Source organism: Cnephaeus nilssonii (assembly GCF_951640355.1).
Source record: "Cnephaeus nilssonii genome assembly, chromosome: 15".
Classification (NCBI taxonomy): Eukaryota; Metazoa; Chordata; class Mammalia; order Chiroptera; family Vespertilionidae; genus Cnephaeus; species Cnephaeus nilssonii.
The window spans coordinates 40,788,139-40,932,317 of record NC_137086.1 but is presented as its reverse complement, the minus strand read 5'-3'; the positions used below and the strand labels follow the sequence as shown (position 1 = coordinate 40,932,317).

General features: G+C 44.0%; 2 protein-coding genes across 6 annotated transcripts; one reads left to right on the top strand and one right to left on the bottom strand.

Annotated features, from left to right (window-relative positions):
* Window positions 1-474: 474 nt before the first annotated feature.
* On the top strand, window positions 475-6,738 carry BMP10 (bone morphogenetic protein 10; the record flags this gene model as incomplete). The annotated part of the gene is made up of 2 exons (XM_079791614.1): window positions 475-808; window positions 5,798-6,738. The coding sequence occupies 2 exons, from the start codon at window positions 475-477 to the stop codon at window positions 6,736-6,738; spliced, it is 1,275 nt and encodes a 424-aa protein (XP_079647740.1).
* Window positions 6,739-34,358: 27,620 nt separating this feature from the next.
* ARHGAP25 (Rho GTPase activating protein 25) lies at window positions 34,359-113,279 on the bottom strand. Of its 5 annotated transcripts, none has more exons than XM_079792190.1 (11): window positions 112,996-113,275; window positions 74,784-74,983; window positions 68,397-68,484; window positions 63,260-63,376; window positions 51,079-51,286; window positions 46,294-46,426; window positions 45,385-45,458; window positions 43,592-43,713; window positions 42,589-42,785; window positions 39,049-39,581; window positions 34,362-36,269 (listed from the first exon to the last, which is right to left on the bottom strand). In XM_079792190.1, exons 1-11 carry the CDS (start codon window positions 113,054-113,056, stop codon window positions 36,062-36,064), a joined length of 1,941 nt encoding a protein of 646 aa, XP_079648316.1. In that variant the 5' UTR covers window positions 113,057-113,275; the 3' UTR covers window positions 34,362-36,061. The 5 variants fall into 5 exon arrangements, with proteins under 5 accessions (XP_079648318.1, XP_079648319.1, XP_079648316.1 ...); XM_079792191.1 differs by lacking the exon at window positions 112,996-113,275 and adding an exon at window positions 75,239-75,413; XM_079792192.1 differs by lacking the exon at window positions 63,260-63,376 and having other exon boundaries at window positions 34,359-36,269; window positions 112,996-113,279.
* Window positions 113,280-144,179: the final 30,900 nt, after the last annotated feature.

Here is a 144,179-nt window from a genome sequence, read left to right as displayed (position 1 = left end):
CATCGATGTGTATTGTGTTGATTCTTAATATTTGTTATATGCATGTGTGAAACTGAACCGCTTAAAAGCAGAATTTAGGCATTCCTGCCAAAAGGAAGTGAATTGAAAGGAAGGGAAGCAGAGCCTTTGCAAGGAGAAAATTGTCCTATCTCTCAGCCAGTGTCAGAATGTGGAAATGTTTACAAAATGCTCATTAAAAGAAAAAGGGATTGCAAGATAGAAACAAAATCTGGTGCACAAGTTTACACTAGTGAGATAAGAAAGGCTAGGCCCCTATAGGGTATTTTGTTATCCAATTACTGCAACCTGACTTTTGGGGGAAGCGGACGAATGGTAGGGGGAGGGAGAGAGAGGAAGAGTTTCCAAACTTGTCTCCAGTGACACGAGACATTTACGCTCAGTGAGATAAAACTGCCACTTAGAGCCCAGGGGAGCTAAACCTTCCTGGGTTGGCCTGGGGGCTTGAGCAGAGTCATGGATTCCCTGGCCCTGCAGCTGTGCGCTCTCCTCTGCCTAGCGGCTCACTCTGCCTCTGGGAGCCCCATCATGAGCCTGGAGCAGTCGCCTCTGGAAGAAGACATGCCCCTCTTCGATGATGTCTTCTCAGAGCAAGATGGTGTTGACTTTGACACACTGCTGCAGAGCATGAAGAACGAGTTTCTCAAGACATTGAACCTGTCTGACATCCCTATGCAAGATTCAGCCAAGGTTGACCCACCAGAGTACATGTTGGAACTCTACAACAAATTTGCCACGGACCGCACCTCCATGCCATCTGCCAACATCATCAGGAGTTTCAAAAATGAAGGTAAGTTTACATTTTATCGATGACATTTGGCTTGGATCTTTTTCAAGAAGTGATAAGTAAATTTCTAATGCATGTTAGAGCGAATAAGGGTGAATACAGACATACAGACATACAAAACAATACACATATGGCCTATATCATTTTAATGCTTATTTTCCAAATGGTATTGAAAGGTCCTAAAGAATGTCTTTTAATTCAAAGTTATAAAGTGTCTACTATTTTGACCTTATAATGGGATCTTGAAATTTTTTTTAATTTTTGCAAGTAATACAAAAAGTTAATGTTGGCCTACTACTGTACCGCTGTTGGTCACTTTTCAGATAGGCCTCCATTTCCACTTGGCTTTTGATTGATTACAAAATGTGTCAACCTCTATTTTGATTGAAAATAGACAAAAACCAGAAAGTTGTGATTTGTGTTTCACTCAAGCTTTGGACCAGTTTCCCTTTTGTGGCCTTATTTAAAAGATGCTCAAACAGGATGGAAATTTCTATTTTAGAGAGTCTTCCTATAGTTTTGTTGCATTTGATGTGACATGTATATCCTTGAAACACTGTTTACAGTTTCTAGGAAGTGTGCACGGACCAGTTAGTGATCCAGCTTCTATCTGTACCTTTATGGAGAGTGAGGCACAAGCTTTACATATCAGTGGAAAGATGTGTTTTCTCCTCCCAGATCTTCATTCAGTAACTAAATCTAATGACCTAGGAAGTTAGTCCTTTGTTTATTATGGTGTTAGTTGGCTCCTCCAAAAATCTAATATCTATGGTAAAAACTGTGGGTCCAAAGAAACTAATTCTTTAATATTTACTAATTACGCTTTTATAGACATTAGCCAGGTGAAAAATAGGGTGTAGATGGATTTTGGCCAGACTGTCTTAAAAGGAGAAAGGTGGTGTCAAGGAAATAGCTCAGGATTTGGAATTTTGAGAACAGGTTGATTTAGTAGTTGTGGATAATGAGTTCAATTTCTCTGAACCTCAATTTCCTCATCTGTATATTGGGGATACAATACAATTGAGTGATTCAAAAGAGGTTCTGAATAAGAAACATTCCATTTCCTATGAAGTGTTGAAGAAACATTAGTTATTCCTGATGAATTCCCTAAATTCTAGGCATTACAGAAAATGTTGATTAGGTATTGCTTAGTCCTGGAGATACTATTTGCCTTAAAAATTTAGTTGACAGACCAAATTTTATAATATTTAGTAACATATTGGATATGGTATTTAGTAACATAATGGAAATGGCAAAGCTGAAATTACAGATTCCTTTGGAGGTGAGTCTGAATTGCAAATGAACAGTCTTCTTCCATGGGAGTCCTTCCTTCCTAGTATTTCTGTGCGCTGAACCCTCGGTGCCTAGCTCAGAGCCGCTCCCATCCTCCAGGGAAATTGGGGTTTTTCAGCTTTCACTTCTCCCGTGGAGGAAGTGGATGATCCAGGTCAGAAAGCAAAATTACAGAGTTTCTCATCAGCAAGGTTTGGGTCCTCACTCCATGGACAACTCAGCCGCCTGCAGCTCCGCCAGTCTGTGGGTGGGAATACTAAGTTCCCAGGACAGGAATGCTGCACTGGGCTCGCCCTGCTGGCTGCTATTGTCTCTCTTTGACTCTTTGGGTCTGCTCAGTGCAGCTTTCAGGAGACAAAGACCAACAAAACAAAACAAAACAAATCCCCCAATCCCTCCAAATCTAACTAATCAAGGGGAAACAATTGCCACCTCGAAGGTGGAAAAAGCATGACCAATATTCCTATCAAAGCTCTGACTTCATCTTGTCATCTGGGGGAAGTCAGTTCTCTGCTCTGAGGCGCAATTTCTTCTGGTGTAAAATGCACAGAGCAGCAATACCTGCATTGGAAGGACTTTGTAAGAGCTAAATAAAACAATGTTTACAGAGCACCTGGCACATAAAATTTGCTTAGAAATGTAACTCCTCCACATATTACCTACTATATTTGCAAATGCACAGTGAATTTATTTTTAAACAGCTTTATTGAAGTACTAGAGGCCCGATGCACGAAATTCGTGCAAGGGCCTTGGCCCTGGCCCCTGCCCGCCTCCACTTCCTCGGCCAGGGGGCCTCTGCTGCTTCTGCCTCGGCCCCCGCTCACTGCAGCTTTGTTCGAAAGGAAGGATGTCCAGAAGGACATCCGGTCTAATTAGCATATTATGCTTTTATTATTATAGATAATTGACATACAATAAACTGCACTTATTTATAGTGTATAATTTGATAGGCTTTGACATATGTAAACAGCCATTGAAACCATCACTACAATCATGATAGTGAACATATTCATGACCACCAAGTTTCCCAGTGTTCCCTTATAATCCTTTCCTCTTACTAGAGTGAGCTTTTATTCTGCTTTTCTCTTGGGTCAAGCAACCAGTCTACTCCCCTATTTTTGATCTTCGCATGTTCCCTGCCCAAGGTAAGCTGTCTCCTCCATTCTTATAAGGAGTGGACAACTCCCAAGCTACTTGATGTATTAAGGACATATGTTACACTTATAAATCAATTTGGTCTGATGCTTGGAATCATCAATTAATCAATATGTTTAAAGTGCTGCCTCAAAGGTAATCTGGCAGATTGAAGGCATAGAAAGGAGTTTAGGATGTGGTACTTGCCAGCATGATAACAGTCTAGTTGGGAAGATTCATTCATGGGAAGACAACAGAAATACAAGGATGTACATGGCAAAGGAAAAAGGAGTGATAGAGACTAAGTACTCAAGTGACTTAGAAGGGAGTGAATGTCCAGATGGGAGGTTAAGGAAGGGAAGGTCCCACAGGGAGGAGTCACAGCTAGGTCATTGGAAATGAGGGGATAGGGCTTTGAAGAACTTACCCCAAGGTGAAACATACAGTAAAGCAAAAGAGTGTTTTCACAAGTGATGAAGATATCAGTCTATTTTAAACAGGGTTTACAACTTATTTCATCTTTCAACAAAGATCAATGAAACAATTACAATGTTTCATGCACTGGAGAGGATGAATGGGAGTAAAGACTGGATCAAGAGGTTAAGACTGGTTATAGCTGTTTTGAGAGTCATGCTAGAAAGTTGAAATGCATTCCATTGACCAATATTTTCTACTGGCAGTATATGAGATGATTTTAGTCGAATCTAGAGGAAGCTGCAAATCATGTGAAATAATTATACACTTTTATTATTGTAATTAGAAAAAATCCACATATCACCTCAAACCTCTCATTTCATAAATGCTGTTGCTTAAGAAAAGTCTAAAAGAGGTTGAAAGTATAAAATAATCAGATCAATTTATCAGTTGGTGGTGCTTATCATCTTCAGTGTCATGGAACCCTTTGGTTGATGACAAATGCCCTCAGGAATTCCTTTTAGACATGTATTACCTGGGTCAAAAGTACAGGAGCTTTGAAATCCTATAAAATTCTTAGAAAGTCAACATGATGATATTTGGAAGTGCGTTTCTAAGATGAAAGGACCTTTAAAATGTTATTTTATAAATATTCTTGAATGATTTGTATGTGCCAAACTCCACGCCAGGTGCTAAGGGTATAAAACTAAGTCAACCAATTTATCCCCAAGGTTCATTTCCCCTATTTCTTCTTGTCAAGGACTGCATACTCCAAATCAACTTCTGTGACCCTCCTGGTATATAGCTATCTTCTTGACCTTGTCAGGCTTTGGTGTCTAGAACAGAGATCAGCAAACATTTTCCTATCAAGGGCCATACAAATAGTATATATTCTAGGTTTTCTAAAACGCTAGAGGCCCAGTGCACAAATTCATGCACCAGTGGGATACCTTGGCCTGGCCTGTGAGATCGGGCCAAAACCAGCTCTCTAACATCCCCTAAGGGGTCCTGGATTATGAGAGAGTGCAGGCCAGGCCAAGGGACCCCACTGGTGCATGATTGGAGCCAGGAGGGATATGGGAGGTTGGCCAGCTAGGGAGGAACCACAGGAGTGTTCCAGGGTGTGTCTGGCCCGTCTCACTCAGTCCCAATTGACCAGACCCCACCAGCAAGCTAACCTACCGGTTGGAGCATCTTCCCCTGGTGGTCAGTGCACATCATAGCCAGTGGTTGAGTGGCCTTAGCATATCATTAGCATATTACGCTTTGATTGGTTGAACAGCTGACCAGACAACTGGACACTTAGCATATTAGGCTTTTATTATATAGGATTTTTCTCTCTTGGGACTATTTAGCTGTGCCATTGTAGTGCAATCATCATCAGAGACAATACAGAAGGAATGGGTGAGGCTGTGTTCCAATAAACCTTTATTTCCAAGACTGATGACCCATAGAATATAGTTTACCAACCCCTGGTCTAGGTGGAGGTCTTTAGGAAGAACAGTGCTCAACCAACTATGTGGGGATCTCCACCCATTTACAAATGCAAATATGACAAACCACGAGGCCCTCTGAAAAGTGTCAGGAAAAGACCAATTGCCCTGGTGGGGTAGAGCATGGTCCTGAGACACCAAGGTTGAGGGTTTAATCCCTGGTCAGGGCACATACAAGAGCCCACCAATAAATACATAAATAAATGGAACACAAATTGAAGTCTCTCTCTATCTCTCAAAATCAATCAATAAGCTTTTTTTTTTTTTTTAAAGAAAAGACCAACCATCACATGTTCCATTTGCTAGCTCTTCACTGGTTTGAAAAATTGGGGGTTTTCCCACACCATCTCCAAGGTCCTCTCAGTGCTATAATTCTGTGGCTGACAAGCTAGCAAGCAAGGCTGGGTGAGTTTTCCAAAATTCATTAGGCTGCCATTTTCCAGTTTAGTCTTGGCAGCTTAATTCATTCTAACATTCTACCATTGACATTTCAGTGTTCTCTGTGTCAGAGAATGCTAACATTGTGTTTGTTTTCATTTATATCCCCTTATTCTCTCTGTATCAAATTTCCTTCATAGAAAAGCCCTCTTATGACATAAACAAGTGTCTGTTTTTCTCTGTGACATACTGCAAATGCCACTTTTGTCTTCTTTTTTAGAGTTGTTTTCCCAACCAGCCAGTTTTAATGGGCTCAGAAAATACCCTCTCCTCTTCAATGTGTCCATCCCCCACCACGAAGAGGTCATCATGGCTGAACTTAGGTTGTACACACTGGTGCAAAGAGATCGCATGATATATGATGGAGTGGACCGAAAAATTACCATTTTTGAAGTACTTGAGAGCACAGAGGACAATGAGGGTGAAAGAAACATGTTGGTCTTGGTGTCAGAGGAGATTTATGGAACCAACAGTGAGTGGGAGACTTTCGACGTCACCAGTGCCATCAGACGTTGGCAAAAGTCAGGTTCATCCACCCACCAGCTGGAAGTCCACATTGAGAGCAGACACGACGAAACCGAGGACACTGGCAGGGGACAACTGGAAATAGACACCGGCGCCCAGAATAAGCATGTCCCTTTGATTGTCGTGTTTTCTGATGACCAAAGCAGTGAGAAGGAACAGAAAGAGGAACTGAGTGACATGATCACCCATGAGCAACTTCTGGATCTGGACAACCAGGGCCTGGATGGTTATTCCAGTGGTCCCGGGGAAGAGGCTCTGCTGCAGATGAGGTCAAACATCATCTATGACTCCACTGCCCGCATCAGAAGGAATGCCAAAGGAAACTACTGCAAGAGGACCCCGCTCTACATCGACTTCAAGGAGATTGGCTGGGACTCTTGGATCATCGCCCCGCCTGGATATGAAGCCTACGAGTGCCGTGGTGTTTGCAACTACCCCCTGGCAGAGCATCTCACACCCACAAAACATGCGATTATCCAGGCCTTGGTCCACCTCAAGAATTCCCAGAAGGCTTCCAAAGCCTGCTGTGTGCCAACCAAGCTGGAGCCCATCTCCATCCTCTATTTAGACAAAGGCGTTGTCACTTACAAGTTTAAATATGAAGGCATGGCTGTTTCTGAGTGTGGCTGCAGATAGAAGAGGATTTGTGTTGCTTATTTAATAACTGTATATGTGTATATTTTATGTTCCTATTTAATAAGATTATTTAATAAGGGTGTACAGATCATAGAGGTTTACTTAGGGAAATGGACAGGTTGGTTTGTTGTAAGAAATGCTTATTTTGTTATACAGTCTCATTCCTTCTGATCTGTGTTTCTCTGGACTTGCCATTTTCTGACAATGCCACCTCCAACAGCAAATGGCAAGACCATGCTATTTGTCTTCTATGTCAATTTGAAAACAACAATCCCTAAGCAGAAATATAGTGTCAAAAGATAGATTTATGTGAATGTATATGTGTACATATAAGCTTATAAAACTCTATTGGTTCTATAGAGGTAGATTAGACTCATACACATGCAAAACTCAATCAAATGTGTATATATTAAAAGCCAATGGTATGCTCTCAGTCACCTCTTCTCTGAGTAGGAGTTATGTCAAGATAATTTACACCAGGGATTTAACCATCCTAGGAAATATTACATTTCCTAAACATTATTGGGAATGTAGGCGGGGCTTTCATCAGTTGAGTGTTCTGCCATCACTCAGAGCAGCAGGGCCTAGTAAAGGATGTTGTATGTGTGAGGAGAGGGGTTATTTGATGCAGAAACCAAATGGGTTCAAGAGGTAGTGGCCTTAAGGTGCACTAGCAAATAATAAACCCATCGTGGCACCCATGTGCTCTAGGGAGCAGTGCCTGGTCAAGAAAGGAAAAAGTGGGGTTTCAGGGTGACATCTGTTTCTGAGATAATAGGAGAGCAAGGCCGATGTTGGCCTTTATTGCTACAGAAGGTAGAGGAGGTGGGAGAGGGCACATAGGGGATGAGAGAAAAAGGATCTAGATGTTATCCTAGGATGTGTCTGTAAAATTATAAGCCATTCTAATCAGAGAATTAAATCTTTTGGACAAAATAAAATTTTCAAAGAACAAGAGGGGGAAAAACAGAAGGGATCTGTCTGTTGGCCTCTTCACTTCTTAACATTTTTCTTCAATTCTTAATATTTCTCCCTTGTCTCTGCACCTCTGTGTTTGTTTCGTCCACCTTTCTTTCTTCCCTCTTTCTTCTTTGCCCCAGAGCCTCATGTCTTTCTCCCATTCTTCTGCCCCTTGTTTTCACTGGCCTTCATTGCTCCAATGTGACCTGGAGGGACACCGGAAAGCATTTCTTTCAGGATGAGTGGAGTTAGTGCTCTAATTTCTAGTTTCCTCCCTGACATTTAATTTCATTTGCTTTTAACAATATCCTTTATGAATGTTTTTTTTTCATGAAGAATATTTAAGAATAAGGAAAAGAAAATGAGAGTACAAATGAATTCACCTACGTAAATGAATTAATAAATAGACATACAAGCAAATGACTGAAAGCTAAGCCTGAATTTTGAAATCAGGTTTGCCCATGATAGAACCCTTATAGCCTTCCCATTCTGCAGTGTTCCCATTTGGGAACTGGCCAGGACTAAGGACTGGGAAGTGTTCCTGACAGCAATGGTCTGCTGGTTCTGCCAGCAGTTGGCCAGTTGGAAGGACACTGAGACTCTGGCTGTGCTCTAACCCTCCCCACTCCCATGAGGGATCATGGGCTTTGTGCAGGAGGAACCAGAGTAGTGCAGTTCTCAAGCTGTTCTGACACCTCCGGGCGGATGACACAGATGGTTCAAGCTAGAATCAGGAATGTGATTTCTAGTACGTTGTCCCCACTCACCCCATTGAATGCTTTCCTAAGAAGTCTGGCATGTTTTATAACCTAGGAAACCATCAGCCTCCCTTTCACAAAACTCTTGGGGTTATAAACTCATATTGCACTAGAAAATAGAGGTAAGGGAAGTGATTTTGAAAGACCTTTTGCCCAATTTGGACCTCAGCTCTGTACATCCAGATGCATAGATTCTGAGAGCAAATAGAGGGAAGATCTTATGGGATTCATTGGCCTAAAAAAGTGGTATTCTGACTATCAGTGAGTATACAGTGAGTGACAATTTGAGATGGTCATGCAATTCAGATCCATTCATTTATGGAATAACCTCCATATACAATGGTACGTGTGTGTGTGTGTGTGTGTGTGTGTGTGTGTGTGTGTGTGTGTGTGTGGTGTATGTAACTGGCTGTGGATAGCCACACTTAGACCCCTCAGTGGGATGTGGTACATCTTTTACACCCATGGTACACACTTTATACTCATGTACTCTACGGTACTTCTTATTCTTCTAATGGACACTGTAATAGACATACAGTAAAACCTCAGTTGAACAAGATAGTTCTAGTTAGAGAAAAATCAAGCAAAATTTTATGTCTAAAATATTTAAGACAGTGGTGTGCTGGTAAATGCTTTACAGCCAGCAGTCCTGGGGTGAATAAACCCTGATTTGTGAATTTCTTGGTGTAAATACTCCCCTGGCCTATTTCAAGGCACTAAAGTGATGTCAACTGGCTTGCAAAATTCCTGAACTTAACAGCTGTTCTCAGGAGCCATGCTTGCTGGCTCTGGCACCTCACTCCTATCAGCACCCTGCTCGTGCCCTCTGCCGACTCGCCAGGTTCCTAGAGAAATCTTGTTGCGAGCACTTATAGTCACTCTTCTATTAAAGAGATATGAAAATCTAGGCTGTCTGCAACTGGGCTGCACATCCCAGCTGCTTCTTCTTTTTCCACAGCCCAGACATAAATATGCATTTTCCCGATTTTCTTCTTCCTTATGTAAAGAGGGTGCAGAAAGCCACATATTGGTTATTGACATTTTGCTAGTGGCAGTTTTTTGTTTTTGTTTTTGCTTTCTTCTCATCAGAAAATGAAAGGATATGACCCATAAACAGAGAGTCCTCCCAGCTCCCATCAGGCCTCATCATCCTGCATGTCTCTGATGTTGCTGCACTAATATGAAGCCATAAAATTGTCAGAACCTTAGAGTTTTGTGAAAGTCGAGCTCACTAACATCGTCTCTGATCATAGACCTTGGCTACATCCAGGTTTATGGCCAAATTAACATCATTGAAGTTGACCAACCCAAATGACTCTTGAGGAGAAGTGTAACGTAGAGACTTGGGTAGCCAACCACCAAAACATTCTTGTAAAGGTTTCTAGGTGTCCTGCTATTTATTGATGGATATATTTATTTTTGTAATATAGTGTAGAATACCAAATATTTTATTTTTATGTTTGGGATTCTTTCTTGGATAAAATAGTCTTCTGTGCTTTTCAAGTAGTGTCTTCCCCAGAGTATGGCTCCTTTACAATATTTGGCCTGTATTGTTATCCTCTCTTTTCACATCAGAATTTCCTGTTATTTTAGGGAGCCTTGCCATAAGCTTGCCATCATCTGGTATATTTGTGTCTCGTAGGCATGCTGTGAGCCCCTTGGCATAGTGACTGATGTGCAAATAGTACAGTTTTAACTACATGCTGTCGTTTTGACTGAAGTGTAGGCGTTCCAGAAAACATTTACCCAATAAATTGTCATGTCATTCCATGAGTTGACATTGTCATTTTTCCATCAGAGGCAAATGCCGTCAGACTGTGAGGGACTACGACTGCTGTTCAGTATTTAATTGGCGCTTTTCATTCCCGAACGAGGTGCTTTTCTGCTGACCGCATCCCTTGCTTTCATTGGCCCACCAATTGAAAGACCCGGTCGGATAAGTCTCTTTGTAATTGGCTCAATTACTCTATACATGGAAAAGAAGTTCATTCATGGATTCCCAAGAGTCAGCCTCAAAGTGCCTAATTCTTCCCCTGTGTATAATTTTTGGCCTGAGAAACTAATGGTAAATACTGTTCCCAGAACTGTTGGTAATTGTTTTGGTATTCTTCAGAATCTAGATTCTTTAAGTAAAAGATATTCTCAGAGAAAGAGATTTTTACATATTACTTCTTACCGGGCTCCTCAACAGCCCACAAAGTCCAGCAGGGCTGGGTCAGAACAATGCACAATTTGTCGTCGCACAGGACAGAAGGGACGCTGCCCTGTTTAAGAATTGTGGATCTTCTCAGAAGGTCACCAGGGGTTGCACTTGGCCTTTGGCTGTCTGGTGAAAAGGAAACACTACTGTGACTCTGTGCATTTTCCTGGCTCCAACGACCACATTTGATTTCACACATTAGATGGCAGAAAAGTAGATAATGCTGTGCAATAGCCACATAAAAGGGTGTTTCTGGGTGTGGAAATATATCCATAAGATTATCACTTCATCAGGGAATGACTGTGTGTTGTGATCAGCATGCTTCTGTGCACATGAGCACTTGTCCTGTGAGTGTCTGGCCCGATCCCAGTGAGGTCGCCACGTGTGCATGCCCACCCTGCAAACTTCCACACATGGGGGAAATTAGCTAATGCCATGATCACATTGAATCAACTGAAACACAGTAATTTTCTTGTGTAAAACCTGTTTGCTATCCATGTCCAAATGTATGTAGAAATTGCTAGGCTAAACGGAAGACGGGAAGAAATAGTTTACACCGTGTTCATAAATTAAATGTGTATATTCAGAGTTATCTTGTTAAATAAAATGGAAAAATTATTTTGATAATTATTTGAAACATTTTTACTTGAGATGAAATCTGTTTTGCTCTCCTTCCCTACTTTTTTTTTCTGGTTTCCATTTCACAATATATCCAGATGGAATAAAATTTCTTGCTCGATTAGTGGACTATGCCCTGAAGAAACAATAAATTGGTTTTCCCTTTTAAGTGATCTCGCCAGAGAGTGAGATTCTGTTGTGATATGGTCTCCCACTTCGCACAACTGTCTGTAAAGCCCATGAATGCCAGACATCATAGCAAATGAAAGTGTCTCCTCTTTGTCAATCACTGAGAAATGCTTCTTCTCTGAGTTTAGGATGAGTCAGACTAAAGAGCAATTACTTTGGGGGAAATTTCCAGGCTAAATTTTGCTGAAATTTGATTATTGAACCTCTTAGAATCTCAGGCTTAGATGGAACTTTTAAGTGATCTGGCATGCTCCATTCCCTCCAGCAGCCCAGCAAAAACCCTTTCCATCTTTTCTGCAAATAGAAGTGAAGAGAAGGGAGTGCACTGCCTTTTTAAGGGCACCGATCACATTTGATCACATTTTCAGTTGTACTCAGTTTAACGAATAGGTTAGCTCATTACGCACACAAGTCACTGCAGGCGAGGCAAAGGTAAACAGGAAGTTGTTCGAGTTCTTCCTTATATGGAACTGAGGTCTCTCCCGGTGTCCCTCTTAAATTCCCAGTTCATAACTCTTGAGACGGCCCATCCATATCTAATCCATTTTCATGCCAGCCCCCACGGTTTGCAAACAGCTCTCCTGTCCTCCTGGATGCATGGTCCCCATGTCCTGCAGTAGTGGGCATGTGAACACATGGCCAGGCACAGTGAGCCCTCAGACAGAGGGAGACACACAGGAAGCCCTTGCTGGGAGTAGACCTGGCCCTGAGTGTGTCATAGACCCCTGTGGGCAGACAGACCCCGCTGCCTGTTCTGGAAGGAAGTTCCTTCTTATGACAGAACGTGGGAATTGAGGGATACAGAGTCCCAGGTGGACTGAAATTCCTTCCATCAGACAATCACCCCGCACCTCTTTTGGGGGGAATCCTCTGAAGTCTGGCTGACAGGCCGTATCTGGTGAGTGTGTCAGCAGGGAGCACAGCCCTTGTCCCTCACTATTAGGACAACTGATAAGGGCAAGACAAGCATTCTAGTCATGGAGGGAGGGGAGCTGAGAACCCCGGTTGGGGCTTAAGCCAGGGCCGGACTGAAAAACAACAAAAAGCCAGTCTTAGTCATAATGTCGAATTCTTTAGCAACCTATTCATTCTCTTCTGTAAATAATTCCATTTATGGATGTCTCTCGCAGTGTGGTGCCTGGACCCATTCTTCACATATATACGGCCTGAGCACAGAACCAGCCACCTTTGTTCTAGGAGTGTCTTGTCTACTGACAACTGAGACAGCCTGGGATGGCATTGGGCAGACATGGCCACAAGTTATTTTGGGGGGCGGGTGAAGAATGATTTCCAAAGCTCTTGCTATCCACATAATAACACGTTACAGTCTCTAATAGTGCTCTGAATGTGAATTGATCTTCGTGGTGTTGCAGGATAATAGGGCCATGAGACTGGCTGCATGTGACTCTGATCACATGGATGAGAGCCCACTTTTGCGCACAAGTGACTATTTGTAAAGAAGAGGCCTATTTGGAGAAGGTGAGAGCTTGTTAACTTGGGTGGTTATAAATGGATTATGCGATTATCTCCGACTCACTCTCCCGAACTGTCAGTTTACAAGAACCAGTTCCTGCCCTCTCTTAACCTTCCTTAGACCATTAGCATGGATCCAAAGTGCTCATCTTGTCCTGAGAAGAAAGTCTAGAAACACATGGACAGCCCAGTCCATTTTTACTCTTCAATGTGACTCTAAGAACCTTATAAAAAATGTAGGCCACTCCGTTCAAATTGAGATTCTTTGGTGGAAGGCGTGAAGCACCGTCGTCAGACCAGGCTCCAGCAGAGAGTTTTCACTCACAGGACACAGGGCCAACTTTTCTGCACAAAGATAGGAACGGTGTTAGAAAATCCGGTTCCAGCCCCTTATTAGTATTCCTGCTTCAAATGGGTAACATGACCTGACCAATTATGAGGAAATATCAGGTAAATCCGTGTGAAGAACATTCTGCAAAATAACCAGACTGCACTCTTAAAATGTCAGTGGCAGTGCCTGGCAGGTGTGGCATCAGTCAGCCCGTGAACCAAGAGGTCAGGGTTCGATTCCCAATCAGGGTTCGATCCCCGGTCAGGGTACATGGCCGGGTTGCGGGCTCAATTCCTAATAAGGGGCATGCGGGAGGCAGCCAATCAATGATTCTCTCTCCTCATTGATGTTTCTATTTCTCTCTCCCTCTCCCTTCCTCTCTCTAAGATCAATAAAAGTATATATTTTTTAAAAGGTCAGTGGTAGTGTCCAACTCTATCAATCGTACACTCTTTAGTGATCTTCATTTACAAAACTCTTTTGCATGGCTATTGCTCTCTTCCTGAAGCTGTGAGAAGCTGTGTGGAAGGAGTAACTGGGCTTTTGCCTAATGCGGTGTCTAAGCAGCAAGCAGGCAGCATTAAAAATAAGACCTCCATGCAACAGGCAAGCTCACGCGAAGAATCAGAGGAAACAGAAGAGAAAAAACTGTGCATCAGTGTGGCAAACCTGAGGTCAACACATGAGCCGCAGTGAAACATTCTCCTGAAATAACCAAGCTCAACCCTACATTCCCTGAAAAGAAGTGTGCTCTTCAGGCAACAAACCATCTGCTTGAAGTGTTTAGAAAACGGATCTCCAATCACTGGTAATTTAAACTTCCTTATACCCCAGTTCAATGTTTGATAAGGAAGGAGTGCTAACAGGACGGGAACTGAGTTACTATATTTAGCAGCCCAGCCAGAACAAAAACCAGCCCCCGCAGCTGTTCTGTTTATGCTCCAGACCCTTCTGTTTTAATTAACACAATATTTACACGAAACCAGCTCCTGTTACATCTTTTGCTGCAACTGTCACATGTTTTGTTCTTTGTTGTTATTTTTGCTTCTTTTTTTTTTTTAATTTCCTGCAAAACACAATTGAGAATATGCCTGAATGAAATATATACACTGTGAAATCATACCATAGATAGCATCCTAGCTCCCAAGGGCCAAGCCCACCTGCTTTTGGGGTCAGGGATTAGGTTGCCAGGTGAAATGCAGGATGTTCAGTTAAATTTGAACCCAAGATAAACGAGGAATAATTTCTTTAGTATAAGTATGCCTCAAATATTGGATACTAAAAAACCAGCTTGTTTATGTGAAATTCAAATTTCATTGGGTTCCCTGTGTCTTTATTTGTTAAACCTGGCAGCCTTAGTCAGATATTGCTCAGAAGGTTACATGAGTGGTAAGAGCCAGAGAAAAATGAAATACCTCTCCCCTTCAGTCCCAAATGAGCGATTCACATGATCATAGATCAAGCCTATCAGGGTTCATTGTCAAAGAACAGCTTTGAGATGTGAAGTTGAAATGCACTTGACCACAACACCTGCCAATACTAAAACAGCAGCAATACCCAACACATCCTCCTCCCCATTTCCCTGGACAGCTTACATTCAAAAATTCTTTTTCATGTTGACTTTGCCTTTAGATTTTGTTATATTCATAAAAGTGAAATCACTGCAGAAAAAGATATGCACACTTAGAACATTCGGAGAGGTACTAGCAAGTTACTCTCCAAAATGTTTACCAAATTATACTCCATTAGCTGGTACAAGAGTGCTGATTCTATACAGTTTCTGACATTCAATAATACTATTGCTTTTCGCGGTGAAGGCTAATGTGGTTGAATTGTGTCCCATTACAGAAAAAGACATGATGAAATCCAACGCCCAATACCTCAGAGTATGACCTTATTTGGAAAAAAAGGTCTTCAAAGAGGTAATCAGGTTAAAATGAAGTCATTAGGGTGGGCCCTGGCCCAGTCTGACTGATGTCCTTATAAAAAGGGCAAATTTGGACACAGGCTGGCAGGAACACAGTGAGAACACCATGTGAAGATGAAGGCAGAGATCAGGGCGAGGCATCTCCAAATCATGGAACTCCAAAGATTGGCAGCAAACCACCGGGAGCCAGGAGAGAGACAAGGACCAGCTTCTTCCTCCCAGCCCTCAGAAGGAACCTTCCCCGCTGACACTAGAGCTCAGATTTGCAGCTTCCAGAAGTGGGAGAGGATACATTTCGGTTGTTCAAGCCACACAGTTTGCGGTACTTTGTTACAGCAGCCCCCGGGAACTAATACAGATGCTAAGTACAACAACTTTAAGTAAATGTAAACTTAACTCTTTAACGATTGGTGAGTTTGACTACATTTTCATATATTTCTTGACTAATTCTCTTTATTCTATCCATAGGCTTTTCCTGTCTTTAACTTACGGTTTATATATTGCTAATATTCTTCTGATTTGTTGGAATTCTATATTCTGTCTAATTAATGGTTTGCTATATGCTTTCTGTTCCTTAACTTTTAACTTTTCAAAAATATTTCATTTTGCTATTCAAAAGTTTTACATGTTTACTTAGTCAAATCTGCCCATCTTTTCCTTTGGGGCTTCTTGGTTCTGTGCATCATACTTACAGGTGGTTTCCCCATCTCTAAATTATTAAAATGTTCTGTCAGCACTGTTTGGTCTGGCTTAGTAGAGGGAATAGGAGAGTTTTTCCTGATGAGGGCCATCATTGGCCAAATTCACACTGGGCCTGGGGGAAAAAATAAGTTTAAAGCTTCACTCTTTTTGATAAGTTCTTCAAAAACCTCCAACTTTGCAATTGCCTCTCAATCTGTAGTTTCTGTGGCCTGAGAGCCAGTGGCTCACTCCTTCTTTGTTACTGTACTTGCCTGGTGAATCCACACTGTAATGCCAGGGAACCAGGGACCAAAACTGGTCAGTTCTTTTGCATTAATGTCCCTTCATGTCTTTAAGCAGTCTGATTGGATGGTGTTCCCGTTACTATCACTGGGTAACATGCCATACCCAGAAGCCTTCCTTATACACACATATGGCCCCTGACCAGCGGCTCTCTCTCTCTCTCTCTCTCTCTCTCTCTCTCTCTCTCTCTCTCTCTCTCTTTTTCTTCATATGGTGGCAGGTTGCCAGAGTGTGTGTCCTAAGAGCACTGTATTGCCTTTTATTATCTAGCCGTGAAAGACATGCAGTGTCACCTCTGCCACATTCAATTTGGTCGGAGTGAGTCACTAAGTCCAGCCCATAATCAACAGGATGGGCATTAGACTCCATCTTCTGAAGGAGGGTGTGCTGATGAATTTTCAGATATCTTTTAAGACTCCCATAGGTGGTATCTAAGAAATGTCTAAGCCGGTTCTTTTTTCTGTGCACAGCCCACGCCAGGGCCATGAGGAACTCACAAGTATTCCTCGCCCTGCCTAACCCTGAAAGAGCGAGCCCATCCCTGCTCAACGGTAACTTCTCTTCTTCACTCTTCCACCAGATCAGCTCACCAGTTGGTCTCTTAAACTTGGAGTTCCTGGGTGGGGCTCAGACTTAAGTCCTTGATGCCCTTCCCTGCAAAAATAGGAAACACATATCAAGCTCTCTGAGGGGTTCAATTTGAAGTGAAGAGCAGGTATTCTTACTCCTCCCCTTAACTCCAGAAATTAGTTAGTCTAAGTAAATGAGTAAATGAGGATACAGTCAAAATGAACTGAGAGTCACCAAAGACAAGTTTTGAAGAATACTTGTAGGCATGGAAAATATTTTCTTAATAGGAAAATATTTTTTCTTAAATTAAGTCAAATGACAAAAGTTTTTTTTTTAAAAAAAACGTCAAGATAGCTAAGCAATATATTTAAGCTAGAACTGTATGCTTCTTTCAGTTCTTTTTGTTTATTAGATTTTAAAGCTCTATTCAGAATTCTTGCTCTTTGGACAAAGGAGTAGGAGAAAAATTAAGCAACTTTACTCAAGTCATCTAAACAGTCAGTGGAAGAATTTAGTACAACACCTAGGTATCCCAGCTTCTTATATCAGGATTCAGTCTGATGTGAACAAGATGTTTTTAGTGAAGTTATATCTTTTTAGTGAAGTTATATCCTAAGGTTTGCCTCAATACTTGTTTGTTTTAATGATCAGGGGAAAAAAACACAAAAAAAATCCAGATCCTATTAGACTATATTTTTCATTTTCTAAGCATTCATGAGCATATTTTAACAAAAGACAATTTTTTAACAAACAAATTCTACTGAGAAATATTATTTAGTACATAAGGATCTACCTAATGTGGTTGAATGCCACTGGCTTGAGGAGCTGCAAAGTGAGAAGCAAAGTGCTTTTGAGACAACCCAGGACATGGTGTTGAAAAGCTACGTGTGGAGTTAAGTAAAGGTTGAAAGCAGTGTGGATTCAGCAGGCAAGTACAGTAACCAAGTCCCATGATCCATCACCTTTAGTTTGTTGTGTTTTGCTATGACAACTGCTTATCTTTGAATGTTTTTGGATCCACAGCTGACACTTGAGGATGTGGCTTTTCTTAACTGGCTTGACAAACAAAGACTAAATATGAAAATATAGCAACACAGCAAGAGATTTCCATATGAAGTATATTAGGAATTTTATTATAATTACTCTTTGAATGATCACACAAGTGATATCAAAAAGACACTTTGGCAGCACATATAGTAAAATTAAAACAATACAGAGAAGATTAGCATAGGAATGACACCCAAATTCATGAAGCATTCCATATTTCTTTAACAGAAACAAACAAACAAACAAACAAGCAAACAAAAAACACTACATGGAGAATATTTGTTACTCTGAGCTCTGATATTTACCAATAAGGTGCATTTAATCCATCACCTAAAGCTAATTTGAGCTCTTTAGAGCCAAAAACTAGTGCTCTTACTATCAATAATTTAAAATCATCGATAGATCAAACTGTTAGTCTCTAGCCCTCGTGCCCAGGCAAATTAGAGCAATGCCAGATTGCAGACTCTGGCATGCCACTCCGAGTCTGCATGGCCATCTTGTCCACCAGTACAGCTCCAGCCCCTGTCTTCTTCCTCTACCATCAAAGGATCCCACCATTATCCTGAGCATTCTAGAAGAGGATGGCCACCCCCCAAGGCCAGACAAGTAACATAAATAGGCAAGGTGGCCTGGCGACTGTGGACCACCAGAGGGCTCAGGCTCTGGCTGTTGGCAGCAGCAGCTGTGAGGTTCCAGACAATTGTTGCCACAGTAGAGTTTAGGCCCAGGTGTACCAGATCTTCCAGTGTTTAAGATAAACTGGAAATCTGGAATTTAAAAAATTTTTGAACTTTTCCATCTGATTCCAGAAAGTGTCTAGATCCTGGAAAGTACAAATCATGCAAAGCTGTGAGCCAAATTTGGCCCATAAGCTACTTCTTCGTCTTCTCTGGCCTTGATGTTAATTGGAACCCTGGGCGAGTCACATTCCTCTTGACTAGGACTAGGACTTTTCTCACTGATCCCATAGTTGTGAATATTGTGTTCAGAATTGGAAAACCGTTCTTCTTGAGAGTCAATCTCTCTGTTTGATTCCCAGGTGCTTCTCTTGGACAAGATGGATCAGGTGATAAATTTTGAAAAAAGAAAAAAAAAAAAAAAAGATGGATCAGGTGTTGGAAAGAGTACTTCCTAACCCCCAGTTCAGGGGAGTTTGCCTCTGCTCCTTGGTGCTTTCCCAATAGCATCATTAATGTCCCCCAGAGCCCTGTTAAGGCCCACCCTGGATCTGGCATTGTTCCTACAGTGCAACATTCGAATGAGACTTTCTTCAACAAAGAGGCACTTGGTTCTCAAGCTAGTTTGTGCATCAGAATCATCTGATGAATAATTTTTAAAACAGAGTCCCTGGTTTTACCCAGGAGAATGATACTTAGTCAAAGGGTCTGATATGGGGCAGCAGTTCTCAAACGCTTACTTCTCAGGTCCCTTTACATCCTTAAAAATTACTAAGGACCCCAAATAGCTTGTGTTATATGGGTTATATCTCTTTATATTTACTATATTAGAAATTTAAACTTAAAATTATAAAACATATAGTTATCAATTCATTTAAAAATTAAGTTCATTGTGCACTAATATAAGTAACATTTTTTGTGAACAATAAATGTTTCCCAAAACAAAATTTATATCATGAGAAGAATGGCATTACTTTATAATTTTGCAAATTTCTTCAATGCCTGGCATAATAGAAGGCAACTGGGCTCACCTATCTACTTCTGCCTTCAGTCCATTGCCATATGTTGTTTTGGTTGAAGTAAATGAAGAAAATGTGACTTGAAATTTGTAGTTGAAAAAACAAGATATATTTAATAGCTTTTGCAGATAATTGTAGATATTATTTTCTAACACTACACTAAAACTTATTTCTTAAGTGTTAGGAGCAAAGTAAAATCTTAAATCAATGAATTCTTTGTACTTGGTTACATTAACATCCATTTATTTTCTTGTACTTTTGAGGGATCTTTTACCCAAGAGTGAAACTATATAACATCATGCATTTGTTATTTGAAAAATATTTGTTCACAGATCTAAATGTTGACACACATTTTATTATACAATATTATCACATATCATGTAGCTGTTGGAAAACCCCATTGTACACTCTCACTAGAGAATGAGAGTGATAAAAGCAAATAATGTCTTAGTATTATTATGAAAATAGCTTTGACCTCTATGGACTCTCTGGTATAGCAAAAAGAGCCCTTTCCTAGAAATACATAGATTCTACCTCAGACTGTGCTACTAAATAGCTCAGTGACCTTAAGAAAGTTTCCTCACCTTTCTAGGACTCAGTTTCTCAACGGCAAAATGGGAGTTTGGAACCCAAGTCAGTGTTTATCCATGGGGCACCAAGACAGAGAATTTGTTGGCGTTCAAGACAGAGAATTTGTTGTTGTGAGGGACTGTCCCTCATGCTATAGGATATTTAACATCCCTGGCTCTTCCACTAAATGTGCGTAGTGCCATACTCTACACTCAAATACTGTGAAACGCCCAGACCCTCAAGAGAACCCTTTGCGGTGTGACAGTGCCTCCAGTCTAGACCTACTGGATTAAATAAACTTTAGGTTTTCTTCCAATTTTGAAGCCAATTCTATTAGAAGAATTTAACATATTGTTAAAATTTTTGATATGTGTGTGCACCATCTATTTAGGTGTTATAGATATAAATATACTTGATTTAAACAAATGTTTGTGACTACTTTAGTGACATGGAAGGTAACAAAATTAGAAGAGCTAGAGTGGGGGCCGGGAGGGGAAACAGAAACAGGAAAAAAATTCACATTCTTTTGGCCATATATTTACAAACTTAGGATTCTTAAAATCTTTCATAGTGGCTAGTACTTTTCACATTCACTTGTGCCACTGACCAGAAGTGTGGAAAGGAAGAGCGAAGCTAGATTACCAAACTTCAGGGAACGTAGAGATACCATGCAATCATCCCTCAGCCAGCCCTGCTTCCTTCCGCTCCTGAAGGGGCAATGTGGCCAAGTGGCTGAAAGCCTGCTGAGCCAGCCTGCCTCCCTGAGTTCCGTCATTTGCCAAGGGATACTAAAAGCACCTACCTACCTTTTCGAAGATTAAATGTGTTAATGCACAAAGTACTTGCAATAGTGTGTGCCAAAGGGTAAGAAAGCAATACTATGCCATTAATGGTGTTACTCAGGATAGGCAGGAAGCCCTGCTCCCTCCCACTGAAAACCTTGGGCCACCTTTGATGTTTTGTTCACCTTTCCCTGTTAATTTTTACATTCTGTTCCCATAAGGCTGAACATAAAGCTGGTTTTGTCAGACTTTCATTGTGTGCATGACGGATATTGGTTATAACAGAAGGAAATGCCATCTTGTAATCTTCCTGACTTCAGCACAGAGCTCTCAGGGAGCTCCTCTTATGTCCATTCTAAGTGAGAGCAAAGGAATTTCCCAAAGCCCAATAGAGCTGGCACACAAGAATTTGGGGGGTTGAAACACACATTTTCTTTTTGTGAATAGTCTCCCCAGGATATTTTTTCCTATTGATTTTTAGAGAGAATGGAAGGTAGAAAGTGAAGGAGAAGGAGAGAGAAGAAGGAGGAAGATGAGAGAGATACATCGATTGGTTGCCTCCAGCAAGTGCCCTGACCTGAGTGGGGCCAGGGAGGGCCTGTGTATTGAACCTACAAACCAGATGCATGACTTTGACTGGGCGGGAATCAAACCCGAGACCTTTAGATGCGCAAGCTGACGCTTTAACCACTGAACCACAACCTATGGGCAGAACACATTTTTAAATGAGGCTACTCTGAAACTGTCTCCATTGGCAATGAAGGTCCCACCAATACAGGCCAACATTGTGATGAACCCTGAGAAGAAAATTCCAGGTTTTAAAAAAGAGACGACCCTTGCCAGGACTGTTCCGTAGGAAGCAGCTGAAAAGGTTTGGAGGTGAATCTTGGAGGAGTGCTTCCTCTTCTGAATTCGGCAATTCATGCAAAATTGTATCTTACTCCTTATCCTCCTCCAGAAAGAAAGAGATGGATACCGTTTTGTCCATTCCTCTCTTTGCAGGACCTCCCCCTAGGCTCCAGAGAATACTCACATCAGCAGTGAAATGAGGGTGGTGGGGAGGAGAGCAAAGTTGCCTACCTCTAAGTTTAATTGTGCACCTATTTGCAACTGGCTTCCGGTTGACGCCTGGAGTCCTGAGAGAATTCTGACAGATGTGTATATGTCATCAGCCTGGCAGAGAAAGGCGGAAGGTGACCTCACGGTAAAGCTTCGGTATATGTGTGTGTTTCTGAATAAACACTCTCTAGCAGAGCTTCTAGGTCTGCTGTGTTTCTTAATTCTGTTCTTAAATGGCCTAGAAACTTAGCCACTCTTACCTGAAGCTTTTACTACCCCTTGCTTTTTTTTTTTTTTTTTTAATCCTCACTCAAGGATATTTTTCTATTGATTTTTAGAGAGAGTGGAAGAGAGAGGGAGAGACAGAGAGAAATAGCGATATGAGAGAAACACATTGATTGGTTGCCTTCTGCACACGCTCTGACCAGGGCCCGGGTTGGGGAGGAGCCTGCAACCAATGTACGTGCTCTTGACCAGAATTGAACCCAGGACCTTTCAGTCCGCAGGCCAATGCTCTATCCACTGAGCCAAACCTGCTAGGGCTCTAACCCTTGCTTTTGACATCAGTAACTATTACTTGCTTCTAAGTAATTTTTTGTCTACTAACCAGGTTTTCCCCTAATAATGCTGTGTTTTGCCAGCATTGTTAGCATGGAACACAGTCTGAATGTGACACCTGGTTCCACTAGTAATAGTGGTTAGACTCTGGGCTAGTGATGTGATCTCGTCAAACCTCCTTTATTTATGTGTGTGCTTGTGTATTTGGTTACTTCTTAAGACTTTATTATCACATTAAATTGAATAATCCATGTAAATGGTTTGCATAATGTCTGGCCTATTGTTAAAGCTTAAATTTTAGCAATAGTAATAGAAGTATATTTAGCTGAAATTATACCTTATCATGATAAATTATCACAATTTATCATCATCAATATGGTGATGATTAGGAGAATGGGCGTTAGTATAAAGCCAATCTGCTTTTGATTATTGCAGTTATCACTTACCCTCTTTGGGCTGTTTTTCTTCTGTGGAATGATCTCCCTGGGAGGAGTAAGTGAGGGTGGGTGAAAATATCCTACATAATAAAATGGTAATATGTAAATTACCATCACTCCGCTACGCCCACGATTGGGCCAGCAGGAGGCGCAGGGGGCGGGACTCAGGGTGGCCGGGGTAGCTGATTGGGCCAGCAGGACGCTGAGCTCGCGGGGCCACTGGCGCCACGAGCTCAGCGTCTGTGCCATGGCTGTGCCAGAGGCTTTCGGAAGGCCTGGGGCACCGGCGGACAGCCAGCCCGCTGGTGCACCAGGTGCATGATTAAATCATGCACTGGGCCTCTAGTTAATAAATAAGAACTTGGGCCTGGCTAATGGCTAAGTATTCAATAAGTGAGTGGCTCAAAAAGAGAGCTCAGTGGCAGAACCGCCTTCGCTGCGAGGGAAAGCAGGAGCTCAGAGAGGCTCTTCCTCCCAGGTATTGTCTCGTTCAATTTGCACTACTTTATAGGCAGATGATTAGGCCCAGAATTGCAATCCTGAGTCCACCAATGAACAAATTCTAATTAGGCCAGAGGTTCCCAAACCTCCTCAGTTCACAGTGCTCTGGGTTTTTCACGAAGTGGTTTGTGGTGTCCTGGGGCCAAAAGGAATACCTGATGACACCATTTAGTAAATAGTTGAGTCTAAACAATTCAGTAAGCATTTATGTCTTAATAGTTCAGGCGCTATTTGAAATAAGTACATATACATCGAAATAACGCAATACTAGTTTTTATTTCATTTTCAGACAACATAGAAGGAGCTCTCGAGGAAGAGTGCTAGTGCGAGAGTTTTTCCCAAGTGGCCACCCTTTCCAATTTTGCACACAATAAAGTATGCACTTGATTAAAAATTAGTAGTAGTTATAATTACTAATGGGCTATGTGCTTTTGGGCACTGCACATTTCTCAAAGCTCCGAATCAGATTGGACGCTGCCACTCTCATTTCCTGCTCCATGTTGATTTTTGTGCGACACGTGCATCTTATCATAACAACCACCAAAAGCTCAGCTTCAATCGGTTTGCTGTCACTGAAAGGAGTATAGTTGATTGAATATCAAAGCTGTGAATTACTTCAAGCTGGACTAGGGGATGAGAGGCTGAGGTCAAAACTCTCCACCACAATGTTATCTTCTCAGAGTCTCATTACTCCACACAGCTAGTGGCAAGCGAGGCTTGGATCCCATAAATGTTGGGAATTGCTGTGTTTCCCTTGAAAATATAAAATATTGTGGGGCCCTTGTGAGTTTGCTATGGCTCCCAGCACGCAGTTTGAGAATCGCCAGAGTAGTCAATTACTGGGTGCCAGGAACTCTGCTACACATGGGGTCTAACGGATGAACATGGTCTGTGCCACCTGAGTCTTGCAGGTTAGTGATGAGACCAACATTAATCAACTCATCTTACCTAAACACGCATTCTTACAAACTATGCTAGTGCAAGGAAGTAAAGCCAGCACTTTGCCAGGGAGACCTTGTTCTCAGGCCTGAAGAAACACTCTATCCACCTGCAGTTCTCAGCAGGTGTTTCCGTTGGCATCCACAAACCTTCAGTTGTACTCAGCACCATCCTTCCTAAAACAATGACTTGGACAAAGAAGAAAACCAGTATGTCCAAATTTGGAGAATTAAAAATAACCATGTTAGTCATAATGAGATGCATCCAGATGGGGTCAGAGAAGCCCATATAAGTCATCTTGTTACCCCTGGTTCTCAGTGGCGATATTCAGAGGGGGCTCTCCAAGAAAGACCACTTCACTCCTATAAGGGTTTTGCTACAGCTCCTAGGGGTTGGTCAGGGTGAATGTCTGACTGCGGCGTTTAGAAAGGATGCCTTTTGTCCGGGTCCCGGGCAAGCTGAAGCTTACAACCTGGAGGCAGGCTGTCTGGTCTCCCCAGACTCTGTGCACTGGGCCTTCACCCTCATCTGTAGATCCCATTTTTAAAAGCTCACAGCATGTAAAGAATTGAAGAGGAGGGACAAGGCCGCAGACCTCGCTTGCCACTAGCAGTGTGGGATAATGAGACTCTCAGAAGATACTAGTAACATTGTGTTGGAGAGTTTTGACCTCAGCCTCTCATCCCATAGTCCAGCAATTTTCATTTCATGGTACATGTAAACTAATAATCACTAAAATTCTGTGGCGCACCAAAAAATATATTATAATTTTTGCTGATCTAACAAAAAATTAGGTATAATTTTGATTGACTCACAAAAAAAGAATAAGAATAGTAATTACCTACACTTTTTGCTCCAAAGTGACTTTTAAAAAATATTTTTATTTATTTCAGAGAGGAAGGAAGAGGAAGAGAGAGATAGAAACATCAATGATGAGAGAGAATCATTGATTGGCTGCCTCCTGCACACCATACACTAGGGATCAAGCCCACAACCCAGGCATGTGCCCTGACCGGAACTGAACCATGACCTTCTGATTCACAGGTCAATGCTCAACCACTGAACCATGCCAGCCAGTAAGTCCCAAATTGACTTTTAAAAAAAATCAGGTGTCAATACTTGTATATAAGGATTTCTAGTACCAAAAATTAACCATTAAGACTCAACCTTATTACTCAATGAGACCAATATGATGTAACTCTATTGTATGATCTATATATTATATTTCAAGACAAGGCGTTCACACAGGACGACTATTGTTGTGATGCCATTTTTTTTTTTTTTTTACTGACAATTAAGGGAAAAGAGGTCAGTGCCCCTGACTAAAAAGTCAGGTATTGCCTGTTTTAAAAATTCTTTTGTGGCACACTGATTGAAAATCGCTGCCCTAGTCCAAGGCCCACCCACCAAAAAGACCCTCACTGCTCTGTTCCAGCCCCGCGTGGGGTTGATGGAGAGGCATGAACCTAGAGCTCCCACTAGTGGCAGGAGTGGACCACCACCATTTCTCGACTTTCCATTTGTTTCCTCCCTTATTCTCATTGGGTTTATCAACCAGGCCTGTGATCTACAGGAAACAGTAAAAAATGCCATCTTCACCTTTATGGGATCACTCCCCCAAACACTGGCAGTTCTCTGTGGACCCACAGGGGAAAATGATGTTTCTAGGCCTTTATGAATTGTCTCTTCATTGTTGACACCCACAGCCTCAGTTACTGGGAGGGAAATGTAAAGTGACCTCATTCTTAACACCACCCTTCACTTCTTTCTTTTTCTGAGGCCTGTTAAGAATCAAGAGATGTGAATTTTACACACACACACACACACACACACACACACACACACACACTTATCATTATAAGTTATCCCTGCCTTCTACCAGCTGGGAGATAGTAGGACTGCTGGGGAGTTTGGAATGAGTGGCTTAGAAAAGCTCTACAAGCGGATGAAGAAAAATTCTCTCCCCCTCCCTTCCTTGATGATGCTTCTCCCCTGTCTGTTTTTTCTCAGCATCAGCCTGGTGAGATTGGGGGCGCCCAGCATAAACGGTGCAAGTTCACATCCAGCCCAGGTACAAAGGTCTATCACAGTTCACTGAGGGGATAAAACATAGATTGGGGCAAAATCTTTATAGTATTAAAGAACGTGCAACTGTGTGGCATATCCCCATAAATCCACTATCATAATAGCTGGGTGTGTGTAGGTTCGGGCATTCAGGGTTCTTGGGTCAAGTTAAGAACTTTTTCACCACACCTGACTAATAAAAATACTTTAAAATAATAACACTTTATAGATAATCTAATTAAAATGCTGTATATTACAAGTAAAAGCCAGGTTTTCTGACCCCCACCTATTGCCCTTTTCATGCATCCAGGGGTCAGCAGTTTTAGACTTTTGATGTTATTTGTCTCCTCTGATAGGAAATTTTAAACAAAAATAAATAATTAGCCATGGTTCCTAGTTATGACAATATTAAAACATTTACTGATGTGAAGAAGCATTTCCAAAAGATGGGGTCCTGCTTCATTAGGGATATAAGTGACAGTAGTATTACAAAGGTTATATGTCTCCCTCCAAAATTCATATGTTGTAGCCCTAACCCCAGGTACCTCAGAATGTGATTGTATTTGGAGATAGGGCTTTAGGTGGTAATTAGGGTAAAATGAGGTCATTAGGGTGGGCTCCAATTCAATATGACTGGTGTCCTCTGAAGAAGAGGAGAGTAGGACACAGATGAACACAGAGGAAAGACCATGTGAGGACAGAGATAGGTGTTCATCTGTAAGCCAAGGAGAGCGGCCTCAGAAGGAATCCACCCTGTGAACACCTTGCCTTGGACTTATAGCCTCCAGAACTATGAGAAAATACACTTCTATTGTTTCTTGCAGTCCAAGAAAACTAATGCAATAAGGTTGTTTTTTTTCCTGATAATTTTAATGGTGATACATACCTAAAGTAATATTATTTACTAGAGTAGAACTGCTATTCAAATTCAGATAATTCTCACTCTGGAGACTTTATGTAAATGGAAGATGGTATTAAAGGTTCACCTTGAGCTTCCAAATGGCTATTAAAGAACATTTGGGGGAATTTTTTTTTATGGAAAGATTGCTTTCTAAGCGGTGTGGGAGGGTAAGTATGTTAGGGCCATTCATCCCTCTGTCCTAGCACATGAAGCTTCTGTCTGAAGGCACAGATCTGCCTTCTGCATCTCCTCCAGGCATTTCCTCCACTCCAAGTGCTCTGGTGAACATGGTTCCTGAAGACAAAAGGAGGGAGCCAGGTCCCTGTGTTAGCCATGTAAGCTCATTCTCCCACATTGGGTCAAGAACTTAAAGCTTCCCATGTAACCTTCTGTGTCATAGCAGCCCATTTTCTCAGGCTACATCAGGATGCCCAGATGCCCTCATTGTGGGCAAGGATCCTCAGCCCCCAGCCCATGTCCTCACAGGAGCTGGGAGAGTATAGCATTCACCCCTTATCCACAGTGTCATGCTTCATGGTTTCGGTTACCCTCAGTCAACAACAGTACTAAAATAGTAAATCTCACCAACCACCAATACCATGTACTCCTGACATTCAACCATGGACATCATCATGACTCAATGATCCAGCATCGTCCAAAGCAGATGCTCCTTCTCCTGATGTATGTCAGAGGTCAACAGAGCCTAACACTACATCACAATGCCTACATCATTCACCTCCCTTCATCTCATCCCACAGGCATTTCATTGTCTCACATCATCACAAGAAGGGTGAGTATAGTACAATAAAATATTTTGAGAGAGAGAGAGACCACTGTTACATAATTTTATTATGTACTATTATAATTGTTCTACTTTACTATTTCCTGTTAATCTTGTACTATGCCTAATTTACAAATTAAACTTTATCATAGGTATGTATGTATAGAAAAAACAATATATATAGGGTTTGGTACTATCCTTGGTTTCAGGCATCCACTGGGGGTCTTGGAGTGTCCCCCAGGGAAACCCCTGTAGTGCATGGTGTCAGGTCTCACTGTGAGGGCCAGCATGCCAACAGGGGAACAGGTCACAGAGCCTTTTTTAAGGAGAATTCTTCATTCCAGTGGTCTTGAAGTGCAGGACACCCTATTCCTCAGGCTAAGAGCTCTCATTTGTGTGGCTATTTCACATGCATCATCCTTGTGTGGCGGGTGGGATAGTTCTCCCTATTCCTGCAGTTTACAGGTGAAGAAGGTGATGCCTCACAGAGGAACACTTTCACTGCCAGGGAAATGAATGGCGTGGCGAGGTCTACAGAGGAGACGCCCTTAATGCAGCTGAATGCAGGTTCCTGAGGGAGACCTGTCCTGGAAGTTGTCCTGGGCCCCAAAGAAAGGCAGTCAAGCTGGGATGAGTGACGTATTCATCTGACTTGGCAGCACCTGCGATAACACGGGACCAAGGATGTGCGCATGCACAAAGGGTGGGACAGGAGCAGGTACTGCAAAAGGGGCACTGCCTGATCATTCTCTAGGGGCCCACCACCCTGAGTGAAGGTATTTGAGCCTGTTCTGTCGACAGGCAAAGGTTCATGAGGCAGAGTCTCCTGACGGAGCTATTAGATGTACAGTGTGCCTGGAAGTAGACTCAATAACCACAGACTTGCAACAACTGCCCCAAGGTAATACCTCTGGTTAAACGTGACCAGGACCACCCACCACCTAGACTAGAGAAGGGGGTCATTTTAGAATGGGAAGTCTGTGCTTCTAAGTTAGCAGCCTTCTGGCTCTCTGCATCACTCAACTTTTTGACATTGACCTCCTTACCTACAAAACATGCTTCTCATCTGCCATAAGTAATAACGGTGATTAATAATAATGGCAATAGCTCCACGTACTAATAAACAACTATTTTGAGATGAACTTCTTGGAAAATCTCTTATGATCTCAGAATCCTCTTATCCCCTCTCTCTCTGAGCTTTTACCAAAGTACATATGGCAAGGGTGGAACACCTGAACTTCCTCCTTCTCGAAGGGTGACGCTGCCAGGTCTGCCCCACTGAGACCACCTATGGGAGAGTCCTCTGCTTGCCTCCTGGGTGTGAGCTGTGAGCTGTGTCCACTTTGTGGAGGACAAGGCCCGTTCCCCCCGGGTGAGTAGCCAGGGAGCAGGGCGTGGAGGGCAGACTGTGACTTGGAGCTGTGCCTGCCCCCTCAGCTACACAACTACATATGGCAGCCCAAGGCAGGAGGCACTCACCACCTCCCCTCCCCGGAGTTCCACATGGTGAGCCCCTTCTGCCTTCTCACCCTCTCTGCGGGGTTTCTAACCACTGCGCAACCACACCCCGCCTTGGCTATGATCTTCAGTTCAGTGGTCCAGGAAGAGGCCTCTGCCTCGGGTTGTACTTTCTGTGGAACTCCCGTTTCCTGCCAGGTGCAAGCGTCACTTATGTTGTTGCCTCCCTTCTCACTTCACTTTACTTTCCAGTCAATCTGTTCCCAGTTGGCCACACTTGGCTGTTAATATGTGGGAGCAGACTCATTTGCCAAAAGCCAGTGTGTCAGATGAGCAATTCACCCAATTACTGGAGATCGTCCGAAGTGTTAGCATTGCCCTCACGTGCCCCAAACCCATCTCCAACCCCAGAATCTGTCAGAAAACAGCTTCCCTCTGGACGTGAGACAGTTTGCAGAAGCACAGTAAAAGGCAGGAGCAACAGCAGAAGCCAGGCACTTCGCTGTAAGACGGGGATACTGCTATCTAGCTCTGGGGTTTGTGAGGATTAACTCAGTCAATACAAATAAAGCACCTAGAACAGTCTGGCAGGCAATAGGCAGCACCCAATAAATGTTAGTGATTATTAGTATTAAAACAATCGTGACTTAATTTCACACATGCATTTAAATTATATGACTTAAACTATACTAGGTGAAAAATAAAAATTTAAATGGGAATGCCAGGAAAAGAAGATAGATAGAAATCACTAGGGCCAATTCCGTGGTCCTTACCCTTGGCCTTGTCCTTTACCAGGGAAGGGAGAGGGGCTGGAGATTGAGTTCAACAATCAGTGGCCAGTGATTTAATCCAGCATACCTGTGTAATGAAGCCTCCATAAAAACCCAAAAGGGTGGGATTCAGAGAGCTTGGGAGTTGGTGAATACGCGGAGATGCGGGAGAGCACAGAAGCTCTGCATCCCTTTCCCCATAACTTGCCCCATACATCTCTTGCATCTGGCTTTCCTGAGTTATATTATTTCATAATAAATGGTAATTTAGTGAGTAAAGGGGTTGCCTGAGTTCTGTGAGCCACTTCAGCGGCTCTCAAATTCCATGGATTTGTTCATGACTAAGTTACTGTTATATTAAGATTTCTGGGTAACATTGTCAGGTCCCGTTTTCCCCATTTGCAAAATGGGTATATAACATAACTCTACTTTCTCTCTCTTAAGCATCTCTTATCCTAAATGAGTGAATACATGATAAGCCAGCAAGTAGGGCAGATAGGAGTTTAGTTGTGTTGATTGGACATGTAAAATGGGAACAGGTAGATTTAATATTATCATTAGTCTTGACTTGAGCCAAACACAGCAGTTTTACTGGTAAAACCATGTTTAATAATACTGTCTACATATTAAAATTAACAGGGAAGTTTTTTAAGAGAAAAAATCATGGGCTCCATGCTCTGCTCCAAGATTCTTATTCAGTCGACATGAGATGGGATCTGAGCATCAGAATTTTTTTTAAAAGTTCCTGAAGGGAATTCCATTGTGCAGCCAAGACTGAAAACCAGTCTTAGAAGAGCATCAGTAATGCAAAGTAGGTGAGAATGACATCACATAAGGTGGATCTTGGTTGTGACTAAGAGATGAACCCACTCTACATTCTAGAAGCACTCGGCAACTGATGTTCAGCGGGTTTCAAATCATGATTGGGGGAAATGTCACTTAGATAAAAGCCAAGAATCACGAGAATCCCTGAAGGGTGGTGGTTAAAGGAGCCCTCAAAAATTATCTAAACTGAATTTTCTACCTGGTTGCTGTGTGAGCACCAAAGTGAAGCCAAAAGGGAGGTCTCTGGGCCTCAGTTTTCCTAGCCATTAAAGGAGCAGGTTAGACTAGATAAGTTTAAGGGTGTCTTCCAGTGCTGTTATTCTAAGATAGTTTTCAAGCCTCAGAGAAAAGAGATGTTGACATTGCCCATTCGTGTTGGTATTCTCTGCGCATTCTTTGTCGGAAGTCACTCAGCAGCTCTCTCTGATGCTGGCCACGTGCCAGCCTGGGCCCTGGAATGAGAGGCAGCTGGATCTTCATCCTTGAACTTCCCCCCACCCAGTCTTCTCCGGCAGGATCAAGGCTTTCGTGAGAGTCTTGTGAAGGCAGCCTGTGTGAATTGCAGGGCAGCCTCTGAGAGATCGCTCTGCTCCCAGCCAGCACATGGCCTGACCACTGATGGCATCTGCAGAGGAAGTGGTGGAATGTGGAAGTTTACATGACGACAGTGCATGCACATCCTCCTGTCTTGAGTCAGGGGGAGCCCAGCCAACGGCTGCTGTGCCCTGATGCTCCTCGCTCATCCCCCCCACCCCCCCACCAGCTTGGTGGCCTTAGGCTTCCTCTGAGTCTCCTGCTTCGTGCTTTTCTGAGGGGTGGGCCTCTGAGCAGGGCTTAAGGAATTGGTCAAAACAACAACAAAAACGCTTATTGCTCACATCCTCTGCAGCAGGCTGGGTACTAGCGATGTCACACTGGATCTCTCCAGGCCTCAGAGTCTGACCAAAATCCACTGGAAGGTAATTGCTATGGTCTGAGTGTTTGCTCCCACTCCCATATTCAAATATAGAATTCCAAAACCCCAAAGATGGTGATATTAAGAGGTGGGGGCCTTTGCACGGTACAAAAATCAAAAGGGTGGAGCCCTCCTGAATGGGATTAGTGACTTATAAAAGAGACCCCCACAGGGCTTGCCCAGGCTGGGAAGGGATGGGGGAGGGGGTCAATTGGGGAAAAAGGAGACATATGTAAAACTTTAGATAATAAAAAAATAATAATAAAATAAAAAAGAGACCCCCACAGAGATTCCCCAGCCCCCCCCCCCCCCCACAACCACCACCACCATGTGAAGATATGAGGAAAAGTCTGCAACTTGGAAGAGAGCCCTCATCTGGCCCTGATCTTAGACATCCAGGTTCCAGAACTATGACAAGTAAATACCGCCCCATCTGGGGAATTTTGTTATAGCATCCTGAATGGACCAAGGCAGGAATCATCCCAGCCAATCCCTTAAGGCAGTGGTCGGAAAACTGCGGCTCTCAAGCCACATGCGGCTCTTTGGCCCCTTGAGTGTGGCTTTTCCACAAAATACCACGGCCTGGACGAGTCTATTTTGAAGAAGTGGCGTTAGAAGAAGTTTAAGTTAAAAAAATTTGGCTCTCAAAAGAAATTTCAATCGTTGTACTGTTGATATTTGGCTCTGTTGACTAATGAGTTTGCCGACCACTGGCCTAATGCAGTGTGTCCTCTCCAGTGCACACGCATGCTTGAGGCTGTGAGGGAAATTAAGAATTTAGCTAGGAAAAAGGCAAGGGGTTTTAAAACGTGATTGAAGATCTTTTTAGGCTCTAGGTCTCTGTGCAGATAGAAGAGGTGGTAAGGTGAAGGCAGTGGGTGGCTGGAAACAGGCAGATTGAGTAGATATTGCCCATGGAAGGGCTTTGAAAGTGAAAGTGGGAGCCCCAGGGTCCAACAGAGCACCGATGACACAGGTCAGTCTTTGAGTTCCGCTTTCTAGAAACTAGCATCTTGGTCCAGGTGAAGTCACCTTGTCGTGCATCTTATGTGCACCCTTTCAGGGCATTGAAGACAGTAGCACCGGACCCCAGATCTTTCCTTGGACTCATGAGATCCTAGAATCCTTGGAAAACTCTTCCTTGTGCTCCCCCCCCCCTTTTTTTTTTAAAATATTTTATTGATTTTTTTACAGAGAGGAAGGGAGAGGGATAGAGAGCCAGAAACATCGATGAGAGATATTGATCAGCTGCCTCCTGCACACCTCCTACTGGGGATGTGCCCACAACCAAGGTGCATGCCCTTGACCGGAATCAAACCTGGGACCCTTCAGTATGCAGGCCAACGCTCCATCCACTGAGCCAAACAGGTCAGGGCTTGTGCTCCCCTTTTATGGGAGTTGGCATAGGACCAAGTTGTGGCAGCTTAAGCAAGCAGAGTTTCCTCTTGATCATGAAGAGGAAGTGACACTCCAGCTTCTGAAACTGGAATGGCAGTTCAGTTGTCTCATTGTATTGTTGGACAGGGTAGGACCAGAGGCGTCGCGAGACCAGGAGGGAATTGGGATTCAAACATGGTCCTTCCGCTCAGCCTGAGGTCTCACTTTAACACCCAGCTTGGCCCTGTCACATGGACCTCCAAACAACAGACTCCAGGGCTTCCTCTTTGCACCTTCAAATGTTTGCCCCCTTAGAAACTGCGCTGCCAGCTACTTCCTTATTCAAGGTCTTAGCACCCAAAGAATTGTGTGAGGAACCCATGGGAGAACATGGGAGGGAACATACGTCTGGCAGAATTGCACACACTCATCAATGTAAATTAGGTGTTCAGTGAGTATTTCCATGTTTGCTACTCTGTAATTTAAAAGCAGTAAACCCCAGGAAACCAAATGTTTTATTGCTTTAGTATGTTCTAAATCCTTTCTCCACCTCCCAACCTTCCACAAGCAGGCCTCTGAGAGCATGCCCTAGGTGCTGTTCACACTCTCCATCAGTCTGGTCCTCAGGTGGCTGGGGTGGGTGGAGCAGGGCCTGAGTAGCAGGACGGAGAAACACTGCCCCCTTACCCCTATCTGTACCTTTCTCTCTGTGAATGGTCATGGCCACAGGCAGGGAGAAACTGACCAGGGTGAAGAACACAGAGAAGAGGAGAAAAAGTAAGAAAACAAAGGGAGAAAATTAAAAAATGGAGGAGATCCCCCTGCTCAAAATAAAGTTGTTTCTTAACTATACCTGTCTGCTAGACTCCTGTAGCAGCCAGGGACGCTTGGTCTCATACATAATAAAAAAAATAAAAAAATGGAGGAGACACAGATGCTGGGGAAGGCTGAACTGTCACTGTGGTAACCATAGATTTCAAGTCACTGATTAAGCCACGTAGCTTCAAGGGTTCAAGTGAATTTATGGGAGCAATGGGATGACATACGAAGCTAGTGCAAATAATACCTGCAGGGAAATCAAGCTAATGGTCTCCAGAGCTGAAAGCATATTTGAGAATATCTATATCTCAACCCACAGGTTGAGAACCGCTGTTGTAGAGCCTAAGACCATCGGAAAACACAGATATTTACATTATGACTCATTAACAGTAGCAAAATTACAGTTATGAAGTAGCAACGAAAATAATTTTATGGTTGGGGGTCCACCACAACATGAGGAACTGTATTAAAGGGTCGTGGCATTAGAAAGGTTGAGAACCACTGATATCTATCTATCTATCTATCTATCTATCTATCTATCTATCTATATGTTTTTATCTGATTATCCAATTTCTGTTTATGTTTTATAATATATATGACATAGTGACATGTATATAATTTATAAATAAATAAATATTCCTATATTGGGGTGGTGAATGCTCAAATGTTTTCTACTAATGGGGTACATGGTCAAAATAACTTGGAGGCCACCTCACTAGAAAACCATTAAAGACTCCTCCATCCTACCTGGCAAGGCCTGGGACCTCACCAGAGGCCTCTGCCAGGTTGGCTTAAAGGAAAAATCAGCTGTCTAGAAAGGTCTAGGGCCTCATGTCCCTTTTTTAAAGGGTGAAATCACTTGTATTTTGGTGAAACAGAAAAAAAAATTATTATTATGACTGTCACTATCTAAACTCCCAACCATCCTCAAAGGAAGTCACATCAGAGCGTGTCCGCCTGTGCAATTGTGGCCACTGAAAGGCAAGTAAGGACTGGAATCCAGTCTGTGCCCCACTCACCAAGCCCTGTGCTGGTGGATCGGTGCCTCTGCCCTAGGGAAGAGGGCCTTTTACTAACTCTCACAAAGGTGTATGAATCAATAGCCCTGCTTTTATTTATTTATTGTTTTGCTATATTTGAATATAATTTTCTCATCTATGTTGCTTTTATAAATACAGTTTATTGTTCATTTTCTCTTAGTCTACTAATAATTTTGAGTTTCCCGCTCCTGGAGATGGTGCATCATTGAGGAGTGTTAGAATGGGGCTCTGGCTTTAGCAAGGGCAGCCCCTCAAAACCATGATGAGCACTCAGAAGCTGAAGGTCAATTTCAGCCTTTCTGTCTCAGAGATGCCCTCGGCCATGTGACTAGATGAGTTGTTCCACACCTAGACAACAAAGAACTAAGCCTCAGTCCAGCTTCAGTTGGGGACAGCTTGTTCCCTGGGTCCTGAGATGTGGCCTGGCCCAAATGTCTCCATCGGACATAGCCATCCAGCCATAGAAAGTTCCAAATCACTCAGCCTGAGACCACAGTGGAATAATGCAATCCTTTTGAATACAGCCACAGGCGGTCATGGATGTCTATGTATGTCCCTGCTCAACCTTATCTTCCTGCAAATTCCACTGATTTATTTACTGGAAAATGTGATGTTTTCCTCCCAAATGTCCTCTCTTCTTAGGGAGTAATTTTGCTTCCCAGCTGTCACATAGCAAGGAAAAAGGGAGCAGTGTTGGGCCTCTGTGGGCTGCTTCCCCTGTACTCTGGGGATTCTCATGCATCAGCCTTAGGCTCCTTCATCGATTTGACAAATTCCTTGACTTCTTCTTCCAAGGTTTTGTTCCTCCTCTCAACATCCTCCCGGGAGCGCTCCACATTGCGGAGGCTGATCTCCAAGGCTGCAGACTTCTTCTTTTCCTTCTCCAGTTCTTCATTGAGCCTCACCACCTTAGCCCAGACGTCATAATTTTCCTTCTCAAGGCTACAAGGAAGGAAAGAAATGAATGAAAGAATTGAGTATTACCTCTAGACTCCCCCTTCTCACACCCTCCTCTGTCCATTTTCCTTTCCACATCACAAGACCCATACCCAACCTGTACCACTTATTTACGTCCCAACCCCCACGTGAGTATTTCCTAGGAAACTGAATTCCCACAGCATGTCTGAGCCTGTTTTGTCATTTAACACCATCTTGTGACATCTCTTGTATTTGTTGTTCATCTCATTTTATGTTTTATATCTTCCACCTGATAATAGTCTTTAAAAGAAGGGACTACATCTAGTTATATTTATTTCAATACCCCCTCCTCCCAGCACCTTGCATCAGTCCTGCTCAACAGAAATATTGATTGACTACGGAAGCCCCATCCATGTTCCACAGATTCCATTCCCAACACCTTTGTACACTTAAGAGCCTTCTCATCCTGCTTCAATGGTGAGTATGGACCAGCGCCTTCTCTTAGTAAGGCCTCCTAGGAATCAAGATTTGGAGAAGTACAGGGAACTCCCCTTTGGAGCAGCCGTCTTGGCAATGCCACCCTCATTTCTGAATCCTGCTCCAGGTGAAGAATCTATTGGATTCCTGAATTCAGAGGCTTTTCACTATTACTGGCCAAAATCCTAATCTAGTCCCAGGTGGCCCCCTGCCTGGCTATGCTGAATTAACTCTCAGGAATGAGAATACATATGCTATTTCTCAGCCAAAAGAGGAGATTTCAGGCTTGTGGGAAGATTGTGTGATTGGAAATTTGCTTCAGAATTTCATTCTGAGAGGTGCTGCCTCCCTGCTCCCCCAAATGCCTGATCATTTTACATGGAGACAAGCTCCCATTTGAGCCCATGCCTGACTTCTGTCTTCAAGGGCTTTGCCCCATTCTGCATATAATGCCCCTTGTCTACCACTTCCTATTACTTCTTAAAATTAAATTAGTCTCATTCCTTCTGGTCCTCCCATTACAAAGCTCATTTTCTTCTCCAAATTCTCCATATACCTCTTGTTTTGGGAGACATCTCAAATGAGACATTATGCTACATCTTGACCAGTGATTTCAGTGGAGAGATAAGATCTGAGCGGGCTTGGGAGCTGGTTGAAGTAGGTTCAAATCCCCGCCCTACCAATAATTAGTTGTGTGACCTTCAAGAATCTTTTTATCCTTCCTGAGCCCCCATTTCTTCTGTAAAGTGGGGCTATTACCTATTTCAAAAGATTGCTGTGGGGGTTACATGAAAAGATGTGTCTGAAGCATGAAGCTTAGACACTCTAGACTGTTTCTTCTCCTTCCACCAAGGATGGGAGGCCCCTGATGGTGGATTCAGAAGACTGCTCCATTCAGGAGGAGTGGCCGCCTCCATGGCAGACAGTTCTTTCCCTACCCTGTCAACGACATCCATGTTAGAGTATTGTGGGAGTCTTCTTCAGGATGCTTTGGTGTAGGAAGCGGTTATAGGGTTAAGCCTCGGACTGACCTGCTGGCAAAGTCACAAACAAGTCCCAAGCTTGGAAGGGCACAGTCCTCTAAGCATAATTAAGCTTGATCCTGTAACTGATCCCTAGATCTTTCCTGGATAGCTAGTGGGCTGTGAGAGGAGCAGCAAGTGCTGCCAAAACAAGTGAAACTTACAAGAACATTGTCAATTGCCTTGTTTGTCCCTGATTATAAATAAAGCCTCAGCTTTGCAGTCTGGATCTGTTCTGTGGCCTCAGCCAGGCACAGAAAGATCCACCCAGGCTCCCAGCTTCATGAATCTATTTCTGCGTCTTGTTTTCTTTATTTCTATTATTTTCTCAATCCCTGGCCGCCTCCATTTAGAACCGGTTCGTTCATCTCTCTTTCCACACGGGACACGGAGAAGGGAGATCCCCGCCATGTCTGGCCCCCGCCATGTCTGGCCCCCGCTGCATCAGGCCCCCGCACTTTGGTCACTGCCAAGGCGTCACACGAGTCTTTTAGATCTACCATCGATTGATTTGTGCTCTGGCCTCCATTTCTCTGCCCTCTCTTCTCTCAGTGACTTCCTCCTGCTCTAGCCCACCACTGCTCTGGTGCATGAACACCCAGACCTGCTTCCTTCCTCTGGCCTCTGCACCTTTGGTCTCTCTTCCTGGCCTGCTCTTCTCTCATATGTAGACCTGACTTGTTCCCTCTTCTCCTTCAAGCCTTTGCTTTAATGCCACCTTCTCAGTGAGGCCTTCTTGACAACCCTATTTAACATCGGAGCCCCCTTCTGGAATCTCCCAACCTCCTGCCCTGATTTATTTCTCTCCATGGCATTTTCTACCATTGGGCATAGCATATATTTTCATTACTTGTTTGTATTGTCTGTTCTCACTAGAAGGAAAGCTCTATTAGCACAGGAACTTTTGTCCGTTTTGTTCAGTGCTATTCCCCATTAGCTGGGATGTCACCTGGAGCACAATAGGTACTCAATAAATATTTTCAGAATGGATAAATCACACTAATGTGAAAAAAAGTTTTAAGTTCCTCTTAATTTATTAAGCATGTTGATCCTTAAAGAAATGCTATTTAGAAATAGTTGATTAAGCTACATAATTTTTCATGAATTTAATTTGAAGCTCAGAGTTTTCACTAGCTTAGTCACTCATCACTGCCTTTACCCTTTTTTCTTATCAGGCCTAACTGCTATAGATTACTGTATTCTCCAAACTGAAGGTTTATAATGTCACTTCTTTGGCAGATGAGAACAATCCCTATTGCTTCTTAAGATGGAAGCTGAGTGGCTCCCCCCTGTATGTGACTTACTTTTTAATCTGTTCCTCAAAGGCTTGTTTCTGTGTTTCTATTTCCTTTTGCAGCTCCTGGACTGTCCTTTGCAAAGACTCCAGTCCCTCTTCTCCAGAGTTCTTTGTCCCAGGCCCGGTTTCAGAGTTTGGGCTCGAAAGAGTATCTCTCTTGGAGTCGCAGGCATGGGAAGAGAGTGCCCCTGCTTCATTCCCAGGAGACCCTGGCAGGGTAGGGATGTTATCATAGGTGGAAGTCCTCTGGGCATCAGAAAAGTTCTGCACACCTTGCGACAGTGTTCTCCTATGCCCCTCCCCTGTCTTCGCCTCTGAAGAAGATGACCAGAACTCATTTTTAAAGATCTCCATTTTGCTGCTGTTGGCCCCTTGGAAAGCTGCTGTTAAGAAACATTTCCGATTAGGGAGGGTCTGAGTCCTTTTTCGTGATTGCAGCTTCCAATCCCCTGGCTTTTCCCTGGGAGTTTTGCTGCTGTGTTCCAGAAACATGTCACTTGGCTGTTGTTCAGTGGGGCTGGTTGCTTCTGAGTCGCTGGCCTAGAAAAAAAAATGGCCATGAAAGTTACATGGGTTTTTCCCACTTGTGTCATGTTCACAAGAAAAAAAAATTAGAGGCTTGAAAGAAAGCATCTCTGGGCAGCACACCTATGAAGCTCTTCATAAGAAGAACATCTGTTCATTGGTGACATTAGTTGGTTATCTGACTGGCATTTTTTATTTCTAAAAGGACATGGTACTTGAAGGAACTCATATTCTAAATGTGAAGCACTGATTAAAAGCATTATATGTTTGAGGTAAAAGAGTCCTAAACCAGGATTCTTTTATAACTTTAGAATGAGGAGGCTTTTCTAACTAGGACTCAAAATCCAGAAGCCATAAAATAAACATTTGATAAATTCAACCTACATGGCATGAGCCCCCAAACTTAAAAGAACAAAATTAAAACAAAGAAATCACCACATGCTAAATCAAATAAGAAATGACAAACTGGCAAAAATATTTGAAAGGCATATCACTGACAACAGGCTACTCTCCCTAATATATATAAGATTCATAAAAATTGAGAAGAAAAAGACCAATAACCAATTGAAAAGAAAAAGACCAATAACCAATGGGAAAAGGACAAGACAAAGAGCTCACAGAGGAAAATGCAACTGGCCTTTACATATAAGAAAATATATTTGGACTCTCTTATAATAGGAAAACTCAAATTAAAATTACTGACATATCAGTTCTTACCTATCAAAAGGACCCCCACCAGAAAAGAACCCCAAATTTGCCAAATCTGACAGTACACCTCTGCGGGTGAAACTGTAGGGAAACAGATTATTTTATACATCACTGGTGGAAGGACAAAATGGCACAAACTTCATTTGATAATTTTAATCAAAATTACACATTACAAATCTATGTAACTTCTGAGTCAGCAATCCCAGTTCTGGGAATTTAGCCCAGAAATATAAAACATAGCCCTGCATACAAAATGAGCCATAGTCAAGGTTATTCATTACAGCCTTACTTGTAGTACAAAGGAATGAAAACCATCTGTTTATCTATAGGGGCTGGTTAAGTAGATTATAGTACAAGAGTGGAACACTATACACCTGCAAAAACATAAGGTCATCTGAGGTAGCTGTCTATGTATTAACATGAAAAGGTCTCCGGTATATATTGTTAAGTGGAAAAATTCAAGATACAGAGTGGAGTGTGTGTGTGTGTGTGTGTGTGTGTGTGTGTGTGTGTGTAGAGAGAGAGAACTCAAAAGAGATTGTTATATTTTGTGTAAAAGGGAGATTAATAACAATTTACATTAATATCTGCTTATATTTGCATAAAGGAACACTGGAAAGATAAATAAGAAACTAATAAAGGCAGGGAAGGATGGAGTGGGTGGAGGTAGAGGAGGGATCAGGACTTCTCAATGTAGCTCTTTTTCTTCCTTTTTATTTTTTTCAGTTAAATTAGAAAGGAAAAGAAAGAGAAAGACAAAAATAAAAGAATGAGTCGTAAACGTAAAATCTGAAAATAAGGGCTGAAACTCTTCTTCTAACTCTTCTGCTAATCAACTGCTTCAGCAACCTCATCTGGAGCCTTGAGGTGAGAACTAGATAAAAATCTTATTCTGTACCATTCTAGTGCTGCCACCTTGGGCCACCTGGTCAACCTCCCTGAGACTGAGGTCCTGAGACATAAAATGTGCATGATAAATTCTGCCCAATAGAGTTACAGTGAGGAGTCCACAGCTGATCTGTTTACATTTCCCAGCAAAGTGCCTGCCCAGAACTGCCCACACTGTTACCATTAATAGAAGAAACCTGTTAAATGAGTATAGCAATGGCTAATCTGAAGCACTTCTAGGATGATGCCACTGTACAAGGTATGAACATTTCTAAATATTAATGTAATTTTTGAGTGTTAGTAAGATGCATTGTGTCCAGACTTTACCTAAGAAACATCACCACCAACCACTACCTACTTTTTCTCCCAATCCTTTCTTAATCATCCTCAAGATTAAAAGTACTACAGGCAACTTACATTACCAGGTCAACCCGAAATTTTCAATTCATTTCTTGGTCACACATAACGAATCAGGCTGCTATATAAAGTTCACATGTTTTTTTATAAAAAAAAAACTTGTTTTATAAATATATAAAACATATTTGACCTTTGTAAAGTTGTTGCCCTCAAACAGTCTAAATTTCAGAGTCTGCAGAGTTTTCTGACATTGGGAACGTGAGCCCCAAGCCTTCAGTACAAATGAGGGGGTTGACATTGCTGAGACAGTTTATCAGAGAATGGGAAATATTACAAGAACACATCACATGCTCTGAGAAAGAAATCACGTTTCATGGGTTAGCAGGAAACCAGTTCTCTCTGGACTTTGACCAGAATTTTCAATAACCCTCACTAAAACATTAAAAGCATTATATGTTTGAGGTAAAAAAGTCCTAAACCCGGATTCTTTTATAACTTTAGAATGAGGAGGCTTTTCTAACTAGGACTCAAAATCCAGAAGCCATAAAAGAAACATTTGATAAATTCAACCTACATGGCATGAGCCCCATTGAACTTCTCTGGACCGTGTTTCAAAGTGTTTCCCTTTGGAGTGTGCTTCAGTGAAGAGTTCCATTGCTCAGTCATTGGCACACACATCACTAATCCCACCTCCAGGATGCAATCAGAGACTAGACTTTGAAAGAGGCCAAGCTTTCAAGATGCCTGGGGTGGGAATGGCTGGGGGTAAGGGGTCAATTGGGGAAAAAGGAGACATGTAAAACTTTAGACAATAAAAAGAAAGAAAGAAAGAAAGAAAGGAAGGAAGGAAGGAAGGAAGGAAGGAAGGAAGGAAGGAAGGAAGGAAGGAAGGAAGGAAGGAAGGAAGGAAGGAAGGAAGAGATGCATTCAAATGAGTCTGTACCAGCTGTACCCATAGCCACAGCATCATCAAAAACTCCTCAAATTGCCACCCACAGCAGCTCTTACATGGAATGACCTGGATTAAAGGAAGAGTCGTATGGAAGGAGGAAGGCTCTCTGCACCTTACCGTGTTACTGAAGCTGTCTGTCCTAGAAATTGGGACGTCCTCAGAGGCATCCCAGCCCACAGAGCTTCGAGCCACTGGAGGTTTCTTGGGGTCATTTTTGGGAGCTGGGGGTGACAGGGGTACATCCTTGGACTTGGGGAAGAGGACTTCGTGGTCTCTGATCATCATGGTCATCACTCTTTGGATTTGAGGAGTCCCTGAAAGAAAAGAAAGAGATTTGTGGTGCTGGACCACGGCGTAGTCCTCAAAGGTCTCTACCTATGGGATGTCTCCAAAAGTGTCTCTAAAACCACAGCGTCCCAAAGGACCTCATTTTGCTCCTCATAGGACTCTTCTTAATTGCTTGGGGTAGGATACTGTAGTGAAAGGGATGGGCTAGAACAAAGATGTGGATTGGAGTGAAAGATGGTTATTTTCCGTTTACACCCCACTGGCTCAGTCTTTAATCAGGAAATCAGCAATCTAACAGCAGAGAAAATTAAGACAACTGTCTCTCCTAATGTGGTCTTCAATGTGACATGCGATTTTTATTGCACACACAGTGAATATGTGCCAGGAATATTGCCTCCCGAAATCTATGGCAGACATCAGTACTCTATGGCAGGACTTTTGCTCACTGATCCAAGACACAGCCTCAGAAGCCTTTTCAACACAGCTTTACAAGTACTCTTTTTCTGACTTGGCTTATAAAATGAAACTTGTTTACTCTCTTTGGTTAAGGATATTTAAACATAATAAAAGATTAAGAAACACTAGCTAACTGTTTTTGTGCCAGCCTATTGTATGTACTGTGTGACCTTTAGGTAAATCTTTAACCACTGCTGTGATCTGGAGAATGGACATAATTCCTGCCCTGCCTACTTCACAGGGCTATTTTACAATTCAGACAAAATAATCAGCTGAAAATCCATGGCAAATTGCAGATCAGTGCACAGACATGAGGGCTAGTGTCGTAACTGTTGTTAGTTCCTCTGTATCTGTCTTACCACAGGACCATTCTTACCCCTCATAATCACAGCAGGGTCTTCTACCTTTGACCTGATAAGATTCACACCAATCACAGTAGCCAGATTATCCACACTCATCTTGTTAACAGCACAGTTCAGCTGGATTTCATGTAGGAACCTGTGAACAGACAGGCAATCCCAGAGTAAGAAATAGGAATTTGCCAGAAGAAAGCACTTCTGGGTACCAACGAGATCTCAGAGATGCATCCCAATTCTCCTTCTGATCTCAGGAGTGGGATCAGCCTGCTCTTCACAGAGAGTTTAGCTTCACCCCCAAAGATTCAAGATCAAGGAAGAATAGAAACCAGGAGGGGCCTGCCCAGCTGAGGTGGTGGCCTTGGTCTGGGAGCAGGCAGGGGAGTCACATTGACAGAAGGCAGGATCCAGTTTCAGGGAGCTAAGAGGAGACTAGAAGGACCAAAATGGGCATTTGACTGCTCCTTGTCCTTCCTTTGTAAGCTTATCTCCCAGGCTCTCAGCACCCAACATGCCCAAGTCTCCAGAGAGGAAAATCTCAGAGATGGGAATCCCAGTGCCTCCTCACTCTCATCCTCTAATTATAGCACCAAGTATCTCAAATTCTCAGCAGGTACTCAATAATTAACAATTAATTTTTACTATAATTCTACCCAGTTGAGGCATGCACTTCTGATTCACAATTAAAGAAAAACTAAACAGCCAACAAAGGAATTTCTACTTTTTCTGGAAACCATTTTTAAATGGTTAGGCTGGAGCAACATAAAATTTGAAACACAGAGAAATGATCAAATAAATGCTGATCTGTCCAAATGAGAAAAGCTTATGGAATATTATGAAGTTATTTATAATCCTATTATATGACATAGGAAAGTGTTCACAATGGAACATTAAGCCAAAAAAGAAAGCAGAATACATACATATATATATATATATACGTAATTCCAATTTGGTATAAAAAATTTTCCGGTAAATTTATATTGATGAATGTAAAAATCAATCATAGAGACAAAAACATCCAGAAGGAAAAACACTCAGGTCTTTATAGTGATTTTTACTAGGTAAGGAGATTGTGGGTAATTTTTATTTCTTCTTTACAGTATGTTGTATTTTCCTGGTTTCCAAATCAAGCATGTATCACTTTTTATAATCTGGAAACTACAACAAATGATGTTTTAAAATTAAGATAAATTTCATCTCTGTCTGGCATGGAGATCCAGGCTCCCAACTCAGCAGGCCTGGGTCAATCCACATGTTGCATGCTGCCACAGAGATGACCCATAGCAGGTCCTCAGAAAGGGGAACTGGAATGTATGCCTCTGGGGCACTAAGCCAGGATAATGGGAGATAATTCTAGAAACATTATAAAGATTTTGGTTCCATTGCATGTTCCAGGACTCTGAGCAGTGCTGAGGAAAGCCTGAGGAGGAAGCATGTACATTTTGTATGCCTATAAAATTTTCAGGGGGTCCTTTAAATTATCTTGTGGACACAGGAAACTACCTCGGAGCTATGTAAACAGAGTTGATCCTCCAAATATCTGAACTAGAGTCTCTGAGTTCACAGAGACACTCTTTCCTTCTCTATCCAGGAACTTATTTATATTCTTATTCTTATTAAATTTATTGGTGTGACATTGGTTAATAGGATCATATAGGTTTCAGGTGTGGATATCTATGATACAAGATCTGCATATTGCACCGTGTGCCTATCACCCAAAGTCAGATCATCTTGCATCACCATATAATGAGGCCCCCTTCACTCCCCACCCCCTTGACTAGAAACTGTGTAGCTGATACCAGGGGGCTCCTACCTGCAGATGTAGCTCAAGAGGCTGTAGTTGTCTCGAGGAAGGTTGGAGAGCTGCTTCATCAACTCCTGCTGAGCCTGGAAAGACATTTTTAATACCAGTAAATGAGCCTGCTCACTTGCCAGCAATGAGACCTTGGAACATAATTGGTGTGTCTGTGTAGAAGCAACACTTTGGCAGTGCTATTGGAGTGTTACACCTCAAGTGTTCATTAAGCAATTACTGTGGGTATGAGTTGTTGATAGTCCTTGCCTCCGGTTCTTGGAAGAAGAACAAACAAATAAAAAAGTAACACTACAAAAATAATAATAATAATAATGAGCCTCTCCATACTATTTTTTGGAACATTTTGTGACTTTACAGTTATTTCAAAATAAAAAGTTATTGAAAGGCACACTCAAAACTCTGAGAAGAGAAGTTATCTCAGGGAGCCACAGACACCACAGGCAGCTGAAGCTAAGAGGAACAAGAAAAGCTCCTTCCTTCCTCTCTCTGGCACGTGCATTCTTTGTATGCCCATGTCTGACACTTGTGGTCATCATGGAGCTAGTACAGTCAGACCTCTCACTTGCTTTCCAAGTAGGGCAGCTTGACCTTGTGTCCCAGTGGGTCTCAACAAGGCCATATTGCTTGAAACCCTTCTCAAATGCATCCTCCCTCTCTTACTAACTTTAAAGTGACTTTGGGGTATTTGATTAGGGGCCACTTCTTTATTGGGTTGTTACATCCCATGAAGGCTGTCACCATGATTGGCTGCATTTGCCTTTGCTTGCCAAGGAAGTTCCTGTTGGACAAAGTATCTCACCAACGGGTATGGACCTCCTGACACACTGTTCCCTGCCTACCAGAATAGTGTTCAGTAACCATCACCTTCTTTCCAAGCAGGACACCTAACTCTAATGAGATACCAACCTTTGCCTCATCTGCATTCATGAGTTGCCCACAGAGCAGGAATCCCTCATACTGGCTCCAGGGAACCACAGGCTCTGGGAGGTCTCGGAGGTAGAGCTTTAATAGGGAGGCCACCGTGTGCACATCTGTATCTCTGGAAGAAAATGAGCAACACCCTTTGAAAGCAAAACTCCAGAAGTCTCCTCAGCACCCCCCTGGTGATCCACTGAATAGAATCCAGGGTCCGAAGGGAAGCTTTGCAGAGAAGTAAAGTCTGATAAAGGTATATTGACCAAAACATTTTTGCTAATTCCTTTTATGGAATAATCCCCCCAACACCTTTTCCTTTATCTGTTCTGCCTAACTGCCTCAAAGGAAAGTTCAAGGTCTACTTTTTCATTAAACCTTCAACAGTTTAATCTTCATTGCTTTCTTCTTTCTCCAAGTCCCTTAGCACCTCACAATTTAGCATTCTGTACTTAGTGTCTCATTTTTCATGTGATAACTGCTTTACATCCATGGTCCATTGATCTATTTGATCCCTCAGAATCTTAAATTAATTCTGAGATTCATTTATATATTTATGCAATCATTCATTCAATCAACAAGTTGTGAAAGAAACTATTCAGTGCAAGATACCATGTCAGGCACTAGGCTTTCAGCAGTGAACCAAATGGACACACAGGAAACCTCACCTCATCGAACCACAGAGGTGTGCAAACTTAAATGTTACCAAGTCATTACAATACTGTGTGGTTAGTACCATGACAAGGGAAGTCCTGGACCTGGGATCGTATGGAAATGTGGAAAGTGCACTTAATGCAGAGTTGGGGAGCCACAAGGGACTCTTCAGTCAAGATCTGTAGAGTGATCAGGTGTTACAGCGTGGGGCAGGCAGCATGTGGATCAGCCCAGAGGGGGAGGAAGGAGGCCTGCTGCAGGAACTGAGACAACATTGATTTGATCACCTGATTAGCAGAAAGAGACATGGGCTCTCCAGCTCAGCTTCTCTGGTTAACAGCAGGAGTTGACACACCATGATCCCAGAGCCAAATGTGGCCGGCTGCCTATATTTGTACAGCCAGCTAGCTAAGAATGGATTTGACATATTTTAATGGTTGGAGAAATAACTCAAGAGAAGGATATTTCATGGCTTGTGAAAATGACATAAATTTTGAATTTCAGCTCTCATAAATAAAGTGCTATAGGAACACAGCTATGCTCATTCATTTTTGTATAGTCTTTGGCCGAGTTAAGAGCAGAGTTGAGTAGTTGCCACAGAGACCATCTAGCCCACAACATATAAATATTGTATATGTGGCCCTTTAAAAACGTCTGCTGACTCCTGGTATATAGAGCTGTTGCATTTATTCCATAGAGAAAATAAATCTGAATCTACCATATACTGGAAGATCATTAGTAAAGAAATATTGATTTATTTCATATCAAGAAAAACTGATGTTCTTAAGAGATAGCCCTGATAGTATTTAGAAAGCTGTGATGTGGGAAGAGGTTCAGATAATCTGAGTGTCACCTTTGGTCAGCAATTGGGAATATAGAATCTGCTGGGTGGAATACCTCCCGGTGAGAGACAGGAGGGGTGGATTGGACAGGAGGAGGAGAAGGGAGGCCTTGGAGGCAGCAGAAGCGAGAATGCCAGGACTTGACTAGAAAGCTCTGTCTTGGCGTTGCGTGCACATTTTTGAACACTTGTTTTTGACAGCCAGTGGTTGGAGGCTCCCCCTTTGCAGCCTGTGAACTCTGCACCTCAGCCTGCCCAGACCAGACTGCTGTCTAAGCTCCATGGCGGCCCTCAGGAAGTCAGGGGGTGGGGATTCAGGAAGAGACTTCCCTGCTGAGTCATTGCCTAAAAATATCCCCAGGCAAAGCCCTCTTGGCAAAATACACAATAAGTTCCCAAGAAAGTGTCAGAAAATCAACCAGCGCACACCTTGCAGGAGTAGCATTCTCCTAATGTCGCCGTCCACCCAGGTCTTAATCAGAATCCAGGGTCTACGGTTCGGTTGGGGTCTCTCTCACCCCACATCCAATTTAGTCTCCCAAGTCCCCTCAATTCTATTATCCAAATGTCACATGAATATCTCCAAGTCCCTCCCCTCCTTCCACTCCACTCTTCAGAAGGAGTACCCCCCACCACCACCCCCCAGGACTGCTCAGCCTCCTAATCTAGCCTCCTGCCTCCAGGGTTCCATTCTCTAGTGCACCATCCCCGGCCTGGCATAGCCCCCAGCACTCAAAACACACCCGCAAAAGCAATGTAGAAAACAAAGAATTTGAAATGAGGAAAACAGCATAGAGGATATGTCAAGAAAACAGGAACTTTTGAAGAGAAACAATAATAAAAACTACTAGACAGTTTAGTCAGGAGAAACAAAGACAACATTTAATAGCCAACATTAGAAGAGAAAGGGGTTATAAACCACAGATTCAATACAGATACCTCAAAGTTGTAATCAAAGAACACAGCTAGCTATGTAAATCATCCTGGAACACTGAAACGCACAGGAAGCTGCCCAATCATTTTAACAGGGGAAGATACGGCTGCATCGCCTGGCTAACTCCTCATGCTTCTTTATTGTGTCTCAGCTTAAATGTCATTTTCTTGGGGACCTTCCTAAATCCACCAGACCATGTCAAAAACCCCTGTTCTAAATTCTCACAGTACCCTCTCTTTTTCATTTTTAGCACCTAATACAATGAAAATTATAGTTACTTCTGTAAATTTTTGGTTTCAGGTCCGTGCCCCATTGGGACAGGGCTGATCGGACGTCATTGTTATAGTCTCAATTTCCAGCATGATACTTCCTGATTTTGCTGTTCCTCCAACCCAATGGAACATCCTTAAATTTTAAATCAAAGACTAAAAGCAAGTCAGGAGCCAGGTGGTTTCTGAGTTCAAGCCCTGGTCCCGCAGAGATTAGCCAGGGCTCCCCAGATAGCTCTGCCCACCTTCCCTTGAAAAACTGATCTTATAAAGCAGAATGTCTTTGTGCATTTCTCCCAGAGATAAGAGGTCCTGGAAGTGCACTAGCTCTGTGATCAGGCAGTAGCCAGCCTAGTAGAGGCTAGACAAAGAGATTTTTAAATTCATATTTTTATCTTGAATGAGAGCCTGACACACCTGTACTAGAATCTGCCAATAGAGTTCCTTTGATTTCCTTCATCTAGTGAGGCAATTTGGGGAACTCACAGTGAAACTGCACATGTGACCAATGTAGGGGTCTAGATGAGTACCCACAAGGGTCATGTGGGCCCAAAGAACCAGTCCTGGGAGGACCCTTCCTATTTTTGGCTGTGGGAACTCCTCAGTTCTGGCAGCGGAGATGTGTGATAACTTTCCTCCTTCCAGATCCAAATATTTCAGAAGAATCAAAGACTCTGACTCTACCACCCAGGCTGATTTTATAGATGCAGGAGCTCCAGGCTAGGGCAGGTATTTGGCAACCCCCCGAAACCACCTCTATGCCTGCTGGCTGACTGCACATTGCTTTTGCAACAACCCACCTGCATCTTTTGATCAACTCAAAGCTAATTAAAAACACAAGAAGAAAAGTGAATATAAAGGTGGCAAGCTTAATTGAACGAGTGCCTGGTAATGAAAATCAATTTACGGTGATGCTAAAAGGTCCTTAAATTTCATGCCCACAACCTGGTATAGTTCCAATAACAACTCCACCCATTGCTTTCCTGTTAAAATATAGCACCCTTGCTACACTAACCTGTTATGTGCCAAGGGCAGCAAAGACAGGCCTATGGTGGTCCAAACTAAGACAGTGGCTGCGAGGATGGAAACGGATGGGTGTTAGAGATGCTTCGGAGGCAGAATGGAAACACTGGGGACTGGAGTGAGAGGGGAGAGAGAGGTGAGCAGTGAGACTGTGCACACAGCATGACACCCAGCTATTCACCCTTCCCCGGGATCAGCCCTGCTCCTCAGGCCTCAATAAGCTTGTGAAGAATTTCAACCTTTGGGAACTGGATAGTGATCAGGCCTGACTTGCTAAATCTTCGTTTATGGGCCGCTGATTTGGAAAGAATAATGACTTTTTTCTTGCCAGCAGGACAAGTGCACGCAGGCAACCAAGGCAAATATTGCACAATAAGCAGAGCGCGTGCAGCGTAGGATGGTGGTTGTACTAGCTGCGCATGGCAGACAAGAAAACCTCGGCTGGGAGGCTGGAGGAGGTGGGGAGGGGAGGGAATGGTGGGGAGAAATGACCCTGCACCAGATAGGCCCCAAACAGGGCTGGGCAACATCCATGGGAAAACACCAGGCAGCCAACCTGTTCGTATGTACTCCCTCCAGAAGGGCTCAGAACTAAGTTCCGAATTGGATAGTGCTGTGCTCTCCCGCACTAACAAGGGCTGGTTCTGGCCGCTTCGGGAAAGCTGAGGGAGACCATCACAGCCCTTGGATCTAGACATGGTGTGTTCTCCACCACACCCAGTCTGTTGTACAGGCAACTCAGCCCCACGTTCCTTATCTGCCCCGAAAGCTGGGCCTGGAACTAGAACCCATCTTTTCCCCTACCCCGTACTTCCCTCCCCCGTATCTGCCCAGCAGGCTCTCCGGGGAGCTCACCTCTCTCTCAGGTCATTGATCACCATGCTCTCCTAACTGTGCCCCAGGCTCCCACATTCTAAACTTTGAGCAAAACAAAGGCTCTTTCTGTTGCAAGCCAGGGCTCTTGGCAGTGTCTGTGTGAGTCCCATAGCTCAACTGGAAGAGAGAAGTCCTCTTACGCAAGTTAAGGCAGAGGGAAGGGTGAGGTGAAGGCAGCGTACCTGTCAAAGGAGGGCCTCTCCCCTGCATCGAAAGCATCTCTGAGCTGCTTCACCAGGTTGTCCTGCCCAGGCAGCCGGAAGATGCCCTCTTCATTCAGGCCATGTTCCAGGATGAACTCCGCACACTTCTCCACGAGGATGGGCACCAGGTGGGGGCCAAATTTCTGCTCATAGGCCACGGTCTCATCCAAACGCTGGCCAAACACCGCTGGAAGAGAAAAACAGGACCTTCCCATTATTTTGACTCCCGTTGGATGAACTGACAGGTCAAAGTGCTTTGCCTATTTCTTGAATTTCTGTGTTGCCTATGACCTCAAAGGTTTTAGGGAAATGATACTAAACAAAATAGAGGAAACAAGTCGCCCACAATATTTCCTGGGGCTGGAAACTGGGGTAGTCTCTGTCAGTCTTTTTCTATTGGCACACATTTTTACGTATTTAAAGTAACAAGTCACTTTTATGGAGTGTGCTAGGAATTGTGTTCAGCACTTTGCATATCTTTTCTCATTTAATCTTGACAGCAATCTTATGAAGTGGTATTAATTGTTATGCCCACCTTACTGTTAAAGATACTGAGCCTTAGAGGCACTGATGAACTTGCCAAGGTAAGAGGCCAGGGCATGGTACAGTCAGAATTCAATACAGGCAGTATATGCAAGAGAATGTGCTCTTAGCCACAGCAGCAAGCAGGTGATTTTGAATAACCTGCTTGTGTTATATAGCATTAAACATCAGTCTGTCACATGGATATCTCAGAGCATATTAAACCAGTATGGTATTTGAATAATTTAGGTTGGTTTACTGTGCTTGACGATTTTTACATTGCCACACAGAGAACATATTCATTTGCCTAACAGAGTTCCTGGAATGTACATAGCACAATACATTTTTTCTAATTAATTGTTTAATTAATTATTTGACATTTGGGTGGATGAGCACAGGCTATTTCTTCTTTTGAACTATTTCCTTAGGGCAAAGCCCCACATGTAGAACTACTAATTCACATGGCTTGAACATTTTAATCACTCGATGGTATGCAAATCACATTCCAAAAACACTGTTCCAAATTACAGTGCCTCCAGCAATGCATGCACGGACCAGCCCGCCCCAGCCCTGTCAGCGCTTGGCTCCGGCATTTTTCCACCCCAGCGGTGTAATAAAGTTAATTTCTAAATCAGGATAATCAGTGGCTACTCATTTTTTCCCACGGGGCCTGGAAGTTCAGAAGACCGGTCATGGTTTCAGCTCTGTCCTGCCTGCGTTTCCCCCTGTTATAATTAGGTCTGTGGCACCAACCACTTCAATCCATGGACACAGGTTCCCAAAGCCCTTTGGTTTTTTCCCATGATTCTCTCTCTAGTTGGCCCCCTGGACGAGTCTCTAATTAATGTGGATTCCACCTATCAAGAGCTCTAATGTGTTCTCGAATTTCTCATGTCCTTTCCACCCTTACCATTGTCCCAGGTTAGCCCAGGCTGGATTCCTCTCATCTATGACTGTGTTTCTTCTATGTTCAAAGCCCTCCTACTCTACCTTGTGCCACTACTTACCTATCTAAACCACTGGTCTACCTGAGCGCATTCCTCCTTATTTTTAATAGTCAGCCACTTCTTCCCAAATTACCACAGCAGTGTTTTTAAAATTACCCCTCAGAATCCTCGGGGTTTCCTCTGAAGCCCTTCCCTCATCACATCAAGTGCTTGAGAGGTGAGGGCATGAGATCCAGGAGCAGCTGAACAAGTGAGTCTCTGTTCTCCCTATTCCCAACCAGACCTGCTGGGCTGTTGTCTGTTTTACTTGTGTTTCAATGAGACTGATTAAATATTTCTGTGGCTAAAGTTTGGAAGCTGGGGCTGGCATTCAGCCTGGCCCCCACCTACCTTTCTGGCCTGACTTCCTGCCACACCCCCAAAGGCACCTCACCTGGTGTTCCCAAAGCCCCCGGTGCTCTCCAATGTTCATGCCCTCAAATGGCCTCTTCTCACTCCCCAGGCTGTTCATCTCTCCCCTCTCTGTCTGCTGGAATTCCATTTATCTTCCTTGGCTCCATTCAAATATTGTCACCTCTGCTAAGCCTTCCCTGACCCCAGTCTGAGAGATTCTGTCTCTACTCTGTGTATCCGTATCCTTCTCAAATGTCCCAATCCCTTTCTACACTGTGCTATAATTATGTGTATGCCCCTGTGCCCTCTGTATGACTATAGGCTCCCTCATGCTAGAAATATGGGGATGGTCTCTTTTTATTCCCAGTGTTTAGCGTAGGGCCTGGCACAAGGTAGAGTCAAGAAATTTTGCTAAATTATTTAATAAATCATTTCATCTTCAAGCTAATGCTTTCCATGATTAATGATAATTTTGGCATTTATTTACTTTAAACACTAGTCGATATCTCAGCAGACAAATTCAGCTTCACGCTAACATTTATTGAGCACCCTGCCATGTGCCAGGAGCAGGCCACATGGCATTCCATTGGCTATACAGAGTAAGGGATTGTTATTCTCAATTAGCTTGTCATCAAATTATGAAAATGAAAAGACCCCATGCAAAATAATGAGAAACAATTAGAGAATGTCAATATAATATAGAATTAGATTGTTGTTTGTCTGTGAAATGACCTGGATAGATATATTCACCAAACTGGAAGGAAATAATTAAAATGATCTGACTTACAATATAGGCCACATGGCATTTGTAAAATTCCCTTTGAGGGGCCTAGGGAGGAGCACTTCAAAGGGACAGGTGGATGTGTTTTAGAGTAGTTGAAACTTGAATTCAAGGGGCCCACTGGGCCTCCTAAGGAAAGATCTCCCAAACACAATGTGACAGTGTGCACACAGCTGTCAGAGTTGTCAAATGTGAGCTGCATTTCCAAGGTCCCCAAGCAGAAGGAAGGTCCACTTTGCAGGTGATCTGGAGTCAAGCTTCTTCTTATGCCCCTCTGCGTAGGCAATCCTCTAACTTTTCTCCTCTTCTGGGTCCATCAGTCTTGTCCACTTTCACCAGTACACTCATTCCCCACATCTTTTCTCTCCATCATCTCCACTCTGCTGATTTCCACTCCCTCTCCACGCCTTTATCAGGTCACTGGGAGCTATGCGTGAATGCAGCCTAACATATCATGGACAATTGTATTTCCAATCTCTGTAAGATCGGTTCCAAAGCTTCACCACTCCCCTTGAGCTCACCACCATTCCCTTTCCTGTCTCAGCAGGTGACCTTGTCTCCTCTTTCCCTTATCTCTCCAAATTGAGGACATCATGAGTGAACTCCCTCATTTCCAGTCCCTGCCTCTCTTATTCTTCTTCCTGTCTGTCTGCCTGACTCTTAGAGGGAGAAAAGGACCCTGTGCTTCCTCCAAGATAGTGTTTTCTTCCACCCTTTTCACCTCTTCCAAGATTTCACTCCTTCTCTTTTTGTATTTTTCTCTTTCAATTGAAAGAGCCCATATGTGTCTAAGACTTTGCTTATTTATTAAAGACTAATCTCCTATCCCAGGTCTCAAACAACCAATGCTTTCCTTTCTTCTATTCACCAGTATATTCATCTAAAAATGATGAGTCTACTTCTTGAAAGAGTCGTCCACCCTCACAGCCTTTACTTCTGCCCTTAGCATTCACTTCTCAGCCCCTCAATCCTCTCCATCTGGTTTAATCAGCCTGCATCTTTCTACCCAGTCTGCCCAATAAAATTTCCAGTGCCCTCCTATGCTTATTCCACACTCTACTGGTCTTCACTGAAGATTCTGATGGGGATGATTCTTCTTCCTTTTCAAGACTTTCTCCCTACATGACTACAAAATCACCCACTTTCATTTTATCCCCACATCCCTATGGGCTCTTTTGCAGTCTCCTTTACTGTGCCCTTTCTTCTACCTGCTGTGCCATTTCCTGGCATTCCAGCTCAGATGTCCTCCCACTCGAGACATTGGGCTATCACCTACAATCTGGTAACTTAAAATCCACATATCTGCTCCTGGTCTCTCCCTATCTCTATCTCCATAATTTCTCTCTCTCTCTCTCTCTCTCTCTCTCTCTCTCCCCTACCCCCCACCCCATTCCACAAGTCCAACACCCAATGGCAGTTTTCCCAGTGTCTTCTCCAACCTCACTCTCATTCTACCCACCCCCCTTCACAAATCACCCTTCTTCCATAGCATTCCTCACAGACATAGCATTTGGTCAATCCAGCAATCAAACACCAAGCACTTTAATACAAGGTACCTGCACTCAGCCCAGTTAGCAAAAGTGTGAGTGTTGAAATGATCTGCAACACCCCTCTTTCCTTCCAGATAGATCAGTACATTCTAAATTACACTTTCAACTGTCTCTCCTCTCTATCCTTGCTGCCACTTTTAAAATTACTGTAATGATTTCTTATGCAACTCTGTTTCTTGCAAGTTCCTTTCACTGGAATTCACAAATCACTCGGCAAATACAGACTGAGCATCTGCTGTGGTAGCTAGAGATTATGATAGAAAGAGTGAAAAATGGTCTTTGCTCTTGGAAACTCTGGAGCAAATGCCCTTCCTCCTTCTCCCCACCTGGAAACCTGATCTTACTATAGCCCAAGTTCAAAGGTCATCGCCTCAGAGGGACTTGATCACTCTCCTCTGTGCTCATCGAGCTCCCTGTATATACCTCTATTCCATCACTTCTCATGGATTTTACAATGATTTATTTAAACATCTCTCTCTTCCACTGGACTGTGGGCTCCTCAAAGGCCGACAGCCTGTCTGGCTCACCATCTATTTTTATCTCCTGGCACAGAGCCTGGCACATGATGGACCAGTCCTCAAGGAGCTGTTATTACCTGCTGCCCCCTACCCCTCTTGTACTCAGCCTTGGCTCTGCTGAATACACTCTGATCAGCATTTCTTCATACTTGCACTTGTCAAGATCAATGGCCTATTTTACATTTTTAAATCCTGGGGTCACATTCTCCATCTTCACATTAATTCCTCTATCAGCCCCCATCAAATTACCCCTCCCTTCCTGATACAAATTTTCACATGGCTTTTGGACCACCACTCTCTCAGTTCTCCATTTATCTCATTGGCTGCTCCTTCTCAGCCTTTTCTGATGACCCCTCTGTTTCTCCCTGTCCTCCAAATGTCAGAGTGTCCCAGGCTCTCTTTTTCTCATCTGCACATACTCTGTAAATCTCACAAGTTTAAATATCACCCATATGATGAAGACTTCGGAACTTTACATCTCCAGCCTACAAATCAGCCAAAGCTATTCTCTCCAACAAGACATAACTTCTGCAAGCTCTAGATACATCAGGACCAACTTCTTACGAGAGAGACGGAGCATCCTTGTTTGCTTTAGTTTGTCTAGGTCAGGCTTCATCACTCTTCATCTCAGATCGAATATGAGGAGTTTGGTATACAATATCCCTGGAAAGCCAGAGACCAATCCTGAGCTCTGCCTACCTCTGACTTCTGGGTTTTGATTGCCACCCTTTGATCCTGGATGGACATGAAGTAGCCTAGATATGGGGAATAGATGAGCTGAGACATCCCAATGAAACTAAGGAAGAGTCCAATGAAGGAGGAACGGGGTGGGAGACACTCAAAGACCATTCTCCACCCCAAGGCTTCCCTTCTGTACCATGGCCTCCTAGGTTGCACCTGCTCTTTCTATTCTCTGCCAGACACTCATTCACTAGAAACTGCTCATCATATTGGACCAGTCAACATTAACAGAGGCATTTCCGTCTTAACAGATACAAATTTTAAATGATTAGCTAATCACAATATGTCATATAATAATTAATTAATTCTATGACAAACTGCTCTAGAAGCTTTCACATGAGCTCTCATTTAGTCCTATAAGAAACATAGAAGTAGCCGAAACCGGTTTGGCTCAGTGGATAGAGCGTCGGCCTGCAGACTCAAGGGTCCCAGGTTCGATTCCGGTCAAGGGCATGGTTGTGGGCACATCCCCAGTAGGGGGTGTGCAAGAGGCAGCTGATCGATGTTTCTCTCTCATCGATGTTTCTAACTCTCTATCCCTCTCTCTTCCTCTCTGTAAAAAATCAATAAAATATATTTTTTTAAAAAAAGAAACATAGAAGTAGATATTACTGTCCCATTTTACAGATGAGAAAACTGAGACTCAGATCAGGAATTTATCCAAGGTCATATTTGCCCCATGATTACAAAGTCAGTGATTTAATACTTTCTGTTTAAAGTCAGTGGAATACAATTGTCTAGGAGAAATTTCAGACAACATCTTGTCTTAAGGGAAGGAAGGAAGAGGTGGACTGATGCCGTTTCTGCTTACTGGCCATCATCCAGCCTTTATTTCTCAAGACCCCTCCCTAGTTTTGCTTAAACACTCACACACACTCACACACACACACACACACACACACACACAAAAAAAAAAAAAAATAACAATAACAGGACACTGGGTTGGTTTGGGGAAATTAAAATGGAAGGATTATCTGTTACTTCCTGGTCTCTCCTTCATCATCACTCAAACATTCCTGGGTTCAAGACAAAAGAGCCCTTCTCCCCACCCCGCCCCCCATCCCTACCCCCCACATCTCCTACACACACACACACACACACACACACACACACACACACCCCGTCACCAGGAGAGACTGCCCGCCCCCTCCTGCTCCCAGCTTCAGCTTCACCCCTTCCCACTCGCCCTGTCTGCTAAGCATTGGTACCTGCTTCCCGTGGGCGCAGTTCCAGGAGCTTCCCCATCCCTGACAAGGGAGGGAAGAAGGGGAGCTGAGCAAAGTGTCTTTTAGAGGAAGACTTGAATCACAAAATAGCGAGGAAATACCTTTCTTTCGGAGCTTGTGGATTTTCTTCCTGAAATTCCAGCCAAAGAGCAGTGCCAGAGAGGGAAAGCCACAGCCCATTGCCCACTGCGGCATCCTGGGAATATGAGGCAGGCAACAGCGAGGGATCGCAGCCCCTGCTGGGCCAGCCTCCAGCCTCTCCTCCTCCCCAGGCCGGGAGAGCCACCCTCTCTCCCCTTCAGACCAGCACATGCTTGTAAATACTGCTCAGATTCTGACTCCAGCACAGAAACTCTGGGATCTGTAGGCACCTGCCCCGGGCCCTCCCTTCCTCCTTCCCACACCACTTCCCCTCCCCACTCACCTTTATACACATGACTCTTGGCTTTTAAAGAGCGAACATAAAGCTGTCAGGGCCCACAATAAAAATAAGTGCCTCCTTTTACTTAGCAGCTAATTGTCAACTGCCATTCAAGGGATACCACGGAGGTGGGTTAAAAAAATTCCCTCACGCAAGCCCTTACCAGCATTGCCCCATATATCAAAGCATCTGGCAGGAACACAGGATTTCACTTAGTGTTGATGAAGCCAGCCCACCCTTCTCTGGAAATGCTTTCACGGTTGCAGGTGGTTCAGTCGAGCCTTCAGAGAGAATAGTCTTGGAGGTGGGTTGTTGGCTAAACGGAGATGCTTTTCCCCCTCCCGTGGAGATGATTTAGCAAATAGTGCAGCAACCCTATCAGACAGGCCCAGGAGACTTGAAATGGACTTTTGGCATCACTGGGGTAAGAGATGGGGGGTGGGGGTGGGGGTGGGAGTGAGGCTGAGATAGTCAGGAGCAGGGAGGATTGCCAGGAAAGGCCCTGAGCAGTGTGATGCTGCCAACCAAGTGTTCATCCCTCCATTCACTCATAGGCCAGGAATAGAGGACTCATCTTGGACCCCACATTCTCCTTCATGTTGAATTCACTCCTAGATCTGGCAATGTTACCTCTAAAATGCTGCACAGACCTATTCACTTCTCTCCATCTCCACCATCACCCTCTTCCAAGCCACCTTGAAATGAAGACCAACATCTTTATCAGGGCTATCTTCACTGTTTTCACCTTCCTCTCAATCCAGAGCCTGTTCTTTCTGTCACAGGACATTTGCACATGCTATTTCTCTGACAGAGACACTTCCTCTTCCTCTTTTTCTGCCTAGTTAGCCTCTATTAACCCTTCAGATTTAAGCTGAATCATCACTAGTTCAGGGCTTCCCTGAATTTCTTGACAAATACAATTCTCCCCCACCCCCCATCTTACCATGTGTTTTTCCTTTGTGCTACTTTTCAGAGTTGTAGTTACATGGGTTTCTTTGTGTGTGTGTGTGTGTTTTTAATTAATTTCTGTGTCTTATACTATACTGTGAGTTCCTTGAGAGAAAGGACTTTGCCTTTTTTTCTCTTCTCTTCCTTCCTCACTCCTCCCACCACTCTCTCTGTCACTATTGTACCCCTGGTGCTAGCACAATGCTTGGCCTACGACACATTCTCAAAAAACATTTGTTGAGTTCATGAATTTATCTGTCTGGTGTTAGGATCTGGGGGAGGGGAATCAGGGAATTAATAAAAATAAGTAAAAAAATTATTCCTTTTAATGTCCACTTTAGCTAGGAAGAAAGAACCAGAACACATGGAACAATAAATGGCAGACACAGCACTCTCTCACGAGCCACACTGCACTACAGATTGTGAAATCATGCTCTGAAGGACAAGAGAACTTCAAAAATGAGAGGAAACAAAGGAACCTAGGCACTTAACAATTCCATATTTATATACTCTATGTCTAGTGTTGGCAAACACAAAAGACGCTTAACACATGGGACATACTAGTACTCCATGGTCTTATTATCTGGTTGGGCTGAGCAGACCTACTAGTGTACACAGTTTAGTGCAGTGCTTATGCACCCAGCAGTGGCCTGAGAAATGCCTCAGATGGCCAGCCTCCAGAGGAAGAGGGCAGAACATGTCCCGACTGATTAACAATTTTCAATGTGAACTGCCTGATCCCTGGGGATGGGACAGAGACCAGGTTTCAATGTGGGGATCCAGCGGAGGCAGAGCCCTCTTACTAAAAGGAGGAGGTGTTTTGAAGAAAATGGGCAGCTATGAGTCTGAGAACAAGTCACCAGAAGTGGAGATGTGATCTCTTCTCTTCCCTTTATCTTACTTAAGTTGCAAAAACCTTGAATTGCATCCAGAACTTCTGGGGAAGGTGCTGCTGTCTAAGGTGTGACAGTGTGATTGATTGTAAGAAATGTATACTTGGTCTTTGACTCGTTTCTTGGCACAGAGCTCGTAAAACTCTTGGAACTTCCATTATGAGAGTTATAAAGGTATCTTTAATCTTTTGGAAAGCACCAGATGATGAGAGGGTTGGAACTTTCAATCCCACCCTCTCAACTCAGAAGTCAGGGGAGGAGAGAGGACCTGGAGGTTGAATTAATTCCCAAAGGCCAGTGATTTAATCAATCATATTTGTATTATGAGGCCCCCATAAAAACCCAAAAGGACAGGGTTCAGAGAGCTTCTGGGTTGATGAACACATGGAGGAGAGTGGAGCTCCTGGAGAGGGCATGGAAGTGCCATGTCCCTTTTCCCATACCTTGCTCTCTGTATCTCTTCCATCTGGCTATTTCTGAGTTATATCTTTTTATAATAACTGGCATATAGTGAGTAAACTGGTTTCTTGAGTTCTGTGAGCCACTCTAGCAAATTAATCAAAACCAAGGAGGTCATTGTTGGAAATTCCCATCTATAGTCAGCCATCCTGAAGCACAGGTGACAGCTGGACTTGCCCTGACATCTGAAGTGTGTACGTGATTGGGGTCAGTCTTGTAGGACTGGGCCCTTAGGCTGTGGAATCTGATGCTATTTGGATAATGTCAGTACTGAGTTAAGTTGCAGGACTCCCAGCTGGTGTCTATGACGTGTAGGAAACATCCACTCTCACATTGGAATTGGTTCCTGAATCAGATAAGGTGAGAGGAATGCTCAGGGCCAGCTACCAGGCAGGAGGAGCCACAGGGAAGAAGTTGGGTATGCTGTGGAAACCACGTAGGCCATCTTTCCCATCAAGGGAGAAAGGAGCCAGGAAGGGGACTGGGGCAGGAAGAGGCCTTAGCTTTGCAGAACTGTCACTAGAGTGACTTCGAAAACTCAGAGTTGGGATTCATTACCTGGGGGGTGTAGATGACTATTGGGGTCTGAAAATACACTGAAGTTGAACTCAAACTTATTTTGTCTGAACATATCTTTGAAGAGAGTATCCAAAGCTTTTATTGAATTCTTTAAGGGGTCTATGAACCCTAAAGAACTTCACTAAAGCTCATCATTAATGTGCTTGAAGGAAGATTATTCTAGAGGGAGCAACCCATTTACCGAATAATTTTGCAGATAAGCTGGTGGTCATTTACCAAAGTGGACAGCCTAGGGGAGTAGAACACAGTGCTGCTTGGATAGAGGGGACCATTCCTGGGCCTATTCCTTTAATAAACATTTATTGAGTACCTACTCTGTCAGGCACTGTTTAGATTCTGGGATACCACACTCCCCAAAATAGAGGGGAAAATTCCTGCATAAGCAGATTGAAGCTTTCATTCTAGTGAGGGGAGACCAACTCAAAACAAATGAATAGAATATTTAGCATGTTAGAAGAAGGTAGGAAAGGAGAAAAATGAAGCAGGAAAGGGGGATAGGGAGGGCTGGGAGAAGGGTGGGGAAGGGGTTCAATGTTAAATGAGATGATCAAGGGCAGGCTCACTGAGGTGATGTTTGAGCAAAGACAGGAACAAAGCAAGAGACCAAACTATACAGCTACCTGGGGGAAGAGAATTACAGACAGCAAGTGCAAGGACCCTGATTCAGAAACATTTCCATGGTGTTTGGAGAAGACCAAGGAGGCTGGTGAGCTTGGAGTGAAATAAGCACAGGAGGAGGTACTGGAAGACAAGGTTAAAGGTGATGGATGGGGCAGACTGTGCACTATGATCCATTATAAGCCTTTGGCTTTTCCTCGAGGTAGAAGTGAAGCTATGGGACAGTGTTGAATGGAGGAGGACCTCCACTGACAAACAGGTTTAACAGTACATTCTGGCTGTTCTGTTGAAGACAGACTATCATTCAAGCCTAAGCAGTGTAACACCTCACAGGATGGTACAGTGAAGGTCATGAGCAGTGAGCAGGTTCTGGGTGGGAAAATCCATAGAAAATTTCACAAATGAGGCAGCAGCAACATTCTCAGAATTCTCAGTGGCTGAAGGTGCATGCCCTGCCCAGCTAACAGAATCAGGGGATCTTTACAAGTGGAAGTGAGCTACCTACCGAGGCAGGAGCCCTGGCCCTGCTGCTCCATGGCTGGATCCCTTAGGCAAATTATTTACTTCTTTAGGACTCAAGTTTCCTGACTTACAAACAGGAAGAACAGATGTCTGACTTGCCCCAGGACCCCAGACTGGACTCTGCTATCTTCAAATGCCTTCTCATCCTGAGATCTATTATTTGGGTTCAATGAGAGGCCTGAAGAACATCTGAAATGCCACAGCAAAGCCAAACCCTGTTCCTTGAATAAATAAATAGTGCTGTACTCTGTTTTCTCCTCCCTTGGACTTCCCCAGCCTACAGGACTTATGCTTGACTTTCTTAGGATGTTGGCCTTGAGGAAGGGGGAGGGAGAGATCCCCATGTGGACAATGACACAGTAAAGCAGTGTGCAGTGGCAGGGCTGAGCCAAGCACAAGGGACACAGATGTTGGCTACAGCACATAGGTTAGGGTTAGGGTTTAAGGTTAGGGTTAGGTATACGATTAGGCAACATCCACGACCCTTGTCAATGCAGACAGCCTAAAGTGCTGGGCTGGGGAAAACAGAAAATGTCAACCATTTCACAATCCAGGGCAATAAGGAAGGTTGAAGCTACGTTTATGCAGGCTGGATAGCAGATAATAGAGCTTTAGTATATAAAAGCTTCATCTCAGCCTGATTAGCACCATAAAATTATTGGGTTTAGGAATTGGGAAATGTTTAATGAAACCATGTTACTCTTTTTTTGTAATAGGTTGCCGCTGTTCAGGATGACTGAGGCAGGCACTCCTGAGTTTGGCTGTCCCATCCAAATTACTTCTTTTCTTATAGCCCCCACATGGCAGGTCACAGGCCCCAGAACTGCCTCCCTGCCCCAGACCCTAGGTTCACAGGTGGACTCAGGGACATCCGCTGAGATCACCTGAGACAGGAAGCTAGAGCCTTGACAATGATCATGACCTCAGAGTTGTCCTCAGGCCTTTGAACACTGTTCAAGGAAAGATCATATCTAGAGCTACTTCCCCCCTATCCCAGAGATGTTACAGACACCTGCCCAGGAAAGCCTGCTGGGGTCCTTACCTCCAGAGGGTGTGCCAGCGACTCTCTTAAGGAATTTAACCCATTCCTCCATCTCCGCCTGGGAGCTGGCCATGAGGACATAGGAGTCCTGTCCCGTGCGACTCTGGTCCCATGAGGCTAGAGGAAGAAGCAACACTAATGAAGGTCTTAGAGTGGAAAGGGGCTGGAGCAAGAGGAAACAAAGAGAAGCTGAACCTGAATTGCTTCCATGGTTCAATTAAACAATCCTTTAAACAACACCAAAGCATTATCTACTTGTCCTCGGTGGCACTGAATATCTGTGCACCCTTTTTGTTTTTGCTGATGCTCTAGTTCTCTAGACAAGCACTGACCACAGTGGCTTGCAGTCATGATGACTTGGGCTGACAGCTACTCCTGTGGAGGACAGAAGCCATTTGCTACCAAAAAGGAGGAGGATATTCATGGGGCAGGTTCAGTATTAGAGGAGAGAGGATCACCCCATACAAGTTTGAAGACTTCATTCAGTTCATCATGTCAATCATGGGTAGTTTCCTAAGCTGCTCTTGAACTCAGTTGTGGGGGTGGGGAAGGGAACAGCAACTCAGGAGGGAGGGACAATAAACATATGTGTGTCTTTCTCATGAAATCGGTGCTTCCTGCTCAGGATTACTGCTCTCCCATCTGCACAAGACATTGCAAATGGTAGGTTCTCAACTCATATTTAATTGACAAATGAAGTTTGTTAGGACTTTATTTACTAGTACCATTTTTTTACTTTAAACACAAGGTTATAAAAGGAAATATGTAGTATTTCCTGAATTGATGTTCTCAAATGGACAAAAGGGTGAACAAAATGACAGCAGTTGGAGAGGGTACAGGAGGAGACCAAGAGAGAAAATGATAATAGAGGACAATAGGGAGAGAGGAAGAGGAGAAAGGAAGAAGGAGAGCATCAAACATGGGTCTTGGGAAGGACAAGAATATAATTGCAACCCTTTTCAATTACCAGGTACTCTTAAATTTCAAAGTGCCATTGCAGACATCAACCCAATCTTCTCTCAATGTAAGGGCCTTTCCCTCAAAGAGAGCCTGTTTTAGCACCACATTTGTGCTCAAACCTATATTTTCTTTCAGGAAAGCAAAAGACTTTCAAATTCCCACTGGTTCTGGCCTCTTGAACCCATCTTAATGTCACCAAGCCACACCTTCTTTCATCTTTTGTGATGACCTAATCCTGAATCTATGTTACCATTGGGTCATCCGCTGTTCTCACCAGAAGTGTCAGTCCACGGGAGCCCTGGCTATTCAGGAACATCCTGAGATCTGGGTGTTTCCAAAAGCAGACTGGGAAGTAAAAAGTTCTCAAGGCAGAACTGAAACATTCCATAGAAATCACACTATCCCTTTGCTCTAGTATCACTTCCTCTTCACAAGTAATGTAACGGAAGCCCAGAAATTCAAAGGCACCTGCTCATTAGTACCCAGTAAGTTACTGCCAAACTCAGGGCAGGGCTGCTGGTCTCCTTTCTTCCAAGAAGAGTAACCACTAGGCCATATTGCTCCCAATTTTGGCCAAAATTTATCTGGTGTCCTGCCCCACCATGCCCACACCCCAATCCATTCTGTTGTTAAGAACTGCCTTTCAGTTCACCCTGATTCCTGAGAGATCCTTCAGTTTGACCGTGGCAACCCCATGGAGAAACATCCAGCTCTCGAGATGTTGCAGAGTGGTCGAGGCTTCCACGGACTCACCCTTCTGGTCAGAAGATCTGATGACCCAATGTCAACATAGATTCAAAATCCGGCCATCCCATAGGGTAGAGAAGGCGAGGCACAGTGATATTAACACAGGTTCAAGAAACCAGGTCCAAAAGGAATTTGAATATCTTTTGTTGCCCTATAAAAATATGCACATTGAAGTGCTAGGATGGGCTCTCTTTGGGAGAAATTGCCTAACATTAATACAAAGCCCATGAATAGCAGTTCTGCCCTCAGGGACCTGCTTTCTTTGACTTAAACAGTTTGTTCAATGTGTCATATATTGGGCTATTTCCTTATCAGAAAGAAGCCGCCCTTCTTTTCTTCCCTGCCTGAGCAACTCCTACCCATTTTTAAAAACCTAGCTCAAATGTCATCCTCTCCAGGGATATTTCTTACTATCATCTCTTCCCACTTCAAAATAAGTGGGGAGTCCCTATTCTAAATCCCTTACCATCCTATCCTTACCTCTCTCACAGAAGTAGCTAAATTATCCTGAACATTAGTTTCTTTATCATTAATATCTAGGCAATTATTTAATACTAGAGGCCCAATGCACGAAAATCATGCAAGAGTAGGCTTCCTCCCCCACCCCACCCCACCCCCACCCCCGGTTGCCAGCAATGGCTTCCCTCTGGCACCCGGGACCCAGGCTTCCCTCGCAGCCCCGGCTTTGTCTGGAAGGACAGAAGGACGTCTGGTCTAATTAGCATATTATGCTTTTATTATTATAGATGAATCTCCTACTCTTGTTTCCTTTCATCATTCCACTGTAACCACATTGGTCTCTTTGATGTTTCCTGAACATGTGAATAGGCTCAGAGACTTTGCATTGACTATTCCCCTTTCTGGAATGCTCTTCCTCCAGATGGGCACTTGGCTCACTCCTTAAGGTCCTTCAGATCACTCCTCAAAGGTCACCTTCTCAATGATGCCTACTCTTCCTGCTCTATTTAAAATGACAAGTCAACCACTGCCATCCCCATCTCAACCAGCACTTTGTCTTTCTTTGCTTAATTTTTTTCATAGCACTATCCCAGCATAAAAACTATACAATTTACTCATTTATTTGTTTCTTTTGTCAGTCTCCTCCCATATAGGCTATATGCAGGCTATTTTGTTCTTTGCTGGATTCCCAGTTTCCATAATAGTGCCAGGCTCATGGCAGATGCTCAATAAATTTGTTGAATAAGTGAATGACATCTAATAAGGCAGTATGAGAATCAAAGGCAGCATATGCACTGGAAGAAAGAACCCCCTTATCCCTGGGGACTCCCTTTGGGTGGGAGACCAGATAGTTTTCTGTGGGAGGTAAGAAGGGAGAAGGAAGCCTGCCCTAAAATTTTGCCTGTCCCAAATAAAGAAAAACATAACTACAAGAAATCCTGGCCCAGATTAGCAAGGTCATTCCTTATGCCAGCAATGGCCCCTGAGAATCATCTTGCACAGGAGAATGACAAAAAGCAGGACTGAAAATTCTCTGCATCATAACGTAAAGGGTTGTATCTGGGAGGAGACTTGGAAAAGATGGCACCTTTAGGAAAATTGTTCCCTACCTTACCATGCTTTAGAATTGTTTTTCTTTATGAGACTGTGTGTATGTGTGTGTGTGTGTGTGTGTGTGTGTGTGGTCTAAGAATTTCCCCAGCAGCCTGCATGTGTGAGTGAAAATGAGAGAATAAATCTTCATTTTACCCTAGTACAGCAATCTTTGAGGGTACTGGACTTCGGTGCAAAGACCATGGTGAGTTTGCAGTTGGAGTTTTCAGTAGAGCTACCCTAGATTGAAAATTCAGGCTTTGGGACACGTGTGACCATGGATGATGGCAACCCATGAATGGTGCTGGGGAGGAAATCCTGGGAAAGAGGTGGGTTTCCCCAGAGAGGAGAGGCTAAAAAAGCTCATCCTCTGAGGAGGAAGAGAGATGGATAGACCTTCAGATAAAAAAGCAAGAGAGGACCCATGGGGAGGCTCCCTGGGAAGAGCGGAATTTAAAAAGAAATATTTTTCTTTCTTTTATATGAATAGCCATAGCAAATTTTATGATTTACTTCTACATTATAATTTCCTCTAGTTCTTCCCCAAATATCAAACACTTACATGGCATTAACTGTATACCAGACACTGTACCAAATGTTTCATATATATTTCTATATTTAATCCTTACTATTATCATCATTGGCCCCATTGTACAGATTAAGAAACAGAGGCAGGGAGAAATGAAAGAACTTGATCACAGTTACACAAATAGTAAATGGCAGGAAAAGGTTTTGGACCCGGGCAGGATGGCTCCAGACTGGGCACGTCTAACCTCTCTGCTACACTGCCTTTTCCATCAAGTTCCTTACGCATGTAGCTGCCTCATGTGAGTGGTGAGGGGGGAGCTAAGGGAAGAGGTGCTCAGGGGATGGGTGGCCTGCCATGTTAGGTCAGCATGGTGCAGCTGCCTGGCTGCTCGGCCTAAGCAGCAGACCTGGAGTTCCTGGGGGGGGGGGGGGGGGGGGCGGGCTGGCAAAGGAGCAAGAGATAGGGAGAAGCAGCCTAAGTGTGATGGATTCACACAAACACAAACTCCCCTTGAGACAAAGCAAGACAAGCTCCCCTTGTCCCAAATGCATTCCTGGAAGGTAAAGTGACTCTTGATTGGGGAAAGCACCCTCCCATGTGCTGCTAACATGTCCAATAGGTGAATGGCAGCACCTGACACGAGCTAAGTGCTCAGCAAGTCGGAGCTGTCATTTCTTGTTAGGTCACATTGAACCACAGGAGAGACGGTTGACCGTCAACTACTTTCCACCTACCAAAATGGCAATTTCACATTGTTCAATTTAGAGTTTAATATTAATGCCCCACTCCCCTTCTAGACTGAACTTCCTTTCGTGAGCAGGGATGATGTACTTTCCAGATCAGTGTCCCAGTGCCTAGTGTCCATGCTCAGGAAATGCATACAGAGTTGAACCGAATGCGCACCCACTTAGTTCGCTTGCTAGTTAATGAGCTGGTATGGTTCGTTGACTACATACGGAACTACTATGTATTCTTCTTTTGTTTGTTAATCCTCACCGGAGGATATTTTTCCATTGATTTTTTTTAAGAGAATGGAAGGGAGGGGGAGAAGAGAGAGAATCATCAATGTGAAAAAGACACATCAACTGGTTGCCTCTCACATGCATCCCAACCAGGGCCACGGACTGAGCCTGCAACCAAGGTACATGCCCTTGACAGGAATCGAACCCACAACCCTTCAGTCCGAAGGCCGATGCTCTAACCACTGAGTGAACTGGCTATGGCCGACTTTGCATTCTTATTAGGTTGGTTGGTTAGCTGTTGACAGACTCACTGAATGTAACTTTGACTTACAGGATCCAGAAGAAAATAAGAATGTAATATACCTCTGGCCCACCTTTTGTTACTTACCTGGAATGACTTCAAAGACAAACTTCCCCGCTTCTTCTGGGTTTGTGGCAATCTCCTTGATTGTACTTCCAGGTAGGTACATACAACCCTGAAAGATCAAAAGTCAGGCCTTTACGATGGGCAGCAATTTTATCACCTATTAGCTAACATTAAGTTGGAAGACAGGTAGGATAGTGATGGGATGGAGAAGAACATGGAAAGCTAGGCCCTTCTGCTATTCAGGCCTCAATCAAATAAAGTGGTAGCTATTGGAGAGCAAGCTAGGTGTCTGGAGAGAAAAGGATAAGGTCCTAACAGGAGAATGAGCTGAGGGGGCATCTTCACCAACGCTTGCCTCTTCCCACTTTTCCAAGGACCTGACTTCCTGGCCAAATCAGATATCAGGTCTCTGGGAAGACTGGGTGGACCATGCTACCTGCTGGGCTACAAGAGGGGGCATGAAGGGCGGAACCACAGGTAGTCATTCAAAGGGATGGCGTTTTCCCCCTTGCTAAGCACCTTGAATATATTATTCATTTAGTCCTTCCAGCAATCCTCCAGGCAGGATATCATTATGCCCATTTAACAAGGCAGAAAACTGGGGATCAGAAAGGTTCCGTAATTTGCCCAATGTCACAGAGCTAGTAAGTTGCAGAATAATAATTCATCTCAGAAGTGAGTTCAAAACCCCTCCTACATGAAGATGCTATTAGACAAACAAGTCACTCCCACCATGTGTATGCTCGAGGCTTTACCGTTCACAGTGCACTGTCACAAGCTTAGCTCATCAGATCCCCGCAAAGGTCCTTATCAAGAGCACGGCAAGATTTGCCACTTCTACTTTGCTGATGAGGAAATTGATGCTTTGAAAGTCTAAGTGACTGCATGAAGGGACAGTGATTATGTACTACATTAGTTACTCATGATTTACATCTCCACTGGCTGTTGGAGGTAGCATGTCTGATTCTGAGCTGAGTAGACATGTGTGTCTTTATTCTACAACAAAGTGTGGGTGAAGAGGACAGGCAACAAAGAAGCTATGAAGGCAAGAGTCTTAAGGAATTCTCAGATCAGATCAGGACCCCGAAAGAACAAATGTTTATTAGAGTGCCTAGAAATAAAAATGTCTAAGACTGAGAAAGTAGTAGAAAAAGAAGAAGAAATGGAGAAAGAGTAGGGAAAAAGGAAAGGAAAATGAAGGAGGAGGAGGAGGAGGAGAGGAGACAAGAGGGCAGGAGAAGAAAACGGGGGGAGGGGGCAGAAAAATGACCCTGAGGTTGTGTTGTTGAGGTATTGAGGTATATGCATGACCTATGGTGCCATTTTCAGATAGAAGGGAGCATTGCCTGGCTTTGTATTACATTCACCCAGTGTGAGCTTTTAAAATTTACATCTTGCCCTAGCCGGTTTGGCTCAAAGGATAGAGTGTCGGCCTGTGGACTGAAGGGTCCCAGGTTCAATTCTGGCCAAGGGCACATGCCTGGGTTGCGGGCTCGATCTACAGTGGGGGGCGTGCAGGAGGCAGCTGATCAATGATTCTCTCTCATCATTGATGTTTTCTATCTCTCTATCCCTCTCCCTTCCTCTCTGAAATCAATAAAAAAATATATTAAAAAATAATAAATAAATAAAATTTACATCTTATCTCCTTGGGCTCCTTCCCAAAATCACAAGGAGTAGGGTCTGAAATAATTAAACAACAACAACAACAAAAACCCCCAAACAGAATTATAGAAATAAAAGAATATCAATAGAGCCCAGCTGGCATGGCTCAATGGTTGAGCACTGCCTTATGAACCAGGAGGTCATGGTTCAATTCCCAGTTGGGGCACATGCAGCCAATTGACGATTCTTTTTTTATATAATACATTTTTATTGATATTTTACAGAGAGGAAGGGAGAGGGATAGAGAGTTAGAAACATCGATGAGAGAGAAACATCCATCAGCTGCCTCCTGCACATCTCCTACTGGGGATGTGCCCACAACCAAGGTACATGCCCTTGACCAGAATCAAACCTGGGACCCTTCAGTTTGCAGCCGACGCTCTATCCACTGAGCCAAACCAGTTAGGGACAATTGACGATTCTTTATCATTGATGTTTCTATCTCTCCCTCTCCCTTCCTCTCTGAAATCAATAAAAATATTTTCAAGAAAACAGTATCAGTAGAAGTCCTTTGAATGATGATGATGATGATACACATAACAATTATGATGGGCTCTGACAGAGAAATAGTTCAAGGTTTTGCTTTTGCTAATCCAGTGGCACCTGGTCTCTCTCAGGCTCAGGTGATAAGGAGCCTTAGGTAACAGGCTTTCCTAGGGGTTGGTTTTACATTGATGCTTGATCATTCTTTCATGAAACAGGAAGGCAAGGAAATAAACATACTGTAAGGGACTTCTCTATGCTGGGAATGACAATTGGGCAATTTTCAAGCATTCAGTTGGCCCCACGAACTCCCAGGGTAATTGGGCAATTTTCAAGCATTCAGTTGGCCCCACGAACTCCCAGGCCCCTGGAGGGTTTGCATTTTTAAAAGGCATAATCCTCTCCAGAAAGGTTGTATGAATTGTCATTTCCACCAGCTGTGCATGAGAATTCCTGTTCCCTACAACACTAAAATATCTAAAAATTCTTTGGCAATTTGATTAAAAAACAATTCCTTGCCAATTTGATAAGAGAGCAGTAGTATCTCATTGGTTTACATTGCATGCTTTTTAATTATTAATGAGATTGAACTTTTTATGTACATTCTGTCCATTGCATTTTTGGAGAAATTATCCACTTGTGTCATTTGCTCATTTTTCTATTGAGCTGTTTCTTATAGCCTTGAAAGAATACTTTAAATATTAGAAGTATTTGTTTGTTATATCTACATAAACAATTTTTCATGCTAGTTATTTGACTTTTCACTTTATTATGTTGGTTTTTATGTAAGATATGGACATTTTAATTTATGCAGTTAAATTTGCTTTCCCTGATGCTGTCTCTGTTGCTATGCTTATAAAACACCTGCCTCCCAAAGATTATGAGGATAACTACATTTTCTTCTAGGATTTTTAGTATCTCCTTTTTTTTTTCACATTTAAGTCTTTAATCCATCCAGAAGCATGAATGGTGTAAAACATGGTGTGGAACCATGCCATCACTTTTTCCAAAGAACTTAGCTCATGTCTGTAACTTTCATTTCATTTTAGGTATTTGCAATGCCTGTGAATCCCCCAACAATGTTAAATGGTAGCATAATAAAAGTACTCTATTTTGAATAGATTTTTCTTTATCTTAATGAAGTAATTATGGATATATGAAAAGTCTATAAGGATGTCCTTTTAATTCTTGTTTGTAATAATAATATAGAAACATCAGCCCAACTTCTCAACTAATTTCCAGTAGGAAATTAGTTAAATGAATTATAAAATGTCCATACAATAGATTATTTTACCACCATTAAAAATTACATTGTAGAAGAATATTTATATAATGGGCAATATTCACAACATATTGTTAAATTTTTAACTAAAGACTATTATTATGTTAACTTTGCATTTAGAATAGACAAGTTTATATATATATATATATATATATATATATATATATATATATATGATTTGGGTAGTTATTTTTGCTAAGGGGATCATTTTTATTTCCTACCTTATGCTTTCCCACATCTTACAAATTTCCCATTATGTACACAGATAGCTTTTGTAATCAAAATATACATGTTCAAATAAAGTAAAATATTCTTTCTAAGAAATTCACTGTATTCCTAAAAACTTTTTTTTATCTGAAATGAGTATTTAATTTTACCCAATGCTTTTTTTTCAGTCATCAATTTAGGGGTTGTGTAGTTTTTCTCATTTGATTTATTGCTCTCTACCTACTGACCAAATAGATTATATTAAGAGATTTCCTACAAAATAAACCCTACTTGTCATCCTAGAAGCAGCTTTATCTAATTTTCCCAGACTAATGTAATCCTGAGAGGACTTTCCAGACGTAAGGGAGAGAAGCAAGGACCTTCACTAATTTATTTCACCCTTTGACATCATGTATGCTTTTTCAAAACGGAATTTTCTTACATGTGTTACATATCATTTGATCCTAGGACAAATATAGGCCAGGTATGATTGTCTAATTTTACCAAAAAAAGGGGGGGGGGTGTCCAGGAAAATTAAGTAAGTACATGGTCAGCGGGTAGTAGAGCCAGGAAAAGAACACAAGCTTGGAGAAAACATACCTGCCACCCTCCACACCTCACGGAAGTAGACCCCGCTGAGCTGTCCTTTCCGCTCATTCTGGAAAGCCCACACATTGTTGCCATCTCCCTCGCTCTCTGCTGATGGGAAGACTTCCGGCATCAGCTATCAACGCACCAGTTACCATCCTCTGAGCCTGTCATTACTTGGATCTGATAGAACTGGCTTGTTCATAAAGTGAAGGAAATCTGGTCACCACGCGTAGGACGCTGAGCAATAACCGGGTGTGTGTGTGTGTGGGGGGGGGGGGAGTCTCTGGCCCTTTTGTGGCCTCTGCAGTGACAGACATCACAGCCTCCAGTGGAGGGCCTTGTTAGCCAGGGGCTGCTGACACATCATGGATCCTTAAGTCTGTCCTTAAAGAGAACTCTTATTACCAAAATGACCGTCTCATTTCTTCACATACCCTGCCAAGAACCCCCAATATCTTCACCCTTCTTGGGGCGTTTTTTTCTGGTTCTGGAAGGTTCTAGAACAGTGCTTCCCAACCTTTTTTTGGCCATGCCCCACCTAAGCATCTCTAGAATCCTGATGCCCCCCACCCCATGACATATAATTCTTATTATTCAAAAAGTGAACTCCTATTCACGTGGAGGAAGCCTAAAAGGCCATTAACGTGGTCTGAACAAACTTCCAAAGACCATGGCATTCATGAAAGAGAAAAATAAAAGAATGAAAGGGCAGTTGAAGTACTGAGGAAGAAATCACTAAGAAATTGTTAAAAAAAAAAAAAGTAATAATAATATGAAGTGATATAAAAGAATAGCAAATAACGTTTCAAAACAGAAAACTGAAATGCATAAATATGTCACAATATATATTTATATACTGTATATGAAGCCCCTAGAACCGTAAGAAATGCAAAAAATTCACTGTGAATAACTCATTTTCAAATTGCCCCCCTTAAAAATCAAATTTCCTCTTGTGGGGCATGTGCCCCACGTTGGGAACCACTGTTCTAAAGTCTGTCTTCCACTTCCAGAGACATGAGCTCTAGATAGGGTGACCAGTTGTCCTGTTTGCCCTGAGACACAGAGTTTTTTTCCTGGGGTCCCAGGGTAATTGCTAAAGCACCCCTTTCACTCTCATGCAGCATGGTGGCCACGAGGAATCAGTGATGCAGGGAGAAAAGATCTAGGCCCAAGATTTAGGATCAAAGCCCTCTAGCTCCATTGGGAAATCCTGTTTGCTATGCTTTCAAAGTTTATCAGGCAGCTGACCCATTTCCCTCCAGCTCACAACTCCCACTGAGATGCTAAACATCATAACCTCTCACCTCGTGCCTCCTTCCTCTGTCCCTGAGTCTATTTTTGGACACTGCATGGACAGCCATCTTTTTACAAGTAAGTCAAAGAATGCCCCCTTTCTCCTCATCACCCTCAGTGTAAACACGCAAGTCCTCATTATGGCATACAATGGCCTTTGCAGTGTGTGTCTCAATCCTTCCCCCTCCGCAACCTCTCTGACCTCATCCCCTCTGCTTCTTTGAGTTCTTAGCTCTGCTGATCACACACTGCCCTCCTTGCTACTCCTCACACGTGCTCTGCCTCAGGGCCTTTGCACTGGCTAGCCCCTCTGCCGAACGTGCTCTTCCGCCAGAGATGTGCCTGACTACTCGTCTCTCCTCCTTAGTCCTTGCTCAAATGTCACTCTCTTCATAGGTCATTCTGACCATCCTTTTTAAAAATTGTAACGCCTCCCTCAAACTCTCACCGGTTTATTCCAAGTACCCAGAACAGTGTTCTGGCATATAACAGATGCTCAATAAATATCGATTGAACAAACAAATAAATGAAAGCCCCCAAATCCATTTTCTTGACCCCAAATCCACTCCCTCTGAGCCCCCCATACTCAACATTACCATCAAGACCACGTTGCCAGCCTTGACTTAGAGCTGCCCTTAGGAAGTTCCATGGCGTTCACCTGGGGGTTTCCTGGAGGAGGGTCACCCTGTCACCTTTGCAACGCAGGTTACTTTTCTAGAAAATGGTGAAAAGGAGAGAGTAACCTCCTCTCAAAGAAATGTGTGTCCAGTCCCAGTACGAAGGCCCCTGGGAGTTGATAGCGATCTGGGCGGGCTCCACACCCGCCTCCTGCAGGCCTGGGGACAGAGCCCTGGTAATGGGGACAGACAGCCTGGCCTGGCCGGTACCTGAGGCTTCGTGTCCTCTTCGTCCTTGTAGTAGTAGAGCTGCTGCGCCCTCAGCACGAAGTACCTCTGCTGCCAGTTTTTCACGATGGACCGCTGCTTCTTCAGCCAGCCCATTTTGATGGGCCTTTCCAGCGGGTTGGGGGTGGACGACGGGTGGAAGGCCGCCATCTGCTCGCCGGTCATCACGCTCCTGGACCGAGCTATGGAGAGGAACAGACAGGCAGACTGGCTGAGGGACATGAAGCGGTGTGCAGAGAGTGGGTGGAGAGGCGAGAGAGGAACCCCCGAGGGGGTGGAGAGGCGGCTGGGGCCCCAGCCAGGTCCTGCTCAGGGGTCCAGATCTGTATCAGAGAAAATCCCCCGTGACCCAGAGAGCTGCCTGCTCCCGCCCAGGCCAAGGCCGGCCGTCAGGAGCCCGAGGAGGAGGAGGGGAGAGCCCGGGGCCCAGTGCGCACGCAGTCCGGCAGCCGGCCTCGGCCCCCTCATTCTGCAAAGCGAAAGATCGGCTGGAGACTTCTGAAGAGGAAGTGGCCGCAGCGTCTGACAAAAGGTGCTTCCTTTTTCCTGCGTGGGAGTCGGTATCTGACAAGAGAGAGGAGAAAAGAATGCCTCGCTCTGAGGGTTCAGGGTGAGTCCCACGCAGCTGCAGAGGCACCGGAAGCTGCCGGGCATTCTTCACCGAGGGGGAGCTGCTGTGTTTCGCTCTGGTCTCACTATCAAATAGGGCCCTTCCCCAACCGACCCCTCAAACCCCGGGCCCTGTCCACATAGCCCGCATGCAAGAAGCTGGCACCTCCTGAGTTTTCCTGATGAGTGGCACTGAGTGCCATTCTGTCCCCTGCTCACTGAGAGCGTTCGCAGCCTTTTCTGCTGGCCCAAAGGCCTCCCATAGCTGCGTTCTTGCTACCTTTTCAGTCTCGCTGTCCCTCCCGTGTGGCTGATAGCACACAAGTGTTCCAAAGGAAGATGGATCTGCCAGCAGAACACAGACGCAGAACTTGAATCCAAGCCCTCGAATCCACCGTATTGTGGTATTGTGTTGTTGGCTTTTGTTTTTACATAAGAGCTCTGCCTGCCATTGGAACAGAACCAGATGTCCACACCTTTTCTCCACGGTAACTCCATCCAGAACAACTCTCTCCTTTTCTTTCCTCCATAGGGAGGGGAGGAATCACCCTGCCTGTGGCCCTGTTTCAACATGTCCTCTGAGCCTCACCTACCTCCTTTCCCAGACAGTTTAACAGTGCCCTTGAAACCACCTTGGAGCTCCTCATCTCCTTGACCTTGAACTGTGTTCCACACTTGCCAGTCCCCAGTGTCCCCGTTCCTCCCCCGGCTGGAGGAAGTCTCCGTCTTACCAGGTTTTTATTCAGCTTTTGTGGGTTCCCAGAACAGCCACGACTGAACTAAGCCAACTCCACTCCCCCGTAGTTGCCTCCCACCTGGTTAGAGACCAGTGCTTCCTTTCCTGGCACTTTCACCCTGAGTGCATTCTGCAGCTTCTCTATGCCTCAGTTTCCTCTCTGGTTAAGATAGGATAATAATAGTCCCTACTCTATGGAGTTGTCATAGAGAGTAAACAAGCTTTGTCATAGAGAGTAAACAAGCTTACATATATAAACCACTTAGCACAGTCCCTGGTTCAAGGTAGCATATGTTACTCATTTTTATCAACAGGTGACTTTACTTCCTACTTCAAGGATGGAGATCAGCTTTGAGAGCTCCCTAAACTTACCCCTTCATTTCAAAAAGTCGCTCCATTGTCCAGCTTTCTCTCTTCCTTCATTCCTATCCCTAATGCACTGAATTGACAACTTTTCCCATTGCTTTTGATTCCTTTCTCTCTATCTCATTCTAGGCCTGTGGTTTTCGAGCTTTATTTATGTTCATGGCATACTTTCAAATACCAAAGTTGTGTGTGTCATTAGAGAATCTTTCTCCCACTGACTCCAGTTGTATCCAGAGTTATCATCCTATTCACATGTCGCCTTTCAATCCTGTATTGCTGTCTGCTGAGGACTCTGCCCTAACTGGGCTCCTTTGACCCTCACAAGGGGTCTGTGTTCTTGTCACATACCAGCTGGCAGTCACCCCTTACCTCCCACCAGGAACCAGAGAGGTCATACTATGTTGTACACAAGCAACAAGACATACTTGATTCAACAACCTCCTTCTGGATAGACGTCATCAGATGAGTGCATATACTCAACTGTAGTAAGAAGTAATTTGACATTTTGATGACAATTTAGCAGCATGGCTTTGCATCTGTGAGTCCTGGAACCCCAGTTAAAATTCTTCTCAGATTCTCGCTCCTTAGTTAGCTGCTTGCTATCTTCCAGATCTTACATCTGTAACCCACAGAACAGGCATGGGGCTGGTCCCTACGCTAAGGCTGTGTAAAACATCTGAAGGAACCATAGGAGGGTTTCAGCAGGAGTACAGTGGGGAGGAGGGACCTGGAAGAACTGCATACAGCTCTGTGGCTCTCCAGCTCTGAGACTGTAACTTGCAAAGACTCATATCTGACCTTGAAAGACAGTAAATAGTAGAGACAAAAGTGGTTCACACACACACACACACACACACACACACACACACACACAAATGGGGAAGACTGAGGCATTGTGGCAGATGCTGTGTGATTCTCTTCACCTTAATAGCCTCTGTGTGGCCTAACCCAGTGTGACTTTTGTCACTATGCAGCTGAAGCAACATTAGACTTGGGAGGGAGGGTGAGGGAGGCCCCCTCCTAGCAGGGGCATAATTTGGAGTCTTCACTTGGCTTCTGGATGATCATGTCACCATGAGGAGCCAGCACAAGAGAGGAGGAAAACAAACAGGTACCACCTGGTGATTATGAGGACTCAAGCTTCATGGGCTACTCCCAGAGGCCCACAGAAATCGTTGGAACCACTACAGGAGACAGGAGAACCTAAAGGTCTCCAACAGCATCGAAGAAGTGGGTTGGGGGCACAGGAGCCAAAAAAACACTGCAGGTTGAAGAGAATGAACTCCGCACAGAAGAACTCAGCTGCTGGGATATTATTCTATGGTTAGTTCTGAGAAATTGTTTATGCTCTGTTGTGGCAAACACAACAACCACAAAAACAAACAAACAAAACCCCAAGAAGCGTCTGTGCATTGCAGAATGGCCTGGCAAAGGCAGGAGTAGGTATGGGAATCTGATTTCTTAGACCCAGCCAGGAGGGGTGTAGATCCCTTGTGACAAGTAGATAGCCACCTGTCTGCCTGCATATTGCCAAGGCCTTGACTAACCATCTTTTATATTCCAGATACAAGGCTGTTCACCCATACCTCCACCGTGTTTCTTGAGTGCCTATGGCAGTCTCCAGCGTGGGCGGTGTGACTGTGGTCATGGGTCATGTGTTACAAGTTAGAGTGTGGATGGCTCAGTGCAAACCTCCGCCCTGCTGAAATTAGGCCCAAACATGGGGGAGATGCGGGGAGGGGGGGGGGGGCGGTGCGGTGTGTGGGGGGGACTCCAATGACTAAGTAGGGAAACTTTCTGTCCTGTGTCAGGGTCATCTCCCACCTCAGCCCTCGGCGTTGCTCATCAGCCAGGCATATCATGAGATGATTTACATATCAAGGACGAAAGCCTGCTGGGCCTTGAGTTTCACTTAGTTTTGACTAACCTTTCCTATTAGTTCCTTTGAACAGTCTCTCTTTGTGGGTGCGACTTGTTCCCGGATAAAGTAAACAAAGAAATCTGTTACTATTTATGGAGCTGTTTGTCGTAATGAAAATAATAACTGTGATAAGCTTCGCTTGCGAGCCAGTCCTTGCACACTGTGTGCATGCTCCCAGCCCTTCAGGAAGGGTTTCTTCCAGGCTGTGGGCTAGAGAGGGGGCTGCAGGCAGGCCAGGGAGGCAAGGCGGAAGGCACTTGCTAAGCGTTTACAGAACACTCTGTACAAGGGGGAAATGAGGGCCTCGTGAAGTCAGCAACTCACCCCTACTGGAGTAGAGAGAGAAAGAACAGCCCCTCGCACTGTGCTTTCAATACAGTAGCCACTTGCCATGAGTGCCTATGTACATGAAAATGAAGTAAGAAACTAAATTCAGTTCCTCAGTCACACCAGCCACATTTCAAGTGCTCAGTAGCCCCCTCTGGCTCCTGGCTAGAGAGGTGGACAACATAGACAGCATGTCCATCATCACAGAAAGGCCTATCGGTCAGCACTTCCCAGAATCTCAGTGTCATCATTACTAAATAGGCCACAAAGGTTGGGCAGCATTTCATCAAATAGAGACATCAAGCTGGAGGGCCCAGAGAAAAAGTGGCTTCAGGTGGCAGAGAAGTTCAATCTTAATCTAAGAGGTAATAGGGAGCCATTTTGTGTACCTTAGCAAGGGACGCCCGTGATAAAATATAGACAAGTTATGTAACTATACTGCATGTGCTGGATTTTAGTGTGTGGATGAGTGAATGCACCAGGAAGGAAGGGAGAGGAATAGAAGTGCAAATTCCCAGGAATGTTGTTTCTGCAAAAATTGGCTGTTTTTTGCCTGAAGTTGCGACAAGAGAAAATTAAAGAAGGAAGTATAGATGGCGAGGTCATCTTGGGAAGCGTTACCACTTCCTTTCTTTATATTCCCATCTCTTGACTTCTAATCCCCCAAAATAATCAATCACAAAATCTTCTAGGGTCTACTTTTGAGATATTTCTTCTTTCTGCTCTCAATTTTGCCTCAGTTTAGATTCTATTTTAGTAGGCTCCGAAATTGTAGGTGAGATGGAACAGTTCATCCAAAGCTGGAAGAACTACTAAAGGTGTTTCCTCAGTATGTTTGTATGAGCAGTACATTAGTCTAGGAACCATATATATATATATATATATATATATATATATATATATATATATGGCTAATATGCAAATAGACCAGAACAACCAAACAACTGAACAACCAGTGTTGCTATGACGTGCACTGACCATCAGGGGACACACGTGGAACATGGCAGGCATCGGCAGCAGGGGGCAGAGTGCGGAACAAGGCAGGCATCGAGTGTGGCAGGATGATGGAGCAGGTGAGGAGGGCACTGGTCACTGTCATTGGGGCGAGCCTCTGGTGGTTACTGAAAATTCTTTGCTCCCGCATGCTGCAGTCCCGCCTGGTGCTCACACCTGCTGCCAGTGCCAGCCCCACTCACACCCACTGCTGGTGCCTGGCGCAGGTCTGGATCTCTCGGCGCCATCAGCGGGTGCAAGTGGCGGCTTCCGGCCTCAATCACCCCTGAGGGCTTCTCCACCTCCCCCCTGCTCCTGAGGGGTGATTGATGCAGCAGCAGCCGCTGGCACCTGCTGACGGCGCCAATCACTTCGCACTGTCAGCAGGTGTGAGCGGGGCCGGTGCCATGGCAGCAGTGGAAGTGGGGCTGCCAGCAGACAGGGGACCAGGGGCTGCAGCAGGAGAGGTCATGTAGGGGCACGAAGGATGGGCCGAGACCCACCCCTGTGCCCACCGCAGCCTTGCAGCCCACAGTTCCTTTCAAGGTGCACGAATTTGTGCACTGGGCCACTAGTGTTTAAATAAATTTGAAAAAGGAGTAGAATTTATATGGCATCTCCCCAGAAACCCTCTCCTGAACTGCAGACCCATCTATCCAACTGCCTGCAGGAAACTTTGTGGGAATCTGAAGGTCACCATGTTGATAGTTGAACTTACCACCTCCCCCCTCCTCACCTCCTACCATTTCCCTACCCCTCACCAACAAATACACCCAAACCTGCTTTCCCTCCACTTGTCTCTATGATGTGCTGTGAGTGACCTCTTCCAACCAACCAACCAAACCAGAAAGCTACCCCATTCCTACAGACATCAAAATCAAAAACTCTTTTTTTCTGATCCAGCCTTCCCCACTACCGTGGCCTGGCTTTTTTGGCCCTCTGTCCTCTCCTTGGATTTCTACAATAGTTCTCTGACCTGTCTCCTCCTACCAGACCCACCTCTAGTCCATTGATGACATCATTTATGACATGGTCCTACTAAAACACAAATATGGCCATGTTATTCTCTGGCCTAAAGCCTCTGATGACCCTCCAACATCTTTTTCCTAAAAGATGGAGGCTGAACTCCCTACCATGGGGCTCAGAGTCCTTTGTGGTTTTCCTACTGCATTCCCTGCTCTTCCTGCATACCATCCCACACTTCATCCATGACAAAATGCTATTCCCCTTGCTGGAATATTCTCCCCATCCATGCCCATCCACCACTAATTTTACCTCTTGGAAAGCTCTTATTCATCTTTTAAGATTTAGTTCAGGCCACACCTCCTATGAGAAGCCTTCTCAGCCCAGCCAGACTCAGTTACTTCTTGGGCTCCGTTCCTTCTTAACTGGGTCGTATGCCCATCAAAGCACTTACCTACCTGCCTGATCATTTTTCTTAATGTCTTCCCCCTCCACTATAAGAAATAGGGACTCTGCCTTGATGCTTTGGCCTTGCTCATCCTTGTATCCCCAGCACCTAACACAGTTCCTGACGAAGAGAAGGCAGAGTGAAATAGGGCACAGGCTTTTACATACACAACCTTGGGTGAGTCATGTTCTATCTCTGGGGAGTTTGCTTCCTTCTCTGTGAAATTGCGATAATAATACCTACCTTGAGAGGTGGCTAATCTATAAGTATTAATAATGATGAGTGGACAGGCTCCACCCAATGTCTACTTCTTAAAACATAGCTGTTATAAATGGAAGCTATTATTATTAGCACTATTCTGAATAGTACTAGAGGCCCGGTGCACAACATTCATGCACGGGTAGGGTCCCTAGGCCTGGCCTGCGATCAGGGCTGATCGGGGCCTTCTGGCTGCTGGCTGGGGCATTCCTTCGTTCTGCACCACCCCCTGGTGGTCAGTGCACATCATAGCGAACGATCAAATTCTAGGTCTCCTGGTGGAACTTCCAAGGGGATACTTTGCATATTAGCCTTTTATATATATATTATAGATGGACTCAATTTTATGCTAAATGAGAGAAAAGAAAGAAGAAATGAAAGAGGGAAGGGATGAAGAAGGGAGAGAGAGAGAGAAAAGGCAAAAGAGAAGACTAGCGGGACATTGTAAAATATTCAAGTTGCAAATCCAGAGACCTGAATTAGGATGGTGGCAGTAGGAAAGGAAAGAATAAGAGAGATAGTTGTGAGGCAGACCATCAGACCTCAGCAACTGTCTGAACAGGGAAGATTGGGAGGCCAAGAATTTGTGACATTGCAGTTTGAGTGGCTCAGATAAGGTAGCCTTCTCTATCCACTCATGTGATGCACATTGGCTAAGCACTTGGCACGGACATAAGATCAACCAGACACAACCCTGCCCCCGTGTAGCTCATAGACATAGGAGACCTGCTCATGGAAGCAGGGAAGGAAGCCAGAGAACAAGGTGGGTATGAACAGGTAGGGAGCCTGGTTCTGGCCATGTTGAAATGTGAGGGTGGACTGAGGGCTTTAGACTTCCCAGAGTTCTGGGTTTGATAGGTAAAGCCTGTGAATTAAGAAAGAGGTTAGGGAGAAAAAGAGGTGCAAGCGAAAGCCAGGAGATTTGAGTGACATGAAAATCTCAGATCTGACTGCCGCTGCCACTTTGGCTTTGTCGGACGCAACTGCTCCATGGAGTGTCGCTGCAACCGCCACAGCGAGTGTGCTGCTGGGAGGGATCAGAGCTGGGAGCAGGCAGCCTGGCCCAGGCAGGACCGACATTGTGGTTTTGAACTCTGTGGTCATGGGGTCAAGGTCAGCATGACAGACTGTTTCTGAGCCCCGTCAGTTTCAGGCCCCGGGCAGTGATGCTGAACAACCCAGAAATGAGCCTCTTGTGGGGGAATCACTCGGGCTGGTGAGGAGACAGACTCCACTGTAGATAGGCACGACTTGAATGTTGCAAATGCCAGAAAATGCATCTTGCAGTAGCTTAAGCAAAAAAGAAATAGTATTGGTTCTAAAAAAAAAAGAAAGAAAGAAAGAAAGAAAGAAAGAAAGAAAGAAAGAAAGAAAGAAAGAAAGAAAGAAAATCTCAGATCTGAAAAGTAACACAATAGATGTTCCTAAACCAAAAGAAAGGATGAGCATAGAGGACTTGAGCATTGAGGGAAGCATTTTTTTAAAAAATATATGTTTTTATTTATTTTAGAGAGTGAGGAAGGGAGAGGGAGAGAGATAAACATCAATGAGAGAGAAACATCAACACTGACCTGCTGCCTTCTGCATGTATCACACTGGGGATCCAGCCCACAACCCAGGCATGTGCTCTGACCAGAAATCAAACCTGTGACTCTTGGTGCATGGGTCGAAACTCAACAAGTGAGCCACACCAGCCAGGCGAGGGAAGCATTTTTAACTTGAGATTATGAAGATAAACTCAGATACAAGACAGAAAAGATGTGTGGGCACACTATACAGAGAGAAAATAATGTTCAAATAAAAGATATATAGCACAGGTTCCCTTTAACAAAGAAACTCATCTTTCTTATCCCTAATCAATCAGAAACATTTACTGAGCACTTCTTATGCACAGGGAGAGCATGGTTTAAAAAATAAAGGAAACCATCTAAATTAGTGAACTCGAGACTTGTGGGGTTTCAAACATGTACTCTGCATCTGGCACATAAAAATGCAGTCTGCCACTCCCTGTTGCCATGGCTGCCTCAACTGCAGCCCATTTCATGATGTCATACTTGCCTTGAGTAAAAAAGTGGGATTAGCAATCAATTCATGGATTACAAAGTGTTAAGGAGAGGTAAGCATCTAGTTTATCTGGTAAAATCAGAACGAGAAAAGAGTACCACTGATGAAAGTGTAGAATGGAAGCTCAACCATCAGGAAGTAGGTTCCCAGTGGCCGGGGTTTTTATATATTTTTCTTCACCAATGTAACCACACCTCCTAGAAGCGCATCTGGCCAATTGAAGGTACCCAATACATATTTGCTGAGTGAATCAGATGAACATTTTAGAATGAAATGTGAGCCACTATCGGGCATTTTGTATTGGCAACAAATATTGGCCAGTTTACCTACTTGTGGGATTTCTAGACAATTGCCCCCTCAGTAGAAGATGTCATTCCTGATGTAATAACAATCCACATCAATAGTGATATGTTTAATACAAACACTTTATCAATCTAGTTTCATTTAATGCTCACTCGAATGCTTTATGGTAAGGACTGTATTGTCATCCCCATGTTACTGACGAGCAACTGAAGCTCAGAGAAGTGAGATGGTCTGCCCCAGTTACACGGCTAGAAATCGGAGTTCAAAGCCCAGTATCCACGCAGCCCCTGGAGAAGCATGTATTCTAGTGGTGGGGAGAGGCATTGGCATTGAGAATCAGTGTGTAACAAGTCACAGGGCTAGACAGTAGAGTGAAGTGAAGGAGAGATGGCACCCCTCTTCATCTGGGAAGGGAACAAAGCCACTCTTTCTCACCCATCACGCGAGGCACCTGCCTCGGCCTCCACCCATTTTGCATTAATATTATGCGTAAACGAATTTGTGTTATTTTTTTCTATCCAATGTGTGCTCTGCAAGGCTCAGCTGGCCTTGGAACAAAAAGTGACAAGGCGATGGCACTGAAACCTCAAGCGCATCGAGAGGCTGTGCTGACGCCCCAACAGGAAATAGACATATTAGGCGTCCTGCTGCCTTACCAGCCCTCTGCCCAGGCTCATTTGAAGAGATGTAAGGATCTGACCAAAGCCCAATGTGGTCCAGGCGTGGGAGGGAGGAACATGGAACTAACCTGAGGGGGGCCCAGCGCTCACAGCCAGCTCACAGCCCACGCCCCACCCCAGCTGAGAAGGGAGCTGCTGGGGGACGTGTGAAGTAGCAGACACGACATCACTGCCTCCCTGATAAACAGGGATTCCTACACCATTGCCTACATCCTGCATGCACGCACGCACACACACACACACACACACACACACACACACACACACATGCACACAATCCCCACATGCTCCATCCCCCATACACCACACACATGCAGACACTCAGTCTGTCCAATTATCACACAGGGAAGATGGCCCACATAGGAGAAAATTAGGTCTTCTAACTTCAGAAACTCCAGTCTTGCTTTCTCGATCCCTTTTTTCCCCCTCTCCAAAGCCAACTGCCCTCCAGGATAAATCAACACACACACACACACACACACACACACACACACACACACACACACACACCATTCAGGGAGGGTGGGGAACTTTTAACATCTTTGCACTTTCAAAACCTGGCATGTAGAGTTCAGTATGAATTTATCTTGCAATTACTCTCCTAGACTTTTTTAATTCTAAGTTTCATTTTTAACTTTGGTATAGGGAAAACCCTGCCCCAAGTCAAAGGCAACAAGCTGTGACTGAGGATAGCAAAAGGGGCTTGCCCTAAGCGTGCACCTGCAATTCAATCACACAGGGTTTTCAGCACAATCACAGGGGAGACGAATTTACATACCCTCGTTAAAAAAAAATATCTAAAAGTTGTTTCCTGGCTGCCTGCTAGCATTTACACTGTAAATTTTACAGGAATTGAGCAGGTTTAATTTCCCCATGTTCTATCGCTTGTAGAAATGTCCTTCATTGTTTCACAAGCGAGCATTTCAACCCAAAAGAGCAAATTCTGGTTTGGAAAGGGACTTAGCATACATGGCTATGTCTTTTGCAGGAAGAAGCAAAAATGTGGCATCGGTAGCAATAGGAAGGGAGAGGGGGAGAGAGAGAGAGAGAGAGAGAGAGAGAGAGAGAGAGAGAGAGAGAGAGAGAGGTGTAAAAGAGAAGGTGGGGGTGGACACAAGGAGGAAGGGAGAGAGAGAGAATTTCTGTTTCTTCTTAGGCTTGCCAAGTCTTTTGCACTCTGGCAAATTCGCTTGACTGGATGGATGTCTTTCAGGGCCACCCCTCTGGTGTGCTTGTGTGTTTCGCAGGAATTTCCAGTGCAGTTGCTTCTTGTGGGTGTATGGCTCTAGCAGTTGCAACACTTCACAGCCCCCCTCTGCCTATTTTTGCATAACAGGAAGCCGAGTATAATAACAAGAAGCTTACAGAATTGTGACTGCTTCCTCCTAAGCACTGCCCGGGCTGCCTAGTCCTCAGCACAAGGAGAAGTGGAGATTTGGCAATTGTTGTAGACGATATGGCTGTTTAACTGTGTATCAAGCTAACAGCCTTCCCAGACAGCCACGTAAGGAAGGCCTTGGCGTCACGCAAGACTATGGGACGTTGTGCTCTGCAGCAACATGGTGTGCTAAAGCAAGAGGGCCTTAGAGGTACTGACCTTTTCATTGTCAAAGCCAGTCATTTGTTCTAGGTCAGAGGTTTTGCTCAGTCACTAATATTGTACATAAAGTATTTGTATTTTGTAGAGTCAAATGAATTCCGTGGCCCCAGCAGCCACAGCAGCAATTCAGCCCTGGCAGTGCTCAAGGACTAGTACCGATGATCAAGCACTCGGCCTTGACTGTGTCACTCTTGGGGCCTTCACTGGTTTTCAGAAATAGTGATCTTTAACCTTGTAATTCTACTAAGAATGTGAACCAGGAACAATTCTTGCAGTGGGATGGGCCTGGCATGCAAGTCATAATATGATTCTCTTATTCTACAACCTGATAAAAATATTCTGTTAAATATTAACACAATTAGATTATGGATAGAGAATATGATACCAATAAATTATTAATTAGTTTTGGTAAGTGTGATCAGGCAATGCTGCTGTGATATCACTGTAATTAGGCAGTTATTAATAATAGGAAAGGAGCAAAAGGAAGGTCAGACATTCTAAGCATGTCATTTGGGGAGCTTCACCAGGAAGCTGTGATTTCATACTCCCCAGGGAACCACCAGCCCGTTCTCTGCAGGTTACTGGGGGAAGGGGCGGGACAAAGGGGAAGATGGGCATATGCACAGTGAGTCGAGATGACATAGGTAAGATACTTGCCTATCAGTCAAGCCTGGGGAACCATGGATTGGCTAGAGTAGGCAAGGCCATTGCAAACCCATGAAAATTTGCTACTACAAAATCCCTCAAAGGAGCTCTCTTGTGACTCTTGGCTCTTGGCTCTCTGGTTCCTTTGGTTTTGCTCCTGCTTCCTGCATTTGCCCATGTTTCCTCCATAGCCATGTGACCCTTCAGACCCCATATGCAATGGACTGATGGACTGCAGCAGGAAACACACACTAAACTAGCCTGATGCCGGATTGGATTATGCCCTAACATAGTACAGAGACTCTGGACACTGACTTTGATTTTAGCTCTACTGAAAGCAAAATGGGGATTCTATGGTGGGCCTGAGGGAAATGGGACCTTGGAAACTCAGGGGGTTGATTCCACAGAAATAAAGCTTCCTAAGATATCTCATCTTCCCGTGCGAATCTCAGAAAAATTCCTTTTCTTGGGATATTGCAAAGAGCCCACTCCCACTAGCAACCAGTGGAGACCTGGAGGTCTCTCCACCAATAACTATTCAAAAATTAAATTTTCATATTTTTAAAGATGTATACTTAAGCATAAGGAATAAAAACATAGTGCCTGGAATTTGCTTAAAAACATCTCAGCAAAGAAACAAAATAAAAGGAAAAGAAAGGGATAGAGAAAGCAAATGTGACAAAATCGTGATAATTATTGAATTTCAGTAATAGATATACATGGAGGTTCAGTATACTTATTCTCTGTGTTGTGGTTTGAAATATGTATATAATAAAAACACTCTTTTTCAAGATGCTATTAGGCTTTTTTTTCACACATCAGCTATCACCCTGAACTTCAACTTGCTCGTTTTCCCAGGCCTGCATTTCCAGACCTGTTAGTGACTTCTCTGAGCACAGCAGAATGATACTATGCAGATGCTGTACCACACACGTACACATTCCCTCCAGAACAGACCCTGCCCGTCCATTTCCCCTGCACTGTCATTTTATCAGTTAATGAAGGGGAAGAACCGAGGGACTCCTGATGTTTCCAGTTATGGATAGTATTTCCTGTAAAGCCAACTTTTCTTCAGTTAGTGATGTTGATGGTGTGTGTGTGTGTGTGTGTGTGTGTGTGTGTGTGTGTGTGTGTGTAAGAGGAGTGGACAACCCCACTTTGAAAAAGAGCGCTTGCAGGGAAGGCTTTGTCTCACATGACAATTCCTTTTGACTGGGAGTAATGTCTGGGACATCTGGGGCCTAGTACAGGCACAATAGAAGAATGGAGTGACTGGTTATCAGTGTTTGCAGTGGCAAAAGTTGGAGGAACTGATAGCCCACAGTCTATCAATGTAACAGGATTATCGACACTTGATAGCTCCCCTGGCCCTGTGGTAGAGGGGTAGGCAGTATGGTGCAGTGAAAGGTGTATCTGATTAGGCATCAAGAGACCCAGGTTCAAGTTCTAGCTCAGACATAAGCCAGATGTGCAATTCTCTGGGTCTTTTTGAACCTTCATTTCCTCACTTGTAAAATAACAGGATAGAAATAAACCATCTTGAATGCATATTCAACTCTAAATTTTTTGATTGACCTACAAAACATCTCTCAGCCAACTGCTTTGTGCAGTAATCCTACTGTAGATGCAATGCATCAAACTTAATTTGCCAACTGATGCAGGACTCCATTTCTACACCAAAAACATATGCCTCTAGAGATGAATTCCTTTAATTGATTAAGAAAAGTTGATTTTGCAAAATACATACTCTGGATGATTTTGATTAAACAAGATGGTTTGATAAGTTTCTGGTTAGAGTGTTTGTGAATTTTAATATTAGGTTAAAGAAGATCCCCTTTGCAGTCCCCTTAAAAATGCAGGGTGGGAAGTAGGAAGACAAAAGTCACTGTAACTATTACTCAAGGACTGACAGCTCAATAGGCTGTGTGGCCTATTTATTCTGGGGTCCTTAACTCCCAATTATCACAGAGCCACCACCTTCTGGATAGATCTCTCCAACTCTAAACCAGACTTTACATATCCCTTTTAATCAAGGAAGTCTTCTAAGAATTTAGTTAAAGCAATAATATATGTATATTTACAAGTGTATTCACTGCAGTAAAAAATGTATACAACTAAATGTTCAATAACACAGATTCGGTTGAATGAACTATGCTATATCTATAAAGTAAAATACTATGTAGCCTTAAAGTAAATGCTTTATTGGCTTCCAGGACATGGGAACACATTGAATTTATGAGTAAAGTTAAAAATTGCTTCTTCCAAAACAGTATATATATATGGTAAGTACATTTTGTTAAAAAAAAACACAACATGTTCTACACACATATTGTGACATAGGAAAAGCGTAGATACACATGAGGTGTAGCACAGAAAAACAAAATGGCAAGATTCATGTAAGAATGGTTATTTTCCAGAGATGTTGGATTATGGCTAATTTTTCTGTCTTCTATTTGCTGTCATTTTTCATTCTTTTAAAAAAGTTATTTGTAAATGCTCTATGTCAGTTTTCTCTTCAATGACCTGAAGGCTGAGTTTCCCAATCTACACATTTTAAGACTTAAAGTGGGTCAAGAAAGATGAAATCACTGAGAGGAATCTGTCCCAATGTTAGGGAGGATTTACAGAATCTAAACCAAAGCAAATTCCAAACATTTTGAAATTGAGCATTTCGAGAGCTAGCTCTGTCACCTTGGGCAAATCATCCTTCTGTGCCCGATGGGACATTGCACCAGCAAGAGACAATATATGTGTCCTTTATGACATCTAAAGTAGGTATAGATTTGCTTATTATTCTTGTTGTCGTTAACAAGGTTTATACATATATAAAATGAGGTTGTTGATGAAGATGCTTGCTAAGATCCTTCTGAGCCCCGCAATTTTAATGTTCTTTACATACTCACAGTTTCTACCAGTACCATAATGTATGCAACAGATGAAAGGGCAGCGGATGAGGGGTTCACTATTTGGGAAAGAATATAAAGGAAAAAGCACTCTGGGAAGGAAAGGACCAGTACAGCTTGGAGCTATCAGCCAAGACACCCCAGAAACCATAGAGTTCTTTGGGGCTAAGAAGAAAGGGCTGTGGGAATGCCGAGGGAGCATGAAGGGGGTTACTCTAGGAGCGCTCAGGAAGGAAGAACCACTTGGAATTCCATGCGGTTTGACCTCATGGTGTAACAGTTCCATTTCCAAATTTCCATTGCAATAACCAAAGCATTGCTTTCGTGATAATAAAAGAAAAATGGGAAATGAAAGTAAAAGTAAGGAAGCATGCTATCTGTGTGCTATCTGTTGGGAGGATTTCTGTAAGATGTCGGATGGTGGGTATTGACCTGACAGAAAAGCTAACCAACCCACAATTCAGCATATATAGGGAACAGCTACCCCAGAATGGGGGCTCGAATGTTCCAGAAAGAACCTGCACCAACATCCAGAAAAGAGCATCACTGATGGAGGCGGGGGACAGATGCTCACAGAACAGAGGCCTGGCTGGGGCATGTGGCCAGCGTACCCCAGGTGCCCAGAGTCCCGCCAGAGAAATCAATGGTGGCCCTGTCTTGCTGGCTCCTAAACTGAGGCACTGCACTGATGAGGGTAGGAAATAGGAGAAAAAGAAGCTCCCTGAACAGAGGAGGAGCTACTCTCTCTAAACTGGACGCTTCTTAACACATTACCCGTAAGCTTACCATGCCACCCAGCCATTCCACGACTAGGAATCTATCCATGGGAAGTGAGGCGGACGTCCACAAAACTTCCATGCAAATGTCCCCAGCAGCAGTACTCATAATGGTCAAACTGGAAACAGTCCAGGCTCCATCAGCTGGTGGATGGTATACACAACGCGGGATAGCCAGGCTGTGCAGCACCACCCCAAAATAAAAAGGAATGAAGTACTGACACATGCTACACATGGTGAACCTCAAAAACGTTATGCTAAGAGAATGAAGCTGAATGCAAAAAGACAACGTATTATGAGTCCATGTATAAAAAATACCCACCGATGGCAATCCTCAATGGACGGAAAGCAGATGAGTGGTTGCCTGGGGTTGAGGGTCAGAGCAAGGACTGACTGGAAATGGCAGGAGGCAACCATCTGGGGTGGTAAAGGTGTTTTAAAGCTGCACTGGACTGCCCTGGGATGGTGTTTCTCATAGTTAGAGCCAGCCTGCAGACCAAATGGTCTCAGGCCCAATCCCTGGTAAGGGCACACACCTAGATTACAGATTTGATTCCTGGTCCCAGTAGGGGTGCATGCAGAAGGTAGCCAATTGATAGGTCTCTCTCTCTCTCTCTCTCTCTCTCTCTCTCTCTCTCTCTCTCTCTCTCTCCCCCCCAACCCCTACCTCCCTCCCTTCCACTATCTCTAAAAACCAATGGAAAAAATATCCTTGGGTGAGGATTAACAATAAAGACACTGCATTGTACTGATGCTGTATGTTATAAATTTACTAAAAATCATTGAATTGTACACATAAAACAAAATAATTTATGGCATTTAAATTGTACCACAATAAAGCAATAATAAGAAAGGTCAAGAACTATATCTATTTAGCTGCCACACACACAAAGGATCCCACAGTGGAAGCAGTGAGGAGCTGAACAGCCTGCATAGAAAAGTAAGGAATAATTCCTAAGTCATTTTATAAAGCCCATCTTAAATAGACCATACACCACATGAAATTTGAGATTTGCCCCTGTTTTGTCACTCGTGTATCCCAAGTGTCTAGAATACTCCTGAGATGCAAGGATAGTCTAATATTAGGAAAACCATTAAGTGATTTATTAATCAATAGGTAAAAGAATTAAAAAGCCATATGCTTTGAAAAGATTGTGAACTTACATTTGATAAAGTTCAACACTGATTTGTATCAGAAAACTAATTATCAAGAATACTTCCTTAGTTGGTAAAGAATGTGTCTCTAACCAGCAGGAGGGAATTGAGAGAGTACTCTACGTCCCTGAAAATTCAACTATGGAAAATTAGAAGAATCACAAGTTCTTAGGAATCAGCTCAAGTGTTTGGTATTTTGCAGTGCAAGGAAAATGATGTACAGGTGCGACACTTCAAAGAAATAAAAAATGACACAGCAAAAAATTTCTGACATTTCTACCATGTCATATAATTGAGAATTGTGGAATGTGTAAAAATTTCCATCCCTGAGACATTTTGCAATGCTGTTGAAAGTTTTGATGGTTTGACAAAAGAAATCACTCTAAAATTTAGGAAACATAAATAGAAGAAAATCAACACCAATGTCGTGCTTAGAACCGCTGACTTGTGGGAAATAATTGATAATTTACTTTGTCATAAAAGTATGTTGTTTGCTGGGGTTTCTGTTCATTTCAGCCAACATTTTGCAGTACGTGGGTGAGGCTTTGCAGAAGGCAGAACTTCCTCTGTGATTCTGCCGCTGACATCCTGCCTCCTCTTCTAAGCTGTCAAACATTATCAGCTGTCTGGGGGGGGGTGGGGGGGGCGGGGATGGCTTGGGAGGTTCCCTTTTATCACCCAAGGTTCTCACAAAAATGTTAGGATTTAGTCTGCGTGCATCTGTGAGCAACCAAAGTGTCTCTGTCTGACTTGGGCTTTCTTGGTCAGACACAGGTCTGGCCCTAATATGCCTGACGGTTCTCGCAGCCTCTACACCAACTCTCTTGTTGCCCATGGAAGAACTAGAAGAACGCCATTCTCCTTTCTTTTTTCTTTACCCACGTGTTTCCTTTCAGCCGACTGTCACTTGAAGGATGAACTAAACATTGAAGTCCTGGATGCAGAAGCTGAAGAAGCAGGAAGCTCAGACAGACAAACAGGAAGTGGGAGAAGGGAACCACGAACCAGTGACTTTGTGACTGAGACTGTGACACCCAGGATTCACTCCCATTTTCGAGAACCTCTGACCTGGCACATCTTATAGCATAAGAGACCTTTTCCCGGTTAAAACTAATTGCAGTGTTTGGGTGGGTTGTTGTTTTTTAAGGGGATAATTTCACTAAACTCCAAATGTGCACTAAATAGAGGTTCATCCAATAAAATAATTGATATGTCTTATAACAAACTGTCGTGGGCACATTTAGGAAAGAATTCATAATATTTTAACTTCAAATTTTTAAAAATGGAAGAAAGGATTTACTTAGTGTGCTCAGGGATGAATCCTTTTTTCTCCTTCAACGCCACCCTTGCCCTCTCCCCTCTTTCCTAGCATTGTTTTATTGTCCCGACTATTATATGGCTGACTTCAAACCAACTAAGAGAAGTGGAAGGAGGCCGAACCCAGACTTAAGAGCAGCCCCTGAAAACATCTCTTCCTTTTAATACATGGGAAGGTGTTTCAAAATACAAATAGAAAAACATAGCCAATTAATTGCCTTGAACATTAAGTTCCGTTGATATGTAGCTCGTGTTTTGCTGTACGAATGTATTTTTGAGGAGATGGGCTTCCAGAATGCCTTTCCTACTTGCATAAGTTTGCGAAAGAGGATTGAGAGTGTTCAGCTATAAAAGTAGCACTGACTATTCCAGTCTTCCAGTACTTTCCCCTGCACGATAAAAAAAAAAATTCTTTGGAAAATGTGACTTTTGTGATCTTTGGGAGGAGGCCTGGGAAGGGAGGGCTGAGGTTCACAGTGACACAGGAAATCTATGTTTGTGATGCTGAAGTGTGTGGGTGTGTTCACATGGGCAGAGCTGCAGAGGAAAAACGAAAGAACATGTTTGCAAACCATGGCAGAGGCTGAATGAGAGGATCAAAAAGAGTCTTTAACACTTAAGAAACATATTTGATATCTGCACACTATCCTGGGTTGGGATTCTGGAAAACAGCCCTTGACATCAAAAGTGCAGTCTATAAAAGAAAAATGTGACTTTGGACTTCATCAAAATAACAAGTTTTTGCTCTGTGAAAGGCACTAAGAGAATGCAAAGTAAGCCACAGGCTGGGAGAAAATATTTTCAATCACTTATGTGGCCAAGGGAATTGTATCCAGAACATCTAAAGCATTCTCAAAGCTCAACAATAAGAAAACAAACCGATTTTAAAGACAGGCAAAATATTTGAATAGATACTTCACTGAGTGAAAAGATGTTCAATGTCATTAGTCAGCAGGAAGACAATAAGTAAAACCACAATGAGACACCACTGCAAGCATTTTAGGATAACTAAAATAAAAATTAAAGGCAAAGCAACAATCTCAAGGACTGGTAAGGATGAGAAGCAGCTGGAACTGTCATACATGGCTGGTGGGAGCACAAAATAGTACAGCTGCTTTGGAAAACAATTTGGCAGTTTCTTACAACGTTAAACATATGACCCAGCCGTCCCACTGCTCAAAATTTACCCATGAGAAATGAGACTTTATGTTCACACCTGTGAGCACATATTTATAGCAGCTTATTCATAATTTCCAACAATTAGAATCAACCCCATCATCTTTCAACTGATGAATGTCTACATCCATGCAATGGAACTCTAGGGACCAATAAAAAGGACAAAAATGTGTGTATATAAGCAATAACATGGATAAATCTCAAATGCATTCTGCTGAGTAAAATAAATCAGACTCCAAAGGCTACATACTGTATGAGTTCGTTTATATGACATTTTGGAAAAAGCAAAACGAGAGGGATGAAGAACCGATGAGTGGTTACCCAGGACTGCAGCTGGTGAAGGGAGGTTAACAAAAAAAAAGAGATGAAACTGTTCAGTATCTTGATTGTGATGGTTATCACACGACTCTGCGCATTTGTCAAACTCATAACTGCAGACCAAAATGAACACATTTTACTTGATGTCCATTTCAAAACAATTTTTTTCATCTGCTCACATTTGTTACACAGAATCACCTGCTATTCTCACCCTGTCCCGATCTTCAGAAGTTTCCATACTAATGCAAGTTCTGAATGGAAAACAAGTGATATCTACCACTTCACAGTGACTTGAGTGAGGTGTATGGCCTCAAAAAACATGGAACTGTGGGAAGACCAACATACCAAGCTAAATCTCCCCAAGTTGTAAGAGAACAGGATAACAGAGTTGATAATCTGTGCTCCTACATTTAGCTTGTCCCTTTCATGGATGTTAGGGAAGGTCAGGCCTGCCATCCCCAGCAACAAGCCCACATTCCTGTGAAAAAAGTCCAACCACGCTCCTCACACAGATTATTCACTGTGGTGTCCCAGACAAATAAGAGACTATAGCAAGCGGTGTTTCATTCCATACACACAATCTGTTAATTCCAGTGGTACTGGTTTTAGCATAAGGGATAGCACAATGTTGGCAAGTTAGTGGGTTTAAAGACCCTGCCAAGGAATTCTCTTGTGGAAAGTAATAGGAAGCCCACTGGGGTAGTGGTCAGGAGACCTGCTATCCAGTCTTGGTTGTGCTGCTAACTTCCTGTATTCACATAATTTCTCCATGCTTTATCATTGTCTTAGTCAACAAATTTTTGGCTGAAAGAAACAGATTCTGAGTCAAGCTGGTTTAATATAGATAAACTAGAGGCCTGATGCACAAAATTCATGTACTCAGGGTGGGAGGGAGGGGGAGTCCCTCAACCTGGCCTGTGCCCTCTCGCAGTCCAGGAGCCCTCGGGGAATGTCTGAATGATGGTTTAGGCCCACGGGGAGCAGGCCTAAGCCAGCAGTTGGACATCCTTAGTGCTGCGCCACCGCTGCTGCGCTCACCATCCGTGAGCCCGGCTTCTGGCTGAGTGGTGCTCCCCCTGTGGGAGCGCACTGACCACCAGAGGGCAGCTCCTGCATTGAGCACCTGCCCCCTGGTGGTCAGTGCATGTCATAGTCGACTGGTCATTCCACAGTTTGATCAATTTGCATATTAGCCTTTTATTATATAAGATAGATAGATAGATAGATAGATAGATAGATAGATAGATAGACAGACAGACAGACAGACAGACAGACAGATAGTTTTTATCCCCTAGGGTACATTTGGCAATGTCTGGAAATATTTTTAGTTGTCACAGTGAGAGGGCTGCTTCTAACATTAACTGGGTGGAATCCAGGGATGCTGCTAAACAACCTATGATGCACAGAGAAGCTCCAGACAACAAAGTATTGTCTGGCCCCAAATGGCAATAATGCTGAGGCTGAGAAACCCTGATATAAATATAGACACATACATATCTATAGATAGGTAGATAGATAGATAGTACATGTGCATGTGTGTACAATTATTTAAGTATAGCAAATTATTTCAAAAAATCTAAGAAATGTCGAGAAAAATAGCATGGCTTCAGAGGAGTAAAATTCAAGGTAGATTTCGCTAGTGATGAGCTCTTAACAGAGCTCAAGGGCCATCCTGTTAGTGCCCTACAACTTGCAGGGCTCAGTTCCAAACACCCATTCTCTGTGGACCTCAGACTGAGAGAAAACAAGATAGATGCATCTTGAGTCAGCTGCCCACCCTGCTCCAGTCAACACTGTCCAAAGTGTCAAGGTTACAAAGGCCACGCCTGTGGCCACCCATGGAGACTGGGAGCCCTCTGAGAGCAGGAGCTGGTGAAACAGCCCCAAGGAGCCCTGTTACGTTCATCCAAAAAAGTGACAACAGCGCCACCTATCTTCTAGAAGCCTACTGCTAAACAAACGGCCATGGGCCTCAGGTCATCTGGAAGGAGAAATAGCATTTCCTCCTTGAAAAGAAATTATTAATCTGTCTTTCCCCCACTTCTGATCTTGCAGAACAGTTTGCAATCTTTACACTATTACAGAACAAACAAAACCATAACTTATGTTCCACAATTTGCATGGCTGATTTCATGCACATTAATAAGTTTTTTCTTCTTTTTGGCAGGCCCAAGTTTTACCCACTTTGAGCTGAGAGGATGTGGAAGGTAATTTTTCTGCCTGTCTGTTATAAGAACCAAGTGAGATCATAGAACGTGCAGTAAATCACTGCCCAATACAATAAAGCAGAGCCTCAAATTCAATCATCTACTGTACACACACGGTCAAGTTATTTTGAAGCTGATGAAATGGTGGCATGAACCTGCTCAGCTTGCCAGTGGCTGCTCCAGAGGTCTGGCTGCCCCAACCAAACCACCCCAGCTCTGGCTGATGTGCTGCCATCTGGTGGCCATGGGCAGCTTCATTTACACATCAAGGAACAGGATGCAGGCCTGTGGCTGGCTAGGACCTGCATTTCAGAAACAAGAAGCAATTCTAGGAATTTCTCAGTTAGGTGTCAGCATCCTATTGGCCCCAGCCAGGAAGACTGGATCATAAAAAGACTGTGGACTAGGGAACCCATGGGATGTTTTCCCACTCAGCCACATGGAGGCTTCTCTCTTCTGATCACCTCACACTCGCCACTTTTCCCTTCTCCTTTTACCAGATCCTTCCATCTGGGTGTCTCTGTCTTACTCTCTTTGTCTTTCCTCATTTCCCCCTTTCCATGCTGCTCCTCACCACTTATCTCATCTACCCACTCATACCAACTGACCATATGACAACACTGATGTAGAATCTTAGTATTTGTATTTTTTTAAAATATATTTTATTGATTTTTCACAGAGAGGAAGAGAGAGGGATAGAGAGCCAGAAACATCGATGAGAGAGAAACATCGATCAGCTGCCTCTTGCACACCCCCTACTGGGGATGTGCCCGCAACCAAGGTACATGCCCTTGACCGGAATCGAACCCGGGACCCTTGAGTCCGCAGGCCAACGCTCTATCCACTGAGCCAAACCAGTCTCGGCAGTATTTGTATTTCTTGAGTAAAGCTGCCTTGCACCTGAGTTAGGAGCTCCCTGGATACTAAAGATGTTGAAGAAAAGAATTTGTTAAAGAGAAGATGTTAAAGAGAAGAATTTAGAGGGAGAGCAGGGCTGGTGAGCATGGCTCCCCCAGGCCCCTCTGTTTGAAGGGGAGTAATTCTTTGGCCACATTTGAGTTTCAGTCATCAAGAAGACTTTGATTATAGGAGCAAGAAGTGACCCTTGTGACCCTATTCAGAAATCTAAGACCTGTGACTTAGATCCCAACCTCTCTCCAGAATAGCTGTGTGCTCAGTCACCCACATGCTGTTCCAAATTAGCTTCAGAAATCAAAAGTCCTACTTCCTTCTCCACCAGAAAGTCAGAATTGCCTCTCTGGACCAAACCATTGTTCAATACTAATAAAGGTAGTAAAAAAGAACCTGCATAGGTCTTACTTTAACTTACTTCAATCTCTGGGATGGAGGAAAGTGAGCAGACCTTTTTGATCACCTACGATATGCCAGGTGCTGTTCTTGGTACAATGACCTAGAAGTGAAGGACACAGACAAAGTTCTACCTTCAAGGAGCTTACATTGTTATAAAGAAAAGAAAAGAAGATAATGGGACAAAGAGAGATTGGAGTAGTGGGGGCTGTATTAGATACTGTGGTCAGGAAAGACCTCTTAGAAGAGATAATATTTGAACTGAAACTGAATGGAGTAGAGGAAAGGCCATGGTAAGAATTTCAGAAGGGTCTTTTAGAAAGAGCAGCAGGCAGGTCTTGAGGTAGCCTTGAACACCAAGTGTTTAAGGAACTAGAAGGTGAGTGTAGCTGAAGGGCAGAGTGAAAGGAACAGAAGAGTGACAGATAGGTTTTAAGAGAGGGGCAGGGGGCAGAGACCATCAGTTTGAATTTCATTCCATGTCTTATGAAGGTTTTAAAAGAAGACATGACATAACTTGGTTTCTACTTTTAGAAGATAGTCTGGCCATAGTTCAGAGACAATAAGGTACAGGACAATGGTTGAGGCAGGCAAGAAGTTGTGGTGTTTACAGTATTAGAGATAATGGAAATTATTAAATAAGAGACATTAATCAGTAATGGGTCTAAAAGTTTTTTTCTGGTGGATGTGATGTAGGGTGGGAGAGAAAAAGATGAATGGAAGATGACTGTAGGTTTTTAGCCTAAGCAACTTGTCAAATGTTAATGCCTTTTATTAAGGTTAGGTAAACTGAGTGGGGAGAGCTGGGAAGAAAGATCATTCTGAATTTTGTGGTGGGCACCCTAGTTGGAGAAGCCTGTGAGACATCCAAGTAGAGACGTGAGCAGCCTTGAACCCAGTGGAGACGGTAATGTGTAAAAGTGCACATGGAATTTAAAACCGTGGGAAGGGATCAGATCACCCAGTGAGCAAGGGTGGATGAAGAGAAGAGGACAAGGGAACTGAGTCCTGGCACCAGAGCTGGCTTCAGACATGCAACCTGAGCAAGTCATCCTGGGCCCCACCCTTACACGGTCTCTTCCCTTGGCTTAATGGTCTGCTGTCACCATCCTGAAATTCTAAATAATTTTGAACAAGGAGCTTCATATTTTTATTTTGCACCAGGCCCCACAAAGGATGTAGCCAGTTTTGCCTGGGACACTTCAAAGTTAAGAGGTCTAGTGGAGGAGGAGACTCCTGCAAAGAGGACTCAGGAAGAGTGGCCGATGAGGGAAGGGGAAACCAGGGAGGGTGGTATCAAGGAAGCCTTGAAATTATTTCAAAGAGGAAATGGCTGCAGAGTAGTGGAATGAGAAGAGGACAGAGGATTCACCCCGGGCTTGCCAAGGCACAGATTCGTAGTGACTGTGGTGAGAACCTTCTTGATGGGTGGTGTGCACCAATGCTTAATTAGGTTGACTACAGAATGAGAATTGACAGGTTCACCACTGACATTTGAGACCCTGTGGCAAGAATCGAAATGGAGGCCCTATCCTGCATCCCACACCCCTTTCTCTTCCCACTTCCAGCTCCATTTCTCCTAGTAAGGGGCCTTATACACACGTCCATGGACGCATCAGCCCAGACATCCAAGCACTCTTCTGGGCCTCCCTGCAAGCAACCATCTTTGGGAAAATAATTGGAGGGACCCAGTGAAACATTTGTATGGGCCCTGGAAACAACACTGGCCTACAGGGAATGTCACAGACCCAAGTGGTCTAGAAGGCAAGCAGGATTCAGGCTACATGTGGGCACGTCCCCCTGGCCAGACACCTCACCCCGTGAGGAGGAATACAGCAGACGCTGGATCCTATACTATCTGGGTCTCTGGATGGGGGCCCTCCTTGCCCAGGGCTAAGGGTAGTACTGGAGATGAAGATGTGGGAAGGTGAAAGCACTTGGTGGCAGAAAAATGAGGGGGTTCTCATTCAGTTGACCGTATGTTTTCTTTATGAAATATAAAAGTGAGAGTGTTGGTGGGAGGAGGTGGTAAGGCCTTGAGGAGAGAAAAAAATAAGTATTGGGGAAAAGGAAAGTAAATTTACTAGATAGGCATAGTATGCTTGTCTGGCTCTGTTGAATGTCCACCTAATATGTTTGGTCACAAATTTAAGTGAGTCCAGGTGTCACGTTTATCTCATGTTCCCCAGCCATGCTCAGCTGCCCAGGTACAGGCACCGAGAAGGTGGACCATTGTTTAAACAGGCTTAGGGGTTTTTCCACGTGGTTAGACAGCAGGAGAGAGGGGCAGGAGATTTGAGGGTGTTTGTTCAGTATTTCTGCAATGCCAGAATTAGGAATCTACGCTAAAGGGGATGTAAGGGATGACTGGTAGTAAAAAAAGTCACACAACCATGGCAGCAGTAGCTCGTTGAGATCAGAGCATTGCTGAGTGGGTGAGCTGGGCTCATAGGGTGTGGCAGTCACAGCGTGGGAAGCCTGAAAGCAAGATTTTAGAGATGGTACAATTATAGAGATGACATGGTTTCCTTATGAGTATGAGTGGCTGAGCTGGTTGGAGGATGTATCATTGGAGATGGGGCCATTAAAGGAGAAATACTACCAATAATAAAACAACAATTGGTGGCCGGGCACTATGCTAAGTGACTTGTACACACATTACTTGGTTCTTATAACAACGTTATAAAGTGGCAGGACTACCCATTTTTTCAGATGAGAAAGCTGAGGCACAGAGAGATTAATTACTTTCCCAAATTCAAAGAGGTGATTAAAGGCTGAGCTGGAAATCAAATCCAGGTTTATCTGACTTCAAGGTTGGTGTTCTTAAGGACATCCCGTCCCCCTACACTCAGGTTTGGCCTCTTAGCTAAGTAGAGTTGGGGTGGGGTGGGAGGGGTGTATCTTCATTCAAGAAACACTTTTTATCTGGAACCTCACTTTTTATCTGTAAAGACACAAAGATGTCTAAATCATCACTCAGTCTCATTATTACACTGGGTGTTTCAGGCCACAGAAGGATGAGATATGGGATAACGTCGTGCTGGCCAGAGACTGGTTAAATCCAGGACTTTATGGAAACAAACCAAGTTGATCAGTAGTACTACAACTACTGTACATTGTCTGTGGGCGCTCTCTATTGGCCATTAATCAGAATAGCAATCTGGGATTGGAAATGTGTTTTTTGGTAGACTTGAATTAACAAATTAAAACTTGCCCCTTGTATATATTTAGAGGCTATAGCTCCCAGGAGGCAAACAAACAAACAAACAAACAAACAAACAAAAACTTAGTTACAGAACAAACCCTGTGTCAGCGTTTTACTATGTGTACCGGTTAATAATGGCGGATTTTGTAATCAAAGAAAACACAATAATTTCAAGAGAAACATCAAAAGTGCTTTATTCAAAGTAATGTCCATCGCTAGCTACACATTTCCCCCATCTTTCAGGTAATTTGTGGATACCATCCCAATAGAACTTTTCTTGTTTTGAGGCAAACCATTCAGAGAGCCAATTTTCCACTTCTTCGTATGTTTTGAAGTGCTGCTCAGAAAGTGCGTGTGCCATCAGTCGGAACAAGTGGTAATCTGAAGGAGCAAGGTCTGGTGGTGAATACAGCGGGTGGGTTAATACTTCCCAGGCAAGATCTTTTAATGTGTCTTTAACTGGTTTTGAAGTGTATGATGGTGCATCATCATGAAGCAAAATTACTTTTGTCTTCTGGCCCTTTCTGGTCATTTCACCATCAAAGCGTGGTTCAAATTGATTATTTGTTGTTGGTAGCAATCAGTATTCATCTGGTTTTAGAAGCTCATAATATACCACACCTTCCTGATCCCACCAAACGCAGAGCATTGTCTTCTTTCCAAAGCAAGTTGGCCTTGCAGTCAATGTTGATGGTTGACCTGGATCAACCCATGATTTTGTGCGTTTGGAATTCTCAAAATAAATCCACTTTTCATCACCAGTCACAATTCGATGCAAAAAAGACTTTCTTTTGTGCCGTTGAAGCAACATTTTACTGATAACTTTTCAGTTTTCCATTTGTCTTTTGATCAGTTGATGTGTCACCCATTTTCCTTCCTTTTAAATCTTTTTCATTGCTTGTAAACAATCGGAAATTGTTTGCTGAGCAATGTTTAATCTTTCTGCAAGTTGTTTTTTAGTTTGACATGCATCTTCATCCAATAATGCTTGTAATTGTTGGTCTTCAAACTTTTTCGGTTGACCTGGATGTTCTTTGTCTTTCACATTAAAATCATCACTTTTAAAGCGTTTAAACCAGCGTTCACAAGTATCTTGAGATGGAGCATGTTCCCCATAAGCTTCCCAAAGTATCTGATAACTTTTTCTTCAAAATAGCGTAATGAATTAAAACTTCTCACAAATGCTCTTTTTTTGGCACAAAATTCAACATTTTTAAGCATAAAAATATCTATGATGTTAACACCTTCAGCAAATTTGACATATGAAGTTTTGAAACTTGCTGTCAATACAACAAAATAGCATACATATCAAATTGCATATATATCAACATATGTGTAACTCTATATATTGAAAAAAATCTGCATTATTAACTGGTACACCTAGTAAATGTCATAATTGCAATGGTGTCACTTAGGAATTGATTATCTTCAGTGGGAGAGCCCCACTTCCCTCGAGCGTCTCTCCAATGAGACTGTGAGCTGCATGAGGTTAAGAGCTTGATCTTTTTAATCTTCTTACATTAGTACAGTGCCCAGTGTATAGTAGGTGTTTGATAAATGTGTCAATCAGTGTGGAAGGAAAATGAGCCACATGGCATAATTCCATGGAAAAGGGAGAGAGTAATTCTACCTGGGAAATCCAGGAAGTCTTCCAGGAGGAGATGAGTGGTGGTGGCCATGGTGATGGGGAGGGAGTGGTAGAGTTGAAAAAATAAATCCAGAAAGCAGAATGGCAAACCTAGGAGTCAGATGTAGATTCCACAGGGCAGGGGGTTTTGTGTGATTCTGAAAAAAAATACCCTGCCATGTGACTGACAGGTGTGGCTCCCAATCCTTCCAGTATGAACAAGAATAAAAAATGGCATAAGCACAGATGGAGGAAACTAACATGGCAGATTCAGGTAGGCTAAAGAAAGAATTTGAAAGGACTTCTGGCTCAGCCCGTGTGGCTCAATGGTTGAGCGTTAACCTATGAACCAGAAGATCACGGTTCAATTCCTGGTCAGGGCACATGCCCAGGTTGTGAGCTTGATCCCCAGTATACGGTATGCAGGAGGCAGCCAATCAATGCAATCAATGATTCTATCTCATAATTGATGTTTCTATTTTCCTCTCCCTTCCTCTCTGAAATCAATCAATTTATATATATATATAGAAAAAACTTCTGACTTGGAATTTAATAAAACTCACAATTTAAGGTTTAAAAGTTTCCCCATAATTGCACTCTTTTTTTTTTTTCACCTTAAACTGTGTGACCTCACTGGAAATTTAATTCAGTAGATATACAGAGCACCTATCACAATGATGGCATTATTTTCTCAAAATATCTGGTTTTCTCAGATATAGAGCACTAGGGCCAGGGTGACTTTCCTGGTTTTTATACTGAGTGTCTCTTATCTTGGAAACCCCAATTCGGAGACAGATTGGAATGGCTGGTCACCCTAGCTGCGCCAGAGGACTGAGAATGGCTCAGAAAGGGATCAGTGCCACATGAAGGGAAGGCAGGATGGTCTCAGAACGGAGCACAAGGACCGTGGCTGAGAGCTGGGGTGACAACTGTGCTCTGTACCTATTATTATCATAACGTTGGGTTGTGTGTTTGGTGAGATTTCTCACCCACCAGCTGTGGATTTCTGGATTCTAAATGACCAAGTGAATAGAATAAAATGCAGGAGGATGGTGAGAGAGCAAGAATACACTCACAAGAACCCTTGAGTAGCAAAGCAGAAACTGGGGCCAAGGAAGACGAGTCTCATTTCGAAGGTCCTGCTGTTTTCTCACAATTATATCTAAAAATAAGGGCCTGAAAATGAAGAGTTGGCTACGTGCAGGACTCTTACAGTAAATCAGAACAACAAGTCGGCGGCTGCTGCTGTAACCCACATGTAAGTGATCACAGACATTAAACATTGGCACCAGGGAGACCCAGACAAACAACATTCAGCTTCACTCCAGCGGTCAGAGGTCCACGGGACAGCGGGGGACGTTAGCAGCTCTGGAGGAAGCGGCGACACAGTAATGGAGGGTCTTCCAGGCAGCACACAGCCCACATTCACTCTTTTCCTACCCAAAGTAAGGGAAGCTGGAGGAACTGCTCCCACCGCAATAGCTCAGAGACCGTGGTGTCTCTACAGCCAGCATTCTGCAGGAAACTTACCAGGAGCTCCTCATTACTCTATTGGGAAGTCACAGCTCAGGCGCTTTACTGACTTAGGAATGAAATGGCCAAAAAGAAATAGAGACAGAGAGAGAGAGAGAGAGAGAGAGAGAGAGAGAGAGAGAGAAAGAGAGAGAAGAAAGAAAAACAAGGAGGAAACTGATATATATACTAATAAAAGGGTAATATGCTAATTAGACTGGGAGACCTTCTGAGTGTCCTTCTGGACAAAGCCATGGTGGCAGGGCCGAGGCAGAGGCGGTTAGGGGCGATAAGGCCCGGAGGGGAAGGCAGTTGGGGGTGATCAGGCCAGCAGGGGTGGGGGGAAGCAGTTGGGGGTGAGCAGGCCTCCAGGGGGGCAGTTGGGGGTGATCAGGCCAGCAGGCAGCATGGTTAGGGGCAATCAGGCAGGCAGGCAGGTGAGTGGTTAGGAGCCAGCAGTCCCAGATTGCAAGAAGGACCCAGATTGGAGACGGTGCAGGCCAGGCTGAGGGACACCCCCTCCCCCCATGCATGAATTTCGTGCACTGGGCCACTAGTAGCTACATAAACATGATTGATACAATTGTATGCATTAAGGACAGCACATTCAAACATTGGAGGTAAAAGGAGTAGAAGCAAGACATGGCCCATCAACCACAGACCAGCAGGGTGGCTGTGGGCCAGGAAAGTGGATCAGCAGATGTTGTAAACACTATTTCTCTAAAGAAAAGAAAGAAGAACTAAACTGGAGTAAGACAAGCCAAACTCTAGCACTGTTGGCTGTGGCTTTCACCAATGGCTTGGTTAGGAGGAGTTAATATCATGCCTATTGTAGCAATGCCCATCGTGGTGCTATGATGACAACTGATGTTTATGAAACACATACCAATGGTGCTTTTATAGGAAGTGCTTGACAAAGATCATCTCCTTTAATCCTCACAATAACCATATTACAGATGTGCCCATTATACAGATGAAGAAGCTAAAGATGAAGGTCACATAGCTAGTAATTAGTGATAATGGGATTCAAATTTAGGCAGTTTGACTCCAAAGCTAGCTTTCTAATACCATATTATGTGTGACTGGATCATTTTATTGTAGCTAGTTCAGACTTTGTCAGAAAATTCTTTTTGTTAAATTTATAAAATTATTTTAAAATATTGAGGAAATATTCTGCATCAGTCTCAAAATCTTTATACTGTAGCACTTCTTCTTTCACTTTGAAACTCCCAAACCAACAAGGAAGCATATAAATGGTTCAGAAGCCATAGGCCAGAGATCCAGCAGTAGAGTGGCGCCAGCCCCCTCTGGAACTAACATCTGTGTGTGCACATTTGGGGAGGGGGGATGAGCAGCTGAGGGAGGAAGTAAGGAAGTGAGTTAGTCACAGTTCTGGTGCCAGACACCTCAAAGCTTATGGAGAATATGTGGAGGCACCAAAGTTGAAAAACACTTTTTCTTTAGAAAGATAGAGGTGTGAGTGAGGGAGTGCTGTCAGAATGAGAAGTTCAACATTGAGGATGCTCCTTGAAATGGATCCATCATATAGAGGTGAGCAAAGAGATGCTTTATGAATGAATGAATAAATGAATGAATGAATGAAATGATCAGCCTCAGTGTACTAAAGATACCATTGTTTTATGCAACTCCAGGGAAAGAATGTGAGTGCTCATAGAACTGTGTTTTGATTTATGAACTGAAAATTGTAATGTCTAGTTGTTACTTAAAAGTATGACATCTACCCACAGGATATCTGAGGAGTTGTGGATACTGATATGACTATACTTCCATGCTCTTCTTGAAGTAAAAGATTTTATGGGGTTTTCGTATTTAAATAGAAATCTTATTTACAATCCAGACATAAATATATTTCAAAGACAAAGGAAAATATGTTGTGATTGAGCGTCAATTTAGCTCTGAGCTTCCGTTTAACTCTGAGTTTCCTGGGAGCCAAGACAAAATAAGAAACACGATAAATTGCACAACTGTCTTACCACAAAGGAGGAAGCATGGCAGTCCCTCAAAGGACACATAGTACTTCTGAGCACTGAATTCTCAACAAATTTTCTCACATAGAGCCACACACAGGAGAGTGGCTGGCATAGTCCATTCCTTGTTTGCAGCACACTCAGAAACAAATGCAATTAAGTCACTAATTGCAGTAATGGTTACAAAATGGGAGTGTGACATTAAAGCATAACTCAATGAACCCATACTGTGAGGGTATCAAGATAATGTAGTTTGATCTGAGGTTGGAAATGAGATTATCTATTAAAAAGGAAACACATGTTTGCTGAAGCCTAACGTATGTTATGAGCATGAAATATTTTCTTCCTCTCAACATATGTATTATGAATTCCATTGAATAATTAAGCTAAGCAACTTGCCCTTGGGATTCACTGCAAAGTAGCAGAAGGGTCCCAAGCTCAGGCACTCTTTTCTGTACCACACACCTCCTCCCCTCCCACACTCCCATCAAGAAGAGCCAATGGGCAATTTGTGCCTTAGACAATCTTGTCAGTGCAGTTTTTTACAGGCAATTCGAGTTTATTCTCTCCAGGAAGGGCCTAGAGCGCTGATGTTAGATATTACTGGCTAAGGACAAACTTTTTTGTTGAAAACCAAGCCATCTGTTGGTAGGTTGACTCATATCATGAAAGTTCAGGAGCGTTCATTGAGCTCACCTCAAAGGAAGTCCACAGTCTCTAGAGTTATGAACCTGTCTGTTTAAACGACTTGAGGAAGGATGATGATACTCTCCTTCCGGTGATTTGCAGACTTAGGGACTCCCCAAGGACAAGATGTCCACACTTGTGGCTAAATCACAGGTAGGAATTGGGTGGTTGTAAGGGACCCCTTAGTAGAGAGGGCTCCAGGCAGATGAGAAAGAACAGAGAACTGAAAGAGATACTACTAAGTGACTGAGGTCTGGCATGAGAGTGTGTGTGTGTGCCTGAGGGGGCTGGTGTGGGAAGAGACAGGTGGGAGGGTGAGCAAGGCCAGGTCATAGGATTTTGGGTTTAATCCCTCCACAAGGAGGAGCTATACAAAGTTACAAAGTTTTTTCTTCTCTGGAGAAACAGAGACTGTGTACAGGAAAACCAGTGTGAGAAAAATGGCAAATCCTAGACTCACTGAAGAACATACATGTCTAAGTCTTAAAGAAAAGAAATGGCCGTGATGGGAAGAATGGTGGCAGGACCAGCTCCTGTTCATAGGCTCCGTCCTGCGGCTCCCACGGCTGCTCTCAGCCCAGTGCTTGTCTAGATGTCTTGTAAGTTTTCTGCCCCCCCCCCGCCCCCAGGTCCCCCCACTAGCCAATGAGCCCTGCAGAAACAGCTAGCAGGAATGCGTCTTTGCTTGTAAGATGATTTTTTTGTTTTTTTAAATGATGTCCAAAGCAGGGGGGAAAGTTTACAAGGAGAAAAATGGTGATGAGTAAAGCATATGACAAGAAATATATTTTCTGTCTTTGTAACTTCCATATCTCAGTTCCCCTTGGGGGAGTCTACAAAATTTACGGACCATCCCCTGGATGGAATCACTCTGATTGACCTGGGCTCCCTGTGGGTCTCCCGTGGTATTTTCCTGGCTCTCCAGGCTGCACTTTTGTCTCACTCGCTGTGGCCACAGTTGGGTTTCACTTCAGCTCTTCACACACTCCCTTCTCTTGTGTCCAAGTAGCCAAGCACAGTGCTTGCCCCATGAGAGGTTACACTTCTTTTCTTTCAAGTGTGTGAAGGAACCACCATCACCAACTTATTCTTCTCGGTTAGTGCTAGGATCTTTCAACCCCCATAGCGGGCATTGGCTACTCGAAGGGCCATGCTCCAGCTCTAAAGGGGACGGGAGGTGTCTCCATAGTTCTCCCAATAGACGCTCTATGCACATGCTTTATAAACTGTAGACCAGAGACGGCAGACTACCATGTGGGGGAGGCACTCACAGCTGTGTTTACCATGCCAGGGCCATGCCACATCTCACTCTAGACCCTTTATCAGAGATACATGCACTGAGAGCCACTGAGCTCATCTCTGCTGACCCCAGTGTATCTGTACTTTGACCATGAGGGATCAACAAACAGGATTTTGACTTCCTGTCATCACTCAAGTTGGCCCTCTCTCTCCTGATGTTTAAGGGTAACATCAGTCCCTGTCCCCCAGGTGGCCAGGAGGCTCTCGACCTGGGCAGTCAGAGGCATGCGCCTTTTGGAAAGAACTGAGTTTATGCCTAAAGGTAAGTCAGTGGCAACAACGGGACAGACATTTTTACTTGAACAGGAATAAAGACAGGTATGGACCTTAAGAGGAACTCATCTGTGTCCGTGTTCACTATCTGAGGAAGGCATGTTCTTGTCCTGGGCACTGCTTGCACCTGTGGAGACCTTTATCCATCAGGGACCGGGAGCTGCTCAGGAAGTGCAGTGGCTTCAGCCACAGCAAATGGACAACATTTGGTCCAGAACCCAGGCCAGACCAGGTTAGCACATTGTAAGTTTCACAATGCTGAAAGCCAAACAGACCAGCTCACTATGGGCTGGGTGGAATAGTTCTATGTTTATTGTATTACTAGAGGCCTGGTGCACAGCTCGGCCTGGCCTGTGGGATTGGGCCAAAACCGGCTCTCCGACATCCCCCGAGGGGTCCCGGATTGCAAGAGGGTGAAGAGCAAGCCAAGATACCCCACTGGTGCAGGATGGGGCCAGGGAGGTTGGCCAGCAGGGGAGGGACCACAGGAGGGTTCCAGGGCATGTCCAGTCCATCTTGCTCAGTCCCCATCGGCTGGACCCCAGCAGCAAGCTAACCTACCGGTCAGAGTGTCATAGTGAGTGGTTGAGCAGCCTTAGCATATCATTAGCATATTACGCTTTGGTTGGTTCAACGGCCGACTGGATATCCAGACACTTAGCATATTAGGCTTTTATTATATAGGATTCCTATCTAAAAAATACCCAATCATGTTGTTTGTTAATTTTCTTATCATTTTGTATTGATTCATAGTACTGCTTTATATATTTAATTCTACCTCTGTGTATCTATGTATCTATCAATGCATCTATCTAAAAGCACACTTTCAAATATGACTTCTTTTAATAAGAATAATTACCTGCATTGAATAAAGCCATATGGTTTTATAAATTGGTCTAGTTATGAAGGTCTTAAGTACAAAAGTTTTCATTCCCTTTACTCTGATTTTCTAAGGGACAGAACTAGACCCAATATCAGACAAATTATGATTTATCAGATGGAAAAAAATAAAGTGGAGAAAAACCCACCACTGTTGTCATTATTCACTTTACCTTTTGGAAACTAGAATAATGATTTTTTTTTGTTTCTGAATTTTTTTTTTCAACATTAAATTTCAGAGGGAAGAAAAGTTTAAACAACCCCCCTCATAGTCACTTTCATTACGTATCTGAGAGTCACATGCTCTCTAGGGCCTGTTCTGCCCTACTTTGGCTGGGGGAACTGAGAAAAAAGAAAAAAGAAAAAAAAAAAAAGATGTGCCTGTGACTGGATTCAATGTGGGTGGTCCTGACATTCACCCAGCCATCTTCCAACTAAACACTCCCAAACCACAGGACAGCAGGGGGCTTTCCCTGTGTGGTCAATACCCTCTCAATAGAGCGCCTACATGCAAAGCACTGGATGTCAGACCCCCGGACAGTGCAAGAAAGGATGCTATGTCCTGCAACCCACCGTTCAGGGCTTACAATGGAGATAGGAAGACATGTGAAAGAGTCAGAGTTTTGAGTAACAGTGTGAGAAAGCAGTGGACGGTTGTCACGATTTTCATTGTTGGACTAAAATGAGTGACAAAGAAGCAAAAGAAGAAACGTGTGCCTTTGGAGCCACCTCAAGTGAAGTTTGTTGGTTCTGCATTTCCCTTTCTTTCAGCCTCCACCAGGATCAATGGGTCACAGGCAGGGTAGCCAGGGTCAGTTTCTCCCACCCATGCCAGGTCCATGGTGGTCGTCTCCGGGAAGCTCTGCCTTCCAGCGGGCCCTCCCCAGATCTCTGAGATGGGAGTCCAGCGGAGAGTCCCTCCCCCACTCTCAGACACTTTCACTTTCACAGCAGCCCTGGCTCAGCACCCACAGATTTAGGGGAAACTGGAAGCACGGATCGCCAAAAAAAGAAAAGGCTGAGGCCCTTTTCTGGGCCACATAATGGGTTCGTTTCTTGCAATTTTCCTAAGCAAGTGCAGAGCCTGGCATCTTCTGCGGGCTACTGCCCTTGCCCCTGAAGTTCTATCTTGCTAAGAGCCTCTTGAAAATTTACCTAGACAGCGAATCACGAGGTAATATTTGGGTTCCAGCCCCTTAAAGTCACACCGTTTTGGTGATCATCTCCTCCAGTGGTTCTCAACTAGGGAAGGTGTCCCTCCCCAGACGTCTAGCCATGTCTGGAGACATGTCTGGTTGTCACAACCAGTGGTGGTAAGGAGGAAGGGGTGCTATTATCATCCAGTGGGTGGAAGCCAACGATGCTGCTAATGTGTTGTCATGCACAGATCAGCCCCCATCACTAAGAACTACCCAGACCAAAATACCCATAGTGTCCAGGCTGAGAAACCCTGATCTCCCCTGCACTAGCCCAGGCTGGAAAAACCACAGGTCATTGGCTTCCCTGACATGACTCCCAGCTCCACACATCTTCTTAACAGAGGTGAGTTTCTTTGACATACAGGGTGGGGCAAAAGTAGGTTTATAGTTGTTCGTATGGAAAATAATACAATAAATAATAATCCAAGAATAAACTCTGTGTTTCACATACTCACAACTGTATACCTACTTTTGCCCCACCTGGACACAGGGCTCTGGAGAGGAGACTGGAGGTCCTATGATTCAGGGACTCTCTCCCCTTGGAGGCCTCAGCTTCTAATCTGAATTCCCATTGATGGGACACTCATGAAAGGTATTCTGACTGTAGTTCATGGCATGGATAATGACAAGGGCTCCTTTATATTTCATTATACAATTATTTTTATTAAATAGTACTAAATGATATCTTCTGCTGGTAATCAGTCATTGATTCAGTCAACAAACATTCATTGTGGGCCCACTAGGACCAGGCACCGTGCTCTATTCTAGATGAATGGTAACTCTCAGGATCTTCTCACTTCAACCATAGCCTCTACAGCAAGACTTCATCCGGTGGGATGGAGAGGTGAGTGCTTGTTAAACTGCAGATGCTTGGGCCTCCCTCCAGAGATTATGAGTTCATAAGTCAGGATGGTGCCCAGGAATCTTTATTTTGAGCAAGCACTTTAGGTGACTATGATACAGGCTACCCATGGGACCATGATTTAAGGAACATTCGTAGAAAACATAAAACCTACCCAACCTAATCCCAGGCCTGAGAATATGCACACCTGAGGGCTAATGTAATTTCCTATAACCCTGAAAAAAATTTAACTCTTTAATCAATTAATCATCTAATCATTCCTTGTCTCACATTTCCCATTTTTAAACAGAAGGCGAGTAAGACCTGTCAAACACAGATGGCAAAAGGGTAGAATGACCCCATGTAACCAGAAGCAGGACACTCACACGGAACAGAACCATAGAAGTTTTACTTCTAAAAACAAATTTTTATGACATATAACAGAATGTAAATCAGCCAAATGCATTGGTTAGGAGAAGAATCTCTTGCTGATGTAAGACATATACATGCTAGCTACTCTCTGAACCGACATTGGCATGATATGACTCCTGGCTTGATTAGGACTAACCTTCCCTGGTTACCAAGATAAATGGCTTCTCTGATCACTCTCAGTTTTCTTTCAAATTCTTTCTCGGGCCTACATATTAACATTCCATTATGTGACTTTGCAATGGATCATTTATTTTAGCAACACGTTAACCACCATTAGAAGCCCAAGTCTAAACCTTGTTCCAAGCCATTAGAAACACCTTAACACTCGTCTAATATCAAGGAAGTTATCTCACCATATGGGTAGAAGAACAAAACACCGGGCATCATTTTTGGCCCAATTGCTCTACCTAAATTACTGTGATCAATTTAATAGTAGAAGAAACCCACTTAAAGAAACACATAATAATAATTATATAACAGATGGAAGTCAGGGTGTCACTATCATTAATGAAAAGAGGTGTGGTTTAAAGGTCAGAGGATTCAGAAAACATGCCAGCGTCCCTTAAGATAATTAATCTAAAATGCATTGCTCTTTTTCAACTTCTCTAGCTAAGAATTCCCTTCCATCTTGTCCCTTTAACTAAAATTGTCTTTATTTTCCCTTCACAAGTCTCCATGTCGCTGTCTGGTCTACATTGTTTCCTTTTGCTGCAAGTCTCAGCCCCGAGCCTGCGGAGAGGACCTAGAGACCCAGTGGGCTCATGGAACAGGTTACCTTGACTTTGATCGCAGAGCAAGCACTTCAAAGACCACTATCTGGGCTCTGATCAAAATCCACTCCAAATATGGATAAGTGTCCACACAGGAGGGAAATAATCCTTCCATGATAGAGAAAAACTCACAGTTTTGTGCGCAATCTGTAGCTTTAACCCATCCAAAATAACCCAGATCCCACACACCAGGCAGCTCCATTCCACTGCCACCCCCAAACAAAAGAGAACGCCCTCCTGGCATTTGGAAACTTTGAACCAACCTATCAACTTGAATGCAAATTTCCCCCCAAACCCAGATTTGCCAAGATCCATTTTTAGGTAAACTATGCTCCCTGCAGACCAACATGCAAATGGTGGGTGCTTAAGTAGAAGAACCACAAAGGCATCAAAAAGACATGGACCGTACCTATTTTCCCAGCCTCTCCTTTCAGGTTGAAATCCCAGTTTCTTGGCAATTTCAGGGACATTTTGCTTCCGGTTCTGGTGAGCAGCTGCTGAAGCGGTGCGTGTGCCTCAGTCCGGCCCGCCTTCCCAAGCCTTCCCTGTGGCTGGTGTGTGTGTGTTTTCTCCTTTCAGATTGCTTCACGGGCAGTCTTGGGTTTGAGGTTGATTTGCCAGCGTGTGTCCTCCTTTCTCTCAGACGAAAGGTCCAATCATCTGTGACTTGGGGGATGGTACCCAAACCTCCACCAAACCCCACCCACAGCCCCGGGGGCTGGTACCTCGTGAAGTGTGCACCCTGCTTCTCTTGCTTTCAGTTTTACCAGAAATATCCCAGTTGCCACTTCGCTCTGCCTCGTGGGAAGCAAAGCCCCTGGTAGAGAGAATCTCAGGCCTCTCTGAGGAGAGGTCCTCATAAACAACCGCTGCCTCTCGGCCTTTTCTTTTTTTTCTTTCTTTTTTTTTTTTTTTTTTTTTTTTTTTGGTTAACTGTCTGCTTCCTTGCATTTGAGGAAGTGGTGGCTGCTCCGTGTAGATGATACATTCTGAACACTCTTTCTTAAGAAGAGGTTTTTTTGGAAATGCTTGCATAAGTAGAATGAGTGCTCTTACGATAGAAGGCTAGAGCTTTGATTGCAAAAAAAAAAGAAAATTCCAAGACTCTCGCCATCTACCTCTAAGCTCTCCTCCTCACCACATGGATGAGGCATCCAAAAATGGTCAGTCAGACAAGCAGTGTCCCCCAGAACTTACCTTCCTTGACATGTTTCCTGCTCCACCGACCGCATGGTAAGTTCTCCACCTGCTCAGGGTGAAGGTGCCAAGTGACCTCGGCCTGATCGAGGGAGGGTTCCCAGGTAGGTAGCTAGTAGGTTGGCTTTCCCTGGGGAGACCCTCTCCCGTGGGATAATGGTTCTGTGGCATCCTGCACAGGGTGTGGGTTTGGGAATCAGACCGACATGGGGTCAGAACTCGGTTCTTCCACTTCCTCGCTCTGCAGTTTTTAACAAGTGACTGAATCTCTCTGGGCCTCAGTGTCCTCAGTGGTAAAATGGGTTGACGGGAACCAAGACTGCAGGGAGCGGTGAAGGCGTCTAGCACAGAACTCGACACACAGTGGTTGCACCACAAATGTTATGTCAACCCTAATTCTAGGTAGTTCAGTTCCGTGACAGGCTTTTATAGGTTTAACTGAGTCACGCTAACCTAGTCATTAAGCATTTGGCCCCAGAGCCAGACCACCTGCGTTCAAATCCTGGCTCTCCTACTTCCTTACTGTGTGATGAAGGACAAGTTTCTTGACCACTCTGTGCTTTAATTTCCTCATCTGTGAATGAGGCACATAATAGGGCCTGCTTCATGGGGCTGGCGTGGGGCTTTACTAGATAGGAGGTAAAAGACTCACTGCTGGCTTCCATGCAAGCTACACATCGTAGTCCATTCATTCTTGGACTCTCCTGGAGGACTCCGTCATACTTTCTTCACCTCCCACGAGCTCACTTTTTGTTGGTGACCTGGCTTCCAGTTTCATTGAGAAAGTTGTTGCAACTGGAAGAGAATGCCTGCAGGCTCCCACCGCTCTGTCTGCCACCTCCCTGCATGTAGGCCCACACACTCAGCCTTCTCCCGGTCACAGTGGGTGAACCGACTGTCATCACCCCGCCATCTCTACGGCATCATCCATTTCTTCTTTCTCCCGGATCATTCCTGTTAGCATTCAAGCTTATTATTTTTTATCCCATTATTTAAAAACGCCTCTCTGGATGCCAGTTTCCTCTCGGACAGCACCGTTTCTCTCCTTCATTTCTGAGCAGAGCTTCGGTATGGATTGTCTACACTTGCAAATGTCTCTGCTGCTATTCTCTTTGAATCCCCTCTGTTGATGTTTTTGCCCCCAGAACTCCACAGGATATACTCCTACCAAGGACATGGATGACATCGCTGTCAGCAAAGCCACTGGTCATTTCTCCATGTCATCTCACTGACTTACCAGCTTTGGACACATTTGATCATTGTCTCCAACTCTGAGCCTCCTTCCTCCTGGCTCCCAGGACCGTCCCTGGCCTGGTTGTCTGCCTGCCTTTCTGGCTGCTCCAGCTCTCCTTCTTTGCTGCTTTCCTCTCATCTCTCTCATCTCTCCATATTGAAGGAAACCAAGACTCTGGGCTTCCTTTCCATCCACACCCACACCATGATGAGTCCGTCTGCCTCAAAGCTCTCAATGTCACCTGTCTGATGACTCCAGTATAGATTTCCAGCCAGACCCTCCCCTGGTCCCCAAATCATACATATCTCTGCCATCTCAAACTAAACATGTCTGCAACTTCTATTCAGGGGACCCGGCTGAAGAAACAGTGGTAACTGAGGCATATTCTTCCCATTGTGAATGAAAGGAGCGTAAGAGGGAAGAACCACACAAGTATACTTAAAGCCTCTAGTCACATGTCTGCTCATATTCCAGTGGCTAACTCACATCATATGGTCAAGTCCAAAGTCAGTGAGGCAGGAAGTACACCCATCCCTGAAGGGATGGGAGAAGGAGAAGGCAGGGAATATTTGCTGATCAAGACTTCAACCCATCACACCAAACCACTTTACCCAGCTACCCTCTGGTCTCCCCAGGGGTGCGGGACTCCTCCGAACCCGACTCAGCCAACTGGAGACTTTGAAGCCTCCCCCTCCCCCGCATTAGTACCAGCCAGCCAGAAACACCACTGCTCCTTTTTTCTGCCCTGACTTGGGTTGGGGTAGTAGATAGCTACCCTGAGCCCCAGCAGCATCTTCACCATCCAAAGTTTCAGTCTTGGGACCTTTAACTCAGGAACTCTGACAATATTGTGAAGGTAGCACTTAGAAACATATAGGGAACTTCCTTTACTGTTTAGGGTAGGTTCCTGTAAGTCTTGGAAAAACTCATGACTGATGGGGAAGTTGGTTGTGAGTACTAGGAAAGGCGATCAGAAGAAAGACACCCTTGGAAAGGCCTAACACAGCAGCCTTCCCTCCGAAGAGCCTGTGGCGGGGCAGCCAGCTGCCTGGTTGGGGTAGAGGGCAGCTCCCCTCATCCTTTCCTCCAGAAAATGAACAACAAGATGTCTTATCTGGTCCCAAAGTTTCAATCGCCTCTGCAATCACAAAAGCAAAAATTCATTTATTTATTGAATGCTAACCATTTATTGAGGAATGACTTGAATTTTCTAGACACGTTCACGAACAAGCAGTCTTGGTTTCTGCTCCCATTCAACTTACTGTCTATTGAGAGAGAAGCACAAATACGTAAATAGTTACATACACCATAAGAAGGGTTATGTTGGGGGAACTCTAGGGAACTACGGAAGTTTATGTCAGAGGGGCATACTTGGGACTTGGGGAATGAGGGAAGGCTTCCTGGAGGAAGTGTCTTTTAAATTAAAGCTTAATGAATGAGTTATGGGGCAAGAGAATTGGAAAAAGGCTTCCAGACAAAGCAAACTGCATGCAAGCATGCAAGAGGCATAGAAGCAGAGAAGAACTCATAAGTGGCTCCTGAAATGGATGAAAGAGATGATATAGAGGAGAGAAGAAGCTGGAGAGACAGACAGGGCTGGACCGGGGCAGGATCCCTGGTAAGCCTTGGTAAACAGTTTTGATTTTACCCTGGGGTAGGGATGATGAGGCTGTGGCCGTGTGTAGGGAAAGAAGGGAAACAACTCAAGAGCACCCAGGTGGCCGGATTGCGAGCCCCAGCGAATTCCTGCCACAGGAAAGAGAGATGTCCGCTGTCTGGCTCCAGTTCCTGGAGGGTGGGAGGCTCCAGTCACAGAGATGGGCAGGGCACAAGATTGAGGGCTGCTAATGAGGAGTGGGGAGGGCTGTCGAGGTACCCCAGGGAGAAGATGCTGGGCTCACTTTGGGAAATGCTATGTTTAGAGACCTAAGGGGCACTGAGTACAGATGTCCTGCCGGTATGTGAACCTACAGCTCAGTAGACAGATTCATTTATTCATTCATTCATTCACCCCATAAACATTTATCCGGGACTGTGCTGGATGCTGAGTAAACAAGGATGATTAAGAACCTAATCCTCAAATGACTCACGAGAGAAGCATGTAAACATAAAGGCAGTGCTGTTCGAGGTACAAAAACAGTGCACGCATAGGGCAGGGTCAGAGCAGGGAAGGCTGAATTCTGCTTGGGTGGCCAGGGATGGCTTCCCGGGACAGGGGACCCAGGAGAGAGCAGTCGGGCAGGAGGCAAGGTGGGGTGTGGGAGGAGGATGTTCTGGCCGATGAAATAGCATATCGCTGCTAAGATGATAAATCCATTCAGGGAAGTACCAGGAATGGTGTGTGGCTACAGGACAAGGCTGGAGGAGGGGACAGCAGAGGTGGCAGGGCCGCTGGGCCAGGGCCGCTGGCACTGGCTGAGGAGTTGGACTCTATCCTAAGAGGCAGTCATTGGAGGAGTTTTTAAACAACCTTTTTATTGTTATTTTTACCATTTTAGACGTCTATGCAACTTTTATATGAGCATAAAGAAAATGAAAATCATTGTTACCATTTAATGTGTAATGAAAATTTTTCCCATTCTCAGTTTCCATCTCTCTTACTCTTTCTGTTTATGTGTATGTGTAATATATGTACATATGTACTTTTAACTTTATTAAGAAACTAGAAGCCCGATGCACGAAATTTGTGCACGGCGGGGGGTTGTCCCTCAGCCCAGCCTGTACCCTCTCCAATCTGGTACTCCTGGAGGGATGTCCGACTGCCCGTTTAGGCCCGATCCTGGGATCGGGCCTAAACGGGCAGTCGGACATCCCTCTCACAATCCAGGACTGCTGGCTCCCAACTGCTTGCCTGCCTCCCTTCCTGATTGCCCCTAACCGCTTCTGCCTGCCAGCCTGATCACCCCCTAACCACTCTGCTGCCAGCCTGTTTGCCCCCAACTTCCCTCCTCTGCTGGCCTGGTCACCCCTAACTGCCCTCTCCTGCAGGGTTGATCACCTCCAACTGCCCTCCCTTGCGAACCTGGTCCCTCTCAACTGCCCTCCCTTGCAGGCTTGGTCCCTCTCAACTGCCCTCCTTTGCAGGCTGGATGCCTCCCAACTGCCCTCTCCTGCTGGCCATCTTGTGGTGGCCATCTTGTGTCCACATGGGGGCAGGATCTTTGACCACATGGGGGCAGCTATATTGTGTGTTGCAGTGATGATCAATCTGTATATTACTCTTTTATTAGATAGGATAGAGGCCTGGTGCACGGGTGGGGGCCAGCTGGTTTGCCCTGAAGGGTGTCACAGATAAGGGTGGGGGTTCCCTTGGGGTGTGGTTCGGCCTGAGCGAGGGGCCTGTGGTGGTTTGCAGGCAGGCCACACCCCCTGGCAACCCAAGCAGAGGCCCTGGTATCTGCAATTTATTTTCCTTCTACAATTGAAACTTTGTAGCCTGGGGAGGCAGCCATTTCTGTGGCAGTTAATTCACCTTCTACAATTGAAACTTTGTAGCCTTAAGCGGGTGAGCCCGGCCAGGGTGTACAGAAAGCTTTGCTTCCCCTGTTGCCGCTGGCAACCCTGGCCTGCTTTCTCAAGCTCCATTCTGCCGCCATTTGTTTGAATTTGTTTACCTTCTATAATTGAAACTTTGTAGCTTGAGTGGAGGCTTAGGCCTGCAAAGGCTATGGAAAGCTTGGCTTCCTCTGTTACCTGGGAAACCTTGCTCTCTGTGGCTGTAGCCATCTTGGATTGGGGTTAATTTGCATACTCGCCCTGATTGGCTGGTGGGCGTGGCTTGGCTGGTGGGTGTGGCTTATGTAGCAGAGTGATGGTTAATTTGCATATTACCATTTTATTAGAGAGGATAATTGACATGTGTAATTGTATATGTTTAAAGTGTACAATGTGCTGATTAGCTATACATATACATTGTAGAATGATTACCAAGATCAAGATAATTAAGACACTTGTCACCTCACATAGTTAACAATTACCATTTGTGTGTGTGTGTGTGTGGTGAGAATGTTTAAAATCTATTCTACTCTCGGCAACTTTTTAAGCACACAGTACCATATTATTATAGTTACCATGCTGTACATTAGGTCCCATATGTATGTGTTTTAAAATTTAAATATAGTGGTTGTACCAGATCTCACATATATGTGGAATCTAATGAACAAAATAAACTGACAAACGAAATAGACCCAGAGACACTGAAGCATGCAACAGACTGAAGTATTTCAGAGGGAAGCAGGAGGGATGAGGGGGAGCAGGAAGAAATTAACCAAAAAACTTATATACATATATTCATAACCCATGGACATGACAATAGTGCCATGAAGGCCTGGGGAGGGGGCGGGACCTAAGTGGAGGGGGTCAGTGGGGGAAAGGGGAACATCTTTCAACAATAAAGATAAATTTAAAAAATAAAAATTAAGTTGAATTTAAAAATAGTGTGCATGTTGTGTTATAAACTGTTACGTTCCCTTGACAAAAAAACAGATCTGTCATGAAGCATTTTCTAAAACATCATTATTAATAACCTCATAACCTCATAGTTTTTAATTATGTGATGACAGTCTTCAACACACCTCTCTGTGTTATTGAGCATTTGAGTTGTGTACAAATTTTCACAATATTCGTGTACAGATCTCAGTTAATTCATTCTCCCCCTCCCTGCCCCCAGGTGAATTCTCATAAGTAGAAATGTGGGAAAGTGAATTAAGAAAGTTAAGACCTGATATCTATTTCCAAACTATCCTCTGGAAGATTCTGCCAGTTTATGTCCCATCAGTGGTACCTAAGGGGCCAGTTCCCTCATGGCCTCATTAGCAGTTGATATTTTTAAATAAACCATTGCCAATTGTTCAAGCAAACAATTCTTTATCAAATAGTGAAACTGAAGTTATTTTTTAATGTGCTTACTGGTCATTTGTGGGGGGCAGATATGTGTCAGTGGTTTTGTAGGGAATCTGCAAAGCAGGTTTTCTTACATCTTTATTTGTGGCTTTCATTCCACTCACTCCAGGATCTCCTTCAGAAACTCCCCTTATCTGCATGCTAGCTCTGTACTCTGTTGCTGCCATCTTTCATTTCGCCAAGTGTGTTATTGTTCTCTGCATTTTGACACAATTTTTCATGTTCATCATCTCACTGGTTTTGCTTTTTTAAGAGCTTTCTTGAGGTACAATTTACAGGCCATACAATGCACCCATCTAAAGCATTGTACACTGAATGGTGTTTAGTTTATTCATAGAGTAGTACCACCATTACCATGATCAATTTTAGAACATTTTTATCACCCTTAAAAGAAACCCCAAATTCCAGGATTCCCCCATATGTGTGTCCTGGAGTGCAGCATTTGGGAGACCCCCAAAGAAGAAGAAAAAGAAGAAGGAGAAGATGAAGAAGAAGAAGAAGAAGAAGAAGAAGAAGAAGAAGAAGAAGTTCTTTTTCATATGGATTTTAATAGTCTATATCTTTAAGAAAGTTGAATTTAGAAAGCACAAGTTCAAGGTTTTATTCCCTTTCCCTTGGCTCTACAGAGAAAACAGGAACAAACAAACAAACAAAACAACCTGGCAGAGGAAGAGACTTCTGTCTTCTGAACACTCTGCTGGGGTTCAGGGGACTCGGTCAGGAGTCTGGGTTCAGAGACTCCTTCCTCTGGGGCCTGAGCAGTGAGGAGGTCGTGCCTTGCCTCATTGCTGATCTCACCTCTGCCAAGTCTCTGATGTTGGTTCTGATGGCTGGTCACAGTTTGATAGTCTATTAACCTCTACTTGTTCTAACTATCCCATAGCTCCGCCCAAATGTATCTAGAGTCCTGCCCAGCAACAAGGCTAATATTGTTGCTGCCAAGGCTCTACCTGGAGGAAGGCTGTTCCATGGGTCATGGGATTAGGGAGAGAAATGTCTCTTTCTGTAAGAAATTTGTTACCCAGGGAATATAATCAGAATAGAACCAGAGCTCATCAGGGGGAAATGTCTCCCACATAACACCTCCTTTGGGCCACTGATGTGGATTATATTCTATCATGGAGTTGCTGATACTTGACTGCTTTTGACCTGTAAAAACAATGATTTTATATGGTTCAATGTAAGATGCCTACTCTGCCTCCTGACACTCATCTGCTCAACAAATATCAAATGAATCGTTCGCCTATTACATACCAGGCCTTTCTAGGAGCTGGGATACAGCCAAAAGCAAGACAGACACAAATTCCTTCTTTTATGAGAATTATTCTGTTGAGAAGGGACAGACATAAACGCAATAAATAAGTAAAATAAGTATGATATGTTCAATAGTGGTGAGTGCTGTGGAGAAAGTGAAAGTGCTGTGGGAAGGGGGAAGATGTTTTGGGATTTAGGAGGGGTGGCTGCACTTATAAATAGTTCAACAGTGAGACATTTGAGGAAAGACCTTGAGAAAGTGGGAATGAACCAGGTAAAGATCTGAGGAAGAGCCTTTCAGCAGAAGGGAGAGAGTACAAGAGCCCATGAGAAGTGGGAGCAAGACAAGTACGACCAAAGACAGCAAGGAGATCGTATGCCTGGAGCAAAGGGAAGAAGAAAGTGGTCGCTGGGGACAGGCTTGATGATGTGACAGGGGACAAACTGTACAGGGCTTTCTGGGACCTGTCCAGGACTTTGGGTTCTACTTGGAGTGAGGTTCTGAGCAGAGGAGTGACTTGTACTTTTAAAGATCGCTATGGCATCCATGTCAAGGACCAGAGATGAAATGAGAGCTCCCTGATAAAGCAGGGAGGGAGGAAGCAAAAAGGGGGGAATAGTTTGAAAGGTAGGAGGGCAAAAGCAGGAGCAGAGACCTCAGAAGCTTCGGGGCATGTGAGAGAGGATGGTGGGTCTGCACCATGTGGCCAGCAGACCACCACCACCCATGGCTGAGCCATTGGGGGAAGACTGGAATCAGCCACGGCCCAGAGCCTAATGTGGAGCCACGTCCCTCCAGAGAAAGGGGCACTTCTTTCTGCACAAAGGCTCTGAGTACCCATTAATCAGGGGGGTGATGTTTTTCTGCATTTTACAAAAGCAATGCCACAAGGACCAGCACAGGCTCTGGTGGTAGTCAGCTCGTTGGTGAGAAGTGCTGAGATCTCGGATCAATCCTTTCAACTCTGTTAACAGATTGGATGATGGCATGTGAGAGAAACTGAAACTCCAAGGATCATGGCCTGAGAAAACGGAACAATGGATTCCCGCTTGCTGAGATGGGAAAGACTGGGAAGGAGCTGTCTGGGGAGAGGGGCTGGGCGTGAGCACATAGTGGGTAAAGATATCCCATAGACACCTAAGTGGAGATGGTCCAGGGGGCAGTTGGATATGAGTCTAGTGTTCAGGGCTGAGGTCTTTTGAATGGACATTTTAGATCACTTAAAAAGACATCTCTTTGACCTTATACTTGGATCCCCAAAGTGGCTCAGGAAGAGCACCTGCCAGTGCAATCGGTAATAACCTGAAGAGTCCCCCAGTGCCCAGGCCCCCATTCTCTCAGCATCTCGCAGAGATTACACACTGTGGGGCAGACCCCAACTGGGGTGGCTGCCAAAGGTTGTTTTCCTTTTTATGGGACTAGTAGGAGAGAGATTTGCCCAGGAGAAATGAACATTACAGGCTCAGATGTCAAAGGGACTGAATTACAGGCCAGGTGTTTATGGGAGTTGGGGAAATATCAGCTCTCTAACACCTGGAGAGCTGGGGGCCCAGATCAGTGAGAAGCTGAATCCATAAGAATTTCAACCTTCCACGCCAGAAGAAGGGAAACCGGATTCTCAGCCACGCAGAGAAGTCCTCAGGTCACTCAGCAGATGGTCTTGCTCAGCTGAAGTTCTGCCCGGCCACCCCAAAGGCTCATCATCAGCTCTGCTGTATCTGACGTGAGAAGAGGGAGATTATTTACCCCACCCCTCCCACTTCCCAGTGTCGAACTTGTCCATGCCCAACCAATTGGGCTTCTTCTTTCCTTCCAAAGTGAGCTAAATGATTTATTCATCTCTTTAGAGCAATAACGCTGGGAGTCTCCATCTTGCCATCATATGTGACCCTCAGGACCAGAAAGCGTGTTAGTAAGATCGCCAAGACACGCCTGTAAGTCCAATTTGTGTCCATCCCCCAGTGAGGGGGCCTGTCTCCACCCTCTTCCCCTCCCTCAAGCCCTTTTAAAACTATTTTTTTAAAAAATATTTTTTATTGATTTTTTACAGAGAGGAAGGGAGAGGGATAGAGAGTTAGAAACATCAATGAGAGAGAGACATCCATCAGCTGCCTCTTGCACACCCCCTACTGGGGGATGTGCCCGCAACCAAGGTACATGCCCTTGACCGGAATCGAACCTGGGACCCTTCAGTCCGCAGGCCGACGCTCTATTCACTGAGCCAAACCGATTAGGGCAAAATTATTTTTTAAAGTGTCCTGCAACTGTGAGCACTAACCCCCCAGGACAGGTCAGAGCTACTTGCAGGAAAACCAAGCCAGCAGGCCAGGTAAGCAGGGGTTGGCAGGGTAACTCCTCCCCCATCCTCATGCCTCCACTCTCCAGGATCAGGAGTCTTCCCAGAACAAAGGATCCTGGGCCTCATGATTGCTCCCTCAGGGAGTCCCTCCATATCAGCATTTCCCAAGCACTCCGCTCACACAAGACCCCAAAGTTGGATTGAAAAGGTCAAGATGGCAAGATTCAGTGTCTTTTTCTTTCTCTTCCCAGTGGGGAGTAGGAGTTTGCTCACTGATCCCTAGAGGGAGCCTTAGAGCTAGAAGTGAGCCCTTGCCCTTCTCCTGCCTTGACCATGCTCTGATGGCCCCCCTCCTCCTCATAATTGTTTAGGTTTCCATCTGCCCTTTCTTACTCTGCCCCAACTATTAGAAACCAGCACTAGGAGGTTCCCAATAAATGTAGCCTATTCCTATAGTTTTCCAAAGGTCTCTCCAGGTTTTGGGGTAGTCCATGGGTGTTCTGTTTCAGAGTTGGTCCCACAGTAGGTCTACAGGTCTGGGCAGGCTGCCCAGAGCTCAACATGAGCAAGTCCACCAGAACACCCCTCCCTCTGGCTGACCACCCTGCCTTGCCAGCAGCCACAGTGCAGGCACCGAGATGGCTGCCCACAGGTTCTCTTAAGCCCAGTTTTGTTCTCTGGCCTTGAACACAAGCCTGGGTTCTCCTCAGACTCTGCTGAGCCTGGCTTTCCCTTTGAGGCTTTCAGTATTGTCCGCAGGTTTAAGAATTAGAAACGCCTCCATTTCTCCATAACAAAAATGCTGTTGACCTTCTTACCCTGTGAGGGGCTCTCCTGGCAGATTTGGCTCATCACCTTTCCCTCCTGGGCTTCCTCTGCCCGTTCTCTCCTCTTTCCTGGTTAGAATCTGGGAACTGACCCCATCCTGCCTGGGTTCTTACAATCCATGCTGACAGGGCAGGCAGAGCCCCGGTGATGCCCGCAGTCCTGGCAGGGGTGTTCAACTTGGCATCCAGAGTCTCTGGGGAGCTACCTACCCCATACAGGTGTGTAAACCTATTCAGTGTGTGTCCAGTGCGAGGCTGGGGCGGGTGTGTCTGCCCCTCTGCATCGGCCAGACTAGATACCTTGTTCTATGACAAAAAGTTCTACATTAAACCCCCTACTGCCTGTCATTGGCCTCACTCCCCTGCATAAAGATTCCAGCTAGAGATTCTTGTTGTATAGATATACCTTGGGGCCTTCTGGGGTGAGAGAACTAAGCTCCCTAAGGCCTTTGGTCCCATTCTTCCCCTGTCCTTCATGATCATGAGTAGGTATCAAAGGATCGAAGGCAGCAGCCTCGTGGCCCCAATACCCCGATGTGGGTAATCATTACTCAGGGTTTCTGAGGGCTGTCAACATGGCCACCAGCCCACCAGCCCCTCTTAGGGTTTTGGTGGCCCACAGACATTGTGGTCACCCTGGTCACATCTCTCCCATGACCTGCTATTTCCCCGTGGGGCAGGGGAAATACCTTCCACCCTGGAAGCCCTCGTGGACCCCTTCTGCACACGCAGTGGCTGTCATTCATCCCGCATCGGCACACTCTGCCGGGGAAAACACCGGCGCCATCAACTGTGCAGGCTGGGCCATGGGCGGAAGGGTCAGCGGATATCTGTGGTCCCCTCCTCTCGGCCATGCATGTGCAGTGTGCTCCACAGAAGGGACCGCTTTTGGAATGAAAAACCCCAAGCCAAGGGACTTGTATGCATCCATATAAGCCTAACCAATGGACACAGACAACAGGGGGGTGAGGACATGAGTGGGGGGGTGAGTGAAGGGGCAATGGGGCGATAAGGGCACATATGTAATCAATAAAGAAAAAAAACTATAGAAAGAAAAGGAAAGGAAAGGAAAGAAAAGAAAAGAAAAGAAAAGAAAAGAAAAGAAAAGAAAAGAAAAGAAAAGAAAAGAAAAAAGAAAAGAAGAGAAAAGAAAAGAAAAGAAAAAGCCCAAGGAGCTTTTGGATGTAGCAGCCATTATAGTACACCCACAGCAGACCCCTGAGGCCTGCGGGATCCCTGCTCAGACCCAGCACAGGGACGTGACTGTCCCACGGCCTGGAAAGGTCTTGGACATAGAACACTGCACTGTGGCAGCTAAGTGAGCAGGAGTCAACCCGGAGGGTCTAGCCGGGCCCACTATGAGCAGACCAGCTTTACATGCTCCCTGCTCCTGAAAGGGGGGCTTCACTTTCTTGAATGCATTTTCACTGCGTGAAGTCCGCCTCTCCCCAGTGGATGGCCACGGACTGTTAGATTATAAATGACCTGCTTTGTCATGTGCTGGGAAGCTCTGACAACTGAAACTCCGTTTGTGACCATTGCCTCCCAGTGGGCCCAGCATCATGGAATCGCCTGGCTAGTCTACACCCCTTACCAACCATAGCCAATGCTATGGCTAAATGAGCACTGGAATGGCCAGCTCAAGTGCAGTCACATGTGCCCCATAAAAAGAGAGAGCAGAGAGGTGGTGGAGCCCCGCTGCTGGAACACAGGCCCGTGTGCATCGGGTGAGCCCCCACCGAGCTCACCTCTCCCCAGGTTGACCAAGTGCTTGCCCCAAGTCCTTTGCAAGGTGCTGTACACAGCTGTCCTTGAGCACCCGTGTGCCCACAGTGATGTGGCTGGGTCTGGGGTTCAGGAGCCTGAGCTAGGGTGAGAAGCACTACAGGGACCAGGGGCCTTCGAGCCCAGCTCCCTGGTTTGAATCCTGCCTCCTCAGCTGCCCAGGGGCATGTTGATTAACATCTCTCAGCTCTATTTCTCTCATATGCAGAATGTGGGTAATTACTCTGCCTACCTCATAGAGCTGATGAGATAATACACCAAAAAGCACTCACGGCAGTGTCTGGCATGTGGCAAGTTCTTAAACAGCGTTAGAGAAGACAATAATTTCTTTTGGGTGAAATAACGTGTCCTTCAGAGCCCTCCGAGCTCCATTTCCTGGGACTTAATAAGAAAGGAAGCTAGTAGCTAACAAGTTAATAGATGCTGTTTTGGCTCCAACCTGGGGACCAGGAGGGTCCTGCTGTTCTTGGTTAAGAGGCCTATCAAGTGCAAAGCCTGCTGGGGCCAGTTGGGTTGGGGCCCGGAGCGGATATGGAAGGGAGCTGTCTGTCCACAAAGCACTGCAGTGCTGAGATGCTGGCTGCGGGGAGGGCGGGGAAGGTAATTCTGGACCACAAACCAGTGGTGTGGTTTCAAGAGCCCGTTGGGGCCTGCCCAGCACATATGCAAACAACGACACACCCAATTTTATCGGCTTGGCTGGACACACTGGGGGCAAGGAAGTGGTGTTGTGGGCAGTGGTAGTGACACCCAGAGAAAGGAAAGGGATCCAAGTGGCCGAAAGGCAAACGTGTAATCTTCTGTCTATAGTCGAAGGAACCGCTGAGCTAAAGCCAGCCCTAATCTTCTGTCTACCTGGGGTTTTGCTGAGAGGAAATCTAACCCAACAGTTCAAGGACTGTGTTCTTAAGCCAAACCTGGACCGCGCCGCCAGCCAGCGTCTACGCTCCTGAGATCACGAGGTGCTCAGCAGGGCACTGCCAGAACGGGAAGTGACAGAAGCAGCTGATTTTGCAGGTGATATGAAACCCACGGTTCACATTGAGTAATTACACACAGAACAGCCAAACCCTGCTGGGGGAAGGGAAGCGTTAGCTCCTGTGAACTTCACTTGAAACTCATTCCACACGTTGGCAGAGAGAACACTGGACTTTCATACCCACTGCAGACTTATTTTCCCTTCATGATTTTCATCGTAACCCTATGTGTAAATAGGGCAGATATTATTTATCCCATTTTACAGATAAGCAAACTGAGGCAAGTACTGGAGAGGAAATATGCCTAGAGGGTTGGTCAGAAATCTATATTTTGTCCATGAGTTGTTGCAAACCTTAGTCAGAAAATAGACAACATAATCCTTAACATAAAGTATAACATTCAAAATAAAGCAATTAATTCATTTTTGATTGTTAGTTCTGACAGCCAAAAGCTCAGGTTTGGGCCCGTTTCATAAACAGAGTTTGTTTTATCTGTTATTTTAAAAAAGCTTTGTCTATAAAATTTTAAGTAGCCAGGGCAATTTAAAAATGTGCACTTTAACTATTTCCAGTGTTAAAGTTTAGTTGATATTAGTTATTAAAACTTTTCCCCAAGAAGTTTCATGTGTGCTTCCAGACACATGGGGCTGGGAAAAAGAATGAGGATGTAATGGGGCTTTGGAGTCTGGGGGTGTCTTAAGTGTTTCCGCACCCAATCACATCTGTGGATTTCTATAAAAACTTACTTCAGTTTTGAAAGATAATATTGGTTCAACAGGGGAGTCTATTAGGGTCACCTTCAAATATTCCAAAATATCTGGAGGTGGGGAGTGTATTGAAAATAGCTTATAAATTTCAATCACACAGATGTTGCCTACCTTACTAAGGGACATTTGAATCTGGGAGGTTGAAAATGCTGCGAGCAGACTGTGGTTCTATGCACAAAGAGCTTGCCCTTTTGAAGGATTCCAGTAACAAAGTGATTATGGCCACATAATTGAGGGGAATTTGATCTCTGCCCCTAGCAAAGCTTCCAGAGCAAGTATAGGAGCTATTTTTGTAAAAACCTGTTTGAAATGTCTCCATGTCTGCAATCCCTGTTCTGCCCCAGCTTCACTCCTCTGCCCCACCAAAAGTCTGAGCCACAGTTTATCAGGGCAGCTTGTCAGAGTGACGCGTGTGACACTGCCCCCTGCCAAGGGACAGCATTTGTGTCTGATTTCTGTGATTCTTAAAGACGGGGACCTTCCCTGTCTGGGTGTGTGATTTCTAGAAATGAGTCCTGATCCGTCCGCTGATAGTGCACAGGAAGCTGCTAGGGCTTTGGTCTAGCAAAACCATCACTTTGGGATCTGCATAACATTCAAAAGTTCCTTCTCAAAATAAGCATGGGCTTTAGATCCATGGGCATAACAGTGAGTGGACAACTCTGAACTGTCTGATGTTGTTCGTCCTGATTTGGGGAATAAATCAGGTGATTACGTTGATGACATGAGCCAGGTCCCAAGAGGTACTCAGTAAACCTGGATGCATGCGGGTCAGGGTGCCAAACCCTGCGATTTCTGAACCCCAGGCTTCTCATCCACAGGGACAGGATAATAAGATCTACTGTGGGCTTTTCCTGTGAGGATTAGGTTTCATGTATATAAATTGCCTGGGACATAACAGACATGGTTAAATAGTAATGATAATAATGCTACAGTCCCTTAAAACAATAACTGACAAGGTTGTTGTGAGAATAATGGCTCCCCAAAGATATCCACATTCCAATCCCTGGAACCTGAGAATGTTACTCTCCATGGTACAAGGATTTTGCAGGTGTGATTAAGTCAAGGAGCTTGAGATGGAGACACCATCCTGGATTACCCAGGTGGGCCCAGTGTACTCACCTGTGAGAGGGAGGCAGGGGAGGTGGCCGTAAGCACAGAAGCACAGGTGAGAGTGGTCCCAGAAAAGGGGTCCACGAGCCAAGGGGTGCACCTGTCCTCTAGAAGCTGGAGGAGGCAGGAAGCAGATCCTCCCTCAGAGACTCAGAGGGAAGCAGCCCTGAGGACACCTTGACTTTAACCCAACGAGACGCACGTGGAGTGTGACCTCCAGAACTATCAGAGAGTCAATCTGTGTTTTCTTAAGCCGCTGGCTTGTGGTAACTTATTATAGCAGCAAGCAGAAATGCATACCAAGATTGTGAAACTGATTTTCTTGGGTGACCCGTGAGCTGACTCTGGATGCAATTTCCAACCAAACAATGGTTCTCGTTTTTTCAGAGCAAGATTATCACATATTTATGACATACCTATTTTGTACCGAGTTCAAAAGTAGATGAGCCCACGAAGGAAGAGTGTGTGCAGTGGAAAGAACTGAGGCCCTAAAGTGCACCTAAAGCAGTGATTTGCAGGCTTTGCTGTGATTTTGAATCATCGGAGTTCTTGTTAAAATGAATATCCTGATTCAGTGGGCCTGGGGTGAGGCCCGAGACGCTGCATTTCTAACATGTTCCAGGCGATGCTGCTGGTCCCCGCACCACACTTTGAGTAGTCAGGCTCTGGAAAACCACATTGAAGGGTTGATTGGCACACAAGAGGCTCCTTTATGGACCTGCCCTTAGCTCACTTCCTCACTTCCATCCTTTGTAAAACTTCTTGATGGGTACCCAGGGGCCACTGAGTGCTCACGACCAGTAGTACGTCATTTACTTCTAACTCGCAGCAAGCGAATTAACTCAGTTGGATCTATTCCCAAGAGAATGCTTCCCAAGGGAATACAAGCTGTATTTACTATTCCAATTATATGATGAAGTCAATTACTTAAACCAATGAAATATAAGTGCAGAGAAAAACACAAAGCTGTTTTATGAAAATTAAGTCAATGGCTTAGGAAAGAGAGAATAAATGAATAGCACTATAAAATATGTCAAGTCACATGTGGGTAAGTGAGTGGAGGGGGTATCCTAAAAATCTCAACACTTTAGAACACTTTAAAACATGCCTTTAGGTTTTTACTCCCACTTTCAACAAACAAAGACTTTGCCTGGCCAGTGTGGCTCAGTGGTTGAGCGTCGACCTATAAACCAGGAGGTCACAGTTTGATTTCCGGTTGGGGCACATGCCCAGTTTGCAGGCTTGATTCCCAGTGTGGGACACGCAAAAGGCAGCCAATCAATGATTTTCTCTCATCATTGATGTTTCTATCTCTCTCTCCCTCTCCCTTCCTCTCTGAAATTAAACAACAACAAAATTTAATTAATTTTTTTTTTAAAAAAAGGCTTTCCTGCAGTGCATTACAGGTAAGATTTAGCCAAGAAGAGCTATGGTGATAAGCATCTACTTCATAAGTGAAAACGTAAAAGGTCAAGCGGTTGTCGCCTCTCTCAATGGTGGTGATGGTGCACGGGCTTCCTCTTCAGACCTCTGGCTTATTTTTAGACACTCATGTTGTTCCATACTTCAAGACTCAGCACCACAAACCAGTCAGAGGCTGTCATTAATCCCCATCTTTTGCAGAGGAAGAATCTGAAGCTCACAAAGAGAGGAGTGAATTGATTCAATTCTAGAGCCAGTAAAAGCCTCGACAACCTAACCAACATTGTGACGCCTCTGCCATGTTGTTTCCCCTTAAAGGGTGGGAGAGTGTCCCTGATGAGCTTCAGCACAGGACTGAGAGTTTAATATCTAGTTAACTATAAGAGAAGTATTAGGAATACACATAAAACAAACAAATGTCAGGATGTCACATTCTGACATTTTGAGAATCTTGTTTTGTTCAACTAGGATTAAAGAGTAAAGAGACATATCAGTTGTGGCAAAACCACATCAGGTTGAAGAAAGTTTAGGTCATGAAAGTCTATAAAGTAGAATACAGAAGCCTATCTGAGATGGCCTTAGATATCCCATAGTGGTTTCTCACCAATGTAAGTGCTACCTCAAGATTACATCAAACAAACAAACTGGGCCTTTTGATTAATGTTGGCAAACTAAGCTTACTCTTTTCTCTCTCTGCCCTTCCCAAGTCCCTTCTAAATGACAGTAAATGGAGGGCATAGGAGATGATCAGCAGGCTAAGGATTTCATGAATCTCTGGAAGCCAGTGAGAGATAAACGTTGACAGAAAGGACATCAGCTCAGAACATGCCCAAGTGGAGGCTGCAATAGTACAGGGGTCTGGACTTGGGGATGGCAGTTACTGTGGAATAAATCGAGTAGGTTCATTCTCCTGTCCCCTCTCCTCACCCATTCCCACAAGATGTCCATAATAGGATGATTGCAAGATGGTTAATGTCAGGGCTCTAGGATATCAGTATGAGTCTAGATCTACATGCTTTTCAGCTCCACCCTGCTCAGTGTGTCAACTCACACCACTGCCATAAGTAGTCAGCAGCAATTCATCCATCTCACCTAGACACACAACATCTGATGGAAGGGCTGAGTTTGGCTCCCCACTCTTCCATGTATCTCTTTGAAGAGCAAGAACACCTCCCAGAAGCCTCCAAAACAAACCTCCCATCATATCTCATTAGCCAGAACAGGGTCACATATCCACCCCTAAATCAATCTGGCAAGAGGAATGGGATTTCTGTTGACTTAGAGGAGTGCATCTCAAACTTGGGTGCATAACAGAATGGCCTAGAGAACTTATTAAAACACCAATTGCTGGGTACCACCCCCATAGGTTCTGATTCAGAAAGTCCAGGGATGGGGCTGGAGAATTTGCATTTCTGCCAAGTTCCCAGGTGATGCTGAAAGGGTACTGGTTTAAGAATCACTGGATTTGAGAAGGCAACCTACAGTGAAAGGGCCCCTCCTCTTTGGGCAGAGGTTCTAACCTGACTTCCTGCCCACGTGTTTTAAATTAAGCCTTCCAGTGCCTAGGACCCGCCCTCATGCTCAGAGCTTAGTCATCCCTCTCATTCAGGGAAGTTATGATTGAGTGTAACCATCAGAGGAACTAAAAGCAGAAATGGCCAAAAATGGCTACTGTTGGGGAGCAGGTTTGCGAGGAGGGGGAAGAAAGAAACTGATGAGATATTTTATTATGATTATGTGTTCATCTGAATTGATTGAATTTTTATCTGTATTATTGCTTTAATAAGAATACTTTTGGAGTGCATGTTTTCTATTAAAGAATATTTGCAACTTTCTTCCTTTTTCAAATTGGCAGTTTCTATATATCAAGATGAAGGTTGTTAATGGTGCTTAATGTAGGTAGGAGTAGTTATTCTTTCAATACCAGAAATTGAGTTAAAATCATCATAATGAGGTTGACAAATATTAACCTATTGCTTGCACCAAAATTTGCCTTCTGAAGGGCACTCTTCCCTTTTGGAGAGATAATTTGAGAAGGACCTAGGGGAAAAGTTCACTTCCAATCATCCTCACACTGCCGCCACCACCACCTCGGACCTCCGTGAAGGCCAGCACCAAGGCTTAAGAGAAAAGGGCTGAAATGCATAGCAAATGAAGGGAGAAGCCTGTGGACCTCCTTGGGACAGCTGATGGAGAGAAGAGGGGAGGGAAATGGGTGCCACTGATGGGTGAACTTTAAGCTGTAACTCTCACCTGGACATCCTTCATCACTTCCCTAGGACCATCTTCAGTGAGGAGTCTTATGCCTTGTGTGACTGGATTTTTGTGGTGGAAACGAAGGCAGCCCTGTTCCACATTTGACATAGATAACCGAGACAACCCAGGAGGAAGTGGAAGGCCAAGGAGGCAGAGGAGATTTGGAAACAACTTAAAGTTTCCTAGCAGAAACCTTGGTTTTTCACTTTCCATGGACCCAGTTATTAGAAAGTTGAAGGTAATTTCACTTACATCTTAAAGGGCAAGTCCCCCCCAGTTAACACCCAGTTACGTAAGAACTATACAAGGCCACCAAGTTTATATCGAGGAGCAAAGATTTCAGCCCTATGAAATCACCAGATGACTGAGGGCTCTGACCTCCTGAGAAGGAGCTGTCACTACCTCATGTGGAGACATCTCCCTGAAAGAGGGGGGTGGTTCAGCGTGTCCAGAGCCACCTGGGGACACAAAAGTTGAGTGTGTCCTTCAGATGGAACATCTTGAGAGCTCCTGGACTGGCTTTCATTTACCCAGAAACAAGAAAAGCCAAGTCCGACCCATTGCAGAGGCCCCTCTGAGCAAATAAATAAGGACATACAGGGGTGGGCAAAAGTAGGTTTATAGTTGCTCATATGGAAAACAACACAGTAATAAATAAATAATAATATAAGACTGAACTGCGTTTCATGTGCTCACAACTGTAAATGTACTGTTGCCCACCCTTGTAAATAAATAACAGCCCTATATCTATTTTTAGTCTGATTCATTCTCCATCCAAAGAATAGGGACTCTGATTAAAATAATACTTATGTTCCATTTGGTTGTAGTCATCGTTCCTCACTAACCCAGGAAAGAATCTGAAGTTCTGCCATTAGTACAAAATTAATGTTATTACTCCATTTGCTCAGGAGCTTAATGGATTCTATTCGTCAATACTTTTTTTTTCATAATTCAAGTTTGTGTCTTTTTTTCTTAACCATTCCACTTCTCTTTGCATTTGCAAGGCTAGGGTGAATTTTCATTTTTTCCTCCCTTTCTGTGGTCAGTTCTCCCTTTCATTTATAAATTACCCACTTGACCCATTTTCAGAACTAGCATACATCAACCTCATGCTATATGTTCTGCGTAATTAGCTGTTTCCTTTGTGGATCAAATGGAAGGGCTTGTCATCAGACTCTTCACTAAGGCATCTCTATCTCTCTCAAAAAGAATAACACTATTACCTTAAGGTAAATTGTTCCTTAAATTCTTAGAAAAAATATCTGAAATGTATTGGCCATTTTTTCTTGTAATCTAAAATCCAATTTGATTCTGCTCTCTTTGGCTCCACCTCGAAGAGGGCCATAAGGCAACACAGACAGCCACGTTGACTGGCATGTGCTACATTTGTCCCCCTGCCGCTCAGAAACAAGGACCACATGTCTGGCTCAGGGAGGCAAAGTAGGACTGAAATATCAGGCACACTCAATGCCAAATTCTGGGATATTAGGATCTTGTTTTAATCTGTTCCAAATTGTAACCTAGTAGAGAAAGTTGACTGTTTTTCTACATCTGCGGTCATGGGAATAGTTGGCAAGAAGAAAACTGTTGTTTTGCAGCTCCCTCTGCTGGCCTTTCAGAAAACAATTTGTCCCCTTACTACCAGATCCTGTGCTTTTCATACAGAGAGCCATCTTCCTGTGAATCTAAGCTGATAGGGAAGTCAGGTCCATGTCAACTGGGCAAGATTTCTCAAGGAACCCAAGGCTCGAAAGAAAGAAGGAAAGAAAGAAAGAAAGAAAGAAAGAAAGAAAGAAAGAAAGAAAGAAAGAAAGAAAGAAAGAAAGAAAGAAAGAAAGAAAGAAAGAAAGAAAGAAAGAAAGAAAATGGGTCCTGGTTGGCTATCTCAGTTGGTTGGAGCATCGTCCTGAAATGCCATGGTTGCGGGTTCAATCCCTGGTAAAGGCACATACAAGAATCAACTAATGAATGCATAAATAAGTGGAACAACAAATTTCTCTCTCTCTCTCTCTCTCTCTCTCTCTCTCTCTCTCTCTCTCTCTGAGTGTGTGTGTGTGTGTGTCTGTGAAATCAATCAATTTTTTTTTTTAATTAAAAATGGAAGAAGGGGCTTCCCAATGGTGAGTCCAAATCAAAATGCAGACTCCCCAGCCCGACTGACAAAGTGATTCTGAGATGGCCCAGGCCCCTCTGAAAAACAATCCCAGGTGATTGTGCTGCACCTCCTGGTTGGGGACCGCAGGTCCTAAAAGTTCTGTTCTATGTTAATGCAGAATCCAGTTGCTACAGCTCAAATTTATATCTATTTTGCAGGGTGTGTGTGTGTGTGTATTTTGGGGGGATGGGAGAGGAATAGCTAATCATGTATCTGACACAATATGCTTGGTTTTTTAAATGGCACCTATGGCCTTGCTTCCTCAGGCTGAAAACCCCAATTCCATGATCCTTTCTTCGCAGTTCCTATCCTACTGACAGATTTCTCAGGAAACAATAATAGCAATTCAACTTTTTGCAGGCTTGCTGCCTTCCCATCTTTGGTTTTCTCATGTCTTCTCCTTAAGGGTTTTGCTAATGTCAGTGAATTCCCTCTGAAGCTGGTCAGCAGCCACCCAGTGACAGAAGGGTCATACCTCCCAACCTGCTCGACACCATGTATTGTGCTTGGTGGCAGGGAAGATGGGGGCACAGTTCTGAATGACACACACAGCATGCTGAGTCCATGGTGCTGAGGTCTTTACATCAAATCCATCCCTGGCAAGGAAGCATTCTTGACATGTTAGCTCGGTGACTAAGAGATTGCTTCTTACTGGCCGGGGCATGAGTTTCACTCAAATTTTATTTACCCCAATCAGAGCTGCTCTGAGAAAAGTGAGTTCAAGTCTCGAGGCTGTACCCATGACTGTGGCCAGGTGCCCTACAAATGTGGTCTTGGTTATTTCCTACCCAGAGAAATAACTCAAAATTTGTCCAAATATCCATAGGTCAGTCTAGACAAGAGAATAAGACACACAGTTTGTTCTATCTAGGAAAATATTATACACTTACAATATACCTTCCTATAACCCTTCATTTATTACAAAAATATGTTAACAAGTGTTTTACAATCATATTTCACAACTACAAATACATGTTGAATTGTTATAATGATTTCATTGTTATATATGTACAGGGTGGGGCAAAAGTAGGTTTATAGTTGTGAGTATGTGAAACACAAGAGTTCATTCTTGTATTTTTATTTGTTAGTTATTGTATTATTTTCCACATGAACAACTGTAAGCCTACTTTGCCCCCCCTCTGTATAATTTTTATTCATTTATACATATGCCTATAACTTTAAAACCAGGAAATATGTTGAAAAAATAGATTAGCATCTCTAAGATAAGCTCCTCAATTATTATTAAAAATAATGTTTCAGTGTTAGCAAATATGAAGCCAAAATATGTGTAAGAACTCAATCAATGGCACAACACACAAACACTCAGATTTAATCCTCTGTGAGTAGCCTGCTGAAAATATCAATAACAATACACTGAAATGATTAGGTTCTATGAATGGGAGAAGGAGTTCTGAGATAAATATAGGTAAAGCTCTCTGAGTTTTACAGAGACTTGTCTTTTTTAAAAAAAAAAAATTAATTACAGATATAATATAGGTTCATCATACACCAGAATTGGGAGGCTCTCAGTTATAATGTTATCAATGTATTGCAAATCATTTGTCATTTTCCAAGAGGAAGATTGTTATCTACCAAGAATGCTCCTTATTTACTCTGATTGCTCATCCTTCCATTCACTATCTTTTGTTCACCACAGCTAAAAGACGAATTCAAAGCTCATTCAGAGATGCCAAATTCAATTGAAAATACACTGAATACTAGAAAGAATTGGGACACTGGTTCTCTGGACCATTTCCTTTACCCATCCTACAGCACAGGGGTGGAACCTGGAGGCAAAGGAAAGGAATTTAAGTCCCCCAAATATTTAGGATTAAATTGACCCCCAATGCTAACTCATTTTCTAATTGTCTTCATAACCATTTCATTATGGAATTTAGCATGACCTTGTTTGGCTTTCTATATTCACTCACTCAACAAATATCTATTGAGTGTTTACTGTATTCCAGGCACAATTTTCAACGCTGGGGATGCAGCAATGAACGAAGTCACTGCCTTAGTGGAGCTCACATTCCTAAAGATGCAGTAAATTCCTATAACATCAGGTGGTGAGAGGAAAGACGATGCAGGCTTACCTAAGGGAAAAGAGGGCAATGGGGGGGGGGGGGTATGCTTATTGGGTAGTCAGGGAAGACCTCTCTGAGGAGGTACCTGGTGAACAGAGCCCAGGGATCGTATGTGAAGGAGCAAGACTTGTGAAGGTGGGGTGTAAGTTCCTCAGAACAGGAAACAATAGTACTAAATGCTACATATATAATGGTGAACCAAATGGGTGTGAACTTGCACTATCATGGCACTTATAAACTATTTGGGGATATGAAAGTACAGTGGTGACAGTGGGAGTGAAACTAACTTACTTAAAATGGCCAGGAAATGCTTCTTAGAAGAACTTATGTGGAGGACGATATTAGCAAGGAAGCATTCATTGTGGCCAAGAGACTGTTCCTGGAAAAGAGAATGGTATTCTCAAAGTCCCTGGAAGATCACTTGCCTACACAATTACTCCAGCTCTGGTAGTTCCCCATGGGCTGTGTACATAGGAAAATCTCACTCCCGTAATATCTGCGTGGTTCAATAGATATAAGCCATAGTCTCTGCACCATGGTCTCTCTTCAAATCTCCACCTGGGCATAGCAGTTTCCTGCCTTGTAGCCACCAACACTCCAGCAGATCCTGTCCCTGCTCCCATGCAGCTCTGACGGGAATGAGCATCACTGCCATTGCCCTGGACGACCCTGCTGTAAACAGTGAGCCACAGGGCACCAGAGCTATGCTGTGTCCTAGACGGAAATGGGAGAGAATGACCCCCTCCCATTGTGTTACGTCCTGTAGGAGAGATCCAAAGCAGGATTGCTTGAGGCCGATGTATTACAGAATTTCCAGTTTTTCCTTCAATGTGGGTATCTAGGCTAAGAGCAGACTCAGGTATGACAGTAATGTCCTCCTATCTCTAACCCCTCTGGGAAGTACATCTTTTGACTGGTTCAAGCTCTTCATGCTTGGCTCCTGCCTCCCTCAGGATACAACCTCCCTCAGCAGGCTTCTTTCAGATCACCCCGCCAGTTCACCAGAAATACCCACTTATTTTTGAACCCAGCAGGATGTGCAGCTTGAATCCCACACACAGACTCAGCACTATTTAGAAGACTCGTTAGCCCCAAATGTGAGATACCATCTGTCAGATCTGTCACCCAATGAACCAAATACGTCTGAATTCATGTAATAGGCTGCACTGCCAGTTGCAATTTTGATACTGAAAATATATTTTTGTTAACCAAAGTGCTACTCAAAGGAATTTAGAAAAATTCAAATTTCCCTAATACATTTGGAATTGTCTCAATTTAATCATACTAATTGGCATTTGTAGGTTTTTATTCTAGGGAGTGGGGCAGTGGTGGAGGAACATGTGCCCAATGTCATGTAATCTAACCAAGAAGTCATTTCTTGAAAGTGACTTAGTAAAACTAAAGTGAACATAAAAACATTTTTTACAATAAGAATATGTTCATTTTGAGGCAAAATGTTAAAAATGAAAAATAAGACACAGAGTATTAACTTCAGAATGTATATTATACTGTAATAGATCGCCATATCTCAAATTCTCACACCTGACTTGAGTCATTAAAAAGAATATGTAGGATAATGGATATTATTTTATGTCACTGGGATTTAAGAACCAAATTTGAGGACCTTTAAATTTTTTTATTAAATTCATAATTTATAAAACAATGCAGAAAAAGTAATACCTGTAAGTCATCTGATGTGTACCCCTTTCTCCCATATGTGTTGCAAAGTTTTATTAGCCCAGGTGCAGACATACCTGACTTCTCTCCACCCCTTTTCCCCATTAGCATCTCTTCTCTTTCACCCTTCTTCTACTTCAGATTCCTATATGTACTTTTGAATAAGTCCTTTCTATCAGACATCAGTTCTTTATACCTTACTGTACATTTATGCCAATGAATTGTCTGTGTCAGGAGCACTTGCATTCTAAAGTTTTCTCCCCAACTCTATACTGAAAACCTTTTAAATGAACACCCAATATCAGCTGTCCAAGAGATCCAGGCAAACTTGAATCAAAACCCCCAGTTCCACAGCCCTCTCTATGATGTTTGTGAAGTCCCAAGCATTGTTTATTCTCTTGGTACTCTCCACCAATGGATCCTGAGTCTGTGTGTACCGTCTCTGTTGGGCATCAACTTGGACTCAGAAGCAGCACCATGTTTTGAGTTTAGTAGTTTTTGCTAAAGATTTGGAGTTAGAATCGATAGTTCACATGCTCTATTTTTCCTCTTTCCTTCTTTTCTCTGTACACACCATGTGAACCTCAAATTCCTCCCTTCCTATTGTGCAGAGCGTTTCTTCTCTCTTATAGATGCTGCTCTGAAACTTGCAGATAGAAACTCATTAAGGGAATCAGCTTAACTGAGAGCCTTCCATTCATTAGGAGCAACCTTCCTTAGAAGATAGTTGGGGTTATAAAGAATGAGTTTTCTCCTTTTGCCTCCATACCAGGTGGTTCTGACAGTAGTTGGGAACACTGGTAGAAGTAGTCTGAGTTGAGTAAAGACCACAGATCCTGTTATCTTTGGAGCATCATCAGGAATTGGGTTGGGTGAGGAGGGGCAAGAATGGCAATGACATGGAGTTGTATCTTGGTAGGGGACTGCACCCCTGCACACTCAGCAAAGTATTGTCAGCAGCAAGCAAGCATTGTGCTGTGGCAGCGGTGAGAGCAACTAAAGTATGCAATTTACCCAGCTTCCAAAGGAGAGAAGCTTTGGGGGGATAAGGTGTAGCCAGCACACACTGGCACTGGCCACACTTCTGATGGTTAATGGAAAGAAGTGCTTCTTTCTTAAGGCAGGTTTTCTGCATTTAGTGCAAAGAGCATTTCATTATGTTTTTCTTTTTTGAAAAAATGAGTATAATTGGCTTATCTCATGGCCCAAACTTTAAACAATGCCTCCCAATTCAAAGGAAAACAGGCCGACAACTACAGAGTCATTAAAAACAATTCAAATTCCATCTCTCGAAAGGCCACCTTCTTAACCTATAGGCAAACACCTTAGTCATCCTCTATCTTCAGCTCTTCAACTCTCAGCATCTTCCATGTAGATGGAAGTTGCTCCAGGAAACATTTTCTCTCCCATTCCCAACTCCCAACTTAAAACTCTCTGAAACCTACCCTACTGGACTCTTGTAGCACTCTAACTCATTTTCAGATTTATTGGGTGTTTTTTTCCTTCATTTCCAGTGTAAATTCTCTAGCTAATGCTTCTCCTGTTCTCTAATAAACTAAATATTCAAAATAAAAATGACTGTTGGGGAGATTGGTAGAGAGAGGAGAAAAACAATAGGGAGGAGAACATGATCAAAGAGAAAAATGTCAAATCAGGAATGCTAGAATTTTCCTTATGGGCAAGAAGAGGGTCAGTTGGAGCGTCAGAGGTTATGAGTGCTTATACATTATTAGATTTTATCTGTATTATACAAGGAAAATAGGATCTCTTGGAAGAATTAAGGTATTTTCTTTTCTTTTTTTAATATGGAAAAAACACCCCTCCACTTCTTTTGTATCTGGGTAAGGGGTTTTATTGGGGGAAAAAATATATATATATACTAGAGGCCCAGTGCATGATTGAATCATGCACGTGTAGGGTCCCCTACAGGCTTTCGCTTTTCGAGGTGGAGCTGGGTGCCTGTCCGCTGGTGCACCAGTCCTTTCAGAAGCCTCCGGCTCGATGGAGGCTTCTGAAAGGCCTGGTGCCGGAGCAGACAGGCACCCAGCTCCCCGACTTTTGATGGTCCGCAGCCGCTGAGGGGGGCTACCCTGCTGTTGAGAGGCGCAGGGGGGCTGCCGCGGACACCTGGCTACCCTGCCGTTGAGAGGTGCAGCTGGGTGTCCGCGCAGGCCCCCTCAGCGGCCGCGGATCTGGCCGTTGAGAGGCACAGGGGGCGGGAGTCCCGCCCCCTGCGCCTCTCAACAGCAGGGTAGCCCCCCCCCCCCCCCCCGCAGTGGCCGTGGATCCGTGCCTCTCAATGGCCAGATAGGCCACCCTGAGTCCCGCCCCCCAGCCTCCCGCCGCCCAATCATGGGCGTAGCGGAGTGATGGTAATTTACATGTTACTCTATTATTAGATAGGATATATATATATATATATATATATATATATATATATATATTATAATATATATATAATATATATAAACAAACAGAGCTTAGAGTGTGATTTTCTGAGGCTGGCCTCTCTTCGCTAGAGCTATTCAAGCAGACTCGTTCTGCCAGAAGGGGTCACAACAATGAAAGCCTTACTCTGGAGTGTGAGAATCTTTGGAACTGTGAGGACCAATGTGAACTCACTGAGCAAGGGGTCCCCAGAGTGTGTACTGAATCATCCATACCCATCACCTGGGGAAGGTCTGGCCTCCTCTGTCATTTACTTTTTTGCCTCTCAAATTTCAGCAGCATTTTTATGCAGCTGTCTAGAACTATCATCCCCACATGGACAAGAATTTGCCAGGTCAGGTCCCTGTGAGAACTAAGGGTGAAACCCTCCTGTCCTAGCTATGGGCAGGGAGTCGGGCTCATTCATTTACTCCAGCTGATAAAGCTGCCAGTTGTGGAGAGAACATCAGCGGCACACTTTCTAGAAAGCTTTGTTCTCAGTGGAGCACTGAATATCAGAGGCCATCCTCAAACCCAGGGACATCTGCAGAAGTGGCTTCTCTCCCCACATGCTCTACTCTCAAGGGTCTCAGGGCTGTGAACAGACCTTTTCCTACACAGCAGAGCCCGGGCCAGGTGTGCTGGAAACAACTCAGATCCCTGTTGAACACCTAATTGTCCTCCATCTGAGGGTGAGAAGCACATTCAACTTGTAATCGCCATGTATGGGATGTACATCCAAAGAGCCTTTTCATTGTAGACGCAATTAATGTCCATTCCAGACAACTTCTTGTTACACTCCTATGAGTGATCACATATCTGTCTGGAATTAACATGCAACATTCAGATTTTAAAGCAAAAGTGCAAACTTATAGATTTAACTTGTTAGTTTGGTTAATAGTTAGAAGGCCTCGCGACACCTTTGAGCCAGAAGAAATGCTGTATTGTGCTTCATAATAACATTGCAATGACACTAGGTGCCAACAAACATGAATACATACGGTATGTCAGGCACATATTATGTTATTTCATTTAACCCATGGCCTGCTCCTGCCAATCGCCTCCTTTTTCTGCTCCAGCTCTGACTCACTGCTGAAGATGACTTCAGGTCACTAGGGGATGGACACAGCACAGAAGGGACAAAGTAACCAGAGGATTTGTTCCAGTCCAGTTGAGAATACCCTTCTTCATTATGAGAGTTCATGCAAATGAACACAATTTAGATGAAGCCCTGCTGGCGGCATTGCAAGATTTCATAAAGGAGCCTTGCAGAGAGAAAGAGGAGAGCCGTGGGTGGTAATGGCTACCTCATTTCCTGCCAGAATTTTCTCATCACAGCCCACCGCGTCTCTGTTTTTCTGCTTTGTCAATCAGTAAAATGGGAGCCTCATGACAATAAGGCCCATGGCCCAGACATTCTGACTAAATGCAATGCTCAAAATCAGCTTCAATAGAACTAAGCTCTCACTGAGCGGAGGGTGAAGAAAGTGGCTTAACCTGAGTTCAGTTCCTCTCTTGTGAAATGAGTTGCTGAACTTCATTCTCTCTAGACCAAGCATGTCAAACTCAAAGGCTAACATGGGCCAAATAAACAAGGTTTAAGTTTATGTGGGCCACAAAAGATCGAAAGCTTCAATTTTCATAGAAACGTAAGTTTATTTCTATAGAGACATGCTGAATACACAGGGCTGAAATAAATGAGTAATCATTAACATAAAATAACAGAAGATTTTAATAAAAATTAATTTTTTTCTTGAACATTAACTTACCAGACACTGAATAACTGCACAAATTAATAAGTGCAATGCAAATAAACCTATTTTTCTTGTTCTCCGAAAGTGAAATATTTCCTGTTGCGCACACCAAACAAGTCAGTCCAAGACTAATGACGTGGCAATCGGCTGCTAAAATATTCGCTGCTAGATTTAGTGGAGAGAAATGGTGCACCTGTGCGTAAGGTGGGTAAGGGAAATGAATGCAACATGATTATAGTGGTCAGTCATTAGGGAACATTGTTGTTCGTTGTTAATAATTATGTATAACAGGATATTGTAAAAATTAAGTTATGAGATTTTTATTAAAACGTTTCTTACATACCGTTATATTGGCTGGGCTGCAAAAATATTCGTTGTGGGCCGCATGCAGACCGCGGGCCATGAGTTTGACATGCTTGCTCTAGACTACTTAAGTCAGTGGTTGGCAAACCGCGGCTCGCGAGCCACATGCGGCTCTTTGGCTCCTTGAGTGTGGTTCTTCCACAAAATACCACGTGTGGGCGCACACGTACAGTGCCATTGAAACTTCGTGGCCCATGCGCAGAAGTCGGTTTTCAGCCTGGGCGAGTCTATTTTGAAGGAGTGGTTCAAACGCCGAGCCACACTCAAGGGGCCAAAAAGCTGCATGTGGCTCACGAGCTGCGGTTTGCCAACCACTGACTTAAGTATCTAGCCCCCTTCCCACCTGCCTGACCAAAACCTGCACAGGAGTCTGTGATTAGTAGCAGGTGAAAAGAAGATGCATCGTTTGGTTTCTGAGGAACAGGGCTTTTGGAAGCTCTGTAATTAACCTAACTCTCCCCAAAGCTGACAACACTGTCCCCCCTAGACTCCTGAAAATAAACCCTTTGCAGGATTTCTCTTCTTACCTGCTTACAGTAGAGGAAAGAACAATGAATCAAGAATTCAACTAGCTGTGTGATCTTTGCCTAAGTAGTTAAACAACCTGAAGTGTTTCCTTAATTGAAAAATGAGGGAGTCCTAACCAGTTTGGCACAGTGGATAGAGCGCCGGCTGCTGCAGACTGAAAGGTCCCAGGTTCGAATCCGGTCAAGGGCATGTACCTTGGTTGCGGGCACATCTCTAGTAGGGGTGTGCAGGAGGCAGCTGATTGATGTTTCTCTCTCATCAATGTTCCTAACTCTCTATCCCTCTCCCTTCCTCTATGTAAAAAATCAATAAAATATATTTTTTTAAAAAAAGAAAAATGAGGGAATTGGATCAGGTAGTCTCAAGGTCCCTTCCAACTCTGACATTTGAAGTAATACAAGTCAGGAGAGGTTCCATCGTGTAATGGTTAGCACTCTGGACTCTGAAGTAATACAAGTCACATGGAATAAAGGAATTCTCAAGCTTTGAAGTCAGAAGTGACCCAGAATGCAAACGAATGGGTCTTTGGGTGGAAATGGCTTTCTAAAAGTATTATTGATAGGCACTTAAT

What these genes read in the sequence shown, in the direction of transcription:
- ARHGAP25 (XM_079792190.1), bottom strand. Translation starts at nt 113,056, where the DNA reads ATGTCCCTGAAATTGCCAAGAAACTGGGATTTCAACCTGAAAGGAGAG. An exon ending in CTCTTGAGCTACATCTGCAG is followed by an intron (nt 43,714 to 45,384) that starts GTAGGAGCCCCC and finishes GTCTGTTCACAG; the next exon opens with GTTCCTACATGAAATCCAGC. An exon ending in CCCTGCTGTGATTATGAGGG is followed by an intron (nt 42,786 to 43,591) that starts GTAAGAATGGTC and finishes CTTTTCTTTCAG; the next exon opens with GGACTCCTCAAATCCAAAGA.